Source organism: Lithobates pipiens, unplaced genomic scaffold (assembly GCF_037356315.1).
Source record: "Lithobates pipiens isolate NorthernLeopardFrog02 unplaced genomic scaffold, aLitPip1_a1.2 Scaffold_1, whole genome shotgun sequence".
Taxonomy (NCBI): domain Eukaryota; kingdom Metazoa; phylum Chordata; class Amphibia; order Anura; family Ranidae; genus Lithobates; species Lithobates pipiens.
In genome coordinates, this window is record NW_027507685.1 from 234,846,807 (window position 1) to 234,950,258 (window position 103,452).

Below are 103,452 nucleotides of genomic sequence, written 5' to 3' on the forward strand. Positions count from 1 at the left end.
GTCATTCCCAGGAGTCAGTGCAGATGCCCGCTGTGAATTGTGTGTGTTCAGCGCCATCGTCATTGCCATTACAACAGGGCGGGAACTTCGACGCCCATTGTGATGGCAACAACACTTTGCGGCACTCCACTCCGTACAAACTGAGCATGCGCAGGAATGAGGGGTGAATGCCGATAGCTCAGCATTCACCGCATCCAGGAAGTTTATGCTTGTAGGCTTCACATTGTCAACGGCACCCCAAACTCAGGTGTGAACACATTTTGGTGCGTGCAAAAATCTGCACCAAAACGCAGGGTAAACAAAACAAACATGCAAACTGCAACACATCTAAATGCCCCATGAGCTACTTTGCTGCATTTGTTGCACCTAGAGCAGCCCATTAAAATGCACTAAAAAAAAAAAAAAACATGTGCTGCTACTAGATGTGAATGGAGCCTGAAAGTGCTGCAAAAATTGGTGTGTTCACACAAGAACAGGAACAGCCCAGTGTCTCAATCTACTCCTTTCCATGTACTTCTATAAAGCTGATCATATACTATGCAGTCTCTGCATGACCTTTCCTTAGATTTACTAGAACTATAGAATAGTAGCCTTAGCGGAACAATCCATTAAATTTTTAACAAATTAGCGTTGCACTACATGGCTAATGTTAGATCTAAAGGAGATTGCAAAAAAAATAATAAAAGTGTGGTCCAGAGTCATAAAGCACACCCTATTCTTTGATGCAGTAAGGCAGTGCATGATGAGATATGAACTCACTGTATTTTTCAAAAACTTTGAACAGAGGTAAAGATTCAAATCTGCTAAAGACCAGGTAAGATAGAAGCACATTGGCAGAAAAGACATTAGAAAAGGCTTTTACTGAAATTCTGGCAAAACAAAAAAACCCTACCTTACGCTTTAATGCACCTCTGCACTGCAAGGTTATTGTTGCCTGCAGAGTTGGGCTTTTAACCTCTTGGGTCACAGGCATATATGCAGCCCCTTGTAAATAACACTCCCAGCAGGAAGCGGCAAGCTCCTGATGCATACTTACAGTTGAGAGGTTTCCAATCATGGGATTGCCAAAGCAGTCACATGACTCAAATGCCTGCCTCCCAGCTTTTAGAAGTCTTAACAAGCTGAGATGTGCATAGTGTTAGGCCTCCTGGGATATACATGTCACATATCCCTTTATAGTCATTCATCCAGATGTAGGAGAGAGGGCTGTCCTAGTAGTACGTCATCACAAGGCCCCGCCAGCAGGTCACAAGTTAAATGGCGAGACCTAACCCAGCGGTGTCTGTTGACAGCCAGATATCAGGCCAATGGTGGGTGAGTAGCCGAATTATACCTAGACCACCACCAGATAAGCAGAGCGAGAAAGAAGATTGGGAGAGGGTAATACTGAAGGTCCTCTTTAAGAGCCAAAAAATTAATAAAAAGCCTTATCCTGAAAATGTGTCAAAAATTAAGTTTAAAGCAAGTTGGCCGACTGCAGTATTGAAAAGGTCACCCAGTCTTGAGAGCTTTATATTAGAGTCTTATAACAAGTCAGTGGAATTTATAGACTGGTAAAGACAGACTTTGCTAAAGTGTCTCATGCATTGTAAAATGGGCCAAGAAACCCATCTAGAATGCTTACTTGAATTTGGCTGATGCCCTTTTAAAGTGCACAAGACACTTTCGCAAAGTCTGAGCTAGAGTCTGATTAAAGGTCCCTTTCACACTACTGCAATGTCAAAGTCACACGATTTAGCAGCTGCAATTTCATGTATAACTTGCATCAAAGTCAGACCAAGGTAGTGCAGGTACTATTAAGTCGTATTAATGCGAATAATTGTCATTGGAAATCATTGGGGGGGGGGGGGGGGGTGCACACGGACGGACGACAATGTCTTGTCATGCAACTTTGCAGTGCTTAGTCGTAGGACAAGTTGTACAAGTGGGAACAGGGCCTCGCACCAGAAAAGTGGCACTGCAGCTTCATTTGAATTCCTTCTGGGTTTAATACCATTTCAGCCCAGAAGATTTGGCTGCTTAATGACCAGGCCATTTTTTGCAATACAGCAACGCTGTACCCAAACAAAATTTATATTCCCCCCCCCCCCCCCAAATAGATTTCTTTTGATGGCATTTGATACTCTGCATTTTTTGCGCTATTACAAAAAAACTAAAACACACTTGACATTAAGTTGATCCTACCGTTTTCTGAAGGGCAAGAAATCACTATAGCACACCTAAGAGTAAAATAAAAAAATAAAAAAATCCAAATTTTCTTTTACAACAGACTTTATTAACAAACAGCACAGGCAGACATTTTACTTCTTCTTGGACACACCCACAGTGCGTCCACGACGGCCGGTGGTCTTTGTGTGCTGTCCTCTCACACGCAGACTGCAGAAGAAAATAATATATTTAGGCTTATTACATGTAAAAATAATTCCATTAACAATGCAAAAGCAGAAACATTTTGGTACCACAATCACACCTATGTAGTGACTTATAAAACAAAAGAATGATAAAAGAAAACCTGGGAAATAAATTGATTGCTATTGCCAACCACCAGCTGAACATTTTTATTTACCCGGCTGTCATGTTGATTCTGAGTTATTGACCAGGAATGTGACTGCAGCACGTAAAAGCAGATCATGTGTCAGCCACCGTCCTCAACCTCCCCAGCACCAACCTCACAGAAAACAACCCCTCCGGAGTGGGTTGCATGGATAGATTATCTATCTATCTATCTATCTCTTTGGCTGAGCCTATTTTAAAGTGGAGTTATGCTCTGAAGGTCCAGCTTACAGTACTGGACCTTCAGAGCTTGTGCCAGAAGTGGTGGCTCCCATGTGCACAAGCAACATAACCACAATTACAGCCACATAGCCAACACTCATGAACACAGCAGATAGGTGACAGGTCAGCCCTCAGCAGTGACTTACAGTGCTTCATTCCAAGGTGAGCATCTCAATGCTGCGACATGTCCCAGAAAGCTGTGGGGCCAGTCAGATGCCAGCACAGGGCTCATGAAGCAAGCAACTGGCGTGAAGTCACAAGCAATCAGCTGCCGACATAGTATGCTGGTGGCTGAAGCCTGGTGAAGAAACCAGCTGGTTGAGGACAGAATGTAGTTGCTGACTTAATTTTTCAATATGACTGAAGCACCTCAACTTATTCATCCAGTGAAAGCATGGAAACATGGATGTTGAAATCCAAAAACGGCAGACTTAAGCGGGGCAAAAATGGGAAAGGGTACATAAAGCCAACTTCCCTTTTGGGTGGAGTTACACTTTAACCAGCAACAAATGTTTAAAGCTGAATGTCAGCAAATTTTTGGGATTCAGTACCAATTTAACCAAGTACTCCACATCCTGTCATGCTACACAGCTGTGTTTGTTCTGGTGCAACAGGGATAAGAAGCAGCAGTTGCAATAGTAAGGATCCTGTTCATCCTCCCTTTCCCCGTCATCCATTCAGAAGTCACCTTGCATTTTCATAGACTACTACAAGGCCTTCTGAATGGATAAGGTGATATCCTTTATTTCCCCCTCATGTCCTTCAATTCACCCAAATCAGCCCCTCATAAGCACAGCAGGGGCAGATAATTGGGAGAGAAGATGATTCTGTAGCACCACAGCGTAACCACCGTCTACAGCATGACGCAGGTTTAAAAATGGTGCAGGGGGGAGGACCCCAGGGGGAGATCCTGTTTACCTGCCTTCTATTGAAGCACCTGGTAATTTGGTAACAAGGATGGTATTGAATGGACAAGGTGAGATAAATACAAAGGGTGGGCAGGGCTGTTCACTTTTCATCTGTGGAACACCAGCAGATCACTGCCATGTGTGGTATCCAGCTTCACCGAAGGGGAGATTTGTACAGTAACCAGCATGACATATACCTCCTAATAAAGGGTATGCTATTTCTAAAATAGAGAGTTCAGCTTAAACCATGTCTGGAGAACCCAAACAACCAGATAAACTGAAAGACAATGTCTCAGATGACTGGTGCTCTTCAATATCCACACACTATCAACTAACATGTTTGTTTACAAGACAACACCAAATTGCTACAGGGACTTAAGCTTTGGAGAGAGAGTGAAAAATAAATATACACCCCAAAGCCGTCACTTACCCCCAGAAGTGACGCAGGCCTCTGTGCGCCTTGATTTTCTTCAGCCTCTCCAAATCTTCACGGAGTTTGTTATCCAGACCGTTGGCCAGGACCTGAAAAAGCAACAAAAACCTTTAATATAGGACACATGAGCGTAATCATTGCAAATAGAGGCCCTTATTTTGCCAAATCCCATGTTTACATTAAATACCAAGACCCCATTCACACTGGAGCGCTTTGCAGGCGCTAGAACACTAAAGAAAGCTGCTGCTCTCTCTCCAATGTGAAAGACCCGAGGGGGCGATATGGGGTAAAAGCGAAAGTCAGAAAACTCAGCTTTTCTCCAAGCGCCTTCCAGGACAGTCTATGAGATGAGCCATAACTTAACCAGTCTTGGGAGGGACAACTGCCTGAAGGACCTTATGACCAAACGCCCGCTCCTGAGGAGATCCGGGTGATAATGTTTAATGAAGGTCGAATAACTGGACCATGTGGCAGCCCTGCAAATTTGTTCCAGTGAGGCTTCAGCCCTCTCAGCTCAAGACAGACAAGGCTCTTGTTGCGTGTGCTGTGACAAAAGGTGGAGGAACTTCCCTAATTTTGCAAGTTTCAGAAATGGCTAGATGGATAAAGCAAGCTAATGTGGCTTTAGATACACTCTCCCTTGTGTGCTCCTGAAAAGAGGACAAACAAGGTGTCTGTTTTTCTAAAGGTCTTGGTGACTTCATGGTAAAGAATTCTTCGCACACCTAAAAAACGAAAAAATTCTCTTGGTCGCTCTTTGGCAAAAACTACAAAATGTTGGCAGTACAATGCCCTGGGATCTGTGGAATGTACTGGCCACTTTTGAAAACTGATCCAGGATTTGTCTAGAAACAACCCAATCCTCAAATTGCAAGGAAGGGCTCCCTCACTGATGGGGCCTGTAACTCACTTACCCTATGAGCTGAGGTAATTGTCGCAAGAAAATAAAAAGTTTTTAAAGGGTAGGCAACTTAACTGAAATATCCTCTAGGGCAGGGATCTGCAATTAGCGGACCTCCAGCTGTTGCCGAACTATAATTACCATAGCAAGAGGCATAGCAAGACTGACAGCCACAAGCATGACACCCAGAGGCATGATGGGACTTGTAGTTTTGCAACAGCTGGAGGTCCACTAATTGCATATCTCTGCTCTAGGGGCTCAAAAAAGGAAATTCTACCCAAGTTTGAAGCACCAGGGACAGGTCCCAGGTTAAACAACGTCTAACCACTACTGGCCTGGACCTATAAATTGATTGGAAAAGAAATCTAGCTACAGTGGGATTTTCCAGTAGAGAAATTTAAAAAACCCACACAGATGCCCTCTTGAAAAAAAAAAAAAAAAAGTTACAAACGAAGGATTGGATGAGTTAAAGGGGTTGTAAAGGTAAATGTTTTTTCACCTTAATGCATTAAGGTGAAAAAACATCACACTGCCGGCGCCCCCAGTCCCCCCGTTTTACTTACCTGACCCCTCGAAAATCCCGCGCTCACCCCCGCCGTCCTTCGCCGCTCAGCCTGGCCGCTGATTGGCTGGAGTGGATGGATTGAAAGCAGCGCAGCCATTGGCTCGCGCTGCTGTCAATCACATCCAATGACGCAGCGCGCCGGGGGCGGGGCCTTGTGATACAGCGAGCGGCTATAGCCGCCGGCTGTATCACGGGAGCACGCCCGCAGTGCTTCTCACCAATGCGAGGGAGCTCGCATGAACGTGAGAAGCACCTGCGGGAGGAAGCAGAGACAGCCGCCGAGGGACCCCAGAAGAGCAGGTTCGGGGCCACTGTGCAAAACGAGCTGCACAGTGGAGGTAAGTATGACATGTTATTTTAAAAAAATAAAAAATTTTACTTTACAACCCCTTTAATCTTTGATTCTAAAGATAACCACAAGTTATATTCTATGGTTTGGAAGAAATTTATGTATACAAATCAGTGCAGCGCTTAAAAAGGCACCCATCTCAATAAGTGAAAAATACACATTTCAAGCAAACATAGTGATAAAAAAAGTCCACTAGATGTGTAAACAGTCCCAAAATTAATCACTCTGAATCTCAAAGTGGTGCATATGGAGCTTTTTTAGAGTCGTCAAATGGTATTCATAGCTTAATAACTCACGTTCTCAGAACCTCTTGAAAATAGATTTTAAACAAGTTAAAGAAGGTAGGTACTCTTACCAGATGGGTTGGACTGTTTGAGTTTTCCCTCTCTTTTGTATTTGCTTAGTATATGGCTCTAGTGATAGTTTTCTGCAATTCACCAGGGTCTTCACTACTTTGTCAGGGAACCCCTGGGCACTTAGTATCTTTTCTTCAGATACTAAGCCGTCAAGCTTAAAAAGGAATCCACCTGTAGGTGCGACACTGGACACTGCAACAAGTTCTTTCCTTGGAACTCAGTGGAGCCTCTGAGACCCGAGTCTGTAGCAGGGAAAACCATGGCCTCTTGCGCCAGAAAGGGGTGATTAGGAAAGAACTGTTTCTTCTAGAAGAAACTTCCCAGAGGAATTCCAGAAGAAGCCTGATCAGTGGGAAGGCATAACAGATGCTGAATGGCCATGGATTCACCAGAGCATCAATGCCCAATGATTGATCTGCTGGGTTCAGAGAAAAGAACCTCTGTCTTGTGATTGTTCCGATTTGCGAACAGGTCCGCTTCGGGACATCCCCATCTGTCAGCAAGACCCACAAAGGCTTTGGGATGAAGGGACCAATTGTCTTGATCTACCTGGTAGCAGCTGAGAACCTGCCAGACAGTTTTGTGCCCCCTTCAGGCTCACTGTTGTAATTGAGGCTAGATTTCCTGCTGTCCATAAGAACTCCTGGGTGATAGATTGAAGTATCCAACTCTTCGTACCTCCCTGTTTGTTGAGGTACGCAACCATAGTGATATTGTCCGATAGAATCTGGGAGATTGTGACCTCAATTTCCATCTGAAACGCCTGCAAGGCTTTGATTCAATTAAGCTCTTGCTTCCCTTGAGGACTATTCTCCCTATGCCAGTGCTGCTGAGGTAGGTTCTCCATTCCCAGAAAGTCGCATCCATTGTGATCCTCTAGGACAGTGATGGCGAACCTTGGCACCCCAGATGTTTTGGAACTACATTTCCCATGATGCTCATGCACTCTTCAGTGTAGTGAAGCATCATGGGAAATGTAGTTCCAAAACATCTGGGGTGCCAAAGTTCACCATCACTGCTCTAGGATATAGGAATGGACCATAGTAGACCTCTTGTTAAGTGAAGGATTGTCCTCCAGCACAAGCTTTTTACCCTGGAGGGCAATAAGACCCTTGATTCCAGGGGACTTACACCTCCATCCCAGATCCTTCATAGAAATGACTAATGGGCATCGATGAAGTCTTGAAACCTCTCAGCAAGACCGATTGATCCGTAAGGCTGTCATAGTTTGCATTATCCTTGAGACGTTCTCCGGGAGAAAAATATTGGTCTACTGAGCAAAATTCATACCCCAGAATTAAGAAAGAATGCTCTTTATTAACCAGCTTAGAGATTGAAGAAAGTCTTGTACAGTCTGGAGATCGGCTAATAAACTTTTGGTATGACTGTCACCACTAGTGAGGTCGTCCAGGTAAGCGATAATAGTTAACGCCTTTACCCGTAGCGGAGCCAGCGCCTCCCAACACTTTTGTAAAAATGCATGGGGCTGAGGACAGACCGAAGGGGAGGGCTTGAAATTGAAAGTGCCAAATCTCTGGTCCCATCGCGACTGCTAGTCTCAAGAATAGTTTGGAAGGCTGGATTGATAGGGATGTGCAGATAGGCATCCCTCAAATACAAAGTGGCCATGAAGCAGTTTGGCAAAGCCGTCTCCATACAAAAGTGCTTGTATCTGATTGAACTTTTAGAGACCGGAGGTTCAGCATAAGCTAATGCTTTCCTGGTGGCTTTCTGACAACATATGGGAATAAAATTCCTTGCCCTGATCTGACAGGGTAACAGGGATCAGGACCTTTTGAGCTAACAAGTCTCCAATTTGGAGACCAAGGGCCCTCACCTTTTCCCCCCCGATCTTGGGGAGGGAAGGTGACCAATAATCACTTGAGTGGCTGGCAAGCAAATTCCAGCCTTTACCCATCGTCACTAGGTCCAGGATGAATGACATAAGGCAGGGGTGCCCAACCGGTGGGCCGTGGTAACCTCCGATGTGGCCCACCCAGTCTTGCTCTGAAATGGCGGATCAGCAAGCCCAGATCGCAGGTTCCTGACTCGCTATCTGTGATCTCAGACAGCAGCACCAACTAATGGTATCTGGCAGCAGTACCAGCCCTGGAAGACAGACACCAGTTATAACCACCTGGGGGACAGCAGCAACCAGCTGCAGGAATCCTGAGGAAGTGAAGAGCAAGGTCAGTTGAGATGCAGGTAAACTGCTGTGCATCAGTGTGAGAAAGCAGCTTTAGGCCCCTTTCACATGATCGGTCCGATCGGGTCTGCCTGTCTTTTCAGGCAGACCCTCCATTCACTTAGAGCGGCAGAAGTAAACACTCATGTCTGCCTACACCCGCATATCTGCAATCCAATCTGCTTAAACAGAAGGGGATCTGTCGCCTTCTGTTTGAGCAGATCAGAGGGCCCTTAAGGTGTAGCGGGCTGCATCCGTGTCTGCTCTACATATGCAGAGTGGACACAGACCTGCCATCCGCCTGGTATGGTCATTGTGGCCCGCGACCAGTTACCAAGACACTAACGTGGCCCTCACTCCTCACAAAGGTTGGGCACCCTTGACGTAAAGCAACTGCTACCCACTGTGGGAGAAAAGCCCTCAATCTTATGTATGCCCCCTCTACCCTGTCCAATGTTTTTTGGGCCTACTGTCCCTTTCTCTAGGACCTTGTTGCCTACTCTGGAAAGGCCTTTTCTATGTGCTGTGCATCCCAGTGCCTCTTGCAGACCTGAGCCAAAAAGATGGATTGCCTGTTAAAGGGAGACCACATAGGTGTAACTGAGGCAGCGCCGCTTGACCTGGTTCTAAGCCATAGGCATCTGGCCAAATTCACCAAGGCTGAGGTCCTAGCTGTCATTCTTCCCAACTCTGCAGAAGAATAAGGCAAAAACCCCACTGCACGAAAGAGGGAAAGATTTCAGAATCTGCTCTAGAGGTACCTGCCAAATGTGTTTGTCAACCAAACTTCCAAATTTCTGGCTACACAAGATTCCCAATGGATGAATCCCAGGCTCTGAAGGATATCCCCTCTTTTAGCCATCGGATCCCTAAGCGTACCCATATAGTCAAACACTTGGTCCGAGATTTGTTAAACTTTTAAAAGAGGTGTGTCCAACTTAGGATTTTTTTTTTTTCCATAGCTGCACTGTGTCCTCTTCAAATGGAAACCTTTTTAGGTTACCGGAAAAGAAAGGTTTCCTCTCCAGCTTGATGGCATCAAGAAGGGAAACCGGGTTTCCAGGCTTACAAGTGAGGTGCTGGTGTTGGGGACGGTATCCACTGCCTGTGCAGGTACTGCAGAAGATTACATCCTGCCCCTCTGGTGGTCCACAGCCTCTGTGGTTTCTTCAGTTAACACCAGCGCTCCCGTCCATGGCGTTTATGGAGACTGGAATCAGCTGATGTCATATGCCCTGAAAGTGACGTTGGATACTTCCTGTGGGTCAGCTTGACACGCAGTACCTTAGCTTCGTCAAACACCTCAGCTTCCTCTTTTCCCTGCACATACCAGCCACGCTGTCAGCAGGGAAATACCACCACGCAGCGTCTGCAACTCCTGCCCTGGGGCCAACATCACCACAGTTCAGTCCCTCCCAAGGCCCTGAGAATAGGGAAAAGCAGCCACAACCAACCTCTCCAGTGGAGATGCTGCTTCTTGCAGAGGAGAAAGGGTCAGTAATCTTCCCAGACAGCCATTGGGGCCCCTGCTCATGAGGCCTAGGGGACGAGGTTCCAGAAACATGTTATCCACTGTCCAGAGGAAACACCAATACTGACATGGGTCTGGAGGACTGCTCTTTTATCTGATGGGGCAACGTGCTTCCTCTCCTTGGAGGAGCCCTAGGTCTCATGGGCTGTCCTGAAAGATGCTTAGAGAAAAATTTTGTTCCATAGTCACTGCCGGTGTCTTGTCAAATAGCGTCTTCCATCAGATAGTGTCCCCTGCGTACGCGCAGTACACAGATTCCGAAAATTGCCGAGGATGAACGGCGCCTGCGCCGTGAGTCCAGGTTCTATCCCCACTATCCAAGTGGACATAGAATTAAAAAAAAAGCAGCGAAGCCGAGCCCGAAGCGTGGCGAGCAAAGCTCGCCCGCGAGGGGCCCTCTAAAATTCACAACCCTATGTCCGCTTGGATGGTGGGGCTACCACCTCTCACAGCGCAGGCACCGTTCAGCTTCGGAGATTTTCCGAAGCTTCGTCTTCTCCGTACTGCGCATGCGCAGTACGGAATGGACACTATACGCCAGAACACCGGTGTGGTGCGGGGGGGGCATGGACATTAATGTATGCAGTACTGCATGCAGCAGCACCAGACTCCGGAACGGAGCACGTTCGAGCATTTTGGCACATGAGGTACTACACACCCCAGCAGATTGAATCCTGTTAGTCTTGCAAGACATCACTCAAATAGTCAGGGTTTTTTTTTTTTATATAGCTGGTATTGCAAGACACTCATTCATGTTACAGTAAAACCTTGGCTTGCGAGCATGTCATACCTATACTCAAATACTCTCCTAAAACCATTTCTAACTCTACTTCAATCTACAAATAACCCACTATCTGCTTCACAACCCCCCCCCCCCCTCTTCAAACATGTACCAGAGAAAGTGTAGCTGCACACAACAATAAACATAACAGTATCACCCTCTTTTACAACATGTTACAGAGCAAAACATCCTTTAGTACACCATCTAGACATAATAGGAATGGTATTTAGACTGCTCTTTTAGGGACTCAGTGGTGAGCAGCTCTAACATCCACCCGCAGAACAACTCCTCTAACCTATGGGAACACACTCTTTGATGGTAGATCACTCCTCAGATTCACACATATGACAATTACTCCACCCTCATACTAGAGGGACTGGATCTCCAGGGACCACGTCACATATTTCGGGAGTGCACCAGAATTAAACTTTTGGAGAGAGATAGGAACTGAGGTCAAAAAAAATAAAAAAGTAAAAGCCAGCAGCCACAAATACTGCAGCTGCTGACTTAATGGACACTTGCCTTTCCTGGAGTTCAGCGATGTTGGCAGCTGAAGCCGAGCAATCACTCGGCTCTCTGCACCTTTCTCGTTGAGGGAATCAGGAAGTGAAGTGTTGCAGTACACACGTGTGAGTAGCGCTGCGTGTTAAGTGGTTCCCGCTATCTCCCGGACTCTGAAGGTAGTCTATCCTCCAACAAAAACTGGTCACACTGGCTTAATTGGTCTCAACAATCTACCAATACTATTGCTCAACGTTCTTTTCCCATGTTAATCTCACCTTTACTGTCCCTTTTAAACCTCAGGAATATCCCGTACCAGGTGTATATGCGTGTCGATTGTATACACACACGCATATTCCTTTTTCTTTGATTTGTTTGCAACCAATACTTTGTGCCTTCTATAGCCATTTTTTGTACTATGAAAATCCTCAAACAAAATTACTGAATAAAAATCTGTGACTAAAGAATTCATTTGCTTCAACTTCATACAAAGCACCCAACCACTCCAACATGCTTTTTTTCTTTCAAGTTTTAACCGCTTGTAGACTGCCCCAAGTACAAGCACAGGGCAGCCCGGGGGTGCAGAATCATGTACATGATTCTGTGCACGCGATTCTGGGGGCGAGCTGCCGATTGTTCCCAAGCAACATGGAGAAACACCTCCCAGGGAAGACCTTTAACCCCTTGATTGCCACCCCTCAGTGTTAACCCTATCCCTGATAGTGTCATTTATACAGGGATCATTGCATTGGTGTTTAGGTGGCCAGTAAGCAAGTGGTTAGCTGGCATCACACAGCGTGCTGATCCCATATTTTGAAGAAAGTGTAAGCAAGCCCTAACAGCCAACATTCAAACACTTTTGTGTTTAATGTACACTGCAGTCTTACCTGGCTGTATTTGCCATCCTTGATGTCTTTCTGTCTGTTCAGGAACCAATCTGGGATTTTGTACTGACGAGGATTCTGCATAATGGTAACCACACGCTCAACCTGTGAACAGATTCAGTGACAATTATGATACAGCCGAGACAGGACCCCCCCCCCCACACACAAAGCTGCATCACAACCTGGAGACCCACCTCATCCTCAGTCAGCTCTCCTGCTCGCTTTGACAGGTCAATATCAGCCTTGCGCAGGACTACATGAGCGTAACGCCTTCCAACACCCTGTAACACAAAAAAAAAAATTTTTTTTATTTTTTCCACATCTTTCAAATTACACTTTTCGGGACATTTCACTATTCTTCATTCTGCTAAGTGTCCGTATTGGAGAGATTTTCCATCACGTCATGCTTTGACAGGAAGTGTATGCATCTTCTTGCTGAGCACAAAAAAGTCCTAAGAAGCTTTAAGCCTTCCATAAGAGAGAATTAAAGATTTGGGAAGTGGGTTGGGTCATCAAGCTGCAGAATCAGCATGGTGATCAACGTAAGCTCACCTTAATGGCTGTGATGGCAAAGGCGATCTTCCTGCGCCCATCAATGTTCGTGTTCAAGACACGCAGAATGTGCTGAAACTTCTCCGGGATTACTAGAGACTGCGGAGGGAAGGAGAACGACAAGTTAATAGCAATCAAGAAAACTGAAGTCCGAGACAAAATGCACGAACTGTCACTGGTACCTTATGGGGGCCAATCAGACATTGGATACAACTGCCCAGCAGTGGTGCGGCCCCAAACCAGCCACGAGGAAGGTTGCTGATCAAACCAGCTGTACTTCATCCAATAGGTTCATATACCAAATACATGGAGAGGAGAATCAAATCTTGAGCAGCTGCTCTTGGCAACCAATCAGCTTAAATTTCAAAGCTCAAGTGAATTGGAGCAGCTGTACATAGCAACCAATCAACTTATTTCAGCTTTTGTTCGGTTAAAGCAGTAAACTTCCTCTTGATTTTTACCTACTGGTAAGCCTATAAGGCGGCTTAGCTATAGGTAGCGTAAATAGCTCCTAAACTTGCCCTGTTTAGAAGAGATTTATATCACATTCAGCCAGTGATATGACTGGCACATGCGCTCTGTAGGAATGCCCATCAATGCCGTTCCTCCAGAGCCCTGTATGGCAGCTCCAGCCAGTCAGAGTCCGCATACCCAGACACAAGACAGGTGAAGATGGAAGTGGCTGCAGTGCTGACATCGTTGCACTGGAACAGCTTTGTTTCAAGTCAAGTTTCATATAATGTGCTAGTATGAATCTTATACTAGCACATTATGACTACCTTACATAAATAAAAAACCTCCAGCGGTACACAACCGCTTTAATGAAAGAAGACAATTGGTTGAGCAACTCCCCTCACTGTACCCTCCAGTCTGTATGCACAGTTTCCCATCCTTAAAGGAGGAGAAGTACAGCCAAACCTTGCTTGGCTATACTTCTATGGATCACAAGAGTGCAGTTTGTTTTAAACACTTGTGACCCGTTTCCAGCAGTGGGCTGAAGTCCGCCCTCTGCGATGTCACAGGCATTGGTCCAGGCTCCCCTTCATCATGACCAGAGTCAGGATCCACCAGATCCCTGGACCGACACCTGGCCGCTCCACCCCCTTCACAGCCCAGAGCTCCAGCAAGTGTGGCAAAGGGGCAGAGCAAAGAACCGGTGACAGTCAGCAGCTCTCTGCTCAGCTGTGCAAAACCAAATGATCCGCACTGTGGGGTGGTAGTACGGGTACAGAGCGGTGCAATGTAGTGGCAGCATGGGGTGGTGGCACGGAGCGGTGCAATGTAGTGGCAGAGTGGGGTGGCGGCACAGGTACGGACGGGTGCAATGTAGTGGCAGAGTGGGATGGCGGCACAGGTACGGACGGGTGCAATGTAGTGGCGGCACAGGTACGGACGGGTGCAATGTAGTGGCAGCACAGGTACGGACGGGGGTGCAACGTAGTAGAGTGGGGTGGCAGTACAGGTACAGAGGGGGTGCAACGTAGTAGAGTGGGGTGGCAGTACAGGTACGGAGGGGGTGCAACGTAGTAGAGTGGGGTGGCAGTACAGGTACAGAGGGGGTGCAACGTAGTAGAGTGGGGTGGCAGTACAGGTACGGAGGGGGTGCAACGTAGTAGAGTGGGGTGGCAGTACAGGTACGGAGGGGGTGCAATGTAGTAGCACTGTGGGGGACAGTACAGGTACGGAGGGGTGCAATGTAGTAGAGTGGGGTGGCAGTACAGGTATGGAGGGGTGCAATGTAGTAGAGTGGGGTGGCAGTACAGGTACAGAGGGGTGCAATGTTGTAACACTGTGGGGGGCAGATGAGGCGTCAGTACACACACTAGAATAGTTTGTTCTGATGACAGATATCGGCACATAGACTGTGGCGTTGTACAGCAGGCCATCCCCCGCACTGATGGGACTGTCCTGGAAAGGGACCCCGAGGAGGATTCTGAGAGATCCCATTGGACAGTCCGAGTATTCCGTACACACAGTGAGGCTGGGGCCCGGCCTGTACGAAATGTATAGAACCCCCTCAGATCAGCCCTAGGACCGATCACCCCCCTACACCTCTCCCAGCCACAGCAATCCCCCGATATCCCTCCGGACAGTCTGAGCAGAACCCCCCGAACACACAAACTCCCCCATGGAGCTCCGCACACCGTCCCCGCGCTCGGATGGCGGCGGATAGCCGGCTCTCCCCTTCCATCTCCCGCAATCTCACTCACCATGGCGGCAGCTGCAGGGAAAGAGAGAGGAAAAGGAAGTGACGTCGGTCACCTTTATTCCGAGCCGGCCCCCTGACCTCACTTCCGCCCCCGGGATGGGGATTCTGGGGGCTGTAGTCCAGAACCCGGAAGTAGAGGCGGAAGCTGAGTGTCTGATGTGTCTGGGGGACCAGAGAGGTGTCAGAGATGGCTGAGGTGAGGGGGATGGGAACACCTGCTGCTCGTGTCCTGGTAATACGGTGCAGCATTGTGTCTGCTTTGCTACCTGTGCATCCCGTGTGTTGTGTCCTGTCCTCCTGATTTATGTCCAGCGAAAACTTATTTTTGTAGTTATGGATGGACAGAGGCAGGCTGTGGCATCTTCTATCCCTTTATACATGCAACAGTGAGGTCCCCTTTCTTCCAGCTGCCCCACCACCAAGTCTCACTTCTTCTGCTGTATCCCCTGTAAGGTGCCATAGGTGAAAATGTAGGTCAGAGGGAGAGCTGCAACCCTCCTATAGGTAGTAAGAGATAGGAGCTTAGGGAAGGACAACACACCATCAATGTGCTGGAGATTCCGGGGTCAGTTTTAGGGTGGACTGTCCCTTTTAAAGAAGACCCTCCCCACCCACTTCCCATCGCATCACTCCTACCAACCTCCACACCCTCTTCACAAATGGACACTTTAAAAAAATAAAAATAATTGAGGGACCCTCTCCGCCCTTCCCGGTCTCTCTTGTAGGTAATTACATGCACCCCAGAGAGCCTTGAGGTACTCTAAAGTGCATGTGTTACTGCATGTCATCAGGGGGGTGGCTACAAGATCCAGGAAGAGACGGCCAGCTCCTGATGATGTCCTAGAAGAAGATGGAGGTATATGCATGTCATCAGGGGGATGGTTACAAGATCCAGGATGAGACGGCCAGCTCCTGATAATGTCCTGGAAGAAGATGGAGGTACATGCATGTCATCAGGGGGGTGGGGTTACAAGATCCAGGAAGAGACAGCCAGCTCCTGATGATGTCCTAGAAGAAGATGGAGATAAATGCATGTCATCAGGGGGGTGGCTACAAAAAGCAGGAAGAGACAGACAGCTCCCGATGATGTCATAGAAGAAGATGGAGGTACATGCATGTCATCAGAGGGGTGGCTACAAGATAAAGGAAGAGGCAGCCAGCTCCTGATGATGTCCTAGAAGAAGATGGCACATGCACATCATCAGGGGACAGGCTACAAGAACCAGGAAGAGGCAGCCAGCTCCTGATGATGTTCTAGAAGAAGATGGAGGTACATGCATGTCATCAGAGGGGTGGCTACAAGATAAAGGAAGAGGCAGCCAGCTCCTGATGATGTCCTAGAAGAAGATGGCACATGCACATCATCAGGGGACAGGCTACAAGAACCAGGAAGAGGCAGCCAGCTCCTGATGATGCAATAGAAGAAGATGGAGGTACATGCATGTCATCAGAGGGGTGGCTACAAGAACCAGGAAGAGACAGCCAGCTCCTGATGATGTCCTAGAACAGTGATGGCGAACCTTGGCACCCCAGATGTTTTGAAACTACATTTCCCATGATGCTCCACTACACTGCAGAGTGCCTGAGCATCATGGGAAATGTAGTTCCAAAACATCTGGAGTGCCAAGGTTCGCCATCACTGTCCTAGAAGAAGATGGAGGTTCATGCATGTCATCAAGGGGGTGGCTACAAGAACCAGGAAGAGGCAGCCAGCTCCTGATGATGCAATAGAAGAAAATGGTGGCATGTGTGCACCATCAGGGTTTGGCTGCCAGAACCAAGAAGAGACAGCTGGCCCCCAGATGACAAAAGATAGGAAAATGGCGATGTGGGACCTGGTAAGCAGCCACATGGTGGGTTACTACAAAGCAACGCTGGATTTGCTGGATGTGTGAGTATGTGTTTTTTTTTTTTTGGGGGGGGGGGGGGGTTTATCGACAAGGTGAGAGGAAGGGATAAAGGTTTTAAATAAATAAATGAAAGCTGATTGTTGTTAGCATTCCTGTCGGTGTTAAATGGTTTGTCTCATTCCTGTAACTGCTGCATCTGCAAGAGAGCTTGTTCTTTTGAATGACAACAGACTTACTGGCTAGATCATCAGAAACGAACAAGGATTTCACAGCACACTTGCCAGCCTGCAAAAAAAAAAAAAAGTGACCCTGTCTAAAAATTCACTGTTTTTAACTTGAATTGTTGGGGTCAGTTTGCTTGGTTTGCAGGCTGGTTGTTAAGCATGCTGGGAAATCCTTGTTTTTTTTGTGATGTGCATTGCCCTTCAATGTACACCTTGCTGCAAAGGCCAGTTATAGGTTGGGGTGGTGGCCACTTTTTTGTACTGTTGCTGGCAGGACCACCAGGTGAAAATAAAGAAGAGACAGCCTAAAAAAGAAAACCAATGCAGCCACCACACCTAAGAAGTAATATAATAAATGTTTGCTTTTGGTTTTATTATTACTGGTAACAATTATGCATTGAAGGGGAGCTCAATCCGCAATCTCTGACTATTCTCCGGGAGTGCCGTAATATGTACTCTGCAGTGTTTTTATATAAGTGTAGTACAATGTGTGTAATATCAGTATAATTATTCCTATTGTATATCCTTGATTGCAGATGGATGACCTAACCCTGAACCTCGGGGACCTGGACCTCACTTCCGATGACATTACTCTGGACACAGTCAGCAGTAAATATTTGATTTCTCAGACCCTCACACAGTCTTCCCCGCTTCTATCTGTCCCTTGTCATGTATATGTTAACCGCTTCAGCCCCGGAAGATTTTACCCCCTATCTGACCAGAGCACTTTTTACAATTTGGCACTGCGTCGCTTTAACTGACAATTGTGCAGTCATGCAATGCTGTAACCAAACAAAATTTGCATCCATTTTCCCCACAAATAGAGATTTCTTTTGGTGGTATTTGATGACCTATGCGTTTTTTTTTTTTTTTGTTTTTTTTTGCGCTTTAAACAATAATAGAGCCACAATTTTGAAAAAAAAAAAATATATATATTTTTTAAATTTTTGCTATAATATCCCCAAAAATGTTTTTAAACAAATTTATTCATCAGTTTAGGCCAATATATATTTGTGTGTGTATGTGTGTGTGTAATATATATATATATATATATATATATATATATAATATTTTTTTTTTTGTTTGTTTAAAAAAATCGCAATAAGCGTATATTGATTGGTTTGCACAAAAGTTATAGCATCTATAAATTATGGGAAAGATTTTTGGGATTTTTATGGCATTAATATTATTTATTATTATTTTTTTACTAGTAATGGCGGTGATCTGCAATTTTTAGTGGTACTGGGACATTGCGGCAGACAGATCGGACACTTTTGACACATTTTTGGGACCAGTGACATTTATACAGTTCTATAAAAATGCACTGATTACTGTGTAAATGTCACTGGTAGGGAATAGGTTAACACTCAGGGGGCAATCAAAGGGTTTAACCACTTAAGGACCAGGCCTCTTTTTCAGACTTGGTGTTTACATGTTTAAAACTGTTTTTTTTTGCTAGAAAATTACTTAAAACCGCCAAACATTTTATATTGTTTTTTTTCTAACACCCTAGAGAATAAAATGGCGGTCATTGAAATACTTTTTTCACACCGTATTTGCGCAGCGGTCTTACAAGCGCACTTTTTTTGGAAAAAATTTACTTTTTTGAATAAAAAAATAAGACATCAGTAAAATTAGCCCAATTTTTTTTATATTGTGAAAGATAATGAGTAAATTGATACCCAACATGTCACGCTTCAAAATTGCGCCCGCTCGTGGAATGGCGTCAAACTTTTAGCCTAAAAAATCTCCATAAGCGACATTTAAAAAATTCTACAGGTTGCATTTTTTGCGTTACAGAGGAGGTCTAGGGCTAGAATTATTGCTCTCCCTCTAGCGATCACGACGATACCTCACATGTGTGGTTTGACCACCGTTTTCATATGCGGGCGCTACTCACGTATGCGCTCGCTTCTGTGCGCAAGCTCATCGCGACGGGGTGTTTTTAAAAACTTTTTTTTTTTTCTTATTTATTTTAATTGATTTTATTTATTTTTACACTGTTTTAAAAAAAAAAATGGATCACTTTTATTCCTATTACAAGGAATGTAAACATCCCTTGTAATAGAAAAAAGCATGACAGGTCCTCTTAAATATGAGATCTGGGGTCAAAAAGTCCTCAGATCTCATATTTGGGCTAAAATGCAAAAAAAAAAAAAATGACATTTAAAAAAAATATACCTTTAAGAGGTATGGGCAGAAGTGACGTTTTGACGTCGCTTCTGCCCTCCTATGGTATAGAGACGAGTGGGGGCCATCTTAGCCTCACTTGTCTCTATACCCAGCTAGGAAGAGGACCCGATCGCCTCCGCCGCTACCGACGGCTCCGGTAAGTGGCGGAAGGTGCGGGAGGGGGGTGGCACCTCTCCCGCCGCCGATAGCGGTGATGTCGCGGCGAATCCACCGCGGAGACCACCGTTATCGTACAGCCGACCGCCGCCTGAAGAGATGGATATCTCGGTTGTGGCAGCAGCTGCTGCCGGTACCGAGATATCCCTCTTCAAAAATAGGACGTACATCAGCGTGCGGCGGTCGGCAAGTGGTTAATGTGTTCCCTAACTGTGAGGGGATGTGACTGACTAGAGCAGGAGCCAGACCGTTGTTCCTACTTAGTAGGAACAGACGATTTGTATTTCCTCCCCTGACAGAACAGGGATTTGTGTGTTTACACACACAAATCCCAGTGCTGGCTCTCGTGCCCGCAATCGCGGGTGGCCGGTGGTAAAGCAGGGGATATAATCCAGCACATCCCTTGGTGAAAGAAGCACACAATACACATAAACACTGGTTAGACACACATTTAACCATTTGATCACCCTAGATCAGGGGTAGGCAACCTGGGTCCCTCCAGCTGTTGCAGAACTACAGGTCCCATCAGGCCTCTGGAATTAATTGTAACTTCCAACCTTGCAATGTCTCATGGGAAATGTCATTCCACAACAACTGGAGGGCCCCAGGTTGCCTGGCCCTGCCCTAGATTTTTAAGGAGGAGCTCCAGCCCCCCAGAAAACATTTTAAGTCAGCAGCTACGAATACTGAAGCTGCTGACTTTTAATATATGGACACTTACCTGCCCACGATGTTGGCACCTCAGTCGATCTTCGGATCGGCTGTCGGGTGCAGCCGCCAGGAAACCAGCAGTGAAGCCTTTCGGCGCGGTGAGCTTCGCTTTCTAATTGGCCCGGTGGCGGAGGAAGGAGGAGGAGGGCCCAACTTCTGGGACACAACGCCGTCTATGGAAGTGGGGAATGGTATCTGTCAAAAACAGTTACCCCCCCCCCCCCCCCCCAAAGGTGCCAAACGTGTCACGAGGGGGATGAGAGGGATAAGCATAAGTTCCACTTTTGAGTGGAACTCTGCTTTAACTCCTTCCCAGCTAGTGTCATTAGTACAGTGACCAGTGCAAATTTTTAGCACTGATCACTGTATTCATGTCACTGGTTTCCACAAAATGTCAGATTGTCCGCCACAATACCGCTGTTCTGTTCTAAGTCACTGATCGGCGCCATTACTAGTATAAAAATAAATAAAAATTCCAGTATATATACCATAGTTTGTAGACGCTATAACTTTTGTGCAAACTAATCATTATATACAATTATTGGGATTTTCTTTACCAAAAATATGTAGCAGAATACATATTGGCCTAAATTTACAAAGAAATATGATTTTTTTTTTATTATTGGATATGTTTTATAGAAAAAAGTATTTTTTGGTTTATAGCGGAAAAATGTAAAAACTTGCAATTATCAGTTTAAGTAACGCAGTTTCAGATCGCAAAAAATGGCCTGGTCATGGGGGGGGGGGGGGGGGTAAATCTGCCAGAGGTTAAGTGGCCTTACTTGAGAACATCCAGCATCATTTAGCTGTTTCCTCTTCAGCTTGACTATCCCTGACCCGCCCCTTTCATTCATTGCATTTCAGTCCCTTCATTCATGGATCATAAGTAGGGTGGTCTGAATGCAAATAAAGCCAACTATTCCACACTGACGCCCATTAGGATATTTTCATAGCTCTTCCCAAGAGCCAGCACACTGCCTGCATCAGGGCTCTGAAGAGAGGAGTACCAAGGCAGGGAGCTGGAGTGTTTTCAGGAAGCTATGTACCACACCTTGCCACCCCCCCCCACTAGCCATGATCTGCTTGTATTGCATAGAGAATAAGACACCCAGTGATGACATCACTGGGTCTAAAATAAAGGATGTAATGAAAACAGATTTTTTAAAATATATTAGTATATTCAGAAGGAATCAGAGAAGGCAAAATACAGGCAGATTAACCAGTTCCCGTCTACCCACAGTACATTTACTGCGGGTGGGCGGGCTGAATACATTTTAGCCTAAATTTATAAAGAAATTTCATTTTTTTTTTTTATTATTGGATATGTTCTCTAACAGAAAGTAGAGAATATTTGTTTGTTTTTTCAAAATTATATAATATGTGTTTTTATAATAAAAAGTAAAAAGCCCAGAGGTGATCAAATACCACCAAAAGAAAGCTATATTTCTGTGAAAAAAAATATATATAATTTTGACTTATGTAAAGTGTTGCATAAGATGTTACCATTGTTTTAAATAGCAAAAAAATGCTCTGGTCATGAAGGGGGTAAAACCTTCTGGAGGTCAAGTAGTTAAACTTCAGGCCCATTCTACTTCCTGTCACCTCTCCCATTGGTTCTTTACCCGTCTCATCTCTCCATCTTCTGTCTATCCTTCTCAGATTGCCCTCTGACTCTGTGTGTGTCTCTCTCTCTCTCTTCAGTTCACATTCAGGAGAATCTGGAAGATGCTCTTGTCCAGGAAGCTTTGAAGACGGTGAGTGTATAAGAGAAAGGAGCGGTGATGCTGAAAACAAATTTAAGCAAATATAGTGGTGGGCAGCCAAAGATATTTTGAAGAATAATCGTACATAGCCAAACATTTAAATAGAATTGAGACAGTACTGAGCATCAGTGTCTGGTGTCACAGAGACAGGAAATAGGAAGAATCTCACTAATAGTGATGCAGGGGGCAATAAAAACCCTATAGAGGATCTGACCCCACACAGCTTAAAAAAAAAAATTTAATAAAAAAATAAAAAGGTTTATTTTTATAGAGGTACACAACTTGATTATAAGCAACCAAGGAAACACTTTCTTCTGTCCAAATCCACAGGGCACTTTGGCTCAAAGTGATTGTAAAGACAGAAGGTGTTTTATCTTAATGCATTCTGTGCACTAAGATAAAAAGCCTTTTGTGTGCAGCAGCCCCCCTGATACATACCTGAGGTCCCTCTCTGTCCAGTGATGTCCATGAATGCCTCAGCCATCCGAGATTTTCCCTCCTGATTGGTTAGTTGACGTTCACTGTGTCTCAGCCAATCAGGAGAGAGAGGGGCAGGATCCCATGTCTGGATGGACATGGGGAGCTGTGACTCCGCTCGAGTGCCCCTGTTTCATCAGATTAGGCGACTTGTCAGATTTTGAAATGGAAGTGGCGTTCCATCGCCACCATCTTGCTACACCCTTCATTTGTCCACAGTAAGGATTCACTTGAGAAGGGGGCAGGTGGACATCTTGTTGCACCCACCAGAGTTTTGCATTTCACAGTTATTTTTACCAGTAAACTCTGCTTATATGAATTCAGTATTTAGAAATCCAATTGACTGTTTACATGTTGAATCAGCGGTGTTCTGTCAGATTAGCAAACCTGTGAGATGAGCAGGTTTGCCGCTGCTTTTAAAATTCAACATCTAAACAGTCTGTCAGACATCTATATACTGTATTTCACCAGATATGGTCTGTTTACTGTTAAAAATAAGTGCAAAATGCAAAACTGCAGGGGGTGTAACAAGCTGTCCGCTTGCCCCCTTCTCAGTGTATCCTTACTGTGAAGGAGTGCCGGGTGTAGCAAGATGGCAGCGACGGAACTTCACTTCCGTTTAAAATTCTGAGGGGTCACCTTATCTGACGAAACACCCCCATAGCAAGCTGCTTGCTGTGGGGGCACGCAACAGGAGGGAGGGAGTCAGGATCACAAAAGAGGGACCAAAGAAGAGAAGGATCCGGGCTGCTCTGTGCAAATCCACTGCAACAGAGCAAGTATAACATATTTGTTATTTTTTATAAGAAAAAAAAACGAGCCTTTACAAACACTTTAAGTGCTGGTCGGTTAAGCAAGTGTGTAAAAAGGCCATGTTACCCCAAACTCTCCGACAGACTGACCCAGTTGTATATTGTGCACCGAGCATATCTTACCCCTCTGAGAGGAGGCCGCTTTAGGCAACAGTCTTTCAGTTCGTGCACAGTGTGTAACCAGGTGACGGGCACGTTTTTCCATTTTAATTTGGGCGTGTCCAGTCCTTCAGTCTATGGAAGCAGATTGTGGATTTCCTCGATGATGACATGGGATCCCCTCTGACCCTTGACCCCAAACAATGTCTACTAGGGATATTCTGAGATAGACAAATGCACTAAAACATTCCCGCATGAAACTCTGTTTTCTGCAAAAAATTTTTTATAGCCAGACAGTGGATGAGACCCAATCTCCCCAGCTTTAATGACTGGAAAATAGATATAAATAACACACTTCCCTACAAGAAGTTTATATACATCATCAGAGGTTGTCCAGATAAGTACAACAAAATCTGGGACAGGTGGATTGCGTCCGCCGGACACATGCACTAGTGGTACATAAAGCCCATAACACCCCACCCCCCCAACGTGAAATCACATGAATAGCATGGACAGAGGTGAAAAACTGGAAAAAGAGATGTCAAAATGGGTATATCAGTACACCTAGTGGTATGGTGGATAACCCTACAAAAAAAGTGCCACATCCTATTAAACTATGCTACAAAAAAACAGAAAGGGGGACTTATGGACTTTATAGGCACTGATATAAGAAACTGGATGAATACATTAAATCAATATATTTTTATTTTTACAAAAACACACAAATAATTACATAGATATGTGATTAAAAACAGAGGTGGAAGAAGTCATTTGCTACTCCAACCTTTGTCAGCATAAGATGTTACCATTGTTTTAAAGGTTATGCACTATAATATAACAACCAAAGTGTCTAACTAGGCTAAATATCCACGGTTTTTATATTGTAAGCAGGAAAATGGTAGAACATCAAAGATAGTATAATGCTGATATTGACTCCGTGCCCGACATGTTTCGCGTAATGAGCAACGCTTCTTCTGGGGCTAATAATGAACAGTTCTTTAAAGCAGAAAAAAACACATATATTAATTTTGAAATACAAAAATATAAAAATATACAAAATAATTTTGTATTTCAAAATTAATATAGAAAAAAGAAAAAAGTCTCCCCTATGGTGGGGTTTTTTGTTTGGACAGCAATATGTCTATAATATGATTAAAAACAAATATGCGAGTAGGGTAACTACAAACGCAGAAAATCGGACAAACTTAATAATTCAAAATATTTATTGAATAAAAAAGAGGTTGTTTATGACTAACATGATAGTCAAGATTTGAACTCCACTTGGCAATAAAAACATGTATTACAGATGCACATATATAGACAACATAGATTATGTAACATAAACACCGTACACCTAAATATACAATGTAACAATGACCCTGACGCGTTTCAACCCTCGCAGGGATCTTCTTCAAAGGATTTTCTATTATGGAAGAAAAAAGACAACTATAAATGGATATAAAACAAAATTGTTCATCATACCATGTTAAGAACAATTCGCTTGTAAGCAATATATACATCTATTATCACAATGTTGTATATTTACCAACACGAACAAAGGTGGATTTTTAAATTAAACGCTACTTTATATCCTGGGCTGAGCGAAGCCATCTCGTTTGCTCCATTCCTTAAGGGATTTACCTCTGGAAGGACACAGTAAAAAGATTCATTTATCCTCAATTCAATTTCATGTTCATTTTACTATTCTTCCATTCTCATCCAGATAGCTTTACCATGACCCTCAATCTTAAATTCCAAGTGAGATTGACATATTGGGGCAGGGTCTTTTAGCTCTTGTTCCAATATTGGATACGTAACCTGTAATAGACTTATTGTCAATTGAATCATGGAAAAACCTTGTTCGCTAACTTTTTTGTCAGTTATTTGCATAATTTTTGTAGTTTCTATGCATATGTCTATATTAACAATATTGATATTTATTGGGCAAATTTTTTTATGTAATCTATATACACTCCGACACGTGCGGCCATTATAAATGCCTTCTCTTTCCCTGCCTCTAGATGGCGCCTTGACCCTTGTTATTGGCCTAGAGGGTGGACTGCAGTTGTGTGGCCTCCCGGCCGGACAAGGGGATGGGCCAGAGCGCGCACGCGCCACTCCCCTTAGACTCCCGGGATTTAGGCGGGTAGGTACCGCCCGCTTTCCAGGGATGCGTTGCCCGGGCCGGCGGCATTCCGGAACAGTTGCGGATGCGGCACGTTATTGCGCGTGCGCGATTCTCGCGGATGTGCGTGACGTGCTGACGTCACGCCTGTGCGACGGAACTGCGGCCATCTCCATCACTTCCGGTGATGGCACTTGCGGAACGCCGGGGAGACCACATGCGGTCAGCCATATTTGCTGACCATGCGGGTTCGTTAGATTGAGGAAGGAATGGGTGGAGCTCATCTGCGATTGTCGAACGGGACACAGCTGAGGTGGGTCTAGCTATACACTATATGTACTTGACAATAAGGGAGGGTAAGCTATCCGTCCCTACCAAGGAGACCATTAGTCGCTGAGATTCCTTTGCACACCTGGGTAAGTCACTCTTTGGAACACACTTTGGACCCTTGCTGTCCTTCTTCACTTTTTCTTATTACTATGGTCACCATTTGCCCTTATTACTTTTCTTATATAGATCTGGGTCTACTGTACCCCATCGAACCAATCAAGGGTGTGGGGTGAGCATACTCTGGACCCCTGAGGTTGGGACCGGACAGTCTCTCCTCTACTTGCACTGTGGGCATTTTTGGTTCATTTCCCCCAAAAAATTCCTTCATTATATGACACATCTAGGTAAACCCATATATGTTTTTCTTTTGGCGCACTTCACACCACATCCACATTTGGATGTTTTCTTTCATTCATCACACTATAATCCTTTTTTGGCACTCTTTTAATTCTTTGATATAACTCATTAAAAACAATGGTGATCACATTGTCTATTGTGTGCACTTTTTAATTTCGTTTCCCATTCACGGTGTTATCTACCAGTCTCCTTGGATACCTTCTTTGGCATGCTACTTTTTATGTTCCCTCATTTATTACTAATAATGGGGGATCTTCTCCAATTTTCTTGGAGTTGATCACTGCCTAATCAGTTTGTTTCACGTCCTGTCCTGCCTCTGACTACCGATACCTGTATTCCCCTCCATGTGTTACACTGGAGGTGGATTCATACATGTGATCTCCCGTAAGCCACACTCCTGGACTCTCTTTTTTTTCGCCCTCTCCCTTTTCCCCTCCCCGCTTTTGGGGTGGGTGTCAGTGACAAGGACTTAGTGTATGATCTTTGGCGCATCTACAGGGCAGGAGAGGAATGTTTTGAGCCACACGTGTCCTTGGATGAGGATTCCCACTGCGGACCACATCTTTCATGATGTACGATGCACATTAATTGGTAAATATACAACATTGTGATAATAGATGTATATATTGCTTACAAGCGAATTGTTCTTAACATGGTATGATGAACAATTTTGTTTTATATCTATTTATAGTTGTCTTTTTTTCTTCCATAATAGACAAATCCTTTGAAGAAGACCCCTGCGAGGGTTGAAACGCGTCAGTGTCATTGTTACATTGTATATTTAGGTGTACGGTGTTTATGTGACATAATCTATGTTGTCTATATATGTGCATCTGTAATACATGTTTTTATTGCCAAGTGGAGTTCAAATCTTGACTATCATGTTAGTCATAAACATCCTCTTTTTTTGTTCAATAAATATTTTTAATTATTAAGTTTGCCCGATTTTCTGCGTTTGTAGTTACCCTAATCGCATATTTGTTTTTAATCATACTATAGACATATTGCTGTCCAAACAAAAAACCCCACCATAGGGGAGACTTTTTTCTTTTTTCTTTGCAATTAGGGGTGAATGGCACTCTCCAAACCTTTGGTGCCGTGTTATTTTCCTTTGTTTTTTCAAAATTAATATATGTGTGTTGTCTTCTGTTTTTTTTTTTTTGTAGCATAGCATGGACGGTGGGTTTCCACCCAATTGATATTTACTAAGTCCATTGTTAAATTTGCATAAGTTCCTGACTTCGTGTGTTTACATGTAAATAAGCCAGATATCTTTGATACATGTATTTTCTATAGTATTGCCTTATAACCTACAGAAATATGTTTAAACTGTAAATTGTTCAATAAAAAACTTTTTTTTGTTTTTTTTAACTTTTTAAAAAAAAGACCCTTCGTGGGAGATCATCTTTTTAAAAGTTTGCCGGAAGAAATCATAAAAAACCCAACAAGGGGATAAAAGTACTCACTTGCCCCAGGCATGCAAAGTCAAAGGTTGACACTTTAATATTTTCCATCAAAACGTTCTTCAGTCCTCTTCTTATTTAAAAAAAAAAAATATATTATTAAATTAAATTTATTATTACCAGACAATTGGGGTTATATACTGTAGTAAAACTCTGCATGAAAAGATCCATACCAATACATTGATACCCGGAACCCGGTGTACATTAATTGAAACAGTGTGTACAAAATATATAAGCACCAATTGTACTCCTTCAATCCCTACTGCGGACCAACAGTGCACCACAGAGAGCCTGGTAATTACCATTTATCCACTTTAGTCCCTATCCCCTCCCCCAAAAAAATAAAAACAGAATCCGAAAGAAAAAAAATCAATATCATCCCCTTCATGTCCGTCAAGTGTGCAAAATTATACCCCTAATAAACAGATCCCAGGAATAAACACCCCATCCCGTCCCCCCCTCATATACCTTCAAATATCCACCTCCCCCTTCTAAGGCTGGGTTCACACTGCAGACGGATGCGGCTGCCAGCAGGGGGTCTGTTGCGTCCCTGTTCTCTGTTTCAGGGATGAATCGGTCCCAAATTTTTGCCTGAATTTGGGACCCAAAAAGGAACCAAAGATGCAGGGGTCTCCTGTGCAATCTGCTCCACAGCCGCCCCGGAGATGTGTGAGCCGGCTCCATTCAGAGCCGGTCACAATTTCCTGTCATGCGAATTGGATGCGGGGAAACCCTCATCCAATTTGCACTAGTGTGAACCCAGGCTCACGTGTCAGTAGAGTCCACCCAACAGAACTCTTCAGTCCTCTTTATTACATTCTAGTACTCTTTTTGTTTTTGAGGATGGGCAGTTAGGCCAGAGAACCCTGGGGATTTGAATGGAAGAAGGGATACCTAGGTTGCTTATTATCAAGCTATGTCCCTCAATGGGTTTTACAGTGAGTATGAAAATCCTAGTTTTCATTGCTGCCTGCGTTCCCATGGTAGAGATCACCCCTCACTTCCTGTTTTGGTGACCACTGTTACTGGGACGGGAAATTAGAATTTATATCCCCCCAGTGGGGACAAAACCAGAAATCAAAATCTGTCCCTGTGTATAAAGTATGTTTTGCCTGGAGTCCACTTTACATAGTCGGCATAAAAAGTTATCTCTCTTTTTATCTTTTGCAGGGTGTTGATCTCAGACAATACTCCAAACAAGTTGAAATGGAGCTGCAGCAGATCGAGCATGTGTCCATCAAAGACTGTATCCTTCCAGCACTGGCCAGGATTCCCCTCATCCCATTAAAGGGTTTTGGGTTCACACTATGTGCAGACTAGAGTGGCTCGCACCAGGGGGTCCGGTGCGTCCCTGTTCACCGTTTCAGGGGCACATTTTTTGCCTGAATTCAGACCTGAAACGGAGTCAAAGACGCACATAACTCTTCTGTTGAACCACCTCCATTGAGAGCCGGTAATACTCTCCTGTCATGCAAATTGGATGCAGGGAAACCCACATCCAATTCGCATGAGTGTGAACCCAGCCTTGCTCTTTTTGGACCTTACAAGATAATGAGGCAAGCATAGGAATGGATTTTTTCCTAGCACATCGATGTTTAGCAGGTGGTGTAATGGATGATAATAATTTTTTTTTTTATATATGTGTTATTAAGCCCCACAAAAGATGCTATGCACATAGCACTTGTTCTCATCTAAATCCACGTAGGGCTTGCTGAGCTGTATTGAGATGATACTGCCATGCAGCCATAGGCCATGCAGGGCTTGCTGAGCTGAGATGATATTGTTAGATAGCTAGCCAAATTCACCTGTCTAACTAGCTGACCACATCACCGAGCAGAGCCTGCACAGCCTCAACAATACCAACACCTCCAAGCGGCCAGGTAGAACATTACAGTGTTGTCTCCTCAACTCGCCGTGTCCTGAGGAGCTGCAGGCTGTATTCAGGGCACAGAGAGAGTGGAAACTGTCAGCTTGTGTGCTGAATGATTGCAGCTAGTGCTTTTCATTCACAAAAACACAAGCTGACAACAGCTCAAGCCAAGTACTGTCTTGGTCAAGTGTAGTTTGCTGGGTGCACAAGCTGACAGTTTGGGCTCAGTGCCAGCTGTGACTCCCACACTCATGTTTATGCTTTGGAATTGGGGGGGGGGGGGTTGTAGCTACAGCCAGCAATGACAGAAAGGAAAGATTTATTTCATTTAACTTCCACTGCTCAGATTTTAATGGGAACAAGTGTTATGTGCAAATGATCCCCTGGAGGATTTGACATGCTTACTTTTCTTTTGGTGATAGCTCTTTTAAACTTGGTCATTAAAGTGTATCTAAAACCAGCACTTTTTATCAGGTATGGATTGTGTGGATATGGTGTTAGAACCCCTGTCCCATGTCTTAATGGAGTGATTTTTCCATCACTTGCTGTCCCAGTAATAGTTTGTCAAAGGGACAGGAAGTAAGGGAAAATTTCCACCAGTGTAGTCGGACATTTGTAAAAATCTGACACTGAACCTTCTCCATAGTGAGTCTTCTGACTCCTCTCAGCATCTCTTGCACCACTTACTGCTCTCTTGCTGAATTAGCCATGAATATCTAGATATGGCTATTGGAGCAATAACTTAACAACTGTTGCAATTTTTTTTTTTTTTTATGTTAAGGCATGGTGTTGCCCCTTTCTCTTTTTCTCTTTGGCATGGGTGTATGGCCACCATTACGGTAAATGCAGCCCTGAATGTGACATACTTGCGGCAAGAATTCCCCCTGCACATACTGGTTTAGTTGCACAATCAAAAACGCCAATTTTTCATCCTCTGTAGATGTTTGCCCCACAAATGTGCAATATTCCTCAATGCATTGCAGATATAGAACAGAGTCAGAACATTGCTTCTCTCCACAATCAAATTATCGCCTGTGATGCCATCCTAGAGGTAAGAGCACCTCTCATTGGCTCTGTAGGTCCTCCGTAAGCTGTCCCCTCCCTGTGTCTGATACCACTTTTTTAAGACCGAGTACAAGTACTGATACTTTTTTTTTTTTCAAGTACTCGCCGATCCAATTACTGATACTTTTTTTTAATGTCATGTGACAGTGGCACTAATATGCAGCACTTACGGGCACTGATGAGGCGTGGACTGGTGTCAGTAGTTTTTTTTTTTTTTTTTTAACCGCTGTTAAAAGCAGGGGTTTAGTTAGCACACATTTGCAAACGCATGTGAAAGCTGCAAGGCCTGTGTTTCTTGCAGTCCTAACGCTACATGCGTTTGCAAATGTGTTCTAACAAAACCCCTGCTTTTAACAGACGGTTAGACAGGTTATTTTGGTTGGTCAGCAGACTGGTTGATGGGTTGAGCTATGGATTTGTTTTTGTCTTGCATGTATATGCCCTCCATGTGCTCCTTACTGTGAAGGCCAGTTATAGGTGTGGGCAGTGGCCAGTTTTTTTGTTACTGTCCGTATTTATTTGTGGAAGTTAGGAACCACGAGGCCCCCCTCCCTCCAAGGCTATTGTAGTATTGCTAATTTGAGATGGGCGATTCCTCCCTGCCACAAAAAGGAGGAGATCATGGCATCTATTGATTTAAAGATGGACTTGGGGATCCAAACATGGGAACTCCTAAGGTTGCACAATAGAAGGGGTAGAATTTTCATTTTTATCATGTCTACCCAATGAGAGACAGAGGGAGGTTTTTCCAGACCTGAAACTTCTTGGTCATTATAACAAGCAGCGGGGAAATATTGAGATTGATGAAGTCGGACACTGAGTTAGTAATCTGTAGTTCTAAGTATTTGATTCGGGACACCCATTGGAGGGAGATGGTGGGGTGAGCTTGTTCAGGGATAGGATGGGAGGGCAAGGGGAGTATTTTGGATTTAGACCAGTTGACCCTGAGCCCAGAGAAATACTTTCTATTTTTGAGGGGAGGGGGTGGGTGGACGGATGGCGTCAGTGTTTTTTTTTTTTGTTTTTGTTTTTGTTTTTTTATTATTTTTACCATTTTACTTATAAATATTTATTAACCTTTTTCCTTTTTCTTATTTTTTGTTTTTTTATCAACCCTGTTAGGAGGGAAGGGGTCTTTGAGACAGGGAAAGGGACCGAGGACACATATTTTCCAGTCCCTTTCTCTGAAGCCTCAGCTGCATTTAGGATAAATGGACAGGAGACAGAGGCTCCTGTTCATTCATAAACTGAAGCATCGTAATCACAGTTTATGATGCTCAGTTATGAATGGACAGAGTCGGTGATCACTTCTTCCTCTGCTCTCCATCCTGACAGATCTGGGGTAGGGGGGGACTGGAGGAGGACAGAGGGAGCAGAGGAGGACATGGGGGGGGGGGGCCTCTTGGGACACAGAGGGGGACTGGAGGAGGACAAGGAGGGGGAGCGGAGGAGGACACAGGGGACAGTCAGGGATGATCGATGCAGCGGTGGGGGAAGTTACAAGCAACGATCTCCCTGTGTAGGTTTTAATAAAGCCGCTGAAAGCCATGGTTGGGAGAGGAGGAGAAGCTGCTGTCTTTAAAGCTGCTTTATTGAAATCTATATAGGGAAATTTGTGTTTGTAACTGCTCCCACCACTGCTCCGATCATCCCTGACTTCCCAGGTATCAGATTAGCCATCAGAGCATTTGCACGAGTACAAGTACTTGTGCAAATGCTCGGTATCGGCACCATTACCGATACTAGTATCCGTATCGGTGCAACCCTAAAAAAGACTGTATTTCCTTTGCCAGCCCACCTGATTCCACTTGTTGACTTTTAATATTGCACCATTTTCCTATGCCCTGGTGTCTGTGAATGTTGCTGTTTTTGTCTCTGCAGAGAATGGGCCAGATGCTGGGTGGGTTCCAGTCGGACCTGAGCTCTATCAGCTCAGAGATCCATTCCTTGCAGGAGATGTCTCTGGCCATGAACATCAAGCTGAAAAACCGTCAGACCGTCAGGAGCGAGCTGAGCGAACTGGTGGATGAACTTATCATTCCCAACAACATGATAAAGTAAGAAGAGGAGAAACAGCAGGAGACCATGTGTATATGTGTAGTCATATCTTGCTGTGGTGTTGCCTGTAGTGCCAACACAAAACCAGCTTCTAAAATGGCCATGGATTTAGAAACATCAAGTGTATATCATCCCATTGCTTTATTACTGACAACAATGATTACCGACATGAAAAAGGTCCTTATAACAACAAAAAACAATGGATGGACCACAAAATGACTTAAAGTGAACCTTTTTACAGTTTTCACAATTAAAGAATAATTCCAGGCATCGGCATGTTGTACATGGGTACACAAGCCCAGCTTGGACCAATGTACAACGTAGCTATGTACAGTATCTCACAAAAGTGAGTACATCCCTCACATTTTTGTAAATATTTTATTATATCTTTTCATGTGACAACACTGAAGAAATGACACTTTGCTACAATGTAAAGCAGTGAGTGTACAGCTTGTATAACAGTGTAAATGTATGGTCCCCTCAAAATAACTCAACACACAGCCATTAATGTCTAAACTGCTGGCAACAAAAGTGAGTACACCCCTAAGTGCAAATGTCCAAATTTGGCCCAATTAGCCATTTTCCATCCCCAGTGTCATGTGACTCGTTAGTGTTACAAGGTCTCAGGTGTGAATGGGGAGCAGGTGTGTTAAATTTGGTGTTATCACTCTAACTCTCTCATACTGGTCACTGGAAGTTCAACATGGCACCTCATGGTAAAGAACTCTGAGGATCTGAAAAAAAATGTTGCTCTACATAAATATGGCCAAGGCTATAAGAAGATTGACAAGACTCTGAAACTGAGCTGCAGCACGGTGGCCAAGAACATACAGTGGTTTACCAGGACAGGTTCCACTCAGAACAGGCCTCACCATGGTCAACCAAAGAAGTTTAGTGCCCGTGCTCAGCGTCATAACTAGAGGTCGTCTTTGGGAAATAGACGTATGAGTGCTGCAAGCATTGCTGCAGAGGTTGAAGGGGTGGGGGGGTCAGCCTGTAAGTCCTCAGACCATACGCCGCACATTGCATCAAATTGGTTTACATGGCTGTCGTTCCAGAAGGAAGCCTCTTCTAAAGATGATGCACAAGAAAGCCTGCAAACAATTTGCTGAAGACAAGCAGACTAGGGACATGGATTACTGGAACCATGTCCTGTAGTCTGATGGGACCAAGATAAACTTCAAGCATATGTGGTGGCAACCAGGTGAGGAGTACAAAGACAATCCTACAGTCAAGCATGGTGGTGGGAGTGTCATGGTCTTTGGCTACATGAGTGCTGCCGGCACTGGGGAGCTACAGTTCATTGAGAGAACCATGAATGCCAACATGTACTGTGAAATACTGAAGCAGAGCATGATCCCCTCCCTTTCGGAGACTGGGCCGCAGAAAAGTATTCCAACATGATAACGACCCCGAACACACCTCCAAGACGACCACTGCCTAGCTAAAGTTAAAGGTGATGGACTGGCCAAGCATGTCTACAGACCTAAACCCTATTGAGCATCTGTGGGGCATCTGCAAATGGAAGGTGGAGGAGCGAAAGGTCTTTAACATCCACCAGCTCTGTGATGTCATCATGGAGGAGTAGAAGAGGACTCCAGTGGCAACCTGTGAAGCTCTGGTGACCTCCATGCCCAAGAGGGTTAAGGCAGTGCTGGAAAATAATGGCGGCCTCACGAAATATTGACACTTTGGACCCAATTTGGACATTTTTCACTTGGGGTGTACTCACTTTTGTTGCCACCAGTTTAGACATTAATGGCTGTGTGTTGAGTTATTTTGAGGGGACAGCAAATTTACCCTGTTATACAAGCTGTACATTCACTACTTTACATTGTAGCAAAGTGTCATTTCTTCAGTGTAGTCACATGAAAAGATAGAATAAAATATTTACATAAATGTGAGGGGTGTACTCACTTTTGTGAGAAACTGTATATGATATACCTGGCTGATCCCCCTGGAAACTGGAAATCACTGAAGTAGACACCACTACTCCACTTGTTTGCGGGTCCCTCAAAGGGGGTCAGCTGCTTGGCACAGGTGCCATTCAAAGAAAGCTGTAAGGGATATTTACTTAGGCCCCTTTCACGCAAATGTGTCATCTGTTCAGTCATGTTTTTGGTAAGAAAAAATAGATTCAGTTTACATCAGTTTATCCATCTTCCATTTTAGTTCTGTTCCATTTACATCAATTTTTTTTAAAGGGAACAAACATGAAGACTTTTTTTGTTTAACCACTTCCCGCCAACGTGGCACATATGTGTGGCCTCTCTGTGGGTGGGCTTTAACGCTGAGAGGCCGCATATATGCAGCCTCATGTAAACCATTTTCTGTGCTGAGAGCACTCCCAGCACAGTCATTGGCGGGAAATGGAAAGCTCCAGATGCATACTTTAGATTTGGAGCTTTCAGACCATATCCCTGGTATGACAGCCAATCACAGCAGTCACATGACCCAAATTCCACCTTCTGGGGAATTTTAGAAGCTTTTAAAAGGCCAGGAGGCTGCAATGGGAAGGGGTTAAAAAAACAGACCTTAAAGACATGGATGAGCGAGTTTGGGGTGGAGGAACTTGACTATCCTGCCCTCAACCCAATAGAACGCTTTAAGGATGAATTAGAATGGAGACTGCGAGCCGGGCCTTCATGTCCAACATCAGTGTCTGACCTCACAAATGCTCTTCTGGAAGAATGGTTAAACATTCCCATAGACACACTCCTAGACCTTGTGGACGGCTTTTCCAGAAGAGTTGAAGCTGTTATAGCTGCAAAGAGTGGGCCAACTCAATATTGAACCCTACAGATAGCTTCGTACACACTGTATGATTATTGGCCAACCGAGCGTCTGATTTTTGTCAAAAGGACGTGTGCCTGGATCTTGTCTTGCATACTAATGTTGCACAATTGTCGTGCCACAAACACAAACATAGTGACGTACTACAAGGAATTTCAGCTCTTTGCCGTGACCTTTTTGGGCCCTTCTGCTAATTTTGTGTTTGGTGAGCATTGATTCCAAGCATGCTTGTTTGTACTTTCGACTTTTGTGTTATGGATTTGTGTACTGACCATAAGAAAATCTGATGTTAAAGCACTGTCCGACCAAAAATTTACTAACCTGCCATCCAACATTTGTTGGCCGAAAGTTAAACAACATTTGTCAAAAGGAGCGTACTAACATAAGATTTTAGGACAACAGTCTGTCAACAGACTATCCCCTGCCAACAATCTAACCATGGCTTTAGACTGGGATGCCATTAAAGTTCACGTGTGTGTAAAGGCAGGTGTCCCTATACTTTTGATAAGTGTGTGTGTGTGTGTGTGTGTGTGTGTGTGTGTGTGTGTGTGTGTGTGTGTGTGTATAATATAATATATATATCTCCTTTACTTAGACCATTGGGGTTGTTGTGCCACCTTTAGGAGAGGACTAGGCAGAACATGTACAAAAAACAGAACTTTCAAGGGGCGGTCCCTTCAGTAACAACCCCCCAGCCTGCATCCTGCAGCCTCAGTTTTTTTCTGCCTAGTAAAGGAGAAGGACCTAAGAACCCTGCGGGCCCATCGGTCCGTGGATTTTTTCTGCAGGAGTTTGCCTTTTTGCGCAAGATTAAGATCCTGTGATCTGCTATCAACAGCCGGCTGGGTCACAGGCTGGATACCCTTATCGTTGTAGTCTCCCCAGCCTGGCCAGCGAGCGTGTGCAGATCAGAGCTCTGCTCTGGGTTGGCCACGACATGCCACTCAGGCTCCAGGACCAGCCGATGAGCTCAGTGCTCCGGGGCACACATATGACTGGGCTACTGATGTCTGCGTCACAGTGTGCTGGGCAAGCAGCCACCCCATACTGAGAGTGGGTTTGTGATGGAATGTTCCCCAGCTCGCCAGGACTGGAAGTACAGCTCTCCCTGCCTCGCTGGGGCTGAGCAGCTGGGCATTCCCTGGGAGGTCGATTCGGGCATCCCGCTCCTCCCTCTCTTCTCTCCCTATCTCCCCCCCCCCCGGGGGATGCTGCTGAGCGGCGTGTGTGCCACATAGACAGGAGCCCCCTGGGGGGCTCTCACCTTGGGTGGGGAGGCTGTGCCCTGGGTGTCTGTTGTCTCTCCCCTGGGTGTCTGGAGGTCTGTGTCTGCTGATCGCTGTAGCGCTGTTTGTTGCTATTTTCACTGCCTGTGTTTCACTGTCCCTCTCTTTATACATTGCTCGGCGGCCATTTTTGGTGTGGCCCGGGAGAAGCGTGGTCCGGAACCATTTTTTTGTAGTTCGGCAGCCATTTTCCCTGTGATTATGTCCTTTATACTGGACATTCGGTGGCCATTTCGTTGTAGCTTAACACGGTTTTCATGCCAAGCTCTGATCCCTGAGGCTCAGTACAGCGCGGTTTTCTCTCACAAACACCTGGGAGCTGACACAGGCACACCTAGCTGGACAGCGCAGAACTTGGTCAGGGTGGTGAGTCCTGCGGTGAGGGCCCCTCAGCCTGCAGCAGTCAGGAGGGTGGGACCATCACTGTCCTAAGTGCCCAACAGGTGGCAGACGGGGTAGGGTCAGCATGGGTTCAAAAACTGGTGTTTCTTACCCCGAGATCCAGGCAATTGCAACCGGTTCACCTGCAGACAGTGCAGTGCCTCTGGACGATTTGTCGGCGGTCATTAACACGTTTGTTGTCAAGATAGAGGTGGTGCGTGGGCGCAAAGGTGGTAAAAAGCAGCCCCCATCCTCCGGGGAGAGCTCTGACGCAGACTCTGTCCCCGCTGAGGCCGGTGACCCCTGCTCTGTTGTTTCAGATGACGCTGACCAGGACTATTTGGACAGTGAGGATAAGTCCCCATCCGGGGACTTCTCCTCAGCGCTTGTTGGAGCACTTATCACAGCTGTGCGTGATACCCTGAAAATTCAGGACACAGCAGATTAGTCTGCTGAAGTATCGGTCCCTTTTGGGTCTCGTAAGCCAGCCCGTGCGCCTAAGGTGTTTCCGTATCTGACTTATTTTGATAAGTTCATATACAAGGAATGGGGTAGACTGCAACGCACCTTTTCGGTCCCAAAATATATGGCGGTGCGTTACCCTTTGAGGAGAGCCTTCTCAAAAAATGGTCGGCTCCTCTGGTTGTGGACCCCCCAGTATCCAGGTGAAAGTAACCATGGTCCCGGTAGAGGGGACTCCTGCCTTTTAAGGACCCCACAGGCAGGAAGGCAGAGGCAGTGGCCTGTTCTTTGTTTACAGTTGTGGGGTCAGCGATGCAACCAGTACTGGCCTCTGCACTTGCAGACACTTACTGAGTGGGCAAAACTTTTGCAACGTGAATTGGGGGAGCAACAGGCTTCTCCTGTCTGCGTGGATCTAGCAGACCAGTTAGTGCTAGGTCTTAAGTACGTTTGTGACGCGGCCCTGGAAACTTTCCATTGTTATCCAGGACTCCAGTGTCAGCAGTGGTGCTGAGGCGCCTGATTTGTTTAAAATGCTGGTCGGCTGACCAGGCATCTAAAAGAGCCCTGACGGATCTACCCTTCCTTGGTGAGCGGCTCTTGGAGCCTCGTTGGATGACATCATTAAGAATTCCACAGGTGTCAGACGCGCTGCTGGCTCCGTGGGGTCAGTACCAACTGATCTACGCCTTTCCTCCACTAAAGCTACTACCACGTCTGCTCCACAGAGTGGAGAACGAGGGGATTCCAGTAATTCTGATTGCCCCAGATTGGCCTCAGCGTCCCTGGTACTCCGACCTAGTACACCTGGTTGCGGACACTCCCTGGCGACTACCGATGCGAGAAGACCTTCTGTCTCAAGGTCCGATTCTCCATCCTGCTTTACCATCGGTGGTTTTAACGGCATGGCTGTTGAGAGCCAGGCGCTAAGGAACCGGGGCCTATCGGACTCAGTGATTTCAACTATGTTGAGAGCACAGAAAGCTTCTTCTCAGAAGATATATCATCGTACCTGGAAGGCCTACATCTCCATGTGTGAAAAGAAAGGTTAGCGTCTGCGCTCCTATTCCATTTCAAGGATCCTGCTGTTTCTACAGCGTGGGGTGGGGTAGACCAGAAATTGGCTTTAAGCACCATAAAAGGACAAATATCAGGCTTGGCTGTCTCTTTTTCGATGACCCCTGGCGTCTCACTCTCTAGTGAGCACTTTTGTTCAGGGGGTTGGACATGTAGTTCCTCCGGTGTGACCACCCGCAACCCCCGTTGGATCTGAACCTGGTGTTATCTGTGCTTCAGAAACCGTTGTTTGAGAATATCAGAGAGATTCCCCTGTTGACTCTGTCCCAGAAAGTGGTCTTTCTAGTGGCCATTACATTGGCCAGGAGGGTTTCGGAACGGATGGCCTTGTCTTGCAAGTCGCCTTATCTGGTTATCCACAAGGGTAAGGCGGTGTTGCGTCCGCAACCTTCTTTTCTGCCGAAGGTGGTTTTCGGCGTTCCACATCAATGAAGACATTGTGTTACCAACTTTTTGTCTTAAACCGACACATCCTAAGGAGATGGCCCTTCATTCCCTGGACGTGGTCCGGGCTCTAAGGGTATATTTGTCTGCCACGGCTCCCTTTTGGAAGTCAGACTCTCTGTTTGTTTCAGTAGCTGGTCCGAAAAAAGGCATGGCGGTCTCATCGGCCACCATTTCCAGGTGGATCAGACAGATTGTGGTATGGGCCTATGCCTTGAAGGGGCAGGTGTCCCCCTTTCTGGTCACTGCCCATTCCACCAGGGCAATTGGAACCTCTTGGGCCTTCTGACATCAAGCGTCAGTCGCTCAAGTGTGTAAAGCGGCGACTTGGTCGTCTGTTCACAACTTAAAAAAATTCTACAAGGTAGATGTCGGTGCATTGGCTGATGCCTGTTTTGGCCGCAAAGTTTGGCAGGCGGGCGTGTAATTTGCAATTGCACTTAATTTTTTTTCTGTTTTTGTGGGTGAAATTTATATGCTGTTTCCCACCCCTCGTTTTGACTCTGCCGATGGTCTAAGTAAAGGAGCTGTGTCAGTCAGTGAACATAAGAGAAAATAGGATTTTTGTACTCACCGTAAAATCCTTTTCTCTGTAGTTCACTGACTGACACAGCACCTGCCCCTCCTATTTTTTACATTATACTGCTTGTTGACATACTGAGGCTGCAGGAAGCAGGCTGGGGGGTTGTTACTGAAGGGACCGACAGTTGGGCGGAACTAGAAAGTTCTGTTTTTTTTTTACATGTATAACATGTTCTGCCTAGTCCTCTCTTGAAGGTGGCGTAACAACCCGATGGTCTAAGTAAAGGAGCCGTGTCAGTCAGTGAACTACAGAGAAAAGGATTTTACGGTGAGTACAAAAATCCAATTTTTTTTTGCTTATATTAAAAAGATCATGATTCTCTCATGATTTTTGCGGCGTAAAATCGTTCACATTATACAAAAAAAATGGGCTAACTTTACTGGTTAGTTGTGTGTTGTGTTTTTTTTTTGTTTGTTTTTTTTATTCATTAAAGTCATTTTTCTCTGGGGTGTCTACTAAAAATATATATAATGTTTGGGGGTTATTGTAAGTCATTTTCTAGCAAAGAAAAAATTATTTTAACTTGAAACCAACAAATGTCAGAAAAAAAGATTTAGTGTTTAAGTGATTACATTTTTTTCACTTACACACAAAGTCTATTCCATTGACAAATTGACAATGTTTATACTTAAGTTCAACTAATAAAGAATGTTGTGATTCTTGGCAGACTGCCCAGTTTCTCTTCCTTTCTTTTGAGGGCTGTGGCTTCAGAAGAGCAGAGAGAATTCTTTGCATAGAAAGAATTGTGAAACACTTTAGTCACGATCGCGATAGCGATTCTTGACGATTTCATTTTTAAATGTGCAGCTCTAAAAAAAAAAAATATATATATATATATATATATATATATATATATATATATATATATATATATATATATATATATATATATATACACTACCGTTCAAAAGTTTGGGGTCACATTGAAATGTCCTTATTTTTGAAGGAAAAGCACTGTACTTTTCAATGAAGCTAACTTTAAACTAGTCCTAACTTTAAACAAATATACTCTATACATTGCTAATGTGGTAAATGACTATTCTAACTGCAAATGTCTAGTTTTTGGTGCAATATCTACATAGGTGTATAGAGGCCCATTTCCAGCAACTATCACTCCAGTGTTCTAATGGTACAATGTGTTTGCTCATTGGCTCAGAAGGCTAATTGATGATTAGCAAACCCTTGTGCAATCATGTTCACACATCTAAAAACAGTCTAGCTCCTTCCAGAAGCTACAAAACTGACCTTCCTGTGAGCAGATTGAGTTTCTGGAGCATCACATTTGTGGGGTCAATTAAACGCTCAAAATGGCCAGAAAAAGAGAACTTTCATCTGAAACTCGACAGTCTATTCTTGTTCTTAGAAATGAAGGCTATTCCATGCGAGAAATTGCAAAGAAATTGAAGATTTCCTACAACGGTGTGTACTACTCCCTTCAGAGGACAGCACAAACAGGCTCTAACCAGAGTAGAAAAAGAAGTGGGAGGCCGCGTTGCACAACTAAGCAAGAAGATAAGCACATTAGAGTCTCTAGTTTGAGAAACAGACGCCTCACAGGTCCCCAACTGGCATCTTCATTAAATAAATGAATAAGGAAGGCTATCACTCCATTTTGCAACGCCATGCCATACCCAGTGGACAGCGCTTGATTGGAGCCAATTTCATCCTACAACAGGACAATGACCCTAAACACACCTCCAAATTGTGCAAGAACTATTTACAGCAGAAGCAGGCAGCTGGTATTCTATCGGTAATGGAGTGGCCAGCACAGTCACCAGATCTGAACCCCATTGAGATGTTGTGGGAGCAGCTTGACCGTATGGTACGCCAGAAGTGCCCATCCAACCAATCCAACTTGTGGGAGCTGCTTCTAGAAGCGTGGGGTGCAATTTCTCCAGCTTACCTCAATAAATTAACAGCTAGAATGCCAAAGGTGTGCAATGCTGTAATTGCTGCAAAAGGAGGATTCTTTGACGAAAGCAAAGTTTGATGTAAAAACAATGTTATTTCAAATACAAATCATTATTTCTAACCTTGTCAATGTCTTGACTCTATTTTCTATTCATTTCACAATGTATGGTGGTGAATAAGTGTGACTTTTCATGAAAAACACAAAATTGTTTGGGTGACCCCAAACTTTTGAACGGTAGTGTGTGTGTGTGTGTGTATATATATATATATATATATATATATATATATATATATATATATACATATATGCGCAAAATGGTACACATATACCTTGAGTGAGACTCTTCTGAACAGTGAAAGAAAGCCAAAAGATCTGAGGTGATACAAAAAGACATCCATCCATATCCAATGCAAAACATCTACAGAAGCACCAGGAACCATAATTGGTGAAAATAGTATAATAAGGCACCACGAGCTAATAAAGAAAATAAGCCAAAACCCCAAATAGTTGAGGAAAGAGGATGTTAATCTTTTAAGGAAGGGCAGCAAAAAGATTTTAGAGTGGCTATAAAACAATAAAGTCTCTGATTCTGCTATTGGCAGTTTGTGCGTGCTTACTGGCTGTAGTGTGGTTATGACTTGTCACCAGTTGGTACCTCTGTGTTTACAGTGTCATCCTGGAGGTTCCTGTCACCGATCAGCAGTTTGTGGAGCAATTACAGGAACTCAACAATAAGATCAATTATGTAAAGGAGCAGGCGTTCAGAGACACGCAGGCCTGTGCCGATGTCCAGGATACTCTGCAAAAACTGAAGATCAAGGTTAGTAATAGTCCACTCCTCCCCCCGCCTGACATCAGTAAAAGAGAAAAGACTTCACACTTAGGAGCATACTATAGAGTACACCCATGTGAGGGCCATGTTTACCTACCCGTGTAGGTAAACATGGCCCTTGCATGGGTGTACAGGTGTTCCATGCAGCCCACTGCATGTCAACTGCAAAGCAGGAGTTGCACAGAGAAACAATGGGCCACTGGTCCCAATCTGACATCCATGCAGGTGCACAGCCCCGAATGCAGACAGTGTGTACCCAAACCCACATGGATGTCAAATTGGCAGCAGTGGATAGGTCCGTGCAGCTGCTGTGTCCCATTTAACATGAATGGGACTACTTGCACAGGGATGCATGGAACACTTGTGCATCCCCATGTAGGTAAACACTGCCCTCACATGGGTGTACGTTGTAGTATGCCCATGTGAACGAGACCTAAGGAGAAGACAGTGGGCCAGATAAGCCATACATACATACATGCATACATACATACATAAAGCTCGACAAGAGGAATGAAGGAAGCAGATGGAATGTGTAAAAATTAGTGGTGTCTGTGTGAAATTAGAGTTGGGGGGTACAATTGCTCCAAGACATATTTTTCAGTTAAGGCACCGTTCACACTTGTGACTTGTCATGCGTCTTTGGACATGACAAGCCTCATAACAAGTTGCAGCCATTCTTTTCAATGGCATCCGTTCAGATCGGTCCTCTTTAAAGTTGCAGCGATTTTGAAAAGGTGCCTGCACTACTTTGGTGCAACTTTGGATCCATCGAGTGTAAAGTTGCATCAAAGTCGCACTCCAAAGTCACACTGGAAATCATGCAACTTTGGAGTTGCGCTAGTGTGAATGGTACCTAGAGGGTTGAGGATGTCAGGGTTGGTGTGTAAGTTAGTAAATAAGGGGGGGGGGGGGGGAGGGATGGAACTAGAGAGAGAGAGCAGGTTAAAAGTCATGTGCAAATTAAGGTACAGTGGGGTGGGTAAGGACAGAAGTTTAACTGTGTCAGTAATTGTTGTATTAGGGAGGGGGACCATGGGGGGGCTATGGAAAAGCTGCACGATGCACTTAATTTCTTTTTATCTGGTATTATAAATCTCTTTCCTATGGATCTTGTATTTCAGGCTGTGGCTAAAGTTCGCGAATTCATTCTACAGAAGATATACTCTTTCCGCAAACCAATGACTAATTATCAGATTCCCCAGAATGCACTGCTCAAATACAGGTCAGTTTGTTTCTTTAAAGTGGTTGTTAAGCCACTATAACCTGTATACACCATCAGCATTGCCTCCTATTGTAGTATCCCCATGTGTGTGTGTGATTTATAAAAATAAATGCTGAAAATACCTCATTTCACAGACAAGATTGCAATTACATGACTGGCCAGCTTTCTCCATTCCTCCTCTGAGAGATGCAGCGGGCGGGGCTGAGATTCCCCTGCTGACCTCAGTCTGAAGGGCAGGAGGAGAGAGCTGGCTGGTCGGTCATGTGAACGCAATGTCGGCTTTTAAAATGAGATATTTACAGCATTTATATTTATAAATCATTCACAGAGGGGGTCACTGCAACGGGAGGCAGTGCTGATGGTGAATACAGGTTAGTATTATGAGAGCAGCAGGAGGGGGGAGGAGCGGCACTGTCACGAGCAGATAGAGAGGGGAGGGAAAGGAGGACACAGAAGCAGAGAGGAGAGCTGCAGATAGCAGGCTGTAGATGACAGAGGCACGTAAACTGACCGCGGTGTCAGGGCTCAGCAGCCATGATATACTGTGGTCAGTTTACAGAGGGGTGGAGAGACACCAGCGGGATCAGCCAGGTTTTTTAGGTGTGACAGGGGGCCAAATGACACAGGACAAGCACTGTTTCATAGAACATGCTTTTTTTGTGGGGTTAACAAAGGCTTTAACGCTGGCTTAAAGTTAAAGAGACCATGTTGCCAGACCATACACTTTCACAACAATCTTCCTATAAGATTATATGTACATTTGATGTATTTTATGAACGCTTTTTAACCTGTAAATGTCTTCCTTGTGTAGACATTCAAAAGCCCTGAGACTGTTGCCGTACGCTGCCATCTTGGATGTGATGTCAGCAGCCCAGCAATCTCAGAGCTGTCACACAAATGACACGCTATAGCAGGGGTCTCCAAACTTTCTAAACAAAGGGCTAGTTTACTGTCCTCCAGACTTTACAGGGGCTGGACTATGGCCATTGGGAGTAGGTTATGCTGTTGTCAGTGGGAATAAACAATGTACCTTTGGTATTAACAGGAGGTATAGTGACCCGTCGTTGGTGTCAGTTTGAGGAATAGTGCCCCATCATTGGTGTCAGTGGAAATAATAGTGCCCCATTGTTGGCGTCAGTGGGAATAATAGTGCCCCATTGTTGGTGTTTGTTTGAAGAATAGTGCCCTATCGTTGGCATCAATAAGAGAAATAGTTCTCTATTGTAGGAATCAGTAGCAGGTATATTGCTCCATTGTTGGTGTCAGTGGGAGAAATAGTGTCTTGTATCAGTGGAAGGAAAAGTGCCCCAAGGGCCGGATAAAGGCAAGCAAAGGGCTGCCCTGGCCCCAAGGCCACAGTTTGGAGAACCCTGCTCTATAGTATATATGATATAGTAGTATAGATACCGAGGTTCGTGGTCTACATTGCATTACTGCAAGATAAAAAAAAGCTAAGAAATGTATGTGAACTTGGTAAATTGATGAGATTTGCGCCCAGTTATTGTTAGGATCATACCCAATAATTCCTCCTAATGGTGGTTAGATACTCTTTAACAGTTTTCTTGTGTATCTGCAGGTTCTTCTACCAGTTTCTGCTTGGTAATGAGAGGTCAGTGGCTCAGGAAATTCAGGACGAATATGTGGAGACCATGAGTAAAGTCTACCTGTCTTACTTCAAGTCCTACTCTAGCCGGCTGATGAAAGTGCAGGTGAGAGTGAGGGGAATCATAGTACACAGAAGATTTTGTGAGGGTTATTTATTTATTTTTATTTTTTTACAGGAGGAGTATACCTATATTAGGGAATAGGGATGCACCAATACCGGTATCTGTGCCGATACCGCGTATTTTCACTCGTACGCATACTACTGAAACTGATACTTTGGTACCCATACAAAACAAATGGGCTCAGTCCCACTGCAAAGAATTGCATGTAATTTGCACAGGAATGCAGTGTGATGTGTGTCTGAATTGCATATGGTTTCCCGCACCTCTCCTTTGTGAACCCAGGCTGAAATCAATATGACAAGCCTAGGTTCACACAGGAGCGGTGGGGAAACCGCATGTGATTCGGACAGGAATTGCACTGCATTCCTGTGTAAATCCCATGCAATTCTTTGCAGTGCGATTTGAGACCATTCAGTTTGTATGGACACAAATCGCGCCTCAAAGTATCAGTACTCTGTATCGGTGAATACTTGACCGAAAGTATTCGGTGATTAGGAAAAAAAAGGGTATTGTTGCAACCCTATTAGGTGATATTTCCCATGAGCTTAAATGGGTAGTAAAGTCCGCTTTGTGCTTTTTACCTACAGGTAAGCTTATAATAAAGCTTACCTGTAAGTAAAATGAATATCTCCTAAACTGTTTAGGAGATATTCGCTCTTTTGGCAGCCAGCAACATCACTGGCGCATGTGCTCTGAAGCAACGGCATACCCATTCCATTCCGTTTTAGAATGCTGTTCTTCGGCTGTGACTCCTGCGGGAGTGACATAATTGTGGCTCAGTCATTCAAGCTGCCCGAGCCCACAAACCCGGAAGAAAGACCGGGTGAAGATGGAAGCCCTTTTAGCAGTGACAGCGTACCGCTGGAAGGCTTCATCCTAAGGTAAGTATTTCATAATGTGCTTGTATGTGATGCATACTAGCACATTATGCCATTACCTTGCAGGGGATTTTTTTTTTTTTTTTTTTAATGCTGTGGTTTACTCCTGTTTTTTAATGTTGACTGCCATTGCTGACCCCAAAATGCTGTATTTCTTCCTCTTATGCTGATCCATGGCCTCAATACTGACCTTGAACAAGTACATGTACTTACTGCACACTCCTCCCAAGTTGTTGACTCATGATATCAAAGCCAACAGATCAACATAGCCAGGCAGTTTGAATTTACAGAAGGCAGTTAGTGGTGGTAACCTTTAAATGTTTCTCTGTACAGGTCCCGCCAGGGCACAACCTTTGGCCATCCAGCTGTTACAGAACTACAAGTCCCTTTGTAAAGCTGACTGTTACAAGCATGACTGCCAAAGGCAGAGGCATGATGGGACTTGTAGTTCCGCAACAGCTGGAGAGCCACAGGTAAAGGACCCAAAGGTCCAAAACACTTTTTTTCCCTTAGTTCCTGAGTGGGGAAGGGTTGGAAAGCCTGTTGCGTATTTACTGGGATTTGAAGTGTACATAGATCGGTTCACATGACCACAAATAACATGCTCTGCTTATTCCAAAAAAAACATCTGTGAGAGGAAAGTTGTCTTCTTTGCTGCTTCTGTATATTACTATCTGCCTTTTCCATTTTTATTCCAGTATGAGGAAGTTGCAGAGAAGGATGACCTAATGGGGATTGAAGACACGGCTAAGAAAGATATCCTGATATTGGTGCATAAATTAGTTCATTAGACTCTAAAACTATCAGTCACATGTATGTAAAGAAGAGTTTTACTTTTAATTTTTTCTGTGACTGCCGCAGGCACCGACCATTCATGAGAATGGCAGTCTACATCAGGACAGTTCCTGGCTGCCATAGTGGAATATGACTTCAGTCACGTGTCACTTAAAGCCCAACTCCAGGCAACTAAAAAATTGTCCCTTTCAGTGGGGCTGTGCCTATATTGCAAAGGTTAATTGCTTGTTTTGGTTTAGGGGACACCGTAGCTAGACCGGGCCCTGCAGCTTCTTCTTCCCAGCACCCCAGTGGTCCAGGGTCTCTATGTAATCAAGACCAGAGGAGGGTCAATAGCCCTGCATCGAATGTGAGGATGTCGTGAGACAGTTCTCTCCTAGAGCCAGGGCAAACACCATCTGCCAGGGGAGCGCAGGATTAGGTAAGTAAAATGTTTTTTCCATTCCCCATAGACAAAGAAAGCTAATTATCACTGCAGTACGGATGCAGCCCCACTGCAGGGGATAATTTTTTTAGTTATCCGAAGTTGGGCTTTAACATTTCATAAATGTGCTGGAGCCCTGACCATGCTAAACTCCGACCTATTGTTGCTGGTGTGTTGTGGGTGGCACAGAATCATGCTCCACCACTTTAGGTATACAGGAAAAGTATGTGGTTCCTGTGTACCATTATAGAACCTATGATGAGGAAGAAATGAAATTAATCCAAAATCCCCCCCCCCCAAAAAAAGTGCTGCTACAGTGTAACTCCAGCTTGCATGACCTCTCCTAATCCTTCTCCCTCCTGCCGAGTGCCCCCATAGCAAGCAGCTTGCTATGGGGGCACCCGAGCAGGCTCACTCCCGAGCCACTGTTCTGTGTATCCATTAACGCATGGGGCGTGGCTCTGGCCCTGCTCCTGCCCTCTCCTCATTGGCTCACTGGCTGCGATTGACAGTAGCAGGAGCCAGTGAGGAGGAAGAGACCCGGGAGAGTTGCTGCTCTCGTGCACATTGCTGGATGGAATGCATGAAGGCAAAAAACCTTAAGCCTTTACAACCAATTTAATCTGGCCATACACTGATAAAAATTTGTCAGGTCCAGCAAGGACCGGCAGAATTGCGATCAGTGTGAGTTTTTCCCTGCTTAACAGAAGTTAGTTGTGTTAATCGATTTCTGTCAAAGGGACATGATGGAAACATTTTTCATTTATCAGCAGCTGCAACCAATCAGCTGCAGCCGCTAATCAGTGTATTCTGACAACAGTGGGTGCCACTGTGAGAATACAATGTCCTAGCAGAGAAGGGAAGAAATTCCTCCATCCACCTTGAGGAATCTGCATAAAAAAAAAAAAACTGTGTATGGCCAGCTTCACATAGCCCAGCCAGACTGCACAGCCAGGTCAGTTATTTCACTTTCCTTAAGTTGAGCAATATAGCTTGGTCACTTTTCCTCCCCCTAACCTCCCCCAATGTGACCAGGTTTCACACCCTAAGGTATGAAAGGTGGACTATGCCTTTAAAGTTCTTTGAAGTTTACATTTTTGTATGTCTTTCTATGTATGTATTTGTATTGTATGGTATGTTTGTTTCTTTCTTTTGAGTCTGTGGGTTTCATTTTAATATTCATGTTTTATGTTTATAACATCATTTTGGACCACTTAAGTTATGTGTTTTAGGTATGTCAGAGTCAAAACATCAGTTCATATTTTCCTTAATCTGGGCACGCTTCTTCTCAAAGCCAACACTGCGCAGTAAGAATACGGTTTTTACTGTCGGTAACCGGGCCGCCATCATCAGTCCTACAGAGCTGGAGGGTCCAATCATTGTGCCGCACACAGCGCAGAAGAGTGATGTCAGGGTGAGAACTGTCTGTAAGGGGCGGGGCGTGGGCTGGAATGATGTACCTACACTATACTCCATTGTCAGTCTGTGCACATAATGCAGGAGATTTACTAAAACTGGAGAGTAAAAAATGTGGTGCAGCTGTTCATGGTAGACAATGAGCTTCCAGGTTTTATTGTTAAAGCTGAATTTCAGGAATTCAGCCACTTTGTAAAGGGTGAAGGCACGCTGCGAGCCAAGTCCAAGGAGCTGCATGACAACTCTTGGACTTATCTCTATTATTTACATTGACAGGTTTATTGCTGCATGTACAAAGGGTGGTGATAAATAACGTGTACTCAGATTGGTATAGAGTGGTGAGTGGGGTACCCCAAGGATCACTCCTGGGACCAATTCTGTGTAACCTAATTATAAATGATATAGAGGATGGGATAAATAGCTCAATCTCAGTGTTTGCTGGCGACACAAAAATATTTAGGGCAATAACATCACAGCAGGATATAGAAACTTTGCAAGAGCACCTCAATAATTTAATGCCGTTGACAACTAGATGGCAAACGAAGTCTAACATTGGTAAATGTAAGGCACTTGGGGGGGGGGGGGTAAAATATAAACACATTAGGGGGAGAACCCCTAGGGGCTTCCAGGTTGGAGGAGGATCTAGGTGTCCTAGTAGAACAGTGGTCGTCAACCCTGTCTTCAGGGCCCACTAACAGGCCAGGTTTTATGTATTACCTTGGGGAGATACAGACTAGAATACTGCAATCACTGAGCATCAAATTATATCACCTGTGATGTATTTCAGTTATCTTGCAAACCTGGCCTGTTAGTGGGCCCTGAGGACAGGGTTGATGACCACTCTAGTAGAAGACAGACTGAGCAATAGCATGCAATGTCAAGCTGCAGCTACCAAAGGCGGCAGAATTTTAGCATGCATTAAAAACGTAATTTACTCCAGGGATAAAACAATAATTCTGCTACTTTATAAAACTCTGGTTCGCCCGCATCTGGAGTATTCCGTCCAGTTCTGGTCACCAGTCCTCAGAAGGGTGTGCTGGAGAGAGTCCAGAGAAGGGCAACTAAGGGCAACTAAAATAATATGGGGCCCTCAATTATGAGGAACGACCACAAGCGCTAAATTTATTCTCCCTGGAAAAGAGAAGCTTAAGAGGCGATTTATAAATATCTCAACGGGGATCCCAGCGCAAGTATGAAACACGATGAGATTGGAGGAGAAGCGGTTTAACCTTAAAGTGGTTGTAAACCCATGGGGGGAAAAAAAAGCAACCTGCAAGGCAAAGGCATAATGAGCTAGTATGCATAGCATACTAGCTCATTATGAATAACTTACCTGAGAACGAAGCCCCCGAAGCGGTCCTCTGTCTTCATGTCTGCCGCTGCCATGGATCCTGGAGTGACTTCTCGGTATCGCTGCTCCGGCGCTGTGATTCGCCGGAGCAGCGATGACGTCGCACATGGGAGCCGACACTCGCCGCATATTGCCACGATCTGCGGCCTGAGCGCCGCTGCCTACGGGCGCAATGCGCCGTAGACAGTGGTGGCTGTCTTTTTGGAAATATCTCCTAAACCGTATAGGTTTAGGAGATATTACTTGGACCTACAGGTAAGCCTTAATCTAGGCTTACCTGTAGGTCAAAGTGGTTTTTAAGGGTTTACAACCACTTTAAGCTGTGTATGGGGGGGGGGGGGGGGGGGTGGTTCACTGTCAGGGCGCTAAGGATGTGGAACTCTCTTCCACAGTCTTATGTGTTGGCAGGAAGTATGGTTAGTTTTAAAAGACTCTTGGACGGGGCATCATAGTGAAAACAATATACAGGGATATGGGAAATGACTTTCTACACGCACACACACACCAACACAGGTTGAACTTGATGGACTATTGTCTTTATTCAACCTTGCCAACTATGTACCTTCCATGCAGTGCTAATGGAGATCCTCCTTATTCCACCAGTACCCGTTTGAGTCTCTGTTCCGCAGTCAGCACTACGCCCTCCTCGATAACAGCTGCCGGGAATACCTCTTCTTATCCGAATTCTTCCTGTCAAACGGCTTGGCGGCTCAGGAACTCTTCAACACGGTGATGGGCAAAACGTTATCCATGTTCCTGGTGAGATGCCTCCAAGCAGGAGACCAATCATTGCAGCGTGACCCCAAAGAGGCTGAATTCCATTTCTCTAACCTGTTTTTTATCTATGTTTTACAGAAGCACATCGACTCCTATGTTTCTGACTGCTTCGACAGCATCGCCATTTTCCTGTGTATACACATCGTGCTGAGGTTTAAAGGCATCGCTCAAAGAAGAGAAATCCCCGCTATAGACAAGTGAGACAACCCCATGACAAGTAACACTTCTGATATAGTGAGCTTATTTATTAGAGACCAAAGTAACCACTTGCTGACCACACAATGTAACTTTACTGCTACAGTGCAGCCCTGCTGCACAGAATCGCGTATAAATACGTGAGCCTGCTCTTTTGGGTAGGGGGCAGCGGCGCACCATTTGTGCTGCGATTAGTCAAAGCATCATCTGATCGGCAGGTGCTGGCCACTGGATGGCTGCCGGCACCCGCTGATCGGCAAAGAGGAAGACAGGACAGAGCTCTGTCTATGTAAATTGTATCAGATATCCATAGAACATGAGCAATGACAGAGGGCAATACCGATATTGTGATTTTTTTATTAGACACTTCTTCAGCCAACGGATTATGCAGATTCTAGTGCTTTACCTTTAATGTGGCTTAACCTGTGTTTCCTACCTCTTCACCCCTTCCCCCGATAGCATGGGCAGGCCTCTGCTGCAGGAGCCTGTCCATTGCCATCTGGGCAAGGCTGGGATCATCCAGCAATGGCTGCCAAATGAGATAACATTTTCTGACAGCCTTCCTGCAGCTGTAGGCTAGTTGCTCCCTAAGAAGAAGTGAATTAGTATAAGTAATCCAATGTTTCAAGCAATTTATGAAGAAATTAGATTTTTATTATTTTTTTTATTTTTAATATATATTTTTTTATTGGATATGTTTTAGTAGGCAAAATAAAAATATTCTTTTTTTTTTTTTTTGTAATTAAAAAAAAACCCAGAGGTGATCAAATGGCACCAAAAGAAAGCTCTGTTTGAGGGGAAAATTACATAAATGTAATTTATGTACAGCGTTGCATGACCGCGTAATCAGTCAGTTAACTACTTAAGGACCGCCTCACGCCAATATACGTTGGCAGAATGGCACGGCTGGGCACAATCACGTACGTGATTTTTTAAAGTGCCCAGCTGTGGGTTGGCGGCACGCTCCCAACCCGGTCCTGAGCTCCATGGCCGCGGGACCAGCGGACCCGATCGCTGCTGGTGTCCCGCGATCGGGTCACAGGGCTGAAGAACGAGGAGAGAGGTCTGTGTAAACAAACCTCTCCCCGTGCTTCCCTGTGTGGCTGTCACGATCGTCTGTTCCCTTTTATAGGGAAGGACAATCAGTGACGTCACATGCCAGGCCACGACCCCCTACAATAAAAATGAAAACACATAACGTCATACTTAACCCCTACACTGCCCCCTAGTGGTAAAACCCCTTCACTGGCAGTGTCATTTACACAGGAATCAATGCATTTAAATAGCACTGATCGATGTATAAATGACAATGGTCCAAAAATGTGTCAGAAATGTCCGATGTGTCTGCCATAATGTCGCAGTCACAATAAAAATCGCTGATCGTCGCTATTACTAGTAGTGGGGCACTATTCCTCCCACTGATCCCAACGATGGGGCACTATTCCTCCCACAGACCCCAACGATGGGGCACTATTCCTCCCACAGACCCCAACGATGGGGCACTATTCCTCCCACAGACCCCAACGATGGGACACTATTCCTCCCACTGATCCCAACGATGGGGCACTATTCCTCCCACAGACCCCAACGATGGGGCACTATTCCTCCCACAGACCCCAACGATGGGGCACTATTCCTCCCACAGACCCCAACGATGGGGCACTATTCCTCCCACAGACCCCAACGATGGGGCACTATTCCTCCCACAGACCCCAACGATGGGGCACTATTCCTCCCACTGACCCCAACGATGGGGCACTATTCCTCCCACTGACCCCAACGATGGGGCACTATTCCTCCCACTGACCCCAACGATGGGGCACTATTCCTCCCACTGACCCCAACGATGGGGCACTATTCCTCCCACTGACCCCAACGATGGGGCACTATTCCTCCCACTGACCCCAACGATGGGGCACTATTCCTCCCACTGACCCCAACGATGGGGCACTATTCCTCCCACTGACCCCAACGATGATGAAATAGCAAGCAAACTTAAATCCGGCGATGAGGAAGTGATCTATCTTGTCCGCCCTGCCTGTCAAATTTACTCTCAAAAGCGGTCCAAACATGGATAGCTCTTCAGAGCCCTTAGGTTTGTTTTTCCAGCAGTTTCTCCCAGTCCTGATCGCTGGCTCCGTCTTTCTGGTTTCCAGGATGGCTTCTCAATGTGCAGGGTCCTATGGAGCCCTTTCGTGCACACTCCGGGAAAGGACTACATGCCGACGTGCACAGTGCCTGCGCAGACATTGCAATCGGGTCTTAATTGTGGGATCGCTTGGAACAGGAGTGTGCAAGGGATTATGGGATATATAGTCCCAGCAAGGGGATCACGTGACTCTGCTTCCCTGATAGGGAGTTCTGGGAATAGGAGCAGAAGGCTTCGGCTGTAACAGGATCCTGAAGTTTTTTGTTTTGTTTTTTGTATTCCTATATTGTCCTGTGAAAATCAAAGTACAACTTTAAGTGTAATTACGTTTTCCTAGCCACTAATAGATAAGTGTGAGAATATCCAATACAAAATTATATTAATTCACTGAAGCCAGGACAACGTCGGCGGTCTGTAGTCAAGCTGCATTCACTGAACTATTGTTCAGGCTTCTTCTACTGTGTAATAGAGACAGGTGCACTTTAAGGCTCCAGTCACACTTGTACAACTCCAAAGTTGTGCCGACTTTGGAGTGCAACTTTGATGCAACTTTGGACGGCTGCAACTTCAATACGACTTCAACTTTAACCAGTGTGGCATTGTATAAAATTCAGGTACGGCTTTCGTGCAACGTTTGAAGGTTAACATTGAAGTCTATGGCCCTCAAGTTGCATAAAAGTTGGACCAGCAGTCGCTGCAACTTTAACCACTTCACCTCCGGAAGTATTACTCCCATTCATGATCAGGCTGTTTTTTGGGATACGGCACTGCATTACTTTAAGTGAAAATTGCGCAGTTGTGCGACACTATACCGAAATAAATTTTTTGTCCAAAAATAGAGCTTTCTTTTGGTCGCATTTGATCGCCTCTGCTTTTTTTTTTTTTTGCGCTATAAACAAAAAGACAATTTGGGGTTTATTTTTTATGATATAATATTTATATATTCTATTATATAAAGAAGAACAAAAACTTAAAAAAATCTATATATTTTACATTCTGCTGTAAAGTATAGCCAATAGAAAATATAAAAAAAAATGAATTTCTACATAAATTTAGGCAAATGTGTATTCTGCTACATATTTTTGGTAAAAAAAAAATCCCAATAAGCGTATATTGCTTGATTTACACTAAAGTTCTAGCGTCTACAAACTATGGGGTATATACTGGATTATTATTTTTTTATTTTTTATATACAAGCAATAGCAGTGATCAGCGACTTTTTTTGTGGGACTGCGATATTGTGGCGGACATTCTGACATGAAGGGGTTTATTTACTAAAGCTAGAGAGTGCAAAAATAGTCACATTTCTGCACAGAAACGAATCGGCTTCTAACCTCAGCTTGTTCAGTTAAGCTTTGGCAATAAAACGTGGAAGCTGATTGGTTTCTATGCAGAATTGCCACCCCCATCAAATCATTCTCTGCATCTATTACCTTTTTGTACCACCCCCTCCCTTTAGAATGTAAGCTCTACGAGCCGGGCCCTCCCGTACCTTTTGTATTGAACTGTACTGTAATTGTGTTGTCCCCCCCCCTCTACATTGTAAAGCGCTGCGTAAACTGTTGGCGCTATATAATAATAATTGTAATTGTGACTCATTTTGCACTCTCTAGGTAAATAAACCCCCAACTGACACTTTTTTGGGAAGCAGTGACACTAATACGGTGATCAGTGCTAAAAATATGCACTGTCCTTGTATTAATGACACTGGCAGGGAAGGGGGGTTAAACATCTAGGGTGATCACGGGGTTAAATGTGTGCCTGGGGAGTTTTATTAACCACTTAAGCCCCGGACCATTTGGCTGGCCAAAGACCAGACCACATCTTACGATTCGGCACTGCATCGCTTTAACTGACAATTTGCGCGGTCGTGTGACGTGGCTCCCAAACAAAATTGATGGGTTTTTTTTCCCCACAAATAGCACTTTCTTTTGGTGGTATTTGATCACCTTTTGTGGTTTTTATTTTTTGCGCTATAAACCAAAAAAAGAGAGACAATTTGGAAAAAAACGCATTATTTTTTACTTTTTGCTGTAATAAATATCCCCAAAAAATATATAAAACATGTTTTTCCTCAGTTTAGGCCAATACGTATTCTTCTACATATTTTTGGTAAAAAAAAATCGCAGTAAGCGTTTATTGATTGGTTTGCGCAAAAGTTATAGCATCTAGAAAATAGGGGTTAGTTTTATGGCATTTTTATTAATTTTTTTTTTTTTTTTTTACTAGTAATGGCGGCGATCAGCGAAAATTTGTTCATATATTTTTTTTTATCGTGACTGCGACATTATGGCACACACGTTGGACAATTTCGACACATTTTTGGGACCATTGTCATTAATACAGCAATCAGTGCAATTAAAATTGCATTGATTATTGTAAAAATGTCACTGGCAGTGAAGGGGTTAACACTAAGGGGCAGTGAGGGGGTTAATGTGTGTCCTAATTTGTGTTCTAACTGAAAGGGGGGTTGGACTGTGCAGGGAAACGAACAGATCGCTGTTCGTACTCTGTATGAACGGCCGATCTGTCAGTTCACTCCTCAAAGAACCGGAAACTGTGTGTTTACACACACAGCTCCTGGTTCTACATGTGCCCCGAGCGATCGCCGTAGCCCAGGCACTCGCTTCGGCAGGGCGCGCAAGCTCCCCCTAGTGGCCGTTTATGTTACCGATGTAACATAATGGTGATTCTCGCAGCCGAGCCATGTTACCACAGTACAAATGTGGCGGCTGGTCTGCTAACGGTTAAGGCAAGAGATGGATTCTAGTCCCTGCTGTGCAGAAACACAGAATCCATCCCTTCCCCCTGTCAGAAGGACGATCGGCCTTGTTTACGTAGTCAGATGCCCATTCTGTGTACTTTACCGATGATCAGTTGGTTCCGGGCGACATCACGTGCCTGGCACCCGCAGATCGGCTTCCGCTCTGAATTATCACAGCAAAAGCGGCCCACCAGCGGCGCGCAGACACACCCCCCTCAAGCAGAAGTACGGAAATCACATTTTATATATATATATATATATATATATATATATGTCATCCGGCCCAAAGCTGCCACCCTGTAGCAGTAAAACTGCTATAGGGTGGTCAGAAAGTGGTTAAGTTGCACATATATGAATGGTTATCATTAGAAATCATGGGGAACGACTTGTCATGCAACTTTTTTTTTTTTTTTTTTAATTATTTTTATTAATTTGCAAGTAAACAATAAAACAACCTACAGCCTATTGGGCATACCCAGGCTGATTATTACAAAACCCCCCTGAGTCAAACAATCAGGGAACAACCAAATAACCCTCCCCCTCCCCCCACCCGATACACCGCCACCGGCGTGTGCATCCAAACAGAAAAAAGAAAAACCCCCCCTCCCCCTGTACGCTCCAGCACCACTTCACATTACTCAGGACAGTTACCTAATTGGCCCATGCTCCACCGCAGTCCACACTCAGACCCAGGATAAAATATACAAGCATCACCCTTCACCTACCAGTCCCCCATTGCCTGCGTAAATAATGACCCAGGGTTACATGAATGTCACACAACTTAGAACTCTCCCACTAATCACTAATGAAACTCCATCAGTCCGGATTCAAGTCAGCGTTGGTGTCACGCGACTCCGTCCATATGCCCCATACTTTATGAAATTTAGTGCCACAGCCTCGCGAAAGGTAGGTGGCCCTGTAAAGAGGGAGAGCCGTATTCACTAAGTGCTTCCAAAAATTAATAGAGGTTGTCATGCAACTTTAATGTCCAAAGTTGCATGAAAAGTGTGAATGGAGCCTTAGACAGACTTTACCATCAATAATGCTGTTATTTGCTGTAATTTAAAAACAGCCCCCATGGTGTTGTCTAGCCTATATTTTTATGAATAATCGCCCATAGATACACCAAGTAGTTTTGCGTTGATGTGTGTTGCTGGCCCGCAGGTACTGGGACGCCCTGTTGGACATGCTGTGGCCACGCTTCCAGTATATCCTGGAGTTAAACATTCAGAGTATCCGGAACACAGACCCACAGAGGCTGGGTAATCTGGACACCAGACCGCACTATGTAAGATATAAAGTACTTCCCTAATTTACATACACACATCTGTGCCTGTACCATACTAAACGCCCCTTGTCTGTTTTCCCAGATCACTCGTCGTTATGCGGAATTTTCATCTGCCATTGTTAGTATAAATCAAACATTCACAAATGAGAAGACCAATACCCTCCTGGGACAGCTGCAGGTAAATGTATAATGTATACAGCTGAGCTTCTATTTTTCTTGTATCTATCTAGCAAGGTTACTTTGCGGTATAAGCAAGGGAGCTCAGACCTCTACAGTGTACAAATGGGCTTTTACTACACAAAAATGCTGTACATACAAAAGTATTGCAATATTGGGAATACAATACCAGACTGACAGATATAACAAGCAAGATGCCTAGCAAATAAGCAGCCTGTGGTCTGTAAACAGTAGAAATATGCTTAAAAGTTACTTAACTCAGGTTACAGTGGGTTCATCATCTGCAAAGCAACGTGGAATCAAGCTTCTTTAAGCAGCTGCTGGAGATCAGGCCAAAGCATCTTCACTTAAAGCTTCTTCTGGTCTGGTACAGACCTTCCTTGGTCTTATGCCACGTACACACGACCGGACTTTTCGACAGCAAAGGTCTGACGGAACAAATCCGTCGGACAATTTGATCGTGTGTGGGCTCCATCAGACCTTTGCTGTCCAAAAATCTGACGGACTTTAGAAATAGAACATTTTCAAATTTTTCCACCGGAACTCTGCCGGACCCAGTTCCTATGGAAAAATCTGCTCGTCTGTATGCTAGTCCGACGGACAAAAACCTAGGGTAGTTATTGACTTTGAACTTCCTTATTCTAGTCCGGTCACATTTGAATCCGTCTGACTTTGGTGTGATTGTGTGTGGCCAAGTCTGTTCATTTGGAAAGTCCTTTGGAACGCCGCCGAAAGTCCGTCAGGAAGACCGTCGGACCCAGTCTGCCAGAAAGTCCGGTCGTGTGTATGCGGAATTAAAGCATTATGGTGTCCTTTCTATCAGTCTCTGCTATTTGCTTTTATTTGGGAAGTTTCAGGTTGTCAAGCTTTTGTTTCGACAACAGTTACCAACAACAGACTACTCCTTCTGTACCATCCTCACTCGGGTGTACTGAATTTTATGCCGTTTTATGAGTTTTATGAGTTTTAGGCATTCTAGAATTCTGCCTCAAGATGGGACTCTGGTATCTGACATTTTATATATATGTGTGTGTGTGTGTGTATATATACACAGTGCCTTGCGAAAGTATTCGGCCCCCTTGAACTTTTCAACCTTTTGCCACATTTCAGGCTTTAAACATAAAGATATAAAATTTTAATTTTTTGTGAAGAATCACCAACAAGTGGGACACAATTGTGAAGTGGAACGAAATCTATTGGATATTTTAAACTTTTTTAGCAAATAAAAAACTGAAAAGTGGTGCGTGCAAAATTATTCGGCCCCTTTACTTTCATTGCAGCAAACTCACTCCAGAAGTTCAGCGAGGATCTCTGAATGATCCAATGTTGTCCTAAATGACTGATGGTGATAAATAGAATCCACCTATGTGTAATCAAGTCTCTGTATAAATGCACCTGCTCTGTGATAGTCTCAGGGTTCTGTTGAAAGCGCAGAGAGCATCATGAAGACCAAGGAACACACCAGGCAGGTCCGTAATACTGTTGTGGAGAAGTTTAAAGCCGGATTTGGATACAAAAAGATTTCCCAAGCTTTAAACATCCCAAGGAGCACTGTGCAAGCAATCATTTTGAAATGGAAGGAGTATCAGACCACTGCAAATCTACCAAGACCTGGCCGTCCCTCTAAACTTTCAGCTCAGACTGATCAGAGATGCAGCAAAGAGGCCCATGATCACTCTGGATGAACTGCAGAGAACTATAGCTGAGGTAGGAGAGTCTGTCCATAGGACAACAATCAGTCGTACACTGCACAAATCTGGCCTTTATGGAAGAGTGACAAGAAGAAAGCCATTTCTCAAAGATATCCATAAAAAGTCTCGTCTAAAGTTTGCCACAAGCCACCTGGGAGACACACCAAACATGTGGAAGAAGGTGCTCTGGTCAGATGAAACCAAAATCAAACTTTTTGCCCACAATGCAAAACGATATGTTTGGCGTAAAAGCAACACAGCTCATCACCCTCAACACACCATCCCCACTGTCAAACATGGTGGTGGCAGCATCATGGTTTGGGCCTGCTTTTCTTCAACAGGGACAGGGAAGATGGTTAAAATTGAGGGGAAGATGGATGCAGCCAAATACAGGGCCATTCTGGATGAAAACCTGTTGGAGTCTGCAAAAGACCTGAAACTGGGACGAAGATTTATCTTCCAACAAGACAATGATCCCAAACATACAGCAAAATCTACAAAGGAATGGTTCACAAATAAACGTATCCAGGTGTTAGAATGGCCAAGTCAAAGTCCAGACCTGAATCCAATCGAGAATCTGTGGAAGGAGCTGAAAACTGCTGTTCACAAACGCTCTCCATCCAACCTCACTGAGCTCGAGCTGTTTTGCAAGGAAGAATGGGCAAGAATTTCAGTCTCTCGATGTGCAAAACTGATAGAGACATACCCCAAGAGACTTGCAGCTGTAATCGCAGCAAAAGGTGGCTCTACAAAGTATTAACGCAAGGGGGCCGAATAATTTTGCACGCCCCACTTTTCAATTTTTTTATTCGTTAAAAAAGTTTCAAAAATCCAATAGATTTCGTTCCACTTCACAATTGTGTCCCACTTGTTGGTGATTCTTCACAAAAAATAAAAATTTTATATCTTTATGTTTGAAGCCTGAAATGTGGCAAAAGGTTGAAAAGTTCAAGGGGGCCGAATACTTTCTCAAGGCACTATATATATATATATAGCTATTTGCCTATTGTTTATCAAATGCAACAAAGCTTCACAACGCAAAGTCAAGAAAACCTCAATGAACGGGACAGCGAGGAGTGCTTGTGCTCTTAAATGAAAATGTTTGTGTCTACCAGGACAACCAATAAAATCACAGCTTTCATTTAACCATTGTAGGCAAGAAAAGGAAAGAGGCCATCTGATTAGTTAATTCTTATGTCTTATTTCCAGGGGGAAGTAGAAAATTTTGTCCTGAGAATGGCAGCAGAATTTTCCTCCAGAAAGGAGCAGCTAATTTTCTTGATTAATAACTATGATATGATGCTCGGTGTACTGATGGTGAGTGTTGCCGTACTATGACTCAGTGTTTGTGAATGTGTCATCTGTGCATCTCTTCTTCAATGTCACTGTCATTGTTTATTTCAAGGAACGAGCATCATCAGACAGTAAGGAGGTGGAGAGTTTCCAGCAGTTACTCAATGCACGGACTCAGGTCAGTGACTACCAGGATAAGATCGTAATTTGTTTCATGTCACTGAAGTGTAAATGCCCAAATCAACTTAACACCTTCCCACCTCGCCTATAGCAGGATGACAGCCGGGCGGTGGCTTTATCGTTCTGAGTGGATGTCTTATGACGTCCTCTCAGAAAGCACACCTCGCGAGGCCACGCAGCGCGATCTGTCACTGGCTGTGTCCATCGGACACAACCGATGCCTGAGCAGTCTACCGGCTCGCTGCCAGTACATGTGACTGCTGTGACCAATCACAGTTGTAAACAATGAATGGCTTCCTTTCATGCCATCCATTGTGTACAATTGTGTTGCTAGCTGTGATTGGTCAATGTGATCACATAGTACAGACAGGGCTCACATCATCTATATCATGTGATTAGCTCTGACCAATCACAGCTAATCACAACAAAACAGACTGAATGATTCAGTTTCATTCAGTAAAATGCTTGCTTATGGCATTGTAATTCACTGCTATAGACAATCATAATGTGTGAAAAAAAAAAATCCTGAGCGCTTCCCCAGAGCAGTACAATGTTACTATGGTAACATAATATTGCTCTGGTCACAGTCTGTTGTTTTCTTTACTTACATCAGGGGACACAGAGCCATAGTAATTACTATGTGGGTTATATCGGACCGACAGGTGCTGGACACTGGCACACCCCTAAAGGCATGTACTTCCCCTATATAACGCCCATTACTGGAAGTTCTCAGTTCTTTTGCTAGTGTCTAAGGTGTTGGTCACGAGTAAAGATGTGCTTTGCCGAGCTCCATGGCCAGTAATCCTTGATGAGAGCCAGCCATGCTGACCGGATCCGTTCTAATGTCTTTTCCTGGGCTAAATGAATGGTACCGGGACCTTGTGTCCAAAGAAACAAGGTTTTTCTTGCGAACGCTTCTCTTTAGAGAGCTGGGCCCTAGGATCCAGTACTTTTTGGTAGTAAGGCCATAAAGTTTTTACTGGCAGGGTGCTGTCGCAGGTCCAGAATTGTGGGGTAACCTGAGAGTTCCCCGCTTCCTGAAGGTTTCCTATAAGGTCTCGGAGCCTACCGTGAAGGGTGAAGATTGACCACTGCGGGCTGTATTGAGCACTCACCGTCCTGATGCTGGAAACGGCAGAAGCCTTCACTCTCCTCTCCTCCAGCTGCAACAGACCCTCTAGTAAGAAAAGTGGTGTCTTCCTGGGCCCCGAGATTGGCTTTATTCCCCTTCGAGGGACATGCCAGAAAAGTTGGGGCAGACCGCAGCCGCTTGGCGGAGGATTTACCCCCCTGCCATGCTTACAGGTCCACAGGAGGCTGCTAAGCACGGGAAAACGCCTTCCTTGAAAAGATAGGGAAGGGGGGGCATAATTCCTGGGGGGGCATGGCTAACGGCATCAGACGCCGGCCACACACGGAGGAAGCTGGCCTCAGCACTGTATGTGTGAAAGCTGCTGCTGGCTGTGGAGGGACAGAGCAGGTAGATGGCTTGATCAGGTTAGTGAACACAGGCTTACTGCTTTGGCACATTATACTTTACTGTAGCTAGGGTTAATAGCAACTAATGGTGCTGAACTATAGCCTAGCAATATACATTCTTTTGCATAGTGCCTCTGCTTTATGCTTCAGGCTATGAATGGTAATGGGACCAGGAACTTCTCCAAAAGGTCATTTGTTTTGCACTGTAAACTAAATGCATTTCCAAAAGAATGTCATCCTCCTCTGAGAGGGATACAGCTAGTCAGATTGAACTCTCAGGGGTAGAACTCTTCAGTCCCTGTATATATCATACAAACAGGTTTTTTCTTCTACCATTTAAAAATTTGAAAGAAGATTAGTGCTATGATGTTTCTCCATAGTAGGACTAAACATAGCAGATTCCCATCTAGTCCTCAGAGCCCATTTTGTTGAGGTGCAGGAGGCTGGGGATCAGATACTTATTTTTCCTCCTCGGAGGATCCTAGTATGGAAGGAGTAGCTTCACAAGTCAGGTACTTGTGTACTCCCTTACTTAACCCCTTTGTTGCCTGCAGCACAGACTCTTGAGGTATCTACATCTAATTAGGTTCATTAGAACCTCCCCCACCTGTGGATGTTTTTTCCTATTCATATAGCTTATGTATTCTGAATGGGAACATTTCTATGAAGAAATGGGGGGTTCCAGTGATTGATGCTGCAATCACCTCAGTGAGCAGAGTCTCACATGTCCAGTGGATAATGCACTGTTGTTAAAGGATCCAGCAAATTAAAGTTGGAACTTTCTTTTAAAGACAAGATGTCTTTTGTAGTTCAGGCACAGCCGGTTCTTGCTGCAATTGGTGTATCTCAGTCCATTAACCCTTTGACATCTGCTCCACCATTTTGGTTGAGCACATTTTGAGTCACACTAACTCATTGGAATATGTGGACTTCAAAGGGTTAAGGAACAGTTTGTGGAGATACCTGAAATTCTGCCTGATCAGCAGGCCCAGCAATGGGCTGGTGTATCTGACGCACTATGTCTCACAGTAGATGCTATGAAAGACTATTGTTTAAGCCTTATGGCTTATGCTTGAGCTAGTGCATTCTCGCAGAGTTCTGTGGCTGAAATATGGATCAGCCGAAGCACCATGTAAAAGCTCTTAGTCAGTTTATTTCCCTTCCTGGGGTTCGACTATTTAGAGACGATCTGGATAAGTACATCCAAAAGACCTTTAAAAGGGTAAAGCTCTCTTTACCAGTAAAAAGGAGTTCAAACATTTCTCCTTTTATCGCGCTGCCTCTCCTATGCCTGAGGCATCTGCCTCTAGGCAGTCTCGTCGGCCTCAACCATCAGGTTCAAGGGAAAAGTCCCCAAGGGCAGCACCAGGATCTTGGGGCAGAAAGCCCACAAAGCAGAATGCTAAATCCTTCTCATGAAGGGGCACCCCCACTCGTTCGGGTGAGGGGAAAGGTCCTGAAATTCTCAAGGTCTGGCAGGAACAATGTCAAGATAGATGGATTTCTGCAATTTTTTCTCTAGGTTACGACTAGAGTTCTGAGAGTTTTCCGTATCCTCAGAGAATGCTCCTAAGGATCCAGAGAAAAAAATTCTCTCTCTCTCTGGCCTCTGGGTCAGCTGTTATCCCACTTGGTGATATCAGAGGTTCCCTTAGTGGAACAGGGGGTTATGGCTCAAACCTTTTAAGGTTCCAGAACTGAACAGAGAGGTAAGACCCATTCTAGATCTCGAAGATCTGAATCGGTACTTAAATCCGATCCTTTCATAATTCGATCGGCTCTGTCCATCCTGCAAGGAGGGGAGTTGCATATCTCCATGTGCCAAATTTTCCAGCTTACCAGAAATTTCAGTGGTTTGAGATATAAAATTATCTTTTCAGTTGTGGCCCTGCCATTCTGCTTAGCCACAGCACCACGAGTGTTCTGAAAGATTCTGGCACCTCCTTAACCAGATTAAGGGCTCAAGGCATAGCCTATTAGAAAATCTATTTTTAATAGATCATTCAGTCTCAGATCTCAGCCGTAAATACCTGAAATCTCTGGGTTGGATACTCAACCTAAGAAGATTCTCCTTAAAACTATCAAGGAGATTACAGTACTCGAGGGCTGGTTATAGATACCATACAGAAGAAGGTATTCTTACAGACAGGAATCAGTTTCCATTGTAGGACTAATTCAATTTATCAAAACAAAGAAAAAAACCTTCATCCGGCTGTGCAGGAGGAGACCTTTTGGTGGAAATTGTGGCCTCCTTCAAGGCCCTCCCTTACGTGCAGTTCTACTCAAAAACTTCTTCAAGACACCACTTTTTTTCCAGACTGTCGGTCTGGAATAAAAAAGATTCAGGCCTTGTTTGTTTCCAATACGCTTGGCTCCAGACATAAGTCAGAGCCTAAATTGGTGGTTGTTATCCAGAAAAAGGGCAAACCTTTATCCTGGAAGGTGTTAACAACAGATGCCAGCCTTATAGGCTGGGGAGCAGCCCTGGAAGAAGATTCTGTCCAGGGGAGATGGTCCAGGTTAGAGGACCTTGCCTATCAATTTTTTTTTTGGAAGTTTCAGGCAGTACGTCTTGCCCTAGAATCTTGGACGGTCAGACTACGGGACTGTCCTGTCAGGTTTCAGTTTGACAAGGCCACAGCGGTGGCTTACATCAATCACCAGGGGGGCACGAGAGGTCATGCAGCCCAAAGAAGAGGTGAATAATGTTCTAGCTGGGCAGAACACAACATTCCTTGCCTATCAGCAATTTTCATTTTTCAGGCGTACTACTTGAGTTGGCAACAATTATTTCCGGGAGAATGATCTCTTCACCCCGACATCTTCCTAGCGATATGTCAAATGGGGTATTCCGGACATGGACCTATTCGCATCCAGATTCATCAACACAACTTTATGTCGAGAACAAGGCATCCGCTAGCAGGTGGAACAGACACATTAGTCTTCCCAGGGGATCAGTTGTTCACTGATCTATTCATTTCCTCCAGTTCTGCTACTTCCGGCTTATGGCTACAGAGTGGACGCTATCTGCCGAGAGGGCGTCCCTGGACATCCTCCTATTTGCTTCCTCTCTGCGCTCCTCGGCGGGCATGCATCAGGGAAGTTCTGTGTTGGCCGTGTCCCTCAGACACAGCCAATCACAGATCATGCTAAATGGCCAATCACAGCGGCCATTTAGCACTCGATCGGCCTGTCCAATGAGAGGTGATCATATATGTAAACATATGAGATCATCTCTCATCGCCGGCCCCCCTCCTCACACAGGAGGAGGGAGAGCTTCCGTGCTGCAGCAGCTGCGATAGTGAGAACACACACAGTAAAACACACGCACACACATGCCCACCTGTCCCCAGTGCCACCTATCAGTGCCACCTGTCCCCAGTGCCACCTGTCCCCAGTGCCACGTATTAGTGCCATCTGTCATCAGTGCCACGTTTTAGTGCCATCTGTCATCAGTACCACGTATCAGTGCCATCTGCCATCAGTGCCACGTCAGTGTCATGTGCCATCAAGTGCCACGTCAGTGTCACGTGTCATTGTCCTGGTGCTCCAGGGCCTTCAAAAGTGTAATAGTCAACAAGTTAGATGTGTAACTTATGCTCCTAGAACACGTGACGATGCTCCCTGCATGTTGGGTCTCTCTAAGTGGCCAGACTGTGAAAAAGTCTCACATGTGGTATTGTAATACTCAGGAGGAGTAGCAGAATTATTTTTTTTTTTTTTGGGGTGTCATTTGTGGTATACACATGCCATGTGAGAGAAATAACCTATTACAATGACAATTTTGTGGGAAAAAATAAAAAACAAAAAAATCTTCATTTTGCAAAGAATTGTGGGAAAAAATGACAACACCAAAAACCTCACTATGCCTCTTACTAAATACATTGGAATGGCTACTTTCCGAAAAGGGGTCATTTGGGAGGTATTTGTACTTTTCCTGGCTTGTTCGGGTTGCAAGAAATGAGGCTACCAGTACATCAGTTGTGATCAATTTTTGATGATTTGCACCACAACTCGTGGACTCTCTAACTTTCACAAAGACCAAATAATATCCACTAATTTGGGTTATTTTTACCAAAGATATGTAGCAGTATAAATTTTGGCCAAAATTTATGAAGAAAAAATAATTTGCATAATTTTATCACAGAAACAAAGAAAAGTGTGCTTTTTTTCGAAATGTTCGGTCTTTTTTCATTTATAGCGCAAAAAATAAAAAACCCAGAGGTGATCAAATACCACCAAAAGAAAGCTCTATTTGTGGGAAAAAAGGACAAAAATGTATTTGGGTACAGTGTTGCATGACTGAGTAATTGTCATTCAAAGTGTGAGAGCACTGAAAGCTGAAAATTCGTCTGGGCAGGAGGGGTGTTTAAGTGCCCAGTAGGCAAGTGGTTAAGGGCGATCACTCCGGTTCGAAAAACACATGTTTTGTTTGTACTGCCAGAGGGTCCAAGATATGGACAGGCAGCGTCAAGATCCACTATTTTACAAATGGATTTGTCAAGTGATTGTTCAAGCTTCAGCTTAAAGAAGAAAATTTTTCATTCCCATGTTAAGAGCACACTCATCCGGAGCGTTTAGTGCCTCTTGAGTGGTGCATCATCAGGTCTCTATGGCTCAGATCTGTAAGGCCGTCACTTGGTCTTCGGTTCATACGTTTATCAGATTTTATCAAATCGATATTAAAGGTCATGGGGATATTGTCTTTGGGCACAGTACACTGCAGGCTACAGTATGAGTCCTCTGGACTCCTGTTTTTGTTCTGTTTCCCTCCCTTCAGTTGCCATTGCTATGGGACATCTCACATAGTAATTACTATGGCTCTGTGTCCCCTGATGTAAGAAAAGAAAATAGGAATTTTATAACGGCTTACCTGTAAAATCCTTTTCTTTGATGTACATCAGGGGACACTGAGGTCCCTCCCTTCTTTGGGATACACTTGTATTGCTTGTCTACAAAACTGAGGACTCCCAGTAATGGGCGGGGTTATATGGGGGAAGTACATGCCTTTATGGGCGTGCCAGTGTCCAGCACCTGTTGGTCCGGTATAGCCCACATAGTAATTACTATGGCTCTGTGTCCCCTGATGTACATCAAGGAAAAGGATTTTACAGGTAAACTGTTATAAAAATCCTATTTTTTTCTTTTTTTACTGTCATCAGTTAGTATTCCTGATCACTGCCATATCAGTTATATGATGACACTATACCGTATTGGTGATATGTAAAAAACAAAACAAAAAAAAATGGAATTGTGAAAAGAAAACCTCTTAATTTCTTAATTTTCCAAAAACTGACTTCAAAAAACTCGCCATGCATCTTACTAAATACCTTGGTCTGTCTACTTTCCAAAAAGGGGTAATTTGGGGGATTTTTGTACTGTCCTGGCATTTTAGGGTCTTTCACCAAAGAAATGTAACAAAATGCATGTTGGCCTAAATTTATATTTGCAAAATTTTATAACCAAAACATTTTTTTTTTTTTCAAAATTTCCAGACTTTTTTTTTTTTTTTTTTTTTCTAAATAAACAAAAAAAAAAACAGTGGTGATTAAGTACCACCAAAAGAAATCCCTATTTGTGTGAATAAAATGGGTGGTTTGGGTACAGTGTTGTATGACCGCTCAATTATGATTCCGAGTGTGACAGCGCTGAAAGCTAAAAATTGGCCTGGGCAGGAAGGGGGTGAAAGTGCCCGGTATTGAAGTGGTAAAGTAGTAGATAACTCTCATTTTAAACTTTTACATACAGGTAAACTTACGTCTTGCCTGTAGGTATGGTAAATATCTCTTATATGTGCACCCTTTAGGAGATGGTCACAATCTTAGCAGCAGGTGATGTCACCGGCGCACTGCGCAAAGAGGCTTGGGGAGACTGGAGTGAAGGAAGCCTGCTGGACTGAGGAATAGAGTATGGAACACCTTATTCCTCAACCCCTAGTCTTAAAGGCTCACTCCACCTTTAAGACCATGTTAGAAGTTGTATCCATATTTGGGGTGTACCATATAAGATGTTGCCAAGCAAATTATAGCTGAGGGTAATCACAAGGAGTACAAGGCAGTAAAGACCTGATAGAGGTTCACTTGCTATACAAATTAACTTATTATTGCAACTGTTACCTAAATGTGATTTTTTGTTGTTGCGAATGTTGCTTTTTACGTTATTGCTCTTTCCTATTTTGAGAGGCGCCCCCCCCCCTTACCTTTTTCACTGGGTGTCCACAAATAACATGCATTCCCAGTGAATCCAGTGGTGATCCGGCACTCTGCTGCACGCCATGGAGCATCATCAGGGTCAGCTGCAAGAACCAGGAATAGACAGCCGCCCCCTGGCAGCATGCGTTGACATGACATGAGTGCATGAGTATCCCAGGAGGCTGTGGGCAACTTAGATGGCATTCTCACCTAGTCAAGCAACCAGGGAGTGCAGGGAGGGTTCACTAAAAAAAGCTAACAATAAAATAACTGAATATCCAGTTGTCAAAGGGGGGGGGGGGGGGAGTGAAATGCTAGAAAGTGGATGGGGAGGATAAAAGTCCACTTCAGGGTCAGTTCACACCAGATGCATCAAAAACACACAGACAGTAGTTTATATGGGTTCCAATTGCCTAGTTCACACCAGCAGGTTCAGTTGCAGCGCGTTCCAGTGCAAATGCACTGAATTTTACTGTAACGTGGCAAAACGCACCAAGAACACGTGTCCCTATTTAATCACTTGCTTACTGGGCACTTATACCCCCTTCCTGACAAGGCCAATTTTTTTGCGCTGTTACACTTTGAATAACAATTGCACGGTCATACAACGCTGTACCCATATGACGTTTTTAAAAAAAAATTGAGAGAGCTAGAGCTTTCTTTTAGTGGTATTTAATCACCACTGGGTTTTTTTGATTTTATTGCTAAACAAACACATACAGAAAATTTAGAAGGGAAAAAAAAAAACCTTTTCTTAGTTTCTGTTATAAAATGTTTCAAATAACAAATTTTTGTCCTTCACTGATGTGCGCTGATGAGGCTGCCCGGATGAGGCTGCACTAATGGGCTGTACTGATGGCACTGATGAGACTGCCCTGATGAGGCTGTGCAGATGGGCACTGATGTGGCTGCACTGATGGGAACTGATGAGGCTGCACTGATGGGCACTGATGAGGCTGCACTAATGGGCTGTACTGATGGTACTGATGGGGCTGCACTGATAATTAGGTACACAGCGATCACAGAGCGTGCAGGATGCGCGCCCTTTGGGCGTGGTTCCGGGAGGACATCAATGGGTGCCCTCCCAGAATAACAGAGCCGCACTGTAGCCATCTTTCAGCTATGGCGCAGTTAGGAAGTGGTTAAGATGAAGAAAAAAAAGGGAAAAAAACCACACCGGACTGCATCAAAAACACACACGTGGAAACGCATGCGGACTACGTTTCTGTGGTTTGAACCAGCCCTTAATGATTGTGTATCATATACAGATTTCTCAGTTTGTTGAGAAGCCCAATAGACTTGCATGCAGAGGAACAGTAAAATACAATCACTGAGCAGCACTACCAGCAGGAAGTGGAGGGTGTGTATAATGGGCAACGTGCCATTTGTGTTACCTCGCTCACCTTCATCTTAATCTCCATTCTAGGAATTTATAGAGGAGATCCTGGCTCCATCATTTGGTGGAATGACTGCTTTTGTGAAAGAATCAGAATCTCTTATTGAGAAAGGCCAGCAGGACCGTCTGAAGAGCGAGGAAGGTGAGAAGCAATGCCAGTGTGTTGTAGTCTCTGCTGATATGTATGAGAGTGTCTGTTACAATGATCAGTTCTCTTCTCTGTCCAGCACGGGTGGCTCAGCTGGTGCGAGGATTCTCTGCCACGTGGAAACAGGCCGTGGAGGCGCTGAGCCAAGATGTCATGAGGTCATTTACAAACTTTAAAAATGGAACCAGTATTATACAGGTAATAATCTCTTCTATGTTAATGGAATGTGTGTGCAGTGAATCAAAAAGCTTCCTGCAACTCCTTGCTAAGATTTAGACACCAAATCCTTCTGATCTATTGCAGATATTCTGTTTTTTGTAAATACTCTCCAATTGGCCAGAAACCAAAAAACACAGATTTCACCTTTTTCCTTCTTTCTGCACCAATTCAGACCTCCAAAATTCCTAATGGCAGGAAAGAATTTCCCCATGTATACCAGCCACCAGTTTGTGGTGGGATCTTTACATAGACGGGGGACTGATTGGCTGTGCAGGCAGAGGTATCCAGCGATTGGCTGCACAGGCGGAGGTATCCAGTGATTGGCTGCACAGGCGGAGGTATCCAGTGATTGGCTGCACAGGCGGAGGTATCCAGTGATTGGCTGCACAGGCAGAGGTATCCAGCGATTGGCTGCACAGGCAGAGGTATCCAGCGATTGGCTGCACAGGCAGAGGTATCCAGCGATTGGCTGCACAGGCGGAGGTATCCAGCGATTGGCTGCACAGGCGGAGGTATCCAGCGATTGGCTGCACAGGCGGAGGTATCCAGCGATTGGCTGCACAGGCGGAGGTATCCAGCGATTGGCTGCACAGGCGGAGGTATCCAGCGATTGGCTGCACAGGCGGAGGTATCCAGCGATTGGCTGCACAGGCGGAGGTATCCAGCGATTGGCTGCACAGGCGGAGGTATCCAGCGATTGGCTGCACAGGCGGAGGTATCCAGCGATTGGCTGCACAGGCGGAGGTATCCAGCGATTGGCTGCACAGGCGGAGGTATCCAGCGATTGGCTGCACAGGCGGAGGTATCCAGCGATTGGCTGCACAGGCAGAGGTATCCAGCGATTGGCTGCACAGGCAGAGGTATCCAGCGATTGGCTGCACAGGCAGATGTATCCAGCGATTGGCTGCACAGGCAGAGGTATCCAGCGATTGGCTGCACAGGCAGAGATATCCAGCGATTGGCTGCACAGGCAGAGGTATCCAGTGATTGGCTGCACAGGCAGAGGTATCCAGCGATTGGCTGCACAGGCAGAGGTATCCAGCGATTGGCTGCACAGGCAGAGGTATCTAGTGATTGGCTGCACAGGCAGAGGTATCTAGTGATTGGCTGCACAGGCAAAGGTATCTAGTGATTGGCTGCACAGGCAGAGGTATCCAGCGATTGGCTGCACAGGCAGAGGTATCTAGTGATTGGCTGCACAGGCAGAGGTATCCAGCGATTGGCTGCACAGGCAGAGGTATCCAGCGATTGGCTGCACAGGCAGAGGTATCCAGCGATTGGCTGCACAGGCAGAGGTATCTAGTGATTGGCTGCACAGGCAGAGGTATCTAGTGATTGGCTGCACAGGCAGAGGTATCTAGTGATTGGCTGCACAGGCAGAGGTATCTAGTGATTGGCTGCACAGGCAGAGGTATCCAGCGATTGGCTGCACAGGCAGAGGTATCTAGTGATTGGCTGCACAGGCAGAGGTATCCAGTGATTGGCTGCACAGGCAGAGGTATCCAATAAGTGCCTCGGCCTCACTTGGATCCCAGCACTGGACGTGGCTTAGACCCAAGAGCATCAGGAATACAGCGGGTAGTTGGTACACATGACGATTCCAGTCTTTCCACCAGATACTTGTCAGCCTCCTATAGGCAATATTCTCAAGTGGCTGCTGTGACCTCCAATGAATAAGGGAAAAGGAAACTACAAAACAGGCATGGTTGCTGATAGTGAAAAAGGGGAGGGGGTGGACTTATAGCAGGTTAGTAGGCTCATGCTGGCCATACAGTATACCAAAAATCGATCAAACTTGTTTAAAAAAAAAAAAAACACTCGTTAGTGAGGGCAAGAGAGAGAGCCATCATGTAATGACTGAATTTTGATCGATAAATTGTTCAATGGACATACATGAATCAGTTTTTCGGCTGCTTTGTCACATATGCCTAGTACAAACAGTTACATTTTTAACGGGGACGAGAAACACATTAACCCATGAATGCTGAACCTCCAGCTGTTGCGGAACAGAACGTCCCATGAGGCATTGCAAAGCTGACAGTTACAGGCATGACACCCAAAGGCAGAGGCATGATGGGAATTGTACACAGCTGAAGGGCCACAGGTTGAGCCACTTGACCTCCCTTCATGACCAGGACATTTTTTGTGATATGACACTGTGTTACTATAACCACTTGCCGACCAGCCGCCATCATTATAGTTCAGCAGGTTGGCTCTATTGCGCGAATCACCATAGGTGTACGTTGCTTCGTGCAATAGATACAATGTGTGTGCGTGGCTGCGATGTCCGCCGTCCACCCGCGATCGCTCCACAGAGAGCGAGAATGGGGATCTGTCAATGTACTCAAACAGATCGCCATTCTGTCAGGGGAGTAGAGAGAGATCGTCTGTTCCTAGTGATCAGGAACAGCGATCTCCCTAATCCCAGTCAGTCCCCCCCCCCCACAGTTAGAAACACCTCCCAGGAAACACACATAACCCCTTGATCGCCCCCTATTGTTAACCCCTTCCCTGCCAGTGTCATTTATACAGTCAGTAATCAGTGTATTTTTATAGCACTGATCTCTGTATAAATGTCACTGGTCTCAAAAAAAAGTGTCCGATCTGTCTGCCGCAATTTCGCAGTCCTGCTAGAAATCCTTCATCACTGCCATTACTAGTAAAAATAGTAATAATAAAAATGGCATAAATGTATTCCCTATTTTGTAAACGCTATACCTTTTGCACTAACCAATCAATATATGTTTATTGCGATTTTATTTTACCAAAAATATGTAGAAGAATACATGTTGGCCTAAACTGATGAAGAAATTCGTTTTTTTTTTTTGGATATTATTTATTATAGCAAAAAGTAAAAAGTATTGTTTTTTTTTGTTTTGTTTTTTAATTGTCTGTCTTTTTTTGATCAAATACCACCAACAGAAAGCTCTATTTGTGGCAAAAAAAGGACATACATTTTGTTTGGGCACAACGTGGCACGACCGCGCAATTGTCTGTTAAAACGATGCATCGCGTTGCAAAAAAATGGCCTGGTCATTTGGGGGCAAATCCTTCCAGAGCTGAAGGCTGAATTGCTTGGTCTAGCAACGCTGTGCATAAATTAAATTTTATGTGATTTTTTTTTTTTTTCCCCCCGCCCCAGAAATAGAGCTTTCTTTTGATCGTATTTGATCACCTCTGCGTTTTTTAATTTTTGGCGCCGTAAACAAAAAAAAAGGCCAACGATTTAAAAAAAAAAAAAAAAATAACAATTTTTTTTTTTACTTTCTGCTATAAAACAATATCCAATAAAAAAATAAAAAAAATAAAATTTCTTCATCAGTTTAGGCCAATATGTATTCTGCTACATATTTTTTATTAAAAAAAATCCCATTAAGCGTATGATGATTAGTTTGCGCAAAGCGTCTGCAAACTATGTGATATACACTGGAATTTTTTTTTTTTTTTTTTTTAATATTAGTAATGGTGGTGATCAGTGACTTCTAGTGGGACTGCCATATTACGGTGGACAATCTGACACTTTGTGTGGACCAGTGACGTTATTAAAGTAATCGGTGCTAAAAATATGCACTGTTATTGCACTAATGACACTGGCAGGGAAGGGGTTAAACATATAGGGTGATCAATGGGTTAAATGTGTGCCTAGCCAATGTTTATCTGTGTACAGTGTGCTGCTTTCACTGAGGCTGGACTTACATTGACCATTCAACTTTAGAAACATTAGTGGGCGGATTTCGATTCTTGAAATACAAAGTTCTATGTCAAAATAAAGATCTGTCACGTAGAATTTTGTTGTGTAATCTAACGATTTTCTAAACATCAGTAGGGAAATCAATTGTAAATAGTTCTAAAAAAAAAGTACATGTGCATTGATCGATAAAAAAATGTACCATTTATGTTGTTAACAATCAATAATACGTAGAAAATTATTTGATACAACGATGAAGTTAAACACAGTTGTTCAACAGATCTCTATCAAATAAAAAAATATATATACGATTTTCTATGTATGGCCAGCTTAAGGGATGTGCTGGATTTTATCCCCTGCTTTGCAGAGAAACAAAATCCAGCACATCCTGGCTGACAGGACTTGTTTACATAGGCAGAGCTCTGTCCAGTCTATCTTCCCATTGATCAGTGGGTACCAGTGGGCATCTATTGGCTGGCACCGGTTGATCGGCTTTTGCTGTGACTAATCACAGCAGAAAATAGAAACTGGAAATGGGACTTTGCGTGAGGCATGTCAGTGTGATTGATAAAAGTATATATGTATGTATCTCTATAGATAGATTTGTGTTTATTTTATTTAATGTCACAATCCCCAAGGTGTAGTCCATGATATTTCAGAATGTAACGTTTAAATAATAATATTGATAATATAGAATATAGGATATAATCATAAAAGATTGACAGAAAGAATACAATAGTCATAATAACATATTTTCTACACATGATCAATGGATCAGTGGACATAGTTGATACATTCAATAAATAATGAAATTATATATATATATATATATATATATATATATATATATATATATATATATATATATATATATATATATATATATATATATATATATATATATATATATATATATATATATATATATACACACACACACACACACACACACACACACACACACACACACACACACACACACACACACACACACACACACAATGGGATGATTGTTAGTTTAACCTCTGGGGTTGTGATGCGCTCAGTAAAATACAATTATACAATCATCCATAGAGACATGGATGAGCGAATTTGGGGTGGAGGAACTTGACTGGCCACCCCGATAGAACACCTTTGGGATGAATTAGAGCAGAGACGACTGCAAGCCAGGCCTTCTCATCCACATCAGTACCTGACCTCACAAATGCACTTCTGGAAGAATGGTCAAACATTCCCATAGACACACTACTAAACCTTGTGGAGGGCCTTCCCAGAAGAGTTGAAGATGTTCTAGGTGCAAAGGGTGGGCCAACTCAATATTGAACCCTACGGACTAAGACTGGGATGCCATTAAAGATCCTGTGTGTGTGTGTGTGTGTGTAATATATATATATATATATATATATATATATATATATATATATATATATATATATATATATATATATATATATATAATATATAATGTGTGTATATGTATGTATGTATGTATGTGTAATATATATATATAATATAGTGTGTGTGTGTGTATATATATATATATATATATATATATATATATATATATATATATATATGTAGAGAGAATATTAGCTGTGGCTCAGTATATAAATATGCACATTGATTTTCTATAGGGGGCACTGACGCAGCTAATCCAGTACTACCACCGATTCCACAAGATCCTCTCCCAGCCTCCTCTCAGGAATCTCCCGGTTTGTTCGGAGTTAATAAATCTTCATCATTTGATGGTGGAGCTGAAGAAACATAAACCCAACTTCTGAGCTAGAGACACCGATGTACGACGATGCTGCTGGAGAAGCATCTACAATGAAAAAAGGCCTGTAATATAGAGTACGACACTACTGCTGTTATGTGTATAAGTCAGGACTGTCCAGTTTGTTATGTGTTCAGAACTAATTTAAAGATTGTCCCTTCTCGTGTTCAATAAAGTCTCTGAGAAAACAACTTTGTTTGGCTTCAGTTCAGAAAACACAGAGACAACTAACTGAATGCAAAGATTACTGGCAGATAAAATCTAGGAAGTGTTATCTGCTAAAGATTTGAGTAAATTAGGTCATTTTATAGTTTTTAGATTTTAGTTTTACTTTTATTTTTGGTATTTTTTTTTTTTTTTTTTAAAGGCTGCTGAAAACTGTTAACTGTATAAAAAAAAAATAGGATTTTTGTACTCGCCATATAATCCTGTTCATTGAGGGACACAGTGATAAACGTTCAGGTTATACTACTAGCTACCTGAGGATTGGACACTGGCAGACAAACACTGTAGGTTAACCTCTTCCCACTACTGGCATGCCTCAATGTTGTAGTAAAGCAGTACTGAGCAGATTGTCATAAACACAAAAAAAAAAAAAGTTTTTTGTACTCTGCATAAAATAATTTTCTTGAAATCCATTAAAGTGGATGTAAACCTGAAAACATATATATATATTTTTTTTTTATGTCATAATCTAGAGCAGGGATCTGCAATTACTGGACCTCCAGCTGTTGCAAAACTACAAGTCCCATCATGCCTCTGCCTCTGGGTGTCATGCTTGTGGCTGTCAGTCTTGCTATGCCTCATGGGACTTGTAGTTCTGCAACAGCTGGACGTCCACTAATTGCATATCCCTGATGTAGAGTATAAGATTTCCTATCATTTGAGCCCTGTCTTGCCACAAAGAGTTAATCCAGCTCTGAGCAATCCTCTTTTATTGTTCAGTGAGATAAATCTTGACAAACAGAGAAAAACTTTATCAAATCCTCCCCCTTGCTGTGATTGGCAGGTGATTTACATATCTCCTGCACTAGCCTAAGAGACATGCATTATTTTTTAATTCCTTCCCACTCCTTTCTTCTGCTGCTCTGCAAGGATTGGCTGTTCCACACCTCAGCGTGATTTGGCATACTGAAGTCATGTGGGGACTTTTCTGAGTTTTGACTGGATGTTAGAGATCATAGCAGAAGTTCAGTGTAAGAAATACACAGGAGAAAATACGTGTTGATAAGGGGAGTGTAGAGGTGGGCGGGGAGAGTCTGCTGACATCACGACTCCACCCACTGAGCCCTGGAAAACAGACCCACCCACAAAATCTGAATTATTTCGGGTCTCATAGCAGACAGAGGGGAGATATTTGAGAGATAAGTATACATGCAGAAGGCATGTATATCCTTCTAGATAACCAATATTGCAGTAGTTTAGAAAGGATGAGAGATGGGGGGTTACATTCACTTTAAGGGAATTGTTAATTGAAGGACAAAATACATTTTAAACCTTCAGGATATTCAAAAGCTGTCCAACTGAAGGTAAGCACCACTGCAAATAAAATAAATAGTGCGGCGCTCAATAATAAGGTGCATAAACAATATGGTGATTGAAAAAACAAACTGTATAAAGTGAAAAATGTCAGAAATGGTGAACTAAAATAAATGATTCAAAATAAATAAGTGAACATCATAGATAGTCCATCTTGTATAGACAAATATAAAAAAAAATGTGAAAAAGTCTTTGTTGTTCAAGGTGAATAAAGGTGAATAAACGGTGGGGGGGGGGGAGGGGGGAACACTTACAGAAATTCCATTAAAGCAAGCTTTTATCTTAAGGGTCGGTTCACACTGCGAGGCGACACGACTTGCCGTGCCGCGATCTGACAAGTCGCCCCCGTTCTGTACAATGGAACCGTTCTGAGAGGAGCGACTCGAGTCGCTCCGACTCAGAAAAAAGGTTCCTGTACTACTTTTGGGCGACCTCGGGGCGACTTGCATTGACTTCTATACAGAAGTCATTTGCAAGTCGCCGCTGAGGTCGCGGCAGGTCGCGGCAGGTCGCGGCGAGGCAAGTCGGTGTCGCCTCGCATCGCCCCCAGTGTGAACCGGCCCTAAGAGTGTGCAACGATTGCCACCAGCGTCATCTGACGCGTTTTGTCCCATTGGACATTATCAGATGTTTTACTGGGATTTCTGTCAGCGTAAATCCCCACCCCCTTTTTGAATAAATAGACCATACAGAGTCACACTATGTGTGGTTATTTTTCATGTTCAATGTCATGGATTACTGCAACATCCGAAACAATTTGTTGCATACTTTTTCGTTTGCCGATGCCCATTCCCTACACATCGCTTCCCGTACGGAGCATTCCATTGCGGCTATTCCCTCTCCAATGCCTGTTTGACCCACGTGCTGTATGTTATGTGTGTCCATCTCTTCTGGTAAGCATGCCAACCTCTCTCTTTGTTGATTGCACCTTTAGGATCAAGTTTATTCACCTTTTTTTTCCCACAATTTTTTATATTTGTCTATTCAAGATGGACTATTTATGATGTTCACTCATTTGTTTTGAATCATTTATTTTGGTTCACCATTTCTGACATTTTTCTCTTTTAGGCCGGGTTCACACCGCTGCGATGCGGGAACGCCGCGAATCCGCGGCGTTTTCCCGCATCACATTACTCCCGCCGGCAGTTCACACTGCCCTATGCGGATGGCTGGGAGTGTCAATGATATGTTAATGACACCCCCAGATCCGTCCGCATATCGCAGTGCGATCTGCCGACTCGCACAGGAATCGGATCGCATGGTGTGAACCCCCATGCGATCCGATTCTGTTGCGGACCAAAAAAAGGGTCCCGTGCGAGTTTGCTGCGGGAGTGATGCGAATTCAGCCATACTATCTGTATGGCTGAACTCGCATCGCTACGGAGATCGGATGTGATTTGCGGTGTGAATCACATCCGGATCTCCCCCCGCAGCGGTGTGAACCCGGCCTTATACAGATTTTTTTTTCATTCACCATATTGTTTGATTTATGCACCTTATTATTGAGCGCCACACTATTTATTTTATTGTTTATCCTTGCACTTTATGTCTAGAGGAGTGTTGGCAGCCTACCAATTCTCCTTGCGCAATTTTTCTTTTATTTGTATATCTTGTCTGTATGCAAGACCAAAAAGGGTTCTTTGCAAGATAAAGGCAGCCAGTTCAGATACTCGCAGACACGATGGCTACAAGGAAAAAACCTTGTAGGTAAGGACAGAGAGAGGAATGTGTCTGGTTCAAACGAAAATTTCTGAAGTGTAGAGGGCACCGGATTCACCATTTATGGAAGCATGGATGAGAAGAGCAACATAGGAGGCACCAGCCCAAAGGTCTTAATCTTAAAGATCTTCTAATTAAAAGGCCCCCCACTCACACCACGTGAAGTATACCTTCCACATTCAATGATAAACCTTGAAGGAAGTAGTCTTCCTAGCCTTGAACATTGCAGGAATCACAGACTAAAGCCCCATACACACTATCAGTTTTTCTGCAGATTTTTTCCTTCAGGTTTACCAAAACCATGTAGTGGAAGGGCCTGCGTGATTGCATACAAATTGAAACTCCTAAGGTTTGACCTCATAATATATGGTTTTGATAAATCTGAAGGAAAAAGTCAGCAGAAAAACTGATAGTGTGTATGGGGCTTAAGAGATGCCCTTGTCCCTAAGAAGCTGGACTCCAACATACTCTCTGTTAAAACCAACAACCAAGAATGAGGATGGAAAATAAAAGCCTTGGAACAGGAGATCAGACAGCCTTGCAGGGCACATAATGCTTCTGCTAGACGTCTTAACCACGTTGCCGTACCAAATCTGCCTGGGCCACTCCAGGGCAATGGGGAACAATAGAAGGAAGGCCTTTCATCTAGATTAGTGTTTCTCAACTCCAATCCTCATGGTACCCCCAACAGGTCATGTTTTCAGACTTTCCATTATTTTGTAGAGGTGATTTGATCAGTTTCACTGCCTTAGTAATTACAACAGCCATTTCGTCTGAGGGAAAATCTGAAAACATGGACCTGTTGGGGCACCTTGAGGACTGGAGTTGAGAAACACTATTCTAGACTGTGTGGAGCAGGCGAGGAAGCAGTTTCGGTAGAGGAAAGGCATAGATCAGGGTGCACTAATCCCATGCAGCCACCAGAATGAAGCAATGAAACAGTCTCTTAAATTGGGATGAGAGGGTTGCAAAGGAATTTCAGGTACTCTTATGCCGCGTACACACTATCAGACTATCCAGCGGACCTAGTCTGGCAGACAAACCGACGGACTTTCCGAATGAGCAGACCTGCCCACACACGACCGGACTTTTGAAATGAATGGACTTGCCCACACATGGAGAAAAGTCTGTTCATTTTGAACGTGGCTCCAGGTAGTTGGGACTAGCGCAGGAGGTCAATGTCACCGCCTCCATCGACGAGATTGACACCTCGCTGGCCCATCACCTGGTATGGACTTAAAGGGGAAGCCCTACGCCAAAAAAAACAGCGTGGGGGCCCCCGCCAAGGTCCATATCAGACCTTATCCGAGCATACAGCCTGGCTGGTCAGGAAAGGGGGTGGGGACGAGCGAGCGCCCCCCACCTCCTGAGCCGTACCAGGCCGCGTGCCCTCAACATGGGGGGGTGCTTTTGGGAAGGGGTTGCCCTGCGGCCCCCCCCCACCCCAAAGCACCTTGTCCCCATGTTAATGAGGACAAGGGCCTCTTCCTGACAACCCTCGCCGCAAGGCCCCCCCCTTCCCCAAAGCACCCCCCATATTGAGGGCACGCGGCCTGGTACGGCTCAGGAGGGGGGCCGCTCGCTTGTCCCCACCCCCTTTCCTGACCGGCTGGGCTGCATGCTTGGATAAGGGTCTGATTTGAACGTTGGGGGGACCCCCACGCCATTTTTTCAGTGTCCTTTAAGTTCATACCAGGTGACGGGCAAGCTAGGTGTCAATCTCGCCGATGGAGGTGGTGACATTGACCTCCTGCGCTAGTCCCGTCTACCTGGAGATACGTTCAAAATTAACAGACTTTTCTCGATCTGTGGGCAAGTCCGTTCATTTCAAAAGTCCGGCGGACTAGCACGGATTGTCCACCAGACTGCTGAGTCCGGCGGACAATTTTGAGTCAAAACTTCTTTCTAAGTCCGCCGGACTTTTGGGGGAAAAAAGTCCGCTGGAGCCCACGCACCGGCGGATTGTCCAGTGGATAATCTGATTGTGTGTACGCGGCATTAGTGTCAAAGTCAAAATGTTGAAGAACTTGCTTACTTTGACTGCATCCAGAGAATAGCCATTCGCAACTGGATGTTCACTCAAGTTGGACATTCCTTCTCTCAAGGCTTAGCAGTCAACAAGGTGCTTACTCAGAAACAAGTCTCTGCCACAGACGTTGTTGTAGAACATGTAGGGAAACTAAACTTGAAGAACACTCGTAGGATACCTGGATCTTTCAGCCAGCTTGGCGATATCCACGAGACCAGATTCTCTTGGGTACTTCAGCCCTTCCAGGCTCTTGCTAGGAAACCAACCCGTACGTGGTCTTCTTCTGAAGAGTCCTCCCCTGGAATGCTTGAAGTCACTGGATCTCTCCAAAACCGGAGACGGCACCCAACCATCTCAGAATCCTCCTTTAGTTTCCTTGCCTCAGGCTAGCCAGCCCCAAGACATCAAGATCGGGTGGATCTGCACCCCAGGCCATAGCCTTCCTGGGGGCTGGTCAGGAGGACCAGGACCATGAAGTCAGAACATCATTCTGGACCGGAACCCCGGACCAGGTGACGTCCGCATCTTAAATACTCTCTCCCAGAAAGCACAGCAAGAGCGCCACTCCCACTGGGCGGGCTCCGAGAGAAAGTAAGTTAAGCACCTAACCAGACCATAGTTCCATCCCTGCCAGAAGAGACAGTGCCCCATGTGGCCAGGCTGAACATCTCACAGTCTAGTCAGACTGCTGCTGAAGTCTGAATTTAGACAATTGTACCCAAACCAAACTGCAGTTCAGGCATAACCTTAACTTTGAAAACCGCATAGCGAGTGCTCTTCAGGAGCCGCCGCTACATATAATTCTCCTTTAAGGGGGCGTGATGTTCAATGCTCATCTTACAGGTTTGCTTATTTGACAGAAGTTCGCTGCTTTTAAAATTCAACATCTAAGCAGTCAGACGGAGTTCTAAGTACTGTATTTCACTATAGCAACTCACTTTACTGTTATAAATAGATGTAAAATGCTAAACTCACCCCAGCAATGCCATCCCCCCCTGAAGATCCGGAGGTAGCTGATCAGGGTGAGCCATCGGGGTTGTTAAGTGTTGCAACTGTTTCCAACACTTCAGCCCCTGTCTACATTACTGAATAGGTTTTCTCCTCAGCTTTGGTGGGGCTGGAGGAAAGACTGACTGCTCTAATCGCATCTTCCCAGCATGGGAGAAAGTGCAATAGGTCCCCTGCTACTGCCCCGTACCCTCAAGCAGAGGATCGGTGGGCAGGGAAGGATGAGGCCCCCTCAGGGGACCGTAAGGAGGCTGACTCTTCTTCTGAGGAATCAGTTGTGGAAGAGCCTTTTTCAGCTTCACAATCTGAAAAATTGCTGGTACAATCACTGACAGAAATGGTTCGCTCCACATTTAAACTACCCTTAAATGAGTCAGCTGAAAAACCCACTTCTTCTTTGGGTTCCCTAAAGACTTCCCAAGCTATGCATACTTTTCCTGTCCATCCATTGTTGGACCAGCTTATGTATTCTGAGTGGGATCACCCAGATAAGCATTTTTTCCCTCCTAAAAGGTTTTCTACACTTTATCTTATGGAGGAAAAATTCACAAAAAAGTGGAATATACCGGCAATTGATGCCGCTATTTCCTCTGTGAATAAAAAATGAACTTGTCAGGTAGACAATAATCAAATGCTTAAGGATCCAACCAATAAAAGATTGGCATTCCTGTTAAAAAGCTAATTTTCGTTGGCAGGAACAGTAACTCAACCAGTGGCGGCAATAGGTGTATGTCAATCCCTAAAGGACCATTTGAGACAAGTGCTCAAGGTCATCCCTGATCAGCAGGCACGAGATTTAGCCGAGCTACCAGGGGCATTATGTTTTGCTATTGACACTATTAGAGATTCTATCTTTTAGGCTTCTCTCCTGATTATTGTACTTGTGCATATGCATAGAATCTTATGGTTGAAAAAAGTACCCTTTTTCCAATTAAGAAAAGTAATAAACCTCCTTCATTTAAACAGGTTCCCTCTCCAGGATCAGGGGCTTCAGCCTCTAGGCAGTCGCCACAGTCTCTGCCGTCAGGTTCAAGGGGTAAACCTCAGGGTCAACCCCAGGGACAGAAGAAGTCCTGGGGAAGGAATCCTAAGAAGCAGAATACTAAGGCCTCTCTATGAAGGGGGCGCCCCCACTCGTGCGAGTGGAGGGAACACTTCTGCAGTTCTCAAGGGTCTGGCAGGAAGAATTTCGGGACAGATGGGTGCTCTCCACAGTAGATCTAGGTTACAAACTAGAGTCCTGGGAGTTTCCGTCTCCTCGTTTTCTGAGGTCAAATGTCCCCAAAGATCCAGAGAAAAAGAAGTCTATCTTTCAAACTTTAGACCTGCTTTTGTCTCAAAGAGTGATCATGGAGGTTCCCATGGAAGAGCAGGGCTTGGGGTTTTATTCAAACCTCTTCATGGTGCCAAAACCAAATGGGGTTGTCAGACCCATCCTACATCTCAAGGATCTGAACCGATTCCTAAATATCTGCTTGTTTCACATGGATACAGGTCGGTAGTCTCCATCCTGCAAGAAGAAGAGCTTCTGGCATCAATTGACATCAAGGATGCATACCTGCATGTCCTTATTTTTCCCACTCATCAGAAATGTCTATGTTTCAAAGTAGAACAACTCGATTTTCAGTTTGTAGCTTTGTTTTTCGGTCTAGCCACTGTAACCCTGGTGTTCACAAAAGTTCTGGCCCCTCCTCTGGCCAGACTAAGGGCTCAGGGTATAACAGTTACTGCATACCCAGACGACCTGCTCTTGAAAGACAGTGTAATGGAAATTTGTAAGTTCTGTATATAATTGTATTCTATTTTATATGTATTGCACAATGCCCTTACTGTGCACATGGTACTAATAATGTTTTCAGTACATGTTTTGCATTCTTTCGAGTCCTGATTAGAATTAGCCTGCCTATGTAACGCTCTTTGTTACCATAAACGTACAATTGTAATATTAATGTGATACCTACGTAATCATGTGTATAAAAACCTTAAAATGCGTCATAATAAAGGAGAACAGTTATTTGGAAAGATGCTGAGTGTATCTTTTGTGTCTGTTTCCTACTGCAGTAGTTATTATTAATTTGGAACCACTAATCAATATGAGGATAGGAGTTGCCTATCTACAATATATCCATTTCAACAGGTCAGTAGTCCGCTTAGACAAAAGCGTGGTCACCACAGTCAACTACCTGGAAAACCTAGGTTGGGTTCTCAAGCTAGAGAAATCTTCCTTAAAACCATTAAGAAGGCCAGAGCCTCAGTTGGTGGCGGTTAACCAAGAATCTGCTGAAGGGGAAGTCCTTATCAGTCACATGGAAAGTGGTAACAACAGATGCCAGTTTTTCGGGTTGGGGAGCAGTCCTGGAGGAGGCGACTGCCCAGGGGGAGTGGTACAGATCCGAAAGGACCTTGCCCATGAATATTCTAGAGATTCAGGCAGCACGATTGGCCCTGAGGGCCTGGACATTCAGATTACAGAATTGTCCTGTCAGGATCCAATCCGACAATCCAACGGCAGTGGCCTATATCGATCACCAGGGGGGCACAAGAAGTCTTCCGGCCCAGAGAGAGGTAAACCATATCCTAGCTTGGGCAGAAAATCATGTTCTTTGCCTATCAGCAATCTTCATTCCAGGAGTAGAAAATTGGCAGGCAGACTACTTGAGTCGCCAGCAGTTGTTCCCGGGTGAATGGTCCCCTCACCCCAATATCTTCCTGGCAATATGCCAGAGATGGGGGATCCTGGATGTAGACCTATTCGCATCCAGGTTCAACAAAAAGATTGACAACTTTGCGTCAAGAACAAGGACAGCAGGCGGGACAGATGCCTTTGTGACCCCGTGGGATCAGTTTTCACTGATTTATGCATTCCCTCCTATTCTGCTGCTTCCACGACTTCTTCACAGGATCAAACAGAAAAGGAAGTCGGTTGTTCTTGTGGACCCAGCTTGGCCCAAAAGATCTTGGTATACAGAGATCGTAAAGATGGCGGTAGGGGACCCATGGACCCTTCCACCATGTCCAGACCTGCTCTCGCAGGGTCCGGTATTCCATTGTACCTTACAAGCACTAAATTTAACAGTTTGGCTATTGAAACCCACATTCTGAGGAAGCGTGGGCTGTCAGGATCAGTTGTATCTTGTTTGGAGAGTTCCTTGGTCTTCATGGCAGTGTTTGGTTAGTGGTGCCTCTTGCTTAGGTGTTGCAGCCTCTCGGGCCTTTCAAAAAGGTGTGTATATGTAATGACACTTAGATTGCACGCAGGTGGACATCATTTCACTAATTATGTGACTTCTGAAGGTAATTTGTTGCACCAGATCTTTTTATGGGTTGTGTAACAAAGGGTGAATACATACGCACGTGCCAATTATCAGTTTTTTGTTGCTGAAAAATAGTTTTATGTATATATTTTTCTAATTTTACTTCACCAATTAGACTATTGTGTTCTGATCCATCACATATAATTCAGATTAACCACTTGCCGCCCCCCCCCCCTATAGCAGAAACACAGCGGCAAAGTTGTTTCAAAATCCTGACCGGATGTCATATGATCGTGATATGAACGTGATCAGGATTTTGAGCCACTGTCTGACACCCTGCAACTACGATCTCGGTAAAGAGTCTCCGACGGTGACTCTTTACCATGTGATCAGCTGTGTCCAATCACGGCTGATCACAGTGTAAATAGGAAGAGCCAGTGGTCGGCTTTTCCTCACTTGCGTCTGTCAGACGCGAGTAGAGGAGAGCCGATCGGCTGCTCCTCTGACAGGGGGGGTCTGTGCTGATTGATTATCAGCGCAGCCCCCCAGAGGATGCCGAAACTGGACCACCAGGGACGCCACCAGACCAACAGGGATGCCCAGCACCAGGTATGCCACCAAACCGTAGAGGTGATCAAATACCACCATGCCCGGCCTATAGACAAATGACGGCCGGGTGATGGCTTTCCCATCCTGACTGGACGTCATATGATATTCTGTCAGGAAGCGCCGGTCCCCTGCTGTGGGGGACACGCAGCGGCACGATCTGTCACTGCCCATGTCCATGGGACACAGCTGATGACTAATCAGAGTACCGGTTCACTGCAGGTACCATGTGACCACCATCGAAAAATTACAGCAGGTCACATGACAGTTGTACCTTTCAATACATTCATTGTACATACCTCCCAACTTTTGAACTTCAGTATGAGGGACACCAGATGGAAGGGATCTATAGCACACGAAGCATGCCACAGCAAAATGTGTGTGGCCAAACTCTTAACAATGGGAGGGGCTTATGCAGTGGGGTTAAACAAAACCTGGGCTTCCTTATACCCATACAGTGGTCAGCAGTAACAAGGGTCACAAGGGCAGAGGACAGTGATCAGCAGGACATTGAACAGGAGTCAGTAGGCAGGGTACAGAGATCAGCAGGACGGAGGACAGGAGTCAGTAGGGCAGGATACAGGGGTCAGCGGGACAGAGGACAGGAGTCAGTAGGGCAGAGTACAGAGATCAGCAGGACAGAGGACAGGAGACAGTAGAGCAGGGTACAGGTTGTCAAATTCCACCCCCCCCCCCCCCCCCAATCTTCCTCTTAATCAAAATCCCTCCACCCTCTCCTAGCACAAATTACCACCCCCCCCCCATTGCTCCTCCTAGCAAGAATATCCCCCCAAATTAGTCTTCCCTCTGCAAATAGCCCCTCCTCCACAAACTTCTCCCCCTCCTTAGACCAGTGCTCCTCCATACAGCACATGACATCGGCCGGATCCATAGATCAGATTGTACAATGTATGATTACCACCCCAATATCCACATTTCCTGCTGCCGGAAGATGAGCAGCTTTTGGAGGACACAGGGGGGCACTAATCATAATGTGTAGGGTGGTTGGCCTGGAGGGAGGCAGCCCACCAGGCAAGTCCACAAGGCATGGGAAGCAGCCCACCGGGGGGGCAGGCAACCCGGGCTGCCTACTCTACCACCACAGATTCAAGCATGACATGACTCCTCCCCACCTACCGCATCCTGTCTGTATGAAAGCCGAGGAGGAGGAGCTGCAAACCACTGTGCATTGCACTATGTGTGTATGTGTGTGGCAGCTGACATGTCTCACCGCCGGATGCCTGTCACATATACACAGCATTGCGGGACCTGAGACACAAGCCACAGGTTAGGTGTTGATGCCCACTCTAGTATGTGCTTGTGGGCAAGTCACTGGAGCCAAGTGCTGAAACTTGTTCCAGCACTTGGCACCACTCTGGGACAAAGCCCTGAATCGTCGGTTATGGTGCTGGGATTGTTTTTCATGGGTTGGGCTTGGCCCCTTAGTTCCAGTGAAGGGAATTCTTAAGGTGTCAGCATACCAAGACATTTTGGACAATTTCATGCTCCCAACTTTGTGGGAACAGTTTGGGGATGGCCTCTTCCTGTTCCAACATGACTGCAAACACCAGTGCATAAAGCAAGGTCCATAAAGACATGGATGAGCGAGTTTGGGGTGGAGGAAGTTGACTGGTCTACACAGAATCCTGACTCCCAACCTGATAGAACACCTTTGAGATTAATTAGAATGGAGACTGCGAGCCAGGCCTTCTCGTCCAACATCAGTGCCTGACCTCACAAATGCGCTTCTGGAAGAATGGTCAAACATTCCCATAGACACACTCCTAAACCTTGTGGACAGCCTTCCCAGAAGAGTTGAAGCTGTTATAGCTGCAAAGGGAGGGCCAACTCAATATTGAACCCTACGGACTAAGACTGGGATGAAGTATATATGAGTGTAAAGGCAGGTGTCCCAATACTTTTGGTAATATAGTGTATGTTGGCCCATTGTAACAATGACACAATTGTCATGGCTTTTAGGAGTAATAATTTTGGCAATGGTCTACCATGTTCTTGTTCAATCCTATGTACCATGTATCAATAAAAAAAAAGAAGTAAAATCTAGTTTTGTATTACTCCTCTGCCCTCAACACTGTATTACTGATCTCTACTCAGCTGTGTGCAACGTCCCATAGACAACAATGCAAAAATGTTTCTTCATTGCCAGTATTTTAATATACTCACTTAAGCCTCTTGCAGCTTAAATAAGCTCAGTACAGCGTTTTTGTTTTTTACTGATCTAGAATGCAGCCCATTGTTTACAATGTGCCTGTACACACAGGCGCATAAAGAAGGGCTGCGTATTCTCGAGTAAAAAAAAAAAATGAGAAAAATTTGTGTTCCCGGTCAGTATTCTGCGATGGTGCGCACATATGCACGCTAGTACACGCAAATGAGCGTAAATATGAATTTGTTCTACTAAGGAATGCATTGGCCGTGCATATACATGCGGACACACACATAAATACACATGAATGCATACAAAACAAAAGCCTGAAATTACGTCCATAAAAGCAGATGTTCAAACATCCGTACCGCGTGCAAGAGGCCTTAGAATCACGTAAACATCTCTGTGCAGATATTCTGGAAACACAATTTTGATCTCTATTGCAAACTTTTGGATATTTCTATCCATGCATCTCCTGCGGTAGCCCTCCTATCCATGATTCCTAGACCCCTTAAAGTGGTTGTAAAGGCACAAGCTTTTTTTTTTATCTTCATGCATTCTGTGCATTAAGATAAAAAACCTGTGGGCAGCAGCCCCCCTGATACATACCCTAGTCCCCACTCGAACCAGCGATATCCAGGAAAGCCTTGCCTCTCCGGGGACTCGCACTTCTGATTGGCTTTTGACAGCAGCAGGAGTCATTGGCTCCTGCTGCTGTCAATCACAGCCAGTGATCCAATCAGGAGATGGAGAGGACGGGGCCGAGCTTCAGCTCTGTGTGTGAATGGAATGGTTTGGGAGTGTGCCTGATTGGGTGCCCCCACAACAATCTGCTTGCTGTGGGGGCACCTGGCAGGAGGGAGGAGCCAGGATCTCCAGCAAGGGATGCAAGAAGAGGAGGATCTGGGCTGCTTTGTGCAAAACCACCAACACTGTGTTATACAAAGCCAATTACTCCGGAGGCAGTTGCAGGTGTATCACACTACAGAAACAGTTCTAATATTCTCCTTATGTTAACCCTTGTTGTTCCACTGTTGGATTACAATTATTACAACACAAATAGCTAGCAGAAGAAAGAAGATCAAAGACTGCACTTCTCATTGCAAGGCCTTGCATCCATTTAAAGTGGGGGGAGCTCCCTAGTAATTGTGTTGTATTTCATTATCAACCCTACATTCCTGTAGTTACCAGCGTGTGCTGGAAGTGGGAAGGTGCCCAGAGTAAGGTGTATTCACCCTGAGTATTAGTCCCAATTGGAGACACATTCTCAGAGACCATCATAGACAACTGTAAATGTACAAACTGTTGTACATGTATATTGTGCTGTTACTCTATGTTGGTGTGATAGTACAAACATTGTAAATACTACTACTTTATACACTGGTTTCAGTGTTGTTGTTCCTTTTCCAGCAGGTGGAACATCGGATATCCAGGTAATAACTGCACATTGTGGGGTTATCCTTTACTATTAGCTTCACACCAACATCGCACCATAGCTGTGTCAAGGGGATGGAGCCAATTCAGTGGGGGTTTAATAGCAGAGTACAGGCCCAAACAAACTCAGCAGCTCCTTCAGGGGTCAGTGCTACATTAGTAAATAGAGTCCACCTGTGTGTAATTTCATCTCAGTATAAATACAGCTGTTCTGTGAAGCCCTCAGAGGGCCTTGAATACATCACCCCCACCGTGGAACATGGTGGTGGCAGCATCATGTGGGGATGCTTATCTTTAGCAGGGACAGGGAAGCTGGTCAGAGTTGATGGGAAGATGGATGGAGCCAAATACAGGGCAATCTTAGAAGAAAACCTGTTATGCCGTATTCACACGACCGGTTTTCCCGTCGGAATAAACTCTATTCGGCTGAAACTGTCTTGTCTACACCAAAGTCCGATCGTCTAGAACACGTACGATGGGACTAGAAAAAGGAAGTTCAAAAACCAGTAGCCAATAGCCTCCGTCTCGTACTTGCTTCAGAGCATGCGTCGTTTTTGGTCCGTGGGAACAGCATACAGACGAGTGGTTTTCCCAATAGGAATTGGTTCCATTGGAAATATTTAAAACATGTTCTATTTATAGGTCCATCAGAATTTTCGGAAAAAAAAGTCAGATGAGGCATACACACGATCGGAATATACGATGAAAAGCTTCCGTCTGACTTTTTCTGACGGATATTCCACTCGTTTGTACGCGGCATTAGAGTCTGCAAAAGTCTGCAAAAGACTTAAGACTGGGGTGGAGGTTCACCTTCCAGCAGGACAACGACCCAAAACATACAGCCAGAGCTACAATGGAATGGTTTAGAGCAAAGCATATTCATGGGTTAGAATGGCCCAGTCACAGTCCCAACCTAAATCCAAATGAAAAGAATCTGTGGCAAGACTTGAAAGTTGCTGTTCACAGAAGCTCTCCATCCAATCTGATAAATCTTGAGCTATTTTGATAAGAAGAATGGGCAATAATGCCACTCTTTAGATGGGCAAAGCTGGTAGAGACACCCCCAAAAAGACTTGTAGCTGTAATTGCAGCGAAAGGGGGTTCTACAGTGTATTGACTCCGGGGGGCTGAATACAAATGCACTCCACACTTTTCACATATTTATTTGTAAAAAAACAAATTTGGAATTTGTCTAGGTTCTTGACAGGTGCGTATTTTAATCCTTTATCTAAAACCCCTGGTTTTACAGAAACCAGCTGCGTTTTTCTTATGTTTATTGACTTGCCTATATAAAGCTACTTCCCTAATAATTAGCTATCCCCTGATGAAGTCACGTGACCCGTGACGAACACGCGCCGGGAATACCGCTACCGGAAGTGACGCTGGTCGAGCTCGCTGCTCGTTTTTACACTGCCTGCCTTTTATCCTATGTTTGTGAGTACCTGATTTTAAGTTTAATTTCCCAAATAAATATTGCACTAAAATTACTACACTATGGGGCATCCTTCCTTTATGTTTTAATTTACCATATATGATACCCGGCACGAGACCACCTATGGCGAATACCCCAAACCCATAAAAAGATCATCTAGGACCACACGGAAAATAACGCCACCTCACTGAACTTCGTTGGATCACCCTAATTATCACTCATTACGTTGATAAACACCAGCACTTTATTTAACCTCCCTGGCGGTATGATTATTTCAGATTTTAGGTGCTGAAAGCGGTACAATTATTTTGCATGAAAATTTGGCGTTTTATATTGTAGTCCTGTAATTCTTAGGAATAACTCTCTTAAATCTGTCCAAACCAGAGTCTAGCAGACATCCCGGGTATGATAAAGTTTGAAAAATGAAATCATAAATTATAATATAATAAATAACTATAAATAATTGTACCAAATAATAATATAACAATAATAAAAATTATTCAATAATTTAATCAAATCAAAAACACTGAAATTTGCTCAGTTGCAGAATTGTCACTGTCATTACTTTTCAGTATTTGATGACGGATCTCCCCACAAATCGCTATCGCTCAATTCTGCGAGTGATTACAATTTATTATCGCTGTTTTCTAGCTGGTCTAAAATAATTTTTGATGTTATGGGACAGTTTTGGTTGCTATGGACAATCTCCAGTTTCCAGGCATAAAGAACAGTTTTTATTATATAAAACTGCATGCAGGACACTGGGCAGACCACTAGGGACAAAGGGGATGTGAAATAATTACATACAGCAATGTAATCTGTAAGATTACATTATACTGTATGTATACTGTGTGTTTCACTTTTTGAATTTGGCGCTGATCTCCGTCCCGTGCGTCGCACCGCTCGCAGGGCACGGAGATCGGCTCTGTGATAGATCGAGCGAGACACGGCTCGCACGTACAGCGGGGAGACAACGCTGGATCCGAGGGAGAAGGTAAGTAAACCTCCTCCTGGATAAAGCGATGCAGTCCCGAGTCTGGCTCGGGGTTACCGCTCTTGGTATAAAAATTCCACCCTGAGCCAGACTCGGGAAGACCGTCAGGGGGGTTAAACCTATAATTTACTCAGACTCTATGAGATTTTTGGTTAGAAGTCCACTCAGTTTTTATGCGATTTTAGATATAATTGCTGCACGGCTCTTTTGCACCTTATGCAATTTAGTATAGTCATCACTTTATTTCACTGAATGCACCTTTACATGGACATTTGAAATGGATATCTATCCATCTGCTTAGACGACTGTATAATTGTGCTTCCTTTACTTGGACTCGGTCCATAGCACTATCGCACCTTTTGCCTATTTTAAACAAATTGTATCACTTTTCACCCGATTTTATTTTATTTTTTTATTTTTTTGCACATATTTTTATCACCACAAAGTATCACAAATTTTTATTAATAATTTTTTATTATGTGTATTGCCGTGTATGTCACTTTACTGACCTAAGAGTCCATATGATAATTACTATATTATATTTCACTTTGTTATATATCTGATATATACAGATGTGCTATTAGCTGCTATTTACTTACCTGTATACACACTCTTGACTCTATATTACATTTGCCCTGGCCACTTTTTGTTGGCTTTACTGGGATTCTATCTCTGCATGTCTAAACAGTACACAATTATTGTGAGTCTATATATCTTCTAGTACAGCGCACCACTATCCTTGTATCAATTTCTCTCCCCGGGTTCAGACATTTCTCCCTCAGTGAGTGCAGCAGTACCCCATCCCATTAATATAATATTTTCTCCCATCTTGGCGCAGGAATACATTCTGATTATTTACATCATATTAATGACACTGGCAGTGAAGGGGTTAACCACGTCCTGGGGCATGTTTCTAACTGTGAGGGGGCGTGGCTGTGTGTGACACGTCACTGATCTCTGCTCTGACCACAGGGAGCTATGATCAGTGACAGTGTCACTAGGCAGAACGGGGAGATGCTTGTTTACATTAGCATCTCCCCGTTCTTGCTCTCCGTGAGACGATCGCGGGTATCCCCACGATTGAGTCTGTGGGACCCGCAATCCGACTCACGTAGCTTGCCGTGGGCGTGAGAGAAGTTTGCTTGAAATCTTTCCAAATTTATTAACTACATACGGACCAGCCGCCATCATTATACATCACTACTTTGACGTTAAATACCGTTGTTATGGCAGCAGCTAGATGCCATAACCCCGGTAATTTTTAAAAACGGCGGACTATCCTCTTGCAGCCAAAAGTGATCACATTGGCGGATTCGCCGCGAGATCACTTTTATCAGTGGCGGGAGAGGGCTCCTATCGTCTCCACTGCTTACCGGAGCCATCGGTAGCAGCAGAGCAGATTGGTTCCTGTCCCCTCACTGCCTAGATGCCGAGTATGGTTTTTTTTTTTTTTTTGTAGAACATTAAATGTATTACCTCTGCACAAAGCAATGCACAGCAATTTTGTGATTAAATAACGTTTCTAATCATATGGAGTTAATTACAGGGGTTCCTCTTTACATCAGAGTCAACATAGTTCCCCTTCTACATCTGAATGCACAGGGTTTGTTCCCCTTTACATCTGAGTCTGCAGTTTTCCCTTACATCTGAATCCACAGAGTTTCCCTTTATATGTGAATCTGCAGGAGATTAGTGCAGCGGGTATGATGGGGGCAGTATGTACAGGAGAGGACTGTGGTGGGTATGATGGGGACAGTATGTATAGGTGAGGAGTGTAGTGGGTATGATGGGGGCAGTATGTAAAGGGGAGGACTGTGGTGGGTATGATGGGGGCAGTATGTACAGGAGAGGAGTGTGGAGGGTATGATGGGAGTAGTATGTACAGGAGAGGAGTGTGGAGGGTATGATGGGAGCAGTATGTACAGGAGAGGAGTGTGGAGGGTATCATAGGGGCACTATGTACAGGTAAGGGGTGTGGGAGGTATGATGGGGGCAGTATGTACAGGAGAGGAGTGTGGAGGGGATGATGGGGGCACTATGTACAGGAGAGGAGTGCGGAGGGGATGATGGGGGCACTATGTACAGGAGAGGAGTGCGGAAGGTATGATGGGGGTAGTATGTATAGGAGAGGAGTGCGAAGGGATGATGGGGCACTATGTACAGGAGAGGAGTGCTGAAGGTATGATGGGGGCAGTATGTACAGGAGAGGAGTGCGGAAGGTATGATAGGGCAGTATGTACAGAAGAGGAGTGCGGACGGTATGATGGGGTCAGTATGTACAGAAGAGGAGTACAGAAGGTATGATGGGGCAGTATGTACAGAAGAGGAGTGCAGAAGGTATGATGGGGGCAGTATGTACAGGAGAGGAGTGCGGAAGGTATGATGGGGGCAGTATGTACAGAAGAGGAGTGAGGAAGGTATGATGGGGGCAGTATGTAAGAAGGATTTCATGCAGTGTCTGTGGGGTGTACATACATACATACATCACAGTGTACATACCCCTGAAGGGGGCTACAGGGACTGGATTCCATAGCAATAGACCACAGCCCTGGAACTGTATAGCACTGCAGCTGACAAGGTGAGTACCCATGCAGGAGACCACAGCCCTGGAACTGTATAGCACTCTGCAGTTGACAAGGTGAGTACCGATGTAGGATCCAGTGCTGAAGCAACATTACAGGCTGTCCCGGCAGCATGGGCTTTATTGAGGTTGCGCCAATTCAGATACACTGCTTCTATGTTGGCATCAGAAGACAGGGAGGTGTTGATTGAAGAAAAAATAATAAGCTAGTGAAGCTAAGGGTGAAAAGGTCCATCACCTTCAGACACTATCACAAAACTGGGAACTCACAAAATGGGGTAGGGTTAGAAGAGGCACCCAGAGGACATGTGATCCAAAGCTTTGCCAGTGTGCAATCATCTGAAGGTACACACACCTATAACCCATGTCATATGAATACTCTGGTCTGTGTTCTGTGCTGTAAAATTAACATAAAAAAATAAACGAAAAGTTTTATCCCTTTTCTACTATACAAAAAAAAGTGAGTACACCCCAAAGTGAAAATGTCCAAAGTGGACCCAATTAGCCATTTTCCCTACCTGGTGCCATGTGACTCGTTAGTGTTACAAGGTCCCAGGTGTGAATGGGGAGCAGGTGTGTTGAATTTGGTGTTATCGCTCTCTCACTCTGGTCACTGGAAGTTCAAAATGGGAAAGAACTATCGGAGGATCTGAACAAAAATGTTTCTCTACATAAAGATGGCCTAGGCCAGTGATGGTGAACCTTGGCACCCCAGATGTTTTGGAACTACATTTCCCATGATGCTCAACTACACTGCAGAGTGCATGAGCATTATGGGAAATGTAGTCCCAAAACATCTGGGGTGCCAAGGTTCCCCATCACTGGCCTAGGCTATAGAAGATTGCCAAGATCCTGAAACTGAGCTGCAGCACGGTGGCCAAGACCACACAGTGATTTAACAGTACAGGTTCCACTCAGAACAGGACTCGCCCTGATCGACCAATTAACTTGAGTGCACATGCTCACTGTCATATCCAGAGGTTGTATTTGAGAAAGAGACATACGAGTGCTGCAGAGGTTGAAGAGGTGGGGGGTCAGCCTGTCAGTGCTCAAACCATACGCCGCACACTGCATCAAATGTGGCTGTGCCGAGCAAGTGGAAAGGCATAGATTAGATAATAGCTAACTATCTAATAGATAGTAGTTAGTTATTAGGTTAGATTAGGTAATAAATGTAGTGGTACCTGCATAAAAGAAGTTTTGAATGAGGGCAGGCAAGGCATCCAGCGTGACTCCTCCAGAATTCCTTCACTTGGGCTGACACAGGCTGAACGCCGCGCTGGGTGTACCAAGATGGCCGCCAGCTCCGGAGCTAGGCCGAAGCCGCGGTCTTTCCTAAGGCCGCAGCCCGCTCCGTGGATCACATGGTGCGGACCAACTAATCGATAATGAAAATCGTTGACAACGATTTTCATTATCGATTATTATCGATTAATCGTTTCAGCCCTAACCAGAAGCAGACTGAACTTCCCAAAACAGCGATATTGATGGCAGTAAAAACCTGACAGGGGTTTTCGGCTTTAAATACACTTTACGGCCTCTTTTACACAGATTGCGCGCCCAGCGCAACACGATGAGTTAACCACTTTAGCCCCCCGAAGGATTTACCACCTTCCTGACCAGACCGCTTTTTGCGATTCGGCACTGTGTCGCTTTAACTGACAATTGCGCAGTCGTGCGACGTGGCTCCCAAACAAAATTGATGTCCTTTTTTTCCCCACACATATAGAGCTTTCTTTTGGTGGTATTTGATCACCTCTGCGGTTTTTATTTTTTTATGCTATAAACGAAAAAAATAAATACATTTTTTTTTTTTAAAAGCGTCAATTTTGAAAAAAACGCATTCTTTTTTACTTTTTGTTATAATAAATATCCCTCAAAAATGTATAAAAAAACTTTTTTTTCCTCAGTTTAGGCCGATACGTATTCTTCTACATATTTTTGGTAAAAAAAAAAAAAAAGCCGCAATAAGCGATTGAACGATTTTTCGCAAAAGTTATAGCGTCTACAAAATAGGGGATAGTTTTATCACATTTTCATTCATATTTTTTTTTTTTATACTAGTAATGGTGGTGATAAAGCGATTTTTATCATGACTGACATTACTGCGGACACATCGGACACTTTTGACACATTTTTGGGACCATTGGCATGAATACAGTGATCGATGCTATAAAATTGCATTGATTACTGTAAAAATGCCCCTGGCAGTAAAGGGGTTGACCACAAGGGGGCGGGGAGGGGTTGTGTGCCCTGGGGGAGTGTTTCTAACTGTCTGGGGGCGTGGCTGTGTGTGACACCACACTGATCGCTGCTCCTGATGACAGGGAGCAGACGATCAGTGTCCTGTCACTAGGCAGAACGGGGAGAGGCTGTTTACATCGGCATCTCCCCATTCTTCAGCTCCGTGACACGATCGCGGGTATCCCAGCGGCGATCTAGTCCGTGGGTCGCGCGGTCACGGAGCTCGTGGCAGGTGCAAGCACACGGCGGGAAATTCAAAGTAACAAACGGACATGTTTTTGCCCAGCTGTGCCATTCTGCCGATGAATATATGCCGACAGTGGGCGGCAAGTGGTTGTAAAGCTCGGACATGAAATATGAACAAAGCATATCCCTCAATGGTGCAGCACTACCAAGAATAATAAAAAATTATTCATTGTAAACATTTTTTTTAAATAAAAATAAATATATATTAAATGGTGACACCCTATTCAGGGTTATATTATTTATTTGGCAATATAATACATAGAATAAAATACCCTTATGGAGAGGAGGCCACCACTACTGGTCACCATTTAATATACATTTTATTTTTTTACAAAAATTATATTATAATGAGATTATATAATTATTCTTGGAAACTCTGCATTTTTTTTCTGCTGGATTTTGTTACGGTGTGGGGACAAATATAATTGTTGGCAGCTACCCAACTGGTAAATTGTTTGATTGGATTGAGGTGATTGCGCAGTTAGCCTATACCGTAATCATCCATCTTTAGTGTGCACGTGTCTCAATCCAGAGCACTAAGGGTCATTCCTGTCTTCTGCCTCTTCCTCTATCAGCATGAGTCACTTCTGACCAGTTTTCCTGACACCAAGAGAAAAAGGGGTGATGGGCAGGGAGCTCCAGCACACAGCCAGTGATTGACAGCCTCAGCTCTGTACCTGTGTGCTGTGTTAAGTTTCCCTCCAATCAACTCTCGGGGATCTCCTCGCTGAGCGTAAATTCAGCTCCCTGATTTTCAGAGCTGAGAGATCCTTTATAAAATTCTGCACTTTGAATAGATATAGGGGACAGATAGCTGTAGATAAACAGGTACAACTTATGTAGGAGGATTTATTTAATGAATCTCTGTGTATCACCTGAGGCCAGTCACTGCACTAGGTACATGTGAGGGTTTACAATCACTTTAAAAATTGACCATGATGGAAAGCATTGCAGCCATGGAAATGTGAGTGGACTGCAGCTTCTGCAATGTACACTGTAGGCTGTTGGGGGGTGGTAAAACACAGATCAATCCCTTGTTTTTTACAGATCCCTTGCCACCTGTGTGAACCTACCCCAAGTTCACACACATGAGCCCATTTACACAGCTAATTAAGGCTGTGCACTGCCAAGAACCAATGTAAACCTGCAGTGGGGATCAGGCACAACCAGGAAAATTTTAAAAATCAACGAGAAGTGTCAGGGCTGAGTGATTAGACAGATTATAGCGGCCCTGGAAGGAGACAAATTGGGGCCGATTTACTAAAACTGAAGGAGTGCAAAATCTGGTGCAGCTCTACATAGTAGCCCATCGGCTTCTAACTTCAGCTTGTTCAGTTACGCTATAACAATAAAAGCTGGAAGCGGATTGGTTGCTGAGCACTGCACCAGGTTTTCCACTGTTCAGTTTTAGTAAATAAACCCTTTGAGTCCAGCTCTGCACATTGCATGTAACCGATGATATGAAGACAGCGGCGGCACGCATATCAGTGGTTGGTGCAGGTATCCTGCCTGCAGCTGATCGCACACCCCGCTGCAGATGGACTCAACGAATTCATCAAAAACTGTGCAAAAGTGAAACCTTTTGTTTGGTGGAACCATCTCTGAAGGTTCCCATTTATCCATGGTATAGCTACTAGTACTCATCTTCAACTGAACAAGTATAATGCTGAAGACATTTTGGAGCTTACCCAAGGCACTTCTTCAGTTCTCTGAAAACAGTGATCTCCAAACTGCAGCCCCATGCAGCTCTTTATCTGGTACTTGGGGCACTTTTCCTTCCACTGATATGAGGCATTATATCAATGGGGCCCTATTCCCCCCCACTGACACCAATGATGGGCAACTATTCCTCCCACTGACACCAACAATGGGGCTCTATTCCTCCCACTGACACCAACAATGGGGCTCTATTCCTCCCACTGACACCAACAATGGGGCTCTATTCCTCCCACTGACACCAACAACGGGGGTCTATTTCTCCCACTGACACCAACAATGGGGTGTTATTCCTACCACTGACACCAACAATGGGGCACTATTCCTCCCACTGACACCAACAATGGGGCACTATTCCTCCCACTGACACCAACAATGGGACACTATTCCTCCCACTGACACCAACAATGGGACACTATTCCTCCCACTGACACCAACAATGGGGCGCTATTCCTCCCACTGACACCAACGATGAGGCGCTATTCCTGCCACTGACACCAACGATGAGGCGCTATTCCTGCCACTGACACCAATGGTGGGGCACTACTCCTCCCACTGAAATAAACAATAGAGCACTATATTCCCCCTGACACCAACAATGGGGCGCTATTCCTCCCACTGACACCAACGATGAGGCGCTATTCCTGCCACTGACACCAATGGTGGGGCACTATTCCTCCCACTGAAATAAACAATAGAGCACTATATTCCCCCTGACACCAACAATGGGGCACTATTCCTCCCTAGGGGGGGAGGAAGTGATTGCACTGTTTATTGCAACTGATGCCAGGACAACTTCTACTCCCAGTGGACACAGCCCGCCCCCCCTAAAGTCTGAAGGACAGTAAACTTGCCCTCTGTTTAGAATGTATGAAGACCCCTGTTCTGGAACATTAAAGAACAAGTCCAGTTAACGTGACCAACTACTACTAGATTTTTGTGGAATGAATCCATTCGATCCTTTCCACATAAAGAGGGCAGCTCATTCTTCCTTGACCATCAGCAACCAAAGAATGTGAGAACTATAAAACAAACCGTGGTCCTCCAGCTGTTGGCATAGCATGCTGGAACCTGTAGTCCTTCAACTGCTAGTCATTAAAGGGCATTAAAGTTATTCCACCCTGCTGGAGGGAGTTCAAAATATTATTTTCAATAATTGATCATCTTATGTTTCTGGACACGGAACACAGATCTACAGAACAGTTCATGTCAAACAAAAATATGTATTTACTCAAAAGCATTGTAACCTGCACAGCTTACACCAAAAAAATCCCCTGATTCCTACTAAGAAAAGACTTTCATTCCTGCGTAGGAAAAAATAGAGAAAAAACACGATATTTAGACTGAGTACAGAAAGTAGATATATTGCTGCTGTTTAAGTTTTTTTTCTTTTCTCCACCTCGGCATGAAAAGGCAAATAAAAACCTAAAAATTAAATTGTTCTAGTAAAAAAAAAAAAAAAACTGTTACAAGCTTAGGAAAATACCAGCGCAATATAGTGAACGGTATATAAATTATTATAATCCCACTAAGAACCGATGAGCTGCGGGGTGAATGACGTTTGCAGGAGGCAAAAAAAATGTTTTTGTCTTCGTGGGACTTTACACCCCCAATAAACATGATTTATGGAGTAGTACTTGAAGCCTGTGGCAGGGGGTCCGATGAATGGCTTGATTTCTGCCTAATTGTGCTCCTGGACTATGCAGAGGGAGGACGACGCCACTTCCTTCTGGCCAACAACAGTAATCCACACACTGATGGGAAGCTGGCCAACTGTCCCCTAGGGCGGCGCCATTTTCCCGTAGGTCCCTTCTGGGTGCCTCTCCACAAAAGTTTGGCTGTAGAATCTTTCTACGGTGGGACTGTGTGTGAGGAGAACCGTCTCAAGGTTTCCAGTCTATCTTCTCACACCTTGAGGGGGGGGGTCACCCCCTTATTTTTGTTCCTTTGTGGGAGCATAATACAACTCCAGAGGCTTGCTCACCTTCCAGTACTTCTCATTAACAAGCTCCAGGGTTAACGATCCATTCAAAGTCTGAGGAAGAAATAAACACCAAAAGAGTTCATTAAATAAAGGATGTGTCTGCAATGATGTCCATTTAAACTTTAACCACTTGCCCTTAGGAAGATTTACCCCCCCCCCCTTCATTACCAGGCCATTTTTTGCGAAACAGCACTTCGTTACTTTAACTGACAATTGCGCGGTCATGCAACAACGTACATAAATAAAATTGATGATGTCCCTTTTTTGCACAAATAAAGCTTTCTTTTGGTGGTATTTGATGACCTCTGTTTTTTACTTTTTGCGCTATAAACAAAAAACGACTGACAATTTAACCGGTTCCCGACTGGCACACGCCGATGTACGTCGGCAGAATGGCACGGGCAGGCATATTGGCGTACAGGTACGTCCAATCTTTAATGCCGCCCTGCCATCACGTGCCGGTCGGGATTTCTAAATATCGGCCAGAGAAAAACCCAAGCTCTAGTGATCAATGCTAAAAAGATGCACTGTTACTGTACTAATGACATTGGCTGGGAAGGGGTTAACACCAGGGGTGATCAAAGGGTTAAGCGTGTTCCCTGGAAGTGTTTTCTTACTGTGTGGGGGAGGAAGAGAGATCGTGCACAAAATCGTGTACAGGTACGTCATTTTGCGTAGCTGGGCCGCCCTACCGCAGGATATGTACCGTGGGCTGTCTGGAAGCGGTTAAACAAGGCAGTGCTGTATCGCAAAAAAGTGCTTCATCATTAAGGAGGGCAAGCGGTTAATGTCACTTTAAGCATTTCTCAACCACCAATAGCATATTCTTACCGTGTATTGTCCACCAGCAGCCCCCGCGCAGATATAAATTGTGTATTGCTTCTCACTGACCTCCCCCAGTGACACGCCCTCTGTTCCTCCTTGCTGAGCTTGCTCCTCCAGAGCAATCCGGAGAGCCAGATACTTGGAGAGATGATCAACTGTGGCATTTGCTGTCGTCTTTACAAACCTGCAGAGAATGAGCAGCTTGTTCAGCTCTATACTGGGTAATGGGTAATGTCGGAAAACAGTAACCGCTTTTGTGAGCTCTCACCTGGTTTGACTGTACTCGTCCTTCTCCACCAGCAATGGGTGAGCCCTGAACACCAGTTCTATTTCACTACCAGGCTCTCCCGTTCCCTGTAGGTCTGGACTCCGAACGCCACCTTCATGTGACAGATCTGGTTCTGCCCCAGAATCTTCAGAAGCTCGGGACCTCTTGCGGCTTGGCCCGGCCTCCTGGTTGCTATGTACCGATGGATTACTAACGTGAGAGCGACTGTCGCAGTTATCCTCTCCACCACTGAAAGTAGTGTTGTCTGACTCGTGTGGGTGTTTCCTGACCCTCTGTGCCCTTGACAAAGAAAGAAAGTAGATATAAAAGTTAAAGGAGGAGATGGGGGTTAAAATGAACCAAGATACAATATATATATGAATTACTATGTTAAGTGATTATCATTTGCACAATGTATCCTAAACGACCGCTCTATAGCAGATTTACTACTACAGGATTATATAATTTACACACTTTTTTTTATTACACATATATTCTTTTATTACACACATGTATATAATTTTCACACTCCTGCGCCACATCTGCTGTGATAAGTCTGGAATACACACAGGGAGGAGCTCTACCTATGTAAACAAGGCAGAGCTCCGTTCTGACAGTGGGGATGTGATGGATTTTCTTTCCTTGTATTGCGGTCAGCAAGCGGTTAAAGTGGTTGTAAACCCTTGCAAACCACTTTGACCTACAGGTAAGTCTAGATTAAGGCTTACCTGTAGGTCCAAGAAATATCTCCTAAACCTACACGGTTTAGGAGATATTTACTAAAAGACAGCCACCACTGTCTACGGCGCATGCGCTATAGACAGCTGCGTGCAGGCGCACTATCACCGTTAGCAGAATGCCGCTGCTAGCGGCGATATGCTGTTAGTGGTGGCTCCCATGCGCATGCGTGGGAGTGACGTCATTGCTGCTCCGGCGCTGTGAGGGGCTGGGGCAGTGATACCCGGAAGATAATGGACGCTCCAGACTACAGGGGACAGCGGCGACATTGCTGGCTCCTGTGTCAGGTAAGTGACACATAATGGACTACTATGCATTGCATACTAGTCCATTATGCTTTACCTTTGCTGGTAGACAAAGAGGAAGTAAACCCATCAGGGTTTACTTCCTCTTTAAGGTAAAAAAAAAAACCTTCTAGTTCTATAGTCACTTTAATATTCAGAAAGTTATTTGACAGCAGAACAAAGTCTTAGAAGAATAAAAACACCCCCCATAAAGTGCTCCTTCCATCATGTACCTGTTCATTGCTTGCATTTTAAGCCCCTCTTCAATGCTGCTGCTTAGGGCATGTGGATTATGCATCCGACTCAGCTTTGCCAGAACTCGATCCTGGTGGGCCTCATACTCGTCTCTGCTTGGGTAGATCTTGGAAATTAAAGCGTCAAAGTTGGGGTCTGGGCGAAGGGAGCGTTTCGAGACAAGCTTCTTTCTGCATGTGGGGCATTCCTTGTTCCTGAAGGAAAGAGATATGGTGTCATGCCACTAACACAAGTATCACATGGATTTGTTCTGCTGTTTCCAACATACAGACAGACAGCCAAAGCCATGTTGACCAAACTGTCACTTTAATCACAAAGGTACAAAACTATCCAAGGCCATGGAGGAGCTCGAATGCAAGCCGAGTGTGGTTGTGAAGACACTGACCCGCTGCGTAGGGCAGTCACGATGCAATCTGAGCAGAAGCGGTGGAGGCACTCTTTGGTGGTCATTGTGTTCTTTAACATATCCAGGCAGATAGGACACATGAGCTCACTGTGAAGGCTGCGTGGGGACACGGCTATCTCCGTACCGTCCATGATGGCTTCCTAGGGGGACAGAGAGAAAATAATAAGTGCTCAGAGGCTGACTCCCATGGCTCCCATCCATAAAGGTGTGGAAACCCAAGGGGGATAAGACCTGCGACGTGTACAGGG

General features: G+C 44.6%; 3 protein-coding genes across 5 annotated transcripts in view; 1 reads left to right on the forward strand and 2 right to left on the reverse strand.

The window, feature by feature from the left end:
* Positions 1–2,253: 2,253 nt before the first annotated feature.
* On the reverse strand, positions 2,254–15,054 carry RPS18 (ribosomal protein S18). Of its 2 annotated transcripts, none has more exons than XM_077484684.1 (6): positions 14,932–15,054; positions 12,722–12,820; positions 12,364–12,450; positions 12,173–12,274; positions 4,114–4,205; positions 2,254–2,376 (listed from the first exon to the last, which is right to left on the reverse strand). In XM_077484684.1, exons 1-6 carry the CDS (start codon positions 14,932–14,934, stop codon positions 2,301–2,303), a joined length of 459 nt encoding a protein of 152 aa, XP_077340810.1. In that variant the 5' UTR covers positions 14,935–15,054; the 3' UTR covers positions 2,254–2,300. The 2 variants fall into 2 exon arrangements, with proteins under 2 accessions (XP_077340810.1, XP_077340809.1); XM_077484683.1 differs by having other exon boundaries at positions 14,866–14,937.
* On the forward strand, positions 15,003–75,666 carry VPS52 (VPS52 subunit of GARP complex). Its single transcript, XM_077484682.1, has 20 exons — positions 15,003–15,126; positions 17,541–17,613; positions 21,766–21,818; positions 28,661–28,736; positions 30,344–30,411; positions 32,307–32,482; positions 42,091–42,241; positions 43,375–43,475; positions 45,052–45,184; positions 46,779–46,836; positions 48,580–48,713; positions 50,670–50,825; positions 50,922–51,040; positions 57,116–57,239; positions 57,322–57,417; positions 60,317–60,424; positions 60,513–60,578; positions 69,677–69,788; positions 69,874–69,992; positions 75,336–75,666. Exons 1-20 carry the CDS (start codon positions 15,118–15,120, stop codon positions 75,480–75,482), a joined length of 2,079 nt encoding a protein of 692 aa, XP_077340808.1. The 5' UTR covers positions 15,003–15,117; the 3' UTR covers positions 75,483–75,666.
* A 23,981-nt stretch (positions 75,667–99,647) lies between these two features.
* The window catches only part of RING1 (ring finger protein 1), a 12,573-nt gene continuing 8,768 nt past the window's right edge, over positions 99,648–103,452 (reverse strand). For both annotated transcript variants that reach the window (XM_077484687.1, XM_077484686.1), the window contains exons 3-7: positions 103,184–103,344; positions 102,777–102,992; positions 101,522–101,821; positions 101,260–101,437; positions 99,648–100,479 (exon numbers count right to left, since the gene is read on the reverse strand). In XM_077484687.1, coding sequence (XP_077340813.1) covers positions 100,378–100,479; positions 101,260–101,437; positions 101,522–101,821; positions 102,777–102,992; positions 103,184–103,344 — 957 coding nt within the window. In that variant the 3' untranslated portion in view covers positions 99,648–100,377. The remainder of the gene's footprint in view (positions 100,480–101,259; positions 101,438–101,521; positions 101,822–102,776; positions 102,993–103,183; positions 103,345–103,452) is intronic.

Coding starts and splice junctions, on each gene's coding strand:
- VPS52 (XM_077484682.1), top strand. Junction 60,425..60,512: donor TGATGCTCGGTGTACTGATG/GTGAGTGTTGCC, acceptor GTTTATTTCAAG/GAACGAGCATCATCAGACAG. Junction 69,993..75,335: donor ATGGAACCAGTATTATACAG/GTAATAATCTCT, acceptor GATTTTCTATAG/GGGGCACTGACGCAGCTAAT.
- RPS18 (XM_077484683.1), bottom strand. CDS start 14,934: ATGGTGAGTGAGATTGCGGGAGATGGAAGGGGAGAGCCGGCTATCCGC. Junction 4,206..12,172: donor AGGATGGCAAATACAGCCAG/GTAAGACTGCAG, acceptor TTGCTTTTTCAG/GTCCTGGCCAACGGTCTGGA. Junction 2,377..4,113: donor GGCCTGCGTCACTTCTGGGG/GTAAGTGACGGC, acceptor TTTCTTCTGCAG/TCTGCGTGTGAGAGGACAGC.